Source organism: Mustela putorius, unplaced genomic scaffold (assembly GCF_011764305.1).
Source record: "Mustela putorius furo isolate JIRA1106 unplaced genomic scaffold, ASM1176430v1.1 tig00000095_pilon_pilon_pilon, whole genome shotgun sequence".
NCBI lineage: Eukaryota > Metazoa > Chordata > Mammalia > Carnivora > Mustelidae > Mustela > Mustela putorius.
Window position 1 is genome coordinate 1,286,025 of NW_025421280.1, and position 144,179 is coordinate 1,430,203.

Below are 144,179 nucleotides of genomic sequence, written 5' to 3' on the forward strand. Positions count from 1 at the left end.
ATCATAATAGTGCTACTTAGGGACATTATGGTTTCAAGACCATCTACTTTTTAGAATATCTTGGCTCACAGTGCATGTTCACCTCATCACTGGAACAGGGAAGGAGGTTCAGAGCTCTGGTCTAAATGGAAGGTGGGCCAGGAGGTAGATGGAGAGAGAGGGAGGGAAAGACAGGACCGTGATTTTATTACAAATAGCTCACCCAAAGGGCGCCTTCAACCCAGGAATTCTCTGGATGAACCCAGATGCTTTCTCTATTAAAATGTAGAAATTGTTTCAAAATTTCCAGGCCATAGACATTAACAAAATTGAACTTCCCAGGACACTATGAAACAAGATGATGTTCACAAAAGACTAACCCTGCTGTGAGGTACCTGGGTGGCTCAGTGGTTTAAGCACTGGGAGGAGGGAGCCTGACGCAGGTCTAGATCCCACGACCCTGGGATCATGACCTGAGCTGAACTGAGCTACCCAGGTACCCCCAAAAGAAAATAATTTTATCAAAAAATGTAGGATTTAGTATTATAAAGAAAAAAATCAGGTACATGTTTAACAAAAAAGTGTGGAATATTAATAGTGTGAGTGTATCTGAATGATGAATTTATTTTCATCTTCATGTTTTCCTGTGTCTTATTTTAATAAGCAATCCCCTCAAAACCCCCAAAACTCCTATAAGTGGTATCTCTATAGTAAGCAATCCTCGCTTCTTTTAAAACTTAATAGAAGCAACCTTATTCATCATAGCCAAAGAGTGGAAACAACTCAAATGTCATCTAACTGGTAAATGGATAAACAAAATACATCCATACAGTGGGATACTGTTTATCAGTAAAAGGGAATGAGGACTGATGCATGTTATAGCATGGAGGAACCTCAAAGACAGGCCACGCAAAAAAACAGGCCATGAAAGGCCACTTATTGCCTGGTCCCATTTATCTGAAATGTACACAAAAGGCAAATCTTGTAAGACAAAGTAAATTATTTGTTTGCAACTCCCAGTGTGAGCAAGGATTAACTGTGAAGGTGCAGAGAGATTTTACTGGGACCATGAAAATATTCCACCACTGGACAATGGTGAGGGTTGCAAAACTCTATGTTAAAAAGCACTTTGGGGCACACCTAAAATGGAGCAGATTTTATGAAATGTAAACTACATCCCTATGAAGTTGTTTAAAAAAAAAAAAGCAACAACAAAAAACCTTGAGAAGAATTTGGTGAGAGCTCAGAGACTGTAGAGTCTGTCCAGTTCGTTTCTTACGTGAAGGAAGGAAATGAGGTAAGAATGTTAGACGTTTTACAACTACAAATTAAAGCAGCTGGCTTTAAACGCTACCCTGACTCTCAGGATCTATTAGGATGGATATCCTGTGGTATATCTGATGCCAGGGGAGAAAGCTTATCTAGATTCAGCCGCAAAGCAGGGCTCCCATTTCCCTAACCAACTGTGGGTTCCTGGAGGAAAGAGCCCACACCCTAGCCTTGGTATTAACTCCTGTGCCAACCAGCTACATGACCTCCCGGAATCTCTTCTTTCTCTAGGTTTAAGTTTCCTGATTTGTAAGAAAGAAAAAAAAAAAAAAAGAATTGGGTTGTACTAGATGGTTTTCGTAGCCCTGTTCGGCTGGGAAGTTATTTTCCTTGGCAATCAGCACATTCACCAATCGGCCCTAGACTCCTTTCCAAGCCCACTGCTTAGTGCTTCAATTCTTGCAGCCTTCACATCAGATACCGTGAATTTATCTGCACTTTTGCTGGAGCCTTTGCTCGGGACCCAGACTTTGTTATCAGAAATGAAATGTTTCTAATTGTTCCAACCCCGAGCATTTCTCTATCTCTGGATCTCCCTGTCTTAATCTGTATACTCTTTGTTGTCTTTCACTGTTGCTCCATGTATCAGTCACTGTGTTGCAAACCTCCCCAAAACCTAGTGACTTAAAATAGCAACGCATTTTATTATGCTAACGTTGTGTGAATTACAAATGACGATAGGCACCCTGGGATGGCTTAGCTTTTCTCTCACAGGGCCAGAGCGTCAGCTGGAGTTGTTCAAAGGATTGGAGATGGCTGGGATGGGGCTACAACGCTGGTGCCTTGTTTCTGGCACATGGCTAAGATTCCCCTGGCTTCCATGTGGAAGTCTGCTGGGGCTCCAATGTCCAAAATGGCATCTTCACTCCTGTGAATGGTGCCTAGGCGGGGATGGAGGAGGCAGCTGGGGCTGGCCACACAGCCTTTGCATGTGGCTAGGCTGGGATTCCCTGCAGCTTAGTGGTCTCAGGTTAGTTGGAATCCGTACACTGCGGCTAGCTTCCCACAGAGCATGTGCTGCAAGAGCACATGATAGAAGGGGCAAGGACTTTTATGACCTGGCCTTAAAAAGGCACGCAGTGTCACTTCTGCTGCATTGTCTTGGCTACACAGGGCCAACTCTGATTCACTGTTGGAAAGGACCAAACGAGGGTGTGATTCTTAGGAGTGGTGGCTCATCATGGGAGGAGGCATCTTTGGAAACTGGCTACCACAATTGCTAAATTTTCAGTGTTTTATTTTCTTTACTAAAGTCTAAATTGAAGTTAGAAATCACATCTTTTACCTTTTATTATCTCCACTCACTTCTTCCCTCTTCTCAGAGCATCAAGACAGCGGGCTGGAGGCAGGGCAACCTCAGGGGACCCAATCCTGGCTGTGTCACTTACAAGCCATGTGACTCCGGCAATCACTCAACTCTCCAAGTCCAAGTTTCCTCATTTATAAAATATTGTTGGTTACAGAAAAGCTTTCTTCCTCACAGAATTGATAAAAGAATGAAATCACTTGGAAAAATTGTGAGTATACAATAAGCAATCAATAAATGCCAGCTATTATTGTTGACTAAATGTAGACCACACACTTATGGTAATTGGGAACAGTGCTGTCCAGATAAGAACTCAAGCATTATTTTCCAGAATGAAAAAAAGTTACATTAACTATGATAATGGAGGCAATTGGCTCTATGATGTCTATTCAGATTCCTTACCATTGGCTGGAGACTTCTGATGCCATGAAGACCTAAGTTGAAGTTTTCTTTTTTCTTTTTGTTTCTTTATGTCTTATCTAAATAGAGAATAGATCTAGTTGGCTATGAGTTATGATTTTAAAAATCACAATAAATGGTCGTTAAATATTGAAATGATCAAGAAAAACAAGTATAAATAAACATAACCCATAAAGGGAAAAATGATGTGAAACAGACAAAATGTCAATGTAAGAAAAGAAGTGTAATAATTGAGGGGTGGGGGCGCCTGGGTGGCTCAGTGGGTTAAGCCACTGCCTTCGGCTCAGGTCATGATCTCAAGGTCCTGGGATTGAGTCCTGCGTCGGGCTCTCTGCTCAGCAGGGAGCCTGCTTCCTCCTCTCTCTCTCTCTCTCTCTCTCTCTCTCTGCCTGCCTCTCTGCATACTTGTGATCTCTCTCTGTCAAATAAACAAATAAAATCTAAAAAAAAAAAATAATTGAGGGGTGAAGGAACACGTAAGAGAGAGTATATATAATCAGAGAGCAGAATGGGGGAAAGCCAAAGAAGATTGGAAGAAGGATCCAAGGCTATGTCTTGATTATGTACCAATAGCAATAACATAATTACTATGGGCATTTTAAACACTAGGGCATCTTACTGAAAGATTTATCCTTATTCAGGAAAAAAAGTGACTAATGTGAACTCTTCTGGGAAAACAATATAAAACAATCCATTTATGCTATTTTAGCTTGATAGAGAAGTGTTTGTAATGAGTTTACAATACATATAATCAACAGAAATTGTTTCAAGTTGCAGGGGAAACTATTTTTCTCTTGGTTAAAGCTCATAGTTTTATTGACCATTTTCTTCACAAGACAGGTTTTCTTTTGAGTAGCTGCAATAATCAAAAGGCATTCAGGAAGACAGAGAGCCCCAGCAACCATTAAAAAAAAAAATACAAACAAAATCAAGGCATAAGACCCCTCAGTGAAGAAATGCTTGGAAACAACCATGAAGAAAATTCAAGAAAAAGGTCATTGAGTTCACATTGGGGATTTTGGTTTTGAGAGGAAAGTGGGCATTCCAATCTATTTGGAAGGATAGAGCTGTAGCTTAGATGACATCTTAGACTGGGGCTCTAGGAAACAGAGTTTTCAGAAGGACAGCTGAATGCAGATGGTTTTGGGGGAATGGTTTTGGGAGCTATACCTGTAGGCAGGAGAAGGTGGGACTGGACAGAGGCCAACAATGCAATTATAACCAAGGACTCTGTCAATTCTACAGGAAGTTCCTGTAGTGGGGATGGCTTTCAAATTTGTCCCATATAAGGCAGGATGACAGGCCTTTGTATCAAGTATTACCCTTCTGGAAAGGGGTAATGTTGTACAAGGCACTTCTCTGCAGTCAAGGGCAGTACCCTGTGAGGGACACAGTGGTAAGCCTAGATTCCCAGTATCCATAGGTAATCCAAATCTTCTGATTGTTTCCTACTTTTAACTGAAATATCACATACAATAAGGCACACAAATCTCAAATATATGGCTCTATGAATTTTTGCATATGTGTATGTTCATGTAATCCCCATCCAAGTCAAGATACAAACTATGTTTGTATATCATCACCCATGTTTTTCTTATACCTTCTCCCAGTCAATAACCACCTTCACAAGGTAATCACTATTTTCACATCTATGGCCATACAGTAGTTTTTCCCCTTTTGAACTTCATATAAATGTGAACATATTCTAAGAACTCTTTTGGATCTGGCCTTTTTGACTTAATGTGCTTGTGTGATTCATGCATATTTTGTATAGCAGGAGTTCATTCTTTCTTTTTGCTGTGCAGCAGTACTGAGTGAATATACTACAGTCTGTCTATTGTACCCTTGATGGGCACTTGAATTGTATCCAGTTTGGGCTATTATGAATAATGCATTTATGAACATTCCAGTACATGTCTATTGATGGGTGATTACCACTTGTTTCTGTTATGCATCAAAGACAGGAATTGCAGGGTGTTAAGACATACCCAAGCTTAACTTTATCAGAGTATATTGCCGAACAATTTTTAAAGGTGGTTGTGCCTACGTACAATCTCACCACAGCCTCTGATGCCAAAAGAGGTACATTTAGGTCATTTCTGCAAAAAGGACTAAAAACACATTCACTCTGAATCAAAGAAAAGATTAATTAGATTAATCATAACTAGATTATGAGAACTTGAAAAAAATAACATAAGAACTTGTCATGTATTTTTGGTAGATATTGTAGGTACAATTCTCCAGCAGTTCTGCAGAAGTGTAAAGAATGTTAAAGAAGGAGTTTCTCAAGATGAGTTCATGGGGGGGCGCCTGGGTGGCTCAGTGAGTTAAAGCCTCTGCCTTCAGCTCAGATTATGATCTCAGGGTCCTGGGATCGAGCCCCGCATCGGGCTCTCTGCTCAGCAGGGAGCCTGCTTCCCTCCTTCTCTCTCTGCCTGCCTCTCTGCCTACTTGTGATCTCTGTCAAATAAATAAATAAAATCTTTCAAAAAAAAAAAAAAAGATGAGTTCATGGGTCAGGTGCCCTACATTTATTTCCTGAAGCAGAGTCTGAGACAAGGAAGTGAATGCATGTGATTTATCCAGGGGGCGTTTATAGGAGAAATCTATAAGGGAGGAAGTGAAGAAGGACAAGGAAAGGGAAAGCTGAGCAAAGATGTGGGCTTGGGGAAAGCCACTCTTGATCTGATCCCATAAGGAACTCTAGAGCATAAACATGCTGTAGTCATCTGCTCCTTTAAGGCAGTCTCTGCACCCCAGATCAGTTTTTACATTTGTGGGCCTTGATGGCAGGGTGGTGATGGTGGTGGTAATGACTTCCTGGAGCCTCCAATCAACTGAGGGCAGTTATTTTCAACTGTGGGCAATTTTGTCCCCTAAGAAACATTTGGCAAAGTCTGGGGAGATATTTGTGGTTGTCACAACAGCAAGGCTGGTACTGGCATTGGAAAGTTGGAGGCCAGGATGCTGCTAAACATCTTACAGTGCTCAGGACAGCTCCCCACAACAAAGAATTATCTCCCAGAAATACCTGAGGTGGAGAAACACTGGACTGGGGCAATTCTTTGAAGAAGGTGTCAAGGGCGAGCCATTAATAACACTTGCCTGCTAGTGACAGATGGGTGCCCCATTTCCATAAAGGGCAACTGGGCAGGGCATCAAAACAACACCTTCTGTTAGATGTCTTATATATATATGATGTTAAACAATGAAGGAAGCTTGAACTGCTGTTTGGAGAGCATTGCTATGTGATCTGCATTTCATCTAATGGGATGGGACTAGCATCTTGAAATATATGTTGCTAAGCCCTTAGCTACACACTGCACAAAAATGCTGCAAGAAGTTTACTGGTGTCAGCTGCAGCCATTTTAGATTTTCTTCAGAGCTTTACCGAGCTTGTAAGAAATTGGGATTGGACTAAATCCTACCTGAAATAACCATTACTGTGCTAGGTTATTGCCAGTGCTGTGCTCTTTTAAACAATGTAACTCGAATGGGCTGAAGGATTGGGGCAAGGACCAGAAAGAGTCGTGCTTAACTCTAAAGCGGTCATGGTCTGCTCTGTCTGCTCTGTCTGTATCCTGTTGGGACGATCCCTTAAGCCTCTGTTACAATCCAGTATTCATCTGTAGATTATCCAAGTACTCATCCAAGCCCTCGTCGAAGCAGTTTATAACTGGGAATCGCAAAACTTAGGATGTCTAGTCTTATTGTATTTACTGCTATTATATAAAAAGACAATATATTTTCAAACTTTGAAATGTTTTATCTAGTTTGTATTTCGACTTTTGCATTTTTTATTCTAGGATTGTGATCTATGTTTATGATTTTACTATTGGTTTCATTTCTTTTTTCCTTTCTCAAAGCCAATTATCCCTTTGTTCATATTTTTAAGTGTTAGTTTAATATGGTACAATATTCTTGACCAAAAAAATAGCCAAATGGAAATATTGTAATGCTATGTAAGGTGAAAAAAAGTAAAAATATAGAGTATAATACCATTTTTGTTTAAAAATCTTTCTATACTTTTCTTGGTAGGTAAGAGTGTGAAAGTAGGTATACCAAAATACTAACAGGGGTTAAGGTGCAAGTTCTGTGTAAGATCCCACCACTTCCCCAAAATGGCTCAGATAATGAACTAAAACCATAAATAGCCTTTTAAGGAAGCTATTTCCAATGTAAGTTAAAACTGTTCTTTGTGATAACACTGTCTTAATAGCCTATATGAATGCCACCTTCTGGAAACAAGAAGCATTTCACCACTAGAAGAATGCTGTAACAATAGAATCTTGTCATAAGGCTGAAATTGGAACTGTTTATTGAAAATATATTTTAAAATTTAATATTGAACCTAGCAGATTACAATCAAGTTTGTTAGAGGACAGGTTAATTTAATATAATCAGAGATGGCATATTATATACATGTCCTCAATAAAGGTGACCAAGGAAAAAACTATTTTTAAAACACTAAAGGGGATCCAGAAGTAAGCCTGAAGGAAAAAGAAAAATGAAAACAAATACGGCAGCCTTTGAATGGGTCAAAAAATGATGAAAAAATTCATTCCTGTTCGATTCCCCCTACAACAGTTAATATGAAATGTTGAAATAATGTATTTTCAAGCAATGTCTCTATCTAGACGTGAAACTCAACTGACCCAACTCAACATGATCCCTGAGGCAATATACATAGGTCTAAAAAATGATCAAAGTAAAAAAATAAAACAATGTAGATTTACATATAGGGTGTGATAATGTGCCCATGCACAGACAGATGTAAAGTAACAGGGTACCTAGAAATGTACAAAGAAAGAGAAAACATTCTGCTGAAACCAATAATACCTTATATGATAATTAATTAATTAGATTTAAATAAAGATACAATAGCTATTATTAATATGTTAAATAAAAATGTATGCAAGTATATCTAGAGGGATTAACTTTGGGGAAGTAGAAGAGGGGACAAAAGTTAGACTGCAGAAGAGGGAAACTTTTCTGTAACATTCTGTTTTTTTAAAAAGAGAATGTATTTAACTTGTGTAATTTACCACTAATTAGAAATACAAAAATAAAATGAACTATCACCTAGAAGTAAAACAACAGAGCCCTGTTATACAGTTGCAACAGTCAATATTTTGTGATAATAGCAGATGCAATATATGTTTTTTACAAATAACAGCAGTATTGAACCCTATAGTCTGTTTATCAGTATGCAATCCTGTGTGTGTGCATTTGGTCAAATACAGAATAAAATACCTAGGAAGTACACAGCTCTACTTTTAAAGTGCTTTCACTTATAGTCTCCTCATGGATGGCATAGATCCAGTCTCAGTAATTTCTTTGGTATTAATAATTTTAAAATATTAATGCTTGTGACCTATAGGAATAAGGTCTCCTCATAGAAGTAAAGATTCTTTTTAGACTAGCTAATTTGAAATGATCCAGCCAAAGGCCTATCTCAAGAGACCTCTTGAGAGCTCCGCTAATTCCAAGTTTGCACCAATTCATTTTCAATATTGAGCGGCTATTATTTGTTAGGCTCAGTACGGTCTAAAGCAGGATGGCTTGACTCAGAACGTGAAACAGTTGGGTGAGTGGTAATATTGGAGGGAATCAACCCTATAGTATTTTAGAGGCTGGGCCCAGGAATCAGATTCAGTTGGGTTTCAATTCCCACTGCACAACTCACTGCTGTGTGATCCTGTGCAATCCTGGGGAGGATCCTAGAGGCCTACTTCAAAGAGCTGTCAGGAGGCAAATAGGAAATCATTATAAAGGATTTGGCACAGTGCTGGCACAAGGTAAGTATTCAATTAATTCTATTAATCCTTCTGCTACCCAGGAAATTGATGAACGTTTAAAGAGTACTCTTTCAGTTGTTTCACATATAACCTCTTATTTTGTGTTAATCAAAACTCCCAGAGTTAAGCAGATTGCTTTTGATTTTGAGACTTTTGTTTTACTTGCTCCTGCTAATGTTTTCCTAAGTCCTAATTAATATTCAAGATTCATAAAACTTGGAGGTTGTAAAGATTTTTGAAGTGATCTGGTCCACTCATTACCCCAGAGATGACTCTTATCCCTTTCCACTGACATTTCAAGCCAGGAAGTAAACAGTATTTCCCGAATAGTCTCGTTTCTGGTGGAATAACAGGAAATACAACGAGAGGAAGGCAGGCTAAAGGAATATGTAGAAAAAGAGGGAGATGAGTGGGGCCGGCATTGGGAGAATCCGAGGAGCATGGACTAAAGGTGTATGGAGAAAAGTGACAAAAGGCAAGAAGGGAGACAGAGGGACGGCAGGCACTAACAGGGCTCAAGGATCAGACGTTCTGGGTTCTGATCATGTTAAGGTGCATGATTATAAGATAAAGTACGGACCCTCCCTGAGTCGTGTTCTCTGGAGTTCATAGTGCAGGTTAGATGAGGTTAGTGGAGTGGACGCTCCATAAACGAGAATACTCAAATAAAGAATTCGGAAGGGGAGAGAAAGTAGCAGAAAAAGAGAGGGAGAGGGGAAGGGAGAGGAGGAGAAATGAGCAGAGAAACACGGAGAGGGAGGGAGAAAGGGGAGTTGGTGACCAGGCAGGTGAGGAGTAAGGGAAACCACAGTAACGACGCTGCTGTGGCTACTGCGGTGACTGCTTCCACACAAGGAGCGTTGACAACTCGCCAGGTGCGTTGTTAGAGCTTTACTTGCATAATTTCGCGTTATCTTCACATCTCTAAGGGGCTAGCATCACTGTCATTTTAAAGAAGCGTTCTCTGAAACGTGGAGAGGGTTTGGAACTTTCCCAAGAACTCACAGCTGACAGGTGGCCGAGAAGGGATTCAAACGCAGGTCTTTCTACCTGCAAAGCCAATGCTGGTTAAAAATCATCTCTATGGCTCTCGAAACAGGCTTGATGGGTCTGAAGAGGATTCTTGTCCGGATTTCTCCAAGTTATATTCTTGGTTCAGTTCCCGCGGTCAGATCCCCGCGCTCCACGCCCTTTCTCCGTTAACAGCGTCTAGTCTCCATGGAAACCGGCGTGGGGGCGGGACTTCCTGCCCCACGCAGGAGCACTTCCGTCTCGAGCCGGAAGCACCCTGGCTAGCCGGCTGGGTCCCGGCGTGTGGGGACTCGCTGTAGAGTTTGAGCGGCGGCCGCGCGGCGGCGGGGAACGTGAGCCGCTCGGACGCGGGAGTCCAGCGCAGTCATGCTGACCCCGGCGTTCGACCTCAGCCAGGACCCCGACTTCCTGACCATCGCCATACGCGTGCCCTACGCCCGGGTCTCGGAGTTCGACGTCTACTTCGAGGGGGTCGACTTCAAGTTCTACGCCAAGCCGTACTTTCTCAGGCGAGTTCCCGCTGGCCGGCCTCGGAAAGAGCGAATTTAGGGGATTGAGGAGTTGATCGATTCATTCATTTTTTTACTTACCCATTAGCTGCTTAGCGAGGAGGGAGGAAAAGAGCGAGGGAGCCCTTCTCGATTTACCGATTGCCCTTTTCCGAGATTTCCCAGGTGCTTTGGGTGCTGACGAAGTGACTCCGTCAGGTGTGCGTTCCAGATGCTGCAGAAGCTCGTTTTCGCCTTTAACTTTGCTAAATCCCCACCGCAAAGAGATTTCCAGCCGCTGTAAAACGTGGCGTTTGGAGCCTTGTAACCTTTGCTGTTTCTGTCCCGTCAGCGTGGTTCCCGTACTTTTTCCCTGTTGTTTTCGTCCCGCGTTGGTCCTCCAGCCTCTCCCCTGCCCTGGGATGGTGCGCGCTGACCTCCCAGCTGACCCGTCCGTTGGACTTTTCTCCTTCCCCGTTCTCTTTAGAGTTGTGTCGACGTCTTGGCTGACCGCTCCCCACTTCTTGATTTTTCTCTCCTTCCTTTGCCTCACGGACACCAAATGAGCCTCGTTCTCCTCCCTTTTCGTCGTCTGCTACTTCTCTCATTTTGTCCTTTAATTGTGGCGGTTGTCCATTCTCAGTGAGGGCCTTTCAGCACTTGTTTGCATTTTCTTCTTGCAAAACTGTAACAACAGTAGTAACAGCTAACTGTTCAACTCACGAAGCAAATTCCGTATGCGTATTTATGTGTATCTCATTTCGTCTTGACAGCGCTTCTTGGAAATAGGCATTGATATTAGCTTTTTTTTTTTTTTTAAGATTTTATTTATTTATTGACAGGCGGAGATCACAAGTAGACAGAGAGGCAGGCAGAGAGACACAGAGAAGCAGGCTCCCTGCTGAGCAGAGAGCCGGATTAGGACTGGATCCTGGGATCATGACCAGAGCTGAAGGCAGAGGCCTTAACCCAATGAGCCACCCAGGCGCCAGATATTAGCTTCTTTTTACAGGTGATGCTGTCGGGTTATTCTTCCTATAACCTTATCAGTCCCTTGTCCTTCCCTTGCTTGTTAGGTAAACGCCATTCTCCTAATCTTTCTCATTCAGGTGTAGCTGCAACTCCCTCTCCTGCTCCTGTGCTTTCCTAATAAAAACTGCCTCTTGAGTCAAGCTGGTTCCTTCACTGAGCCTGAACCAGTGTTGCTCCGGTTTCCATTAGGCCCTGACTTAATGCACCTACTTGTGTATACTGTACTTTCCTATTTTTTAGTTCATTTATTTTTTATTTTTAAATTTTGTTTCAAGATTTTATTTATTTACTCGACAGGCATAGATCACAAGTAGGCAGAGAGACAAGCAGAGAGAGAGAGAGAGGGAGGGAGGCAGGCTCCCCGAGAGCCCCACGCTGGTCTCGAACCCAGGACCCCGCAATTATTGCCTGAGCCGAAGGCAGATACTTTAACCCACTGAGCCACCCAGGTGCCCCTTTAGTTCATTTATTAACTTTGGTTTATTTATGTCAGGCTTGATTTTTGGTATCAGGGATATGGTGGTGTCTTGAGTAGTTTGCATTCTAGTGGTGGAAGAACAATAAAGGAGCAAGTAAACATATTAAAAATTGTGGTAAGTGCTCTAAAGGGAGGAGTAAAGTGCAGTGATAGAAAAATGAAAGGGAGCCTTTTAAATGTTTAAATGTAATATGGCCAGGGAAAGACTTTTCTGAAGAAGTGGTATTTAAGGCAAGACATGAAGAGTGGGAGTAAGGTGGTGTGGGTAGTAGTGAACATTTACCGAATTTTTATTACACGTCTATACTTTATGTGGATTATTTCATTTGATTTTAGGACAGTACTACAAAGTAGTTTCTGTTACTTACATATGTTACAGATGAAGGATCAGAGGCCCAGAGAAAAGATCTTAAATGAGATAGGAATGTAAAATAAAAAATACAATAACAGATTTCAAAGTAGAAACCACTTTGCTTAAATTTGGGAGCTTTGATGAAGACCAGATAAAAGGTTATGTATGAAACAGTTTAAAGAGTGTTCTTGGAGCACCTGGGTGGCTAAGGGGGTTAAGCCTCTGCCTTTGGCTCAGGTTGTAATCTAAGGGTCCTGGGATCAAGCCCCAGGTCAGGCTTTCTGCACAGCGGGGAGGGAGTCTGCTTCCCCGCCTCCCCTTTTTGCCTGCCTCTCTGCCTACTTGTGATCTCTGCCTGTCGAATAAAGAAACAAAAATCTTTATATAAAAAAAGTGTTCTTCACATGGGCTCATCCATTCCTTGGGTAGCAGGGGCTTGGGAGTTGGGCACACCTGGGTCTCAGCACGCTTAATAGTTCTGGGACTTACAGCAAGTTATTTGGTCTCCGTTTCCTAATTTGTAAAATGGGACTGATATTAGGGATTCTAAAGAGTTTATGTGAAGGTTGAGATAATCCATGCATTGTTTTTATTACCATGCCTGGTGATTGCCCAGGCAAACAATTGTTCAACGAACAGTACATATTTATTACAAGAGCCTACTGTTTCAGTTATCTGTTGCTGCATAACCAATCAACCTGAATGTTGTAAAACAATAATTATTTAACTCCCTTGTCCTGGTTGTGTGTCAGGGTTTTGGTAAGGGCTTGGCTGGGCTGTTCTGACTTGAGATCTGTAAATCACTTGTAGTCTTATGGTGGCTGGACCCAGAACAGCAGGGGCCAAAACAGCTGTGGACTGGTGGAGTGGCTGTGGGAGGGCACCTCTTTGTGTACTCTCAGGACCTCCCTATATGGTGTCTTTGCATGGTCTAATTTGGGATTCCTTTGGGGAGGTGGAACTGAAGGTTTCAAAGCCAAGTGTTCCAAGGGGCAAGGCAGGTTCATATCACCTCTATGACCTAACCTCAGAAATCACACTGTCACTTCTGCTTTATTGTATTGGTTAAAATATTTCGACAATGTGAATTAATTTTTTAAAAACAGTAATTATGGGGCACCTGGGTGGCTCAGTGGGTTAAAGCCTCTGCTTCTGGCTCAGGTCATGATCCCAGGGTCCTGGGATCCAGCCCCACATCGGGCTCTCTGCTCAGCAGGGAGCCTGCTTCCTCCTCTCTCTCTGTCTGCCTCTCTGCCTACTTGTGATCTCTGTCTGTCAAATAAATAAATAAATCTTTAAAAACAACAAAAAAAACCCCAGTAATTATTTTTTATTTTAATTCCATATATTTAATATATAGTGTTGTATTAATTCCAGGTTTATAGTATATGTGATTCAGCAATTCTGTACATTACATAATACTCATAAATGTACTTTTAATTCCCATCACCTATGTCATCCATCCCCCTACCCCCTTCCACTCTGGTAACCACCAGTTTGTTCTCTGTAGTTAAGAGTCTGTTCTTTAAGAGTCTGGGTGGCTCAGTCCGTTGGTTGGCTGGCTCTTGATTTTGGCTCAGGTCATGCTTCAGGGTTCTGCAAACTAGGCCCTGCATCTCGCTCCCTTCTCTATGGGGAGTCTGATTGTCTCCCTCTCTCTCTGGCCCTGCCCTACCTTGCTCTTGCTCTCATGCTCTATCTCTCAAATAAATAAATCTTAAAAAAAAAAAAAGTCTGTTCTTTGGTTTGTCTCCTCCATTTGTTCTGTTTATTAAATTCCACATACGAGTGAAATATGGTATTTGTCTTTCTCTGACTTTACTTAACATGATACTCTAGATCCATTCATGTTGTTGCACGTGGCAAGATTTCATTCTTTTCTATGGCTGAAGTAATATTCCATCGTGTGTGTGTGTGTGTGTGTGTGTGTGTACACACCACATCTTTATCCATTCATTTATTGATGGACACTTGCAAGCTTACTCAGTTTTAAGGGGAGAGGACCTAGACCCCACAGTTGGGAGGAGTGATGTGATACAGGCTATCTTTGAAAATAGAGTTCGCTACAGTATACCAGAGGTGAATAAAACCTCGCTCATCTCCTTGAGAAGTTGGGTGACAGATCTGTGAACAGATAGGATTTCACTCTCACACAGTAAGAATTTAACTCTATACTTAGAGTTTAGGAAAAGAAAGTTGTTATTAATAGAGCATATCTTTGGAGTGTTTACCGACTTCCACGCACTGGGCCCTTTGCATTATTCTTTCCTTCTCACAGTAACCCTGGGGTAGAGTCTGTTATTTTTCTCTTTGTGCAATCTGAGCTTTGAAGCTGATTAACTTGTACAAAGAAAGTTGTAGAGGTGGTAAATGTCAGAGCTGGGATTCAATTCAAATTCCGACAGTAAAGTTAGTGTTTGTCGTCATCATAACAAGTGAATTTATGCATTAAACTAACTCCTTCTGTTGGGCTTAGAAGGGATTTTGGTTTGGAAATGCACTGTGGCTCCAGGAAGCCTTAAGATCAAAGGTAGCTAGGTTGTGAAGCCCTGGGCCTTTGGGACCTGCCAAGTTTTGATGGTGAGGATGGTGATGATGATGATGATGGTAGAATAGGGAGCAGAGGGCAGGGGGGAAGGAAAGGAACGTCACATTTGGAAGTTTGGAATGGAGTGAGAGCTGGTCTGATAGGTGGTATCAGTGAGTTTATTTAGCTGGTGTGGGGCACCAATAGAAGTTTTTTCAAAAGAAAAGCGATGGTCTTGTTTCCATTTTAGAAAAGTTCTTCTGGGGCCTCAGTGGAGGACTGGATGAAGAGAGTAAAACTGGAAACAGAGAAATTAGTACATCTCTTTTAGTGTGAAAGAAGGGGAAATCTCTGTATAGTAATAATGAGACCTGAGAAACACACTTTTGGTTTTTTTTTTTTAAAGCAGTAGTTTGCCCAAAATAAACAATTGGCCTTGTTATTTCTTTATTGTTTTCCAATTTTAAAATTCTTTTCAGTGGAGGAAGGAGCTAGTTAGTCCATCTTTTTTGAGCCATTCCTGTGGCACCAGGTATATTAACAAGTTTCTATTCATTAGGAAGATGAGAGTACTGTAACAATAGTGATAACTAGTATTTATTGTGGCTTTTTCTTAAGTATTACTTTTTTTTTTTCCATTCAGTATTGCTTTTATTGGTGACTAGGGAGTTTCAAACAGAATGATGAGTCAGTCATCTGTGATTTCTTGTTTCTCAGGTAGGAAAGAGATGGAAGTTATTTTGTTTGTAAAATATTAAAGAAATGCTGAGGAATTGCCTTTTAAAATGGTTGATAGATTTCAATGGCAAATGTATACTCTAATTGGTGGTCACTTATTATACTTTGTGTTTTAAAGACTTAATGAAGTCTTAATTTAAATCGCAGGTTAACCCTTCCTGGAAGAGTTGTGGAAAATGGAATCGAACAAGGATCCTATGATACAGATAAAGGTATTGCTTTTGGAATTTTGTTAGTTTTTTTTCATTGGATTCTTCCTGTTAGAATAACTTGTTGTAATCCTTTGAGACATGATGGTGACCTTTAGATGTATTGCAGATACAGTTTGTCCTGGTCATACTTTCTTGTTTCTTAACAAGCACATTGACCATTACTCATGGATTTCTTAACAGGTACAATTTTCTCAGTCCTTTAAAGTACTTCTCAGTTTCTTTTAAAGTTACTTAAATACTCTCTTTTTTCTGGAAGTTTATTTTCTACTTCCCCTACTTTATTTTATTTTATTTTTAAAAAGATTTTATTTCTTTATTGGTCAGAGAGAGAGGGAGAGAGAGAGCACAAGCAGGGGGAGGGACTGAGGGTGAAACAGGCTCTCCACTGAACTGGGAGCCTGACCGCGTGGCTCAATCTTATGACCCTGGGATCATGATCTGAGCTGAAGGCAGAGGCTTAACAGACTGAGCCATCCAAGCGCCTCATCCATTTAAAAGTCAGATTATGTGAGGTGATTGGTTACATAGATGTGGGTGATTTTTAAAATTAAATTTTTAAAATTAAAAAGATATGGGCATTTTTCTTGTGTGCTTCTCGAACTTAAAATCTAATAACGTGGAGGTAGGAGAGAAACTGTGCAAAGGTGGCATTTAAAGGCTGACTGAATTTTCTTTTCATGATTGGTAGGTTCTTCATTTCAGCTAGCCTTGAAACCATTTATTTTGCTTTTAGAGAAACCACTGGATTTTCCTTTATCCATGGATCTCATCAATAAGATACTTGTTTATTTATTAAGTGACTATTATTGATCTCAGTAAACTAGGGTAAGGGAGGAAGGATGGCATGAAAGAGTTAAATGACAATGTTGTGACCCCTAACACAGTAATTAATGTTATAATGAAATATGATGAAACTACCTTTCTAGGTAGGAAAAGTAGTATCTGCTTTTAATTGCAGGTAAGTTGCATATTGAAACAAATTTATTAAATTTTAAAAGTACCCAGGGGTTTAGGAGGGTTGTATTTGGGTTGAGTTGTATTTGATATACACTTGAACCCTAAATAACATGGGTTTGAACTGTGTAGGTCCACTTATATGCAGATTTTTTTCAATAAATATAATACCATTCTGTAAATGTATTTTCTCTTATGATTTTAATAGCATTTTTTCTTTTTTCTTTTACTATTTTTAAATTATATTAAAATTTAGTTAATTAACATATAGTATATCATTAGTTTCAGATGTAGAATTTAGTGATTCATCAGTTGCATATAACACCCAATGCTCATTATATCACGTGCCCTCCCTAATGCCCATCATCCAGTTACCCCATCCCTGCACCCACCTCCCCTCCAGCAACCCTCAGTTTTGTTTCCTATGGTTAAGAGTCTCTTATGGTTTGTCTCCCTCTCTGTTTTTGTCTCATTTTATTTTTTCTTCCCTTCTCCTGTGCTTCCTCTGTTTTGTTTCTTAAATTCCACATTTGAATGAAATCATATGATAATTGTCTTTCTCTGATTGACTTATTTTGCTTAGCATAATACCCTCTTGTTCCATCCAGGTTGTTGCAAATGGTAAGATTTCTTTTTTTTTTTGATGGCTGAGTAATACTCCATTGCACATATATATACCACATCTTCTTTATCCTTTCATCTGTTGATAGACATGTGGCCTCTTTTCCATAGTTTGGTTAGTGTGGACATTGTTGCTATAAACATTGGGGAGCAAGTGACCCCTCCAATCACTACGTTTGTATCCTTTGGGTAAATACCTAGTAGTGCAATTGCTGGGTCATAGGGTAGCTCTATTTTTAACTTTTTGAGGAACCTCCGTACTGTTTTCCAGAGTGGCTAGATCAGCTTACATTTCCCCCAACAGTGTAAGAGGGTTCCCCTTTCTCTGCATCCTAGCCAACATCTGTTGTTTCCTGACTTGTTAATTTTAGCCATTCTGCCTGGTGTGAGGTGGTATCTCATCTTTTATCTTTATTGTAGCAAAATATATAATACATACAGCATACAATATCTTTATTGTAGCACAATATATAATACATACAGCATACAAAGTATGTGTTAATCAACTGTGTTATTGATAAGGCTTCCAGTCAACAGGAGGCTATTAGATGTTAACTTTTTGGGGAGTCAGGTTATACACAGATTTTTACCTGTACAGGGGGATAGGCCCTAAGCCCCATGTTGTTCAAGGATCAACTCTATTAGAGTATGGTTAAGTACAATGAAAAAGGTAAAATATTTTAAAATTCGGAGTAGTATATAATGTAATATAAGTTCATGGGAGGGAACCTGGAGGAAGCTGATAAGCCCAGTCAGGGAAAGAAGAAGTACATAGATAGAATTTGAGTATGCCTTAGACTTTGGGGCTATGTCTCTGGTGATATCAGAAAACTTTATTAGGCTATAATTCCTTTAAGATTTTGTGTGTTTTTGGAACTGCTGCTATTTGTTGGATCAGATATTCAGATTTTTTTTTCTCTTTAAGTCCAGAAGTAAATGTTATAAGTGGCTATGGGCTAATTCTAAGCTACTACCTTTTCAGGCAATGGAATTTTAGAGATTTTGACTTAGACTTTAATATGATCAATAGGTTAAGGGAATACTGTGTAAGACTAAAGCATTCTGCAGCTTTAGCAGATTAATTTCTTGTAGAGGCCACAGCTGAATCAGTGATTCTGAAAAACCCTATTTAAGCCTTTTACTATCCTGGTTTTTATTCACTGACTCTGTAATAAGGGCATAATTTTGGAGCCCTATAAAATAGAATTAGAATTTACCAAGATATGTATTTCTCAGATTTATTTGTGAACTCTTTGAATTTTTAAATAGAGCTAAGTGTAAAATAAATTTATTTTTAAGGAATTTTTACCATTCGATTGCCCAAAGAAACTCCTGGCCAGCATTTTGAGGGGCTGAACATGCTAACTGCTCTTCTGGCGCCAAGAAAATCCAGGACTGCGAAACCACTTGTGGAAGAGATAGGTATGTTTATTGCAGATAAGAAATAAAGATAAATAGAATATTTGGAATGCTGTGTGTTTCTAGGGGAAAAAGAGATATAGCAGATAGGAAATTGGAGGAAAATCCTTCAGGTGATAAGGTAAGGACATCACATGAAAATGCAAAATAGCTCATTTGGTGACATATAATTTAAAGACAAAAAGAACCAGTATTTCAGTCATGTTTTTGGACCAGGCAAAACAGCATCTCAGGGCGCCTGGGTGGCTCAGTGGGTTAAGCCGCTGCCTTCGGCTCAGGTCATGATCTCAGGGTCCTGGGATTGAGTCCCGCTTCCTCCTCTCTCTCTGCCTTCCTCTCTGCCATATTTGTGATCACTCTCTGTCGAATAAATAAATAAAATCTTTAAAAACAAAACAAAACAAACAAACAAACAAAAACAGCATCTCAGTCTTTTGCAAAACCATAGCCTCTCAAGCTTAGATCAGAGGTTTCTAATTCAGTGAGTTAAATAAAATGAATACCACCTAGGTCAAGAAATGGAACATTTCCAATACCTTGGAATCCTACCCAGAGCCTCCTTCTAGTCACTTCTCCCTCCCTCCTCTCAAGGTTACTACTATCTTCAGTTTGGCTTGCTTTCGAATTGTCTATAATTCAGATGGTATGTGTTCTTTTTTGTCTGGTTTCTTTCACTTCATATTTTTGTGAGATTTATCCATCTATAGCTAAAGTTTGTTTTCATTGCATTTGTCATTTATACATCCATCCTGCTATTGATGGGCCTTTGGGTTGGTTCTTTTTTTTTTGCTATTAAAAATAGTGGGCTCCACATATTCTTACATGTCTCTTTTGATACACGTGGGCAGGTATTTTTTTTCCCCAGTACTTTTTATCCCCCCCACCCCAAGTTGTACCTAGGGAATCCAGTACTAAAACAAATTAATATTTAACACGTTCAGGTGCATCTGAGGTTTCTGAGGGAGGAGTAGAAGATGAGGATGAAGAATTCAACTGGGAAATTGAACAGTCCCCCTATGAAGAGGCATCAGAAAGTGCTCTGAATCCTCGGTACTGCTATGGCTTTGGAAATTTACGCTCGGGAGTGTTTCAGCGGTTACAGGTATGTTGTCTTTCCAAAACACGTTGGCTCATAGGGTTTTACCATTTGGATATTTTAATTTCAGTTGTGCTCCTAGTTGGAGGTTTCTTATGAAGACTGTAGGAGGTAACGTATTTAGAGCACAAATCACAGCTTCTTGTATGTAGTGGTGACACAGATGTTTGTTCCTTTCCATTGCTCTAGCTGTTCTTCCCACTCATACTGTGCTTACAGATGTCAGATGTCCTGTTACTTTCTTTTTTCCCCACTTCATTCAGTATTCTAGACATGAAGTTTCTAAAATACAAAATGGAACTCCTCTCTCCTCATACTTCCTGGAAATCTTTGTTTTATACTTCTGAAAAATGAAAATTATTACATGATGTCTCTTCTGTTTTATAAATATAAATGAGACAGAATGTTCCCAGTGAGAGTGAATGTGTGTCTTTTGATCAAATTGTTTAGTTCTTGGTGTACAGTAGGCACTTTTGTCTATTTACTCTTGGTGGGGGTTGAATGTAATCTCTTGTTAAAACCCGATCATTTGTCAGTTAGGCTAAAAAGGAATGACATCACTCTCTCTTCCTCAAAACACATAGGAAATTCTACTTTATTTAAGACTATGCGGGGAGAATGAAATGGAGAGGAGATTTTGAACTATTTTGTCCCCATGTTTTTTACAGAAAATGAAAATTTACAATGTTATATAATGAAAGTGTGAACCATTAACTTGGGTTTTTTTTTTTTTCTTAAGTGAAAGAAACCAAAATAAACAGCTTTTTTTTTTTTTTCAACTTTATCCCTGCTTAGGGAGAGGATGTTAAATCTGTCTAGAGTGTGGCTTATTGTAGTAAGATGTCTTTGAATATACTAAGAAATGGCTAACCTGTGTTTTAGTCCCACTCCTACTGTTGTTTAGATTTGGGATGATGGGCCAGTTATTTGACTACAAACAAGTTTTATCTCCTCTTTGTCAAATAGGGATAAATTTACTTACCTACTTTGTAAGGCCATTTAGAAAACTAAAGGAGATATTACTTTGTGAAAACTCTTTGAAAAAAAAACAGGAGTAAGACACTAGAAAGACTTCTGCCCTTGAAAAATATAAGATGTGCTTGAAACTCCTTAAAGAGAACAAAATTGGGATTTACTTGAGCAGATAATGCTGATTAGATACTCCCTTCAAAACCCTTTTCTGCTTTTTTGCTGAATTATGGTCTCTCCATATTCTCTCTCCCTAATCACATTCCCTGGTCATCTCTGAGGTAGTAAGAATAGAGTCCGTTTCGTCTATGCAGAGACTACAGTGAATGGACCTCAGTTGGTTAGCTGAAAGCCACTCTCTGGTCAGTTAGTTGTGGGCTTACCTGTTGTGGGCTCACCTGTTGTGGGCTCTAATGAATGATAATTCAAGTCATGCAGGCTAAGTACAGATTGTACATTCCGATGGAATGTCATTTCTGAGGCTGGGGAACTTGGTTTCTTGCCACTGCCGTTGAGGAAAGATCCTTTCAAGGGATGTCTGCCAGTTTGATGAGAAGCTGCCAGAATGTTGTAATGTGAGTCTAGGCCAGGTCCTTTAAGCCACAGGTTCTTGTATCTGTTGAAGATGTTCAATAAGTAATTGAGGTTTATTTAAAAAAAATTATTTTGAAATACTCTTTATGTCTTTCTGAATGTCTTACCTAAGGCACTAAATCTCTAGGTACCTATCACCCAGCTTAAAAAGTAAAAACATCTCCATAGTTGGAGCCCCTCATTGCATCATGCTCTTTCCCCCTCAGAAGTGAACCACTGAATTTGATGTTTATTATTCCCAAGCATTTATTTTGATTATCTAAAGTCTTTTGACTGTTCAAATTTTAATTGAATGAACATTCCTATTCTAAACAGTTGGAGTGCATATTTTCCTTCACATAGGATAAAAAAGAGATCTTTGTGAGATCATGTGAGAACACTCTGAGGGATGATGTAACTAGTAATACTAGTACAGGCTTATAACTCACGTCTGTAGTATCGGGATCACAGAAAGTTCTGGAAATAAACATTATTTTTAATATTCAGTTTGTTGGCAAAACCTGATCTGAACTGATGTCTTTCAGTAGTTTTAAAAATCCCACTTGGTAGGCATATTCACAGATTTTGCCATAGAAATAGTAATGCATTTGAATATGGGGTGCTGCCTCAGATTTAGAGGGGGTTAAATAAAATGTGGAATGTATGTGTACCACGTTACTCTTTGAAACTCTTCAAAGAGTCTGAATCCTGAAGTCCTCTCCTGTCTGGGTAGGAAATGTGGACCTCCAGTGTCCGTGTATCGACAGCTAACAGCTCCTGATTATGTCCCTGTGTGAGGCACTGTGCAGGGCTCCATGTGACTGTTCCATGCTGGTATTGTTGCTCTTATTCATCTACCTTTTACCAATGGATGAGCCAGTAGATACCTTATTGGCTTTAAAGAATTAGCATATTTTCTTACCTGAATAAAATTAGAAGACTATGGCATCCTTCATGACATTAGGAATGACTCATTTTTATTTATTTATTTATTTGACAGAGAGGCAGCGAGAGAGGGAACACAAGCAGGGGGAGTAGGGGAGGGTGAAGCAGGCTGCCCTGTGAGCAGAGAGCTCGATGTGGGGCTTGATCCCAGGACCCTGGGAACATAACCTGAGCCAAAGGCAGAGGTTTAATGACTGAGCCATCCAAGCACCTCTGTATTTTTTTTTTTTAAAGATTTTATTTATTTATTTACTTGACAGATAGAGATCAGAAGTAGGCAGAGAGGCAGACAGAGAGAGAGAGAGGAGGAAGCAGGCTCCCTGCTGAGCAGAGAGCCCAATATGGGGCTCCATCCCAGGACCCTGAGATTATGACCTGAGCCATAGGCAGAGGCTTAACCCACTGAGCCACCCAGGCACCCCACCTTGTATTTTTGAGAGAGGGAAAGAGCGCGTGCCAGGGGAGGGGCAGAGGGAGAGAGAGAATCTCAAGTAGGTTCCTCATTGAGCACAGAGCCCGACGTGGGGCAGGGCTTGATCCTACAACATGAGACCACAAGCAGAAAGTAAGAGTTGGCTGCTTAACAGACTGAGCCATTCAGGCTCTCCCCCGTTCCCCCTGTGACGTTAGGAAATATGAGAAGTTTCAAAAATTCTGGGTAAACCAGAGTGCACCGTCTCTTGGATATTAAGGTAGATGTGTTTATGAGTTAGTGGTACAGAAATCTCACGTACTTGGTATTTCTCGCAGAATTCGTCTGCATTTGTGACTGCTCTATTTGTGACAGTCACACCATGTGGTTAAAAACTGAGTAATCATGTAAGGTTAGTGGTATCTCTTTCTGCTAGTGGAGCAGCTGGGAGAAACTGAAGTGACTGCTGCACTAAGAAATTTGAGAACATCTCTTCTACTTTCGAATGACGTGTTTAAGAAACGTCACCATTTTCTCAAATACTGTTTTCTCACAAGTTTAAAGTTTCTCTTATTCTGCCTTTGGGTGAGACAGTATCCATGAAGTTTTGCTGATGGCTCGTATTTTACTCATTTTTTTCACAGTCTGTTTTTCCCCCCTTAAATGAAACATAGCTCTGTTTTCTCTGATGATAAAAGCTGTATAAATTCATTACGAAAATATAACAAAGAAAGAGAAGCATTCATAATTCCAAGACCCAGGTATCTTCTCTTAACTGAGAAATTTAACCCTTTATGGGGAGGTTTAGTCCTTTATATTTTTTCCTTCCAACCATTTACATTTGCTTGGAAACTTCTGTATTTCATACTGATAATGAGAAGAAGATTATTATTTTTTTTTCTTTTTTTTTTTAAGATTTTATTTATTTATTTGACACAGAGAGAGAGATCACAAGTAGGCAGAGAGGCAGGCAGAGAGAGAGGGGGAAGCAGGCTCCCTGCTGAGCAGAGAGCCCGATGCAGGGCTCGATCCAGGACCCTGAGATCATGACCTGAGCCGAAGGCAGAGGCTTAACCACTGAGCCACCCAGGTGCCCCTATTTTTTTTTTCTGAAACAAATTCTTTTTAACGTATCTCCCACTCTACCCCCTCCCCTTTTTCCTTTCCCTTCTGAAATTGCTGCCAGCCACCAGGGCGCCTTTGGAAAACTGCCCTGGCTGCTCAAAGTCAGGCCTTCACAACAAGCTTTAGGGCGGTAGTGGCTGCCAGGAGCAACAGTCCTAGAGTCTCCGGGCGCCAGCCCAGCAAGCTCCTGGGACTGCTGCTGCCAGCAGCCACAGGATGCTGGCTTGCTGGCCCTGTCCTTCCCTCAGCTGCACCAGGAGACCTATTGGCCAGATGTGCACACAGGTCTTCATTCTCTATCTGGAGATTCTCTGCCCTTGCTGTGCCAAAACTTAACATAAGCCTGGTTTAAATCCTGCATGACTTTTTCTTGGCAATAACCCTCTTCAAATGACTCTCGTAACAGGGGCCATAACGTTGCTTCAGAAAAGAGAGAGAATCACTTCTGTTCTTCTGTAGCTGAACATGTCCCAACCTCTTATCTTTCTGCCTTTGGTTCATTGATGCCATAGATGGGTTGCTCTGCTCCAGGCTAACTTTGCTTTGTAGTTTGTTCTGATTTTTCTTGAGGGTCCAGTTGGAACAGGGCGACTGTGTGTGACTGTATGTAAGACGAGCCTGGTGGGGTTTGTGCTGCCATGGACATTAGTATTTTTTGGGGTACAGGCTACATAGCTCCATGTGGAAGTCCTAAGTCTGGGAGCCAGAGGAAAGAGGAGGGAGAGGGAAAGGAGAGCTGCATTCTTACTGTCTAGTTTCCATTCCCCTGAGAGCAGGAACCTTGTCTTTGTGTTTCTTTCTGGATTTCTAGCACCCAAGCAGGCCCTTGTACAGTATTTGCTGAATGAATGATTTAATACTGAAGGCCAGGAACAGTGCTAGGGATACAGTGAGGAAAAAGATTGACTAGACTCCTGTCCTCGTGGAAGCTTCTAGTGGGGGGATAGAGAGTAACCATGTAAGCAATAAATAAGAATATTTCTGATACTGACAAGTGAAGGAAAGGAAAAAGTGATGTGAGAGCCTGGGGGGCCAGGGGAGGGCAGGGGGATAGGGTGACCACTTTGGCAAGGATGCCCAGAAAAGGCCCCTTGGAGGAGGTGGCATTTGCACAGAGTCTTGAATGATGAAAAGTGTACTGAAAATGCTAAGACTCAGAATTCTAGAAATGGAAGATGTGCTATGTAGATTTGAGCTGGGGGATTTGAGCCAGAAGGAGAAGGTAGGTGAGGGTGAAGTGCAGGACAGGGGAGGGATTATGCAGAGCTGTGAGCTGTGGGGAAAGTCCATTTTTTTCCCTCAGTGCATTTAGTATTTTGAAATGACTATGGTTCTTTTAGTCCATTTATCCTTTGAAATGTAGAGATACCCACAGAAACTCCCAGGTTATACCCCACTTGTGACCTTATATCTTGTCTAGGTGAAATAATGAAGCGGCATTTCTTTTTTTTTTTTTAAAGATTTTATTTATTTATTTGACAGAGAGAGATCACAAGTAGACGGAGAGGCAGGCAGAGAGAGAGAGAGAAAGAGAGAAGGAAGCAGGCTCCCCGCTGAGCAGAGAGCCCGATGCGGGGCTCGATCCCAGAACCCTGAGATCATGACCCGAGCCAAAGGCAGCAGCTTAACCCACTGAGCCACCCAGGCGCCCCTGAAGCGGCACATTTTAATCTCTTTTTTCTTTTTATTGCTGTGGGAAGTAAGGAAATGGCAGGGGAGGGAGGTTAGGTAATCTCAGTAGGAAAGCAGCCAGGGAGTAACAGGGAACAGTAGTGGGACAGGCAGACAGAAAGAAAGGAGGCTAACTTTATTGAATGTATCAAGCCCTGTACTTGATGCCTTACTCAGATTATTTCATTTAATCCTCATCGTAGCTTGTGGTAGACAGAAGGATGCTCCTTTCCACCCCATTCCCTAAGATGTCTGTGTGCCAGTCCTCGGAGCATGGAACATGTCACATTATGAGGCGGAAGGGACTTTGCACATGTGATTAACTTAAGGATCTTGTGATGGGCAGGTGATTGAGCCCAAACCAGATGGGTCCTGTCTAATCATGGGGCCTTTGAAGAAGGAAGTAAGAGAGTCAAAGTGGAAAAAGATGGCCATGTGGCGATGGAAGCCGAGGGAGGAAGGGCATTGTCATGGAGGCCACCAGCCAAGGAATAAGAAAGCCACCCTCCAGGATGGAAGAGACAAAGCAAGTGATTCTCCCCTAGAACCTTGAGCAGGAACCAGCCTTGCCTTTCCCTTGTTTGAGCCTGGAGACACTGATTCTGGACCTCGGAGCTCCGGAACTAGAAGAGGATATGTTTGTGTTGTGACCACTACGTTTGTAGTAACTTGTTACAGCAAGAGGAGAGTAGTACCCAGCCCCTCAATGGAGGTGTGACCAGACACGTTCACAGAAAGGAAGCTGAGGTCTAGGGAAGTTGCACAGTTATACTAGAGCAGTCTTTGACTGCAGTCTAGGTTTCTCTGCTGCATCATGCTGCTTTCAGAAATGTATGTGTGTGTGTGTGCGCGCTGTACACGTGGGTACATGCAGGGAGCTCCTTGGGGCAAGGAGGAAAGGGACTGGGTGACTCATGCGTACTGGGGAGGAGGACTTGGGGTTCATGGGCAGGAAACGACTCTCATAGTAGTTATCTAGCTGAGGTGAGTCCTATGTGTACAGTAGAACTGGGCTTCTTCCCCCAGGGCCTACGTCAGTACCTTTTCCAGCTCTGTGTCTGGAGGAGCTAATGGCAGGCGGGTGAGCAAGCAAGAGAGGAAGAGTCCAGATTATCCTGCTTGGAGAAGAGATGTTTCTGGTGGATTAAAATGAAGCTATGAAAGCATTTTCCCATGGAAACATTGCCACGGGGTTGTTACACTGTTTGTATCTAGAGTACTCTATTTAAAGTTTATTGTATTTTGAATAAACTTGCGGGTTACCATGAGCATGTAACTACTATTTTTATAATAGTATTTCTATAGGAAAATACGGTCTTAATTTCCCAAAAGCGATTGTAAAGGAACTTTTGGAATGTAAAATTTTATTTGGGAACCACCAGTAATCAGGTTTTTGCCTAGAATGTTTGTAGTTAGAAGTATTAACATGTTCTGGTTGTGACTTCTATAAGTTCTGTGGACCCTTTTGCAGTATTCGTATGTGCTTTGATTAAATGTTGGTACTACTCAAGCTAAGTGGATTGTGGTAGGAATGAGTGAGGTTTTGTTTTTTATTTTTTTAGGCACAAATTTTGATTGTGTGTATCCTAGTGTCTCCTTGGCTCCTTCAGTTTAGTTCATTTCTTTGCAGGTATTTTACCTTACAGCTCTCAACTTTGAGCCTGGTTATCAGGCACTCACCTCTCTTCCATTTACAAATCTCGTTTTCAGTTTGACTTTACCACTCTGTCAAGTTATTTCCCTTGATTTCTTTTAGCTAATACAGTTGAAGGTTCTTCCAAATTCCATACTTCTCACTTAGGGTAACTGGAATGGGGAGGTTGAACAAAGAAAGAAAGGTATAGCTTTAGGAATATTTTGCATTGTGTGAGGTTTCTTGGCTTCATCATTCCAACCAAAAGAAAAAAACTCCATGGTATCCCGGACAGTTTTCCTACTCTACCTGTTTTCTGTAGGATTTGGCCTAGGACACGTGCTACATATCAATGTGTGTATATCCAGGTAAAGGTTTTTACAGTAAAGCTGAATATTACTTAGGATTAGATTTTTAAATTTGAAAATAGAAAATCATATACATTTAAATTGCCCTTAAAAATTCTTAAATCTGCTTATAAAGTAGAATGCACACAGTTTTATATATAAGTTTTATTTGGTAATCCTTATTGAGACTGGCTGACTTAGACCTTAGGAAGAAACAAAAGGGAAGTCTTTGTGTAGATGTTCAAACCGTTGATATTCCAACTGTTTTGCCTATTGAAAGAAGATAATTTTCAGAGTGCCTGGGTGGCTCAGATGGATAAGTGACTGCCTTTGGTTCAGGTTATGATCTCCAGGTCTTGGGCTTGAACCCTGTGGTGGGCTCCCTGCTTATCGGAGAGTTAGCTTCTCTCTCTGCCTCTTCCCGCTGCTCGTGCTCTGTCTCTGTCTCTCTCAAATGAATAAATAAATTTTTAAAAAAGATTTTATTTATTTATTTGTCAGTGAGAGAGAGCGCATGAGCACAAGCAGGGTGAGCGGCAGGCAGAGGGAGAAGCAGACTCCCCACTGAGCCGGGAGCCTAATGTGGAACTCGATCCCAGGATCCCGGGATCATGACCTAAGCTTAAGGCAGACAGACGCTTAACCAGCTGAGCCATCCAGGTGTCCCTGAATAAATAAAGTCTTAAAAGAAAGAAAAAAAAAAAGAAGACAATTTGCAGTGATACAAACAGACTTTTATTTAACACTTCAGGAAGCAAAGGGTCTCCATTTAGAGAATTACAAAATGGGGCCAAAGGCGGAAAGCTTTTATAGGATGAAGAATAAAGAACAAGGAAGAGAAAGATAGGAAGTATCTGATTGGCTACACAGTCCACCTAGTTTGGGGGAGAATAAACAAGGAAGGAACTATAGCGCCCAAGGTTGGCTTGGCCTCGAGATTGGCTGACTAGGTGTAGTGCACTTCTGGTCAAGCAGAGTTTTACAGGCATGTAATAGTTATCTAAATTTTTTTTTGCTGATGTGGCAGGAGCACCTCCATCTTACTGGCTAGAAATTTATTTAAACATGCTGTTAATAACTTTCAAATTTCTATGAGTAAATGGGGAAGATATGAATTAAATGTTCCTACTTGCTTACACAGGTTTATTTATTTTTTTTAATGGTAGACTTTTATAGCTCTAATATATATTGATCACTTTGTTGTAAGGATTAAATGAGATAATTTATGTGAAAGTGTCCAGCGGGGCCTGGCAAGCAATAGGTGTTTAACAAACATTTGCTGGATTTGAATTGAAATGTCACAGGTAATATGATCAGATGGTTCCTTTGTTTTGGCCTTTTGTGTGAAATTTTTCAGTGATGGCATGGGAGATAGCAATTATTCTTTCTTTTTTGTTCTTAGGATGAATTGAGTGATGTTATTGATGTTAAGGATCCAGATTTCACTCCTGCAGCTGAACGAAGGCAGAAACGCCTGGCTGCTGAGCTGGCCAAATTTGATCCTGATCATTATCTGTGAGTACTGAGTTTTTTGAGGATTAAGGGTTTGACTTGACATTGACTTGAAAATTTTTGAATGTCTTTGTAAGTATGCTAGGCATGTGGTTTTGGGATTCTAGAAATTAGTGATGGCTCAGAACCTTAACTGACATTTGAATTAACCTACAAACTTACGCTTCTTTGATCTTTGTAAGGTGTGCTTCTCAGGAGGTCATTCTGGCAATGGAGAACTCTTAATGTACTTCTTTTTTTTTTTTTTTTTTTAAAGATTTTATTTATTTATTTGACAGGCAGAGATCACAAGTAGGCAGAGAGGCAGGCAGAGAGAGAGAGAGAGGAGGAAGCATGCTCCCTGCTGAGTGGAGAGCCCGATGTGGGACTCGATCCCAGAACCCTGGGATCATGACCTGAGCTGAAGGCAGAGGCTTTAACCCACTGAGCCACCCAGGTGCCCTTAATGTACTTCTTTATGTGTTTTCTCGGGAGGCTGCAAAGTAGAACACAGGCATTCATGAGAGTATTTTTAGTTCTTTTCAGTAGACTTTTTGTTGCAATTAACGGTATATGTAAATGAAAAGATGTTTCAGTTTCTTTAAGAATTTGAATCTACATGTCCTGCATTTCTTGGCTGATCCAGGGTATTCCCAACACTTGATCTGCGAGCACTTGTAATTGAAGATCTGAGTCTAATCAACAAATAATTATTCATTGTGGTAGGGTATAAATAAAATCTAATTTTAAGTTTGCTGTATTTCCCATCTACTTTAATTACGTCTTTCACCACAGTGTGTCTCTGTCAGGCTTGTATTTGCCTAATAAGCTTATCTAGTTAATGGATAGGTAAATAATCACTTGAGACATTGTGATGTCTCTCATTGGCCAGGAATAGTAGCACTTCTTCCAAGTAAGGGATTGTCACAGAGGATAGTCTCTGTGGATGCTAGACTCTCTAGGATGTGAATCGTATGTACATACAGGCCTCAATTATTATTCTTCCGAAGCTCTAGGCCAACAACTTCTAAACTGTTATATGTGCAGCTATAAGCATCATATTCCCTTATTTTCTATAGTGCGTTCAGCTTATCAGGTGCTCTCAAATGATTATTTAAATTCATTTTCACAACAGTTGGGGAAAGAAGGTTAAGGGACTTGTCCAAGGTCATAACACTGCTAAGTTGCTAGGTCTGGAATCGAAAAAAATCTTTCCATTTGTCATTTTGTATTTCCTTTTCATGTACACTATTTCAGTTTAACTGCTGTTGCTCTTGTGATTAACATTCTATCTCCTGTGACACAGTGGGAGACTAATTGGAATGGCAGAAGTATATCTTGTGATGTGCAAATGCATTGAGTGATGTGTAGTGATAAATGGTCGAACTATTCAATGTCCTGGGGGGAACTGGGTAAGAGCAGGGTATGTTATATTTTGGAGGACATCTGAGAGATTCAGCTGCATTTACATTGCCATTTCTAATTACCTTTATCTCTCCAATTGTGGTTTTTAAAGGTCCACTGAAGAGTAATTTGAAGAAACCTATTTAAAATCATGCTGAATATTTAAAGTGGGAAATTTCATTGTCAGCAAATTTCTCGGGCAGCATGAAAACAGAATGAGCTTTACAAGACTAAAATTTCAAGTGGGAGGGAGCTTAATTAGAAGAACTGCCTATCTCTTCTCTTCTCAAACTGGAAGAATAACTGTATGGCCTGAGAGAATTAGGAAATTGGAATTTATACTTAGCAGTGTGATATTATATGCAGTCCTTATTTTTCTCCATCTTCTGTGTTTCTTTATCCAGAAACTCATTTTCTTTCACAATATGCATGAACTGTTCTTTCCGTTTCTCAAGGAGTGGTTTAAATTTAGTCATGGGCAGGTCGGAGAGTGGAAGCTGTGAGGTAAAGGTTCTTTGTGACTTTTCCAATAGCAGTAAGACTTTGGCTTATTGTCCTTTTTGTGTTATTTCTTACTCTTTATTTTTATTAGCTGACTGACTCACCCAAATGTGCTAATAATAAATGAAGTGCAAGTAAAATTCTTTAAAATTTTCAATTAAAATTTTTTTGGCTCAGTGCTTTTTAAATTGTTCTTATTGGTTGGGGCGCCTGGGTGGCTCAGTGGGTGAAGCCACTGCCTTTCAGCTCGGGTCATGATCCCAGGGTCCTGGGATCGAGTTCCGCATCGGGCTCTCTGCTCGGCGGGGAGCCTGCTTCCTCCTCTCTCTCTCTCTGCCTGCCTCTCTGCCTACTTGTGATCTCTCTCTGTCAAATAAATAAATAAAATCTTTAAAAAAAAAAAATTGTTCTTATTGGTTAATACAGTGGAAGAAAAGGTTTACTTCAGTTTTTATCTACCTTGCAGGCAATGCATCGCGTGTATTATAGTACACATTTGGGTATGTAAATGTAATGTACAAGATTAATGCATAATATATATTATGTGAGTGTGTACTATATGACACTTTCAAGTTGTTTGACATATCCTTACTGGTCATGATGTCTTTTCATGGTGTCAGGTTTTTTGGAAGCTTGGGAAACCAATTTTAAATCTGTCCTGAGGCAGAACACAGTGAGGTTAATTCATTATATAGAAAATTCATACATTTCAAAGGGATATATAAATGACTTAGAATAACTATTATTTTTTAAATCTTTTGTCGTAAATTCTAGATGCCATCATGTGATGTTTTTCCCCACTGTGTGACACATACTGTTTTTGATTATCTATATTTCTCCATTTGTAACTCCTTTTGGATATTATTTTTACGCTACAGTTTGTCGAAGCCTTCTTGAATTATTTAATAGGCTTTCCCGTTTTGCTTATCATAGCCAAGTTTTTATATTTCTCTTGCTGAGAGTGTTTTGTTTTTTGTTTTTTCCTTCCCCAGGCAAATTGTTTTTTAATTGTTGGCATCTCTTCTGCGTTAACCAATTCCTAAAATCTGCGTGTTTCCTTTTTTGGGAGAAAAATAGAAGAATTTAGTCAACACTTTAAATACTGTGAGATAAGAAAAGGTACAAAAATGATCGTAGCATTTGGGGTGCCATTTTAAATTGTAACTTTTCAGTGCTGTGCATTTTTTAAAGAGTTTGGTATACTGATTAGGCTTTTGCATTGATTGAGGAGTCTCAAGACTGTAAGTAGTAGTGATGAGGCTGGGAAGAGGGCCACCTGCTCCCAACATGGCTCTTTATTCAAAATGGCAAGCTTAGGAACAAGCATGAGAGTAAAATTTCACCCGTTCATTCTGTCACATGTTCCCTTACTTGTTCAAGTACGTGTTTGGATGAACTGCATGCTGGGTAGGTCACAGACCCTGAGGATTAGCGTGAGTATAAAAAGGTCCCTGTGCTCATGGGGCTTCCGTTCTAGTGGGGAAGCAGATAATATTTCGAATGTGGTAAGTGCTCTGAAGAAAAGCCACATTATTAAGAGTTTGGAGAGCGACTCCTCTAGTGCAACCTGTCCAAAAATCAAGCCCATCATTTTTACCTGAAAAGTCTTCCTGAATTTTCTCTTTGGTGGAGTGTACCATTTTTCATGCCAGTCACCCAGGGTAGAAACTTGGGATTTATTTTTGACTGCTACCTCACCCCACACTCCTAATCTATCCTGAAGTGGTACTATTTATCTCTTTACTGTTTCCTTCACTCACTGTCTCTCTGGTCCTCGTATGTATCTGCCTTAGTGCAGCAGTCGTGTTTGGCATCTCCACCTCTACACTTCCACAGATCCATCAGCCATAAACCCGGCAGTATTATGTCTTGAATACTGACAATGAACATCCGCTTAAAATCTTACTGGGTTCTCTGTTGCTTAAGGCATAAACTTCTACCTCCTTAGCATGGCATAGAAAGTTCTTTGTGATCTGGACCGTGCCTGCCTCTGGAGCTTCCCTTTTGCCTCTCTGCCCATGTTTTACACTACAGCAGTAATGAATTTTAGTATTGCTCCTCTTGTACCCCACAACTTCTTGCACACTTGTTATTCATGATACTCCCCTGATAGCTTTTTCTCTCCTGCCCCACCTTGCTGAAATAACTTCTACTTATCTTTTAAGACTGAGTTCCATTGTCATCCGTTGGTGCCTCCCTCCCAGAGAGAGGAAGCCCTCCTCTGTGCTCCCAAGTTACAGCGCATCTTGATTGTATGTCATTCTGTGTTTGTCTCCATTCCTATTACATTCTGGAGCCCTGAATGGCCAGGATCATCTTACTGATCTTCATCTCCCTGAAGCTGCTTGTGCACTGGGAACTCAGTAAATGCTCGTTGAATGAACAACACTTAAAAATTTGGAAATAAATTTATTTTGTAAAGTAGAACATTAGGTCAACCTCAGACCTCAGACCTTTTTCACGAAACTAACCACGGACAGAATAAGAAATAAACCATCACATTTTAAACTATTGGGACTCTATTTAAACACTTTGAAATTTTTGGAGAGAGGGCATGGAGGTGATAGAGATCTTTTACAAAGTCATGTTTTGTTTAGTTCTCTTCCCCATCACTTGTCTCTTGGCGGAAATGCAGCATCTTTTCAGATGGGACCTTCTACTCTTGACTTAAATGTTATCAACACTCTGGTGTCTGGATTACTTTTTTCTTATCCTGCAAGTTCTTGCTGGGCAGTTCTGTCTTCTACCTTGGTCTCTGTCACTGTCTAAATGCTTGTGACTCCCACATGTCTCTCCTGAGCATCAGATTTGTATAGTTAGCTGCCTACTGCACCGGTCTCTGTATGTTATACAAGGACATTTCAAACTCATCTGTTCCAAGCAGAGGTCATAATGTCTCCATACAGCTCTGTTGGTGTCCTGTGTATCTGTCTCATCAGAAGGCACTGTCATCCACTGAATTGTCCAGGCTGGAATGCCAGGCATAAACCTTGACTCCTGGCTCCCTTTACTGCTGCATCCTATGGAATCTGGCTTCTGGCTCTGAGTCACATCCACCCACTTTGCTCTGTGTCCATGGCTGCTACCCTCTTCTAGGCCTTCATGATTTCTGTGCCTTGAGGCTTGTTCCTTTCGACCACTTTCCCGACTGCAGTGAGAATGATATTCCAAGACACACCGATATCAGACCCATATGTAAAAGCGTTTAAGTGTTCAGTTGTTTTGAGGGATAAAAATCCAATAGAGTTTTTTGACGTGGCTTACAATGTTGTCACTACAACATAATATTTTCAGCTGTTCTCAGCTCCCCCCCCCACTCCCTTAAATGTGCCTTCTTGTTTCCTAGCCTTTGCTAACTATTCTTTTCAGCTCAGGATATACCTTCCCACCCTTCTTAGTCTGGTTAACTATTAATTATGATCAGCTATTGGCTTAGATAGTCTCTTCTCCAGGGACCTTCCCTGTCATCCCAATTTCACTTTGCTGTAGATGCTTGTACTATTAGGTCATAGCAATTATATAGCATTTACATTGTGATTGTTGGACTCTCCCATGATGCTGTAAGTTCCATAAGGACCGTGACTGCCTGTGTCTTGTCAGCCATGTAATCTCACTGCCCCAAATGGAGTTGGAACAGGGTAAAGAGGGTGAAGAGTCAGTGCTTTTTTTTTTTTTACTTAGCATTTTAGCCATTACTCATATTACTTATGTTTTTGAAATATCTCTCATGCATGTGACAAAATTGATACTGAGAATTACTGTTTCGAGATCATTACTATTCAGTTTTGTCCAATATGGGCTTTTATTTCCTCAAGCATTAAAATGGAATGTTTATATTGGTTAATAATGTGGATTCTGGAGTTAGATTTAATTCGGTCCAGATCCTGGCCATATTTCTTTCTGGTTCTTTGACTTTGGCCATGATGTACAAATTTTCTGATCCTGAGTTTCCATTCGTGTAAAATGGGAGTATTAACAGTTCCCCCTGCGCCTGGGGGTGGTGTGAGGATTCAAGAAAATAATGGGTGAAAACAGTCAGTACAGTGCTTGGCACATACAGATAATTCTGTAAGTTATCTATGATACTTCTTTTTAGAAAGATTTCACTGTCTCAGTTGAAAGCAAAAATATTTCAGATCATAAAACTTTCAGCTAGAAAATCAATTTATGAAATCAACTATTTCCTTGAGTTTCTTTCTTTTTTTTTTTTTTTTTTAAGATTTTATTTATTTACTTCACAGACAGAGATCACAAGTAGGCAGAGAGGCAGGCAGAGAGAGAGGAGGAAGCAGGCTTCCAGCTGAGCAGAGAGCTTGATGCGGGGGCTTGATCCCAGGACCCTGGCATCATGACCCAAGCCAAAGGCAGAGGCTTTAATCCACTGAACCACCCAGGTGCCCCTTGAGTTTCTAATTAACTGAAATATAAATGAATTTTTCACCCAGAGTTATATCTTTTGTCACTCTCTTCCTACAAATACAGTTTTCAACTTTGAATGCAGGGTTGTAATTTCTGAATGAATGTCCTCCAGGGGTGTATTTTGAATGTAGCAGTTATTTTTCAAGTTAAAACTGAGAAAGTAGGGGCGTCTGGGTGGCTTAGTCGGTTCAACATCTGCCTTCCACTCAGGTTGTGATCCTGGTGTCCTGGGATGGAGCCCTGTGCTGGGCTCCCTGCTTGGAGGGAGTCTGCTTCTCCCTCTGCCCTTCCCCACAACTTGTGCTCTCTGTCTTGCTCAGTCTCTCTCTCAGTTAAGTAAATAAAATGTTAAAAAAAAAAAGACAAACCTGAGAAAGTAAAGTATAGGAAAATTAATTTTCTGTTTTTTACAAAGGTTGCTTTTTTCTTTTTCAGTCATTTTAAGCAAAGGAACTATTAGGATTAGCAGAGTTATGAAAGAGAAATTGCCTCTGGGTAGAAAGGGTGAAGGCACATGCTAAAAAATGTGTATGTGTGTTTATGTGTAGCCTTTTTGTGGGTATGCAGTATCCTGTGTTTCCTCTTGATATGTTTATTTTCCTTTGCTTGGTGGAGTTAAGTGTTTTCCTTTATTGTAACCTTACCAAAATACATGGTACTTACAAAACTAGCCCAGGTTCCATGCTTCAGTCCATTGTGTGTTCAGATTTGCTTCTTCGCCCCATGCCATAACCGTACAGGAGATGGGCTTTCAGGGGAGGACTGGTCTTTGTGTACCTTGTTTCTGAAGAGAGCAGAAATGTCGGCTATGCCTTTAGCCAAATGCTTAGTTTTCACTTTATGGTGATGAATGTGACCACAAAGAAAGTAAATACAGTGCTTGTTTCCTTGATCTGTACTTTGAATTAATAATTTGTATTTCTAGTACAAATGTGATGAGTTTAGATAAAATCTTAAAAAAATGAAAACCAGCCCAGTTCTGTGTAACACACTCGTTCACTGTTTTCTTTCCAGAGCTGACTTTTTTGAAGACGAGGCTGTTGAACAGGTTTTGAAGTATAATCCTTGGTGGACTGATATATATTCAGAAATGATGGCCTCTTTGGGAAAGAGTCAGGAGCAAGAAAATCATGCTGCATTAGGTAAGAAACTCAAAATTAGACTCATTTGTTGACCATCTTCCCTGTTATTAAGCACACAATGCTAATTGCCTCATAGAGGGAAGATACTGTTTTGGTTTGCTAATTTTAAAGACTACATTTAGTCTTTACCCTGGATTGGAAAATGCCACTCTGTGATTAGACTTGTCTTAGAACAGTCTTTTGACATATGCTTTACTTTTGAATGATTGGGGTCCTTTTTAAAATTTTTTATATTTTAAGTAAAATTAGGCACATGAACACACAGGACATCTGTAGTAGTTAAATAATCTGCTTGAAAGATCTGAACATTTAGGGGCATCTGGTGGCTCAGTCGGTTGAGCATCTGATACTTCATGTAGGCTTGAGTTATGATCTCATGGGTTGTGGGGTAGAGCCCCCTCACCTGGCTCCACATCCAGCAGGGAGTCTGCTTGGGGATTCTCTTCCTCTGCCCCTCCCCTCACTTGCATGCTTGCGTGTGCATGCACACATACTCTCTCAAATAAATAAAAAATCTTAAAAAGAAAAAAAAGATCTGAACATTCCTCTCAAGTAGGGACATTTGAGTATTAGTAGTAGTGGAAAAGATCTAGTTTTCATTTCTTTTGTTGAATGCATTTGACCTATCCTCCCCAGTTTTTTCAGAATATTAATTATGTACGTTAGAATTTTAAGTTTCCAGTAAATCAAGAATAGAAGGCCCATGTGTTCTCTCATACTGATTTCACTTTTCTTTCTGTATTCAAAATGAAATTTCAATGTTTAAATGAAAGGAATACATATACATGATTTGGAATATAGAATCTTCTCACTCCAGATTCCTCTTCCTGAAAGTAATCACTGTTAGTAATTTTGGGGTGTTTTCAGTGCATATACCCACATCTGAATATTTGCTCTAAGAAATTCATACACATAGACTCCTATGCACTCTGTTCTTCCCTTGCTTTCTCCAGTTCGTAGTCTATATTCTCTTCCGTATGGGTACTTAGGGCTCTACCTGAGCTTTAGTGCCTACCTAGCATACTGTTGTGTATACAGGTGCACATACGGCCCTTGACTACTGATGGACCTTTGGGTTATTTGCAGTTTTCTGCATTGGCCTCCTTTGGCCACTCAGGCTGAAGTCGCTACAGGGATGTTGCAGAGCGGTATTTTGATTCTCAGTGTAGTAATGCAGTAGTCTGTCATTTGCTCTGTTTCCATTGTTTAGCATAGTGCCTGTTATATAACAAGTACTCAGTAAATATTTAGAGAATAAATAAATGCTGCTGTCAATATTTTTGTAGTTCACTTTTGTTAAGAGTTTAGGTGATTTCTACCAAGTTGAAAAATTGCTACTTTAATCTTTTATAATTGACTCTACTGCAGAAGAGAAACTCATTTATAAATAATGACTCTTGTTACATTGTTTTCAACAAATCCTTGGTTTTATATTTGAGTTTAAGAATCTTTCAGAGACTTCCTACATTATATTGACAAATTTTCAGGTAGAGTCTTGCTAACACAATGTACATAGGTAAGTATGTATGCCATGTAGATCTCTTTGGAAAGCTTGTTCACTCTGAAATCCTCAAGGTTATCTAGTGGTCTCAATCAGTTTCCCCAGTTTCAGTGCAGTATTTTAATGAGGTGGTGTGGGTGGATATTGGTGGTTGTGCAGTTGAGTTTTCTGCCCACAAGGGTGAGCTAGTTGCCCTAAAAATCAAGAAAAGGCATTCCCTTTGATTTAAATTCTAACTCCCTTTACTTTCATCAATTGTAGCTTGTCCTTGGTCCTGTTTTCTGTGAGAGCCAACTTTTGAGTTAGGTTAGTTCTCTGTGTATAATTTTCTCAGAAGATTAAGCCAGGTCATCACTTTAAAACCACTACCCCTCCCATTCCTTCATCTTCATCCAACCTAGGGCATGTACCCCAACTAGTGTTTAAGGAGCAGTCAGAATTGTTCTATGAAGCTAGTAATGGGGATCCATTTTTTAAAAATCACCTTTAAAAATAGCAAGGACCTGTGATGTAAAGTAGAAGAACTCGAGTTCTGTGTCGTTGTACAGAAAGTACCTTTTCTACATCTGCCAAGTAGAGGGTTAAGGATGGGATAGAAGCTAAAGATGGCTCTTGGGCATTAATGCCTTGCTCCACTGCAGGCTAGTTTGTGATCTTGCATCTTTCCTGGGTTGCTGCCTACCTCATAGAGTTGGCTTGATGATCGAATGAGATGATGTACTTAAAGTCCCTAGCATGTTGTGAATGTTAGAGATTATTATTGTAGAGTAGAAACAATGGCAGGAGAGCCAGGAATCGAATGGCTTCTCTGTAAAATTATAATTGTTTTATGTTTGTAAAACTTTGAGGGGAACTTTTTTTTTTTTTTTAAAGATTTTATTTATTTATTTGACAGAGAGAAATCACAAGTACACTGAGAGGCAGGCAGAGAGAGAGAGAAGGAAGCAGGCTCCCTGCTGAGCAGAGAGCCCGATGCGGGACTCGATCCCAGGACCCTGAGATCATGACCTGAGCCGAAGGCAGAGGCCTAAACCACTGAGCCACCCAGGCGCCCCAGGGGAACTTTTTTGTTAATGAGATTTTTCTTTCTTCCTTCCTTTTTTTTTTTTTTCCGTTTCCCTTGTTCAAGTATTTGAGACACCTAGAATTGGGAAAACAAGATGAAGTGTGGTGGTGAACCAGATTATAATATGGGTGAAAGGGAATCAGCCAAGAAATAAACCTTGAAGTCCTCAGCCTACTCAGCAAGTGTGCTACTGCTGGATTTTCCCCTCCACTTCCTCTTTGTTCTGTGCCTCCCAGGTCTCCTTCCTTTCTGTGTCATGGCAGTGGGGTATTTTCTCTTTTATGTTCCCTCATCAGCCATTGCCAGGCAGATAGAACAGTGCAGGTGAGGGCTTACCTTTGATTCCTCCCCGTCATAAAATAGTAAGCTAGATTGTTTTGAATTCCAGATAAGGCTTAGATGGTGAACTTTGCTGCCTGTCTTTGCCTCGGTTGTGATTTCTGTTATTTTCATCGTAGCCATGAGTTCCAACATGGAGACTTTTATTAACGTCTTCAGTAATGATCCCAGTCTTCCTCCCGCAAAGGCTTTTGAATGGAAGACGCTGTAAAACGCTGTGTTCCCCCTGAGCTCTGGTTTCATGAGGACGGACTTAACCACATTTCCCATGTTGTCTTTCAGCGGTTAATCCCAGCCCAAGAATCTTGGCACATGGTTGCTTGGTATGACACCACATAACATTTTTAGTCCATGAACTTCCTAGCAGGGACATCTGATTTGGCACCATTGAGGCGTTCAGTGTTTGTAGAGCTAACTGTCAGTGTCAGCTTTGAAAGTTGTAGCACTGCAGGGCTACCCGCTTAAGCAAAAGGTTTGAATGCAGCACATTTTCTTCTGGTTCCCTTGATCTCTTTCCAGAAAGTATACAATATAGTTGGCAGATTAGCATTCCTCTGAGAGGAGCCAGATCAAGGATTATTTAATTGTTGACCTGTGGAAGACAGAGATATTTGGGAGGGGGATTAAGAGAGAAGGAACGATTTAAAAGTAACAAAACTAGAAAATGTTCTGTAGGTGAAGTAAGAAGGTCACTTCCTGCTTTGATGGGAGCCCCTTTGCAGTCATCAGACCCCTTGATTGGGGTTTTTAATGTTGGGATGTGGTCCTGGGCCATTTGTATCATGCTAGGGCACCAGTTTCTTCCCCAAATGAATTGAGCTTTCAGCTGCTTTGTTTGACTGTAGAGTATTTATAGAAGTATAATTAACCGAAATGTTGTGAACTATATAGCAGAGCTGCATTGTAGTGTAGCGAAGTCATACAAATGCTTGACAAATGTTACTCATGGTGGCAATCATCCAAGTATTGTTGGCGCTGCATCTGGACTTCTTCCCATTGCTGCTGCTTGGTTAGACCTGATTGTGGGCAAACTGCCCCAAGTTCCCCTTTGGCTCATAGGATTTACAACTCCAATAAAAAAGGCCTTGGGGAGCTCTGACTTTTGGTTTCTCTAATGATTTCCCTTTTTGTTGATATTGTTATTTATCATCTCTGGTTTCTTTGCTTGAGCTTCAGAATTTAAATAGATCTGTGTATTTATCAGTGAACTTTTTTGGCCAAAATGGGACTTAAAAACATCCAGAAAAAGGTGGTGTGTTTTAAGGAAGGCTGGGGGCACCTAGCTCCAAGACTTTGGAAGAAGACATTCCAGTAAGTTTTTCTTACCTATATACCCCGACAGTGACCTGTAATATGGGGAAGCCCTTACTTGTGGGTGATGGAACATCAGAACCTGCAATTCCCAGGTCAGCCTTTACAAATTATTCAGCCTACATACAGGTATGATTACTTAAGAATGAAGGAACAAACGTTTAGATGAGTTAATGTGTTATTAAGTGGTTCTGGGCATGCTTACCTTATGATTTAGAATTATCTGGAAGCCTAGGATAAAGGCTTTTCTCAAGTGAGATAATATCATCATGAACACCTGGCACTTTCTTATTAGCTAAAGTAATGAGCATCTCAGAAACTATACCTAGGGGAATACTGTCTCAAACATTATGAAATACTAGGGGACTTAAAATATTTTGTTAGGTATACTTTCTTTGGCAGTGAGTATGTTCCTTCTTAGATTTTCCTTACAGAAGATTGCTTACAGAACTGAGAGCTTCTATTTAAATTAAAGGATCTTTATATGAGCCCTTTAATGAGACAGGTAATACCTAAGGCTTCACTGGACACCTTCCTGCATTAAGTTTAAAAGTATCCACATTTCTGGGGCACCAGGGTGGCTCAGTCAGTTAAGGGTCCAGCTCTTGTTTTCGGCTTAGGTCATGATCTCAAGGTCATGAGATCGAGCCTGGCATCAGCCTCTGTGCTGGGCGTAAAGCTTGCTTGAGATTCTCTCTCTCCCCCTCCCTCTGCCCCTCTGCCCTTTCCCCTACCTGCAGAAAGCTACATATGCATTTCCTTACAGCCAGCAAATTAAGTAAATTCATTTTCATAGTTCTTTCTCATTTATGTAAGCAACGCTTCTGCACATTTATTTCCTTTTTCTTCTCATACTTTTTAATCATAGGATTTCTAACATCATGGAAAAATGATTACATAAATATATTTAAGACCTATTTTTTTTGCACTAAGTAAATTTTAATGAGTAAAGGCGTATTGCTTCTAGTAATTTCCAATAACTGTATTTAAGATTCTTTCCCCCAGAGGATGGACTGTAAAACAAGGAAGCCTTTAAACAGAAAGAATCCGTGTTAAAGCGAAGCCTCCTGAGAGAGGACTGAAGTGGGTTGGGGAACTCTGTGAGAAGGGGCCAGCATGTGTCAGTAATCATATTCTCCCTCTTCTGGCTTTTACCCAGTTGTGAGGAGCAGAAGGACAGTTTTTGTTGAGCAGAGAAAGAAAAGGATAGGGTAGCTAGCTATCAAGAGTTTGATCTGGGAATATTAAAAAAGCAATTCAGGGATGCCTGACTGACTCGATTGGTAGAATGTGTGACTCTTGATCCCGGGGTCATGAGTTTGAGCCTCATGTTGGGCATGGAGCCCACTTAAAATTAAAAAAAAAAAAAAAAAGCAATTTAATAATTTTGGTCTCCTAAGAGCATCGCAAACAGCCAGGTATCTCTTATTAGTCCTCCTCTACTAAGAGTCTTCTTGAGTTGGAGCTGGGCATAGGAGTGCTCAGCTAGTGACTGCCCTACTGACTACCTTTTTTTTTTTTTTTTTTTTTTTTTTTTACTTCTTTGCCATTTGGGGGTACTCATGGGACTGGATGATGAGAAATGAGTGGAAGTCTGTGTGCACTGGATCAGGTCTTTAGAAGGGAGGTGCTTGCCATCTTATTCTGCTTTCCCATTGCTTAGAAAATGGTACAGACCTGGAGCAGCTTTCTTAGATGCATAGATGGAAGTCGAATGATGGAGATGCTGATGCTTCACCAGTCCTGGATCATTCACTCAGAATAGTAGTGTGGGAGAGAAACTTCTATCTTATATAAGCCACTATATTTCAGGATCTTTCGGATTGCAGTTTAGCCTGTCCTTACCTAAATATAATGGGCAATTCTAAACCCTGGAGAAAGAACCTTTTAAAGTTATTTTGGAATTAGGTTGATAGGAAGCACTGGAACTGGAAACCGGACGCTCCTCTGTATCCGGCTTAAAAACTTTTGAAGTGAATTTGAAGGTGATTGTCTGATAGGGCATGGAAGAAAAATTAAGGATTACATTGTGAAGTAAGAGATCCATAACATTTTTATTTAGAGGTAACTGAAAGTATGTATAGATGGTTGAAATTCTGTAGAAATCTCTCTAAGACAAGTAGTAGGCCGTGTTTTACTTGTACTAACTATGTACTTGTTTGTAGTTAGCTATTTGTTTTTCTGTAAATCTTGCTTTAAGACAAGCTGTATTTGGGCGCCTGGGTGGCTCAGTTGGTTGGGTGACTGCCTTTGGCTCAGGTCATGATCCTGGAGTCCCAGGATTGAGTCCCGCATTGGGCTCCCTTCTTGGCAAGGAGTCTGCTTTTCCCTCTGACCCACCCCCTTCTCATGCTCTTTCTCTCTCTCTCTTTCTCTTTCTCTCTCATTCTCTCTCTCAAATGAATAAATGAAATCTTAAAAAAAAAAAAGGCAAGTTGTATTTTACTTCATATGTATGGTACCCAGTAGCACTCATGTTATAATGCTTGTTGGCTTGCCTGTATCGTAGACATCAAAGGAAACTTAGAAGGAATTTCAGTCTTACACTTGCTTACCTCACCAATGTAGACACAGAGTTTTTCTTTTTCTTTTTTTTTTTTTTTAAATCATTAACGTTTGTTAAGTGCTCTAATTTGTTTGGTAGCCAAACAGTGGTTAAGATGGTATGTGAAAAGAAATAGATTTTCTCTGTCCTCTCAGTAATTTACTGGAAATGGGAAAAAAAAATGTTTACGAGTCACAAAAGCTGAAAGTGCTTGGAAGTAATTTTTAGCAAGAAAAGCAACACATCTATTTCACAAAGTTGGTGGTTCATTACAGTGGGGAAAGATGGATTATTGACCAGACTGTGTTGGCACAATTAACTATTCATCGGGAATTAACCGAAATCTTAAAACATGAAAAAGTAGCTTCCAGATGGATTAAAGACTTACGTTTTAAAAAGGAAACCGTAAATCTTAAATGAGAGGGACATCTGTGTGGCTCAGTCAGTTAAGCACCTGCCTTCAGCTCAGGTCATGGTCTCAGGCTCCTGGGATGGAGCCCATATCAGACCACTTGCTTAGCAGGGAGTCTGTTTCTCCCTCTCCCTCTGCCTGTCCCCCTCCTGCTCTTGTGCACATGCGCATTCTTGCTCTCTTAAATAAATAAAATCTTTTAAAAAAGGAAAAAAAAAAAGCTAAGAGGCTTCATGCACAATTCAGGAGTTGGGAAACCTTATCGAAGTCTGTAAATTCAGAATCTATTTTTCTTAAAAAAGATGCATTTATTTGGGTACATAATAAATCAGAAATTCATTGGCAAAAGATCCCACAGAGAAAGTCAGTGGAGATGTTGTAGATTTGGAGGTATGACAAGGGTTCATATCTATAACTGTGAGTTCTTAAAAATTTGACAAGACAAGCCATCCCATAGGGAAAAAAATGGGCAAAACACAATTAAATGGTTCATTCACAGGTTGCCAACAAACCTGTAAAGTAATGTCCAAGTTTAGCATTTGGAAAAATACTAACTGCAGTAAGAGTGATCTATCACTGTATTAGGTTTTTCTTCCTGTATAACAGATTACCACAAATTAGAAACTGTTCTAATTTGACTCAGTTTCCATGGCTTCAGACTTGGGCTTGCTTAGCTGGGTCTTTGCTCAGGATCTTATAAGGCTGTGGATAAATTTGGGCTATCTTCTCTTTTTTTTAATATGTTTTGGTAGCTAAGTTCTTTTCTGGAACTCAGGGTCCTTTTCCAGGCTCACGTGATGGCTGGCAGAATTCGATTCCTGTGGCTGTAGAACTGATGTCCCCATGTCCTTGCTGACTGTCAGCTGGGGGCCACTCTCCAATCACCCCCCTTCTCCTCCTGCCACAGTTTGCTGCCATACAACCGTGTTAAAACATGGTGAGTTTTGGTCAAAACCAGTGGTGAGTCTCTGGCTCCAGTCTACTCTTAGTGGGATGTAGTCATGATAATGACCGTGCCATCATCATTGCCATATTCTTTTGGCTAGAGTAAGTCACAGGTTCTGCCCACATTGAAATGATGTGACTCAGTGGGTCTCATCTTAGAATTCTTCCTACCATAGTCACTTCCTGTCTGTTAAACTGGAAATGAGTAGGAGAGGCTCTAACATTATTGCTGGGTGTGAGGGATGTGTGTAGGAAAGAGAACTTGTGTCCATGACCATTAAAAAGAAGGAGAGTTGTAGCCTTCTAATGAAGTATTTTTTTAAGACTTTTTTTTAAGATTTTTATTTATTTATTTGTCAGACAGAGATCACAAGTAGGCAGAACAGCAGGCAGAGAGAGAGGAGGAAGCAGGCTCCTCGCTGACCAGAGAGCCCGATATGGGGCTCGATCCCAGGACCCTGGGATCATAACCTGAGCCGAAGGCAGAGGCTTTAACCTACTGAGCCACCAAGGTACCCCAAAGTATTTTTTTTTAACAGGTGCGTTTTTTAACCCAGTAAATCTACTTTTAGGAATCTATTTTATAGAAATCTCCAGTATCCAAGGGCATGTGGTTAGAGACACTTAAGCAGCGTTATTAACATGGCAGAAAACTGGAAGCATAGTGGATGCCCATCAGTAGGGGGAGTGGTTGGATAGAACATACTACACCATGGAATATTCTACTGCTTTACAAAAATTAGCTAAGTACCAAATGACTTGGAGAGATTTGCCAGAGATACTGAGTGAGGTAGGTTAGGTGGAGAAAAGTGATCTAATTCTTTGGTGGAGGTGGAGGAGGGGGGTATAAATTCCCTTGTATATGTTTGTGTGTCTGTATAGCATTATATGGTAATAGAGGAAAAATATGAAATGATATATACTAGATATTTAATGTAGAGAGGGCTGTCAGTGAAGATGGAGAAAGGGTGACAGGCCAAACAAGAAAAGATCCACTATTGAAAAGAGCTATCCTCTTCCCTCAAGTGAAATATGTGTGCTATAACGCTTTGTTTTTGTGTATAAAGAATATCAATATACTTTGCCCTTAACATTGACTATTATGTGAGAATAGTCCTATTTCTTTGTATAGACCTTTCCCAATGGATAATGAATATTTACAGAGTGCTTTACTTAGCTATTATGTTTTCTGTTCTTAAACTGTCTTATCATTATTTTAAAGTCAGTAGCTCCAGCATTTAGATGTCTTGAATACAGGACAGTGTAGCAAAAAGGAGGCATCCTGGAAATAAGGAAAAGATATGGGTTAGACATTTCTCCTTTATTTAGCTCTACTAGGGTTTGAGCAGATGCACAGCCCTTAGTAAAACTGTGAAGTCTAGTTTAAGAGTTCTTTCTATATTCAGAGTTAAATAACTCCTATTTCAGTTTCTATAATCGAAGTTCTAATTTTGACAAATCCTCCTCACTGGGGGTTTTACAAAACTGAATGGAACATTTAGTTTTTAAATGCATTTTTTCCCTAGTGTGTTTTTCTGAAGAAGAGAAATACCAGCTGCGAAAATTTGTCAATAAATCTTACCTCCTGGACAAGAGGGCTCATCACCAGGTGTACTACAGTTTGATTGACATCCTTCTGGCGTATTGCTATGAAACTCGTGTCACTGAGGGAGAGAAGAATGTAAGTGCCCGTATGTCTCTGCATTGTGGCATAAGTGACCGGACTAAATGAACTGTAAGGCATCCCTCGTCCTGTGGAAAGTAAGAGCTGTTGTGATTAGTTATTCAGGGGCTGCTCCTGGCAGAGCTGCACGTGCGTGTTGGTGGTGAATTCCAACATGAACGCATAATGCCTGCTTGGTCTTTTTTCTTCTCTCTGAGCATCAGTGTCTACCAGGTAGTGGATCGAGGCAATAAAGCTGAGGGTAGAGAAAGGTTGTCCTGAGCTCTCATCTCTTTAGGAGATGACTTGGTCAGAGAAGAGAGCTGTTTCCGCATGACACTTGACATTGACAAGAGGTAAACTTTATCATTCCTGTTTACATCCTTTGTCCAAGCTGTCCATTAGCAGACGCAAGGTATAGCTTTTTACCAAAAAAAAGGGAATTTGAGCGTTTACCTGCAGGTGTCCCTCAATTTATACAGTAGTTATGCTTCTGAAAATATTAAATGTAAATCGCATTCTTAAAAAACTTGAATTGTATCTTTATTTGCTATTGAAAGAAATCTTGTAATAGTAAAGCCTTTTATAAAGTACATTATTTCTTAAATGATCATTTTTAAGTAATATAAAATTTATTGTATCTCTTCTTAACTCACATTTGATTTTGTAAATGAAGAGGTAAGTAAGCTTCTTTCTTACCTATATCAGTGATTGTATATTTAAAAAAGACTGCATAGCCAAAAAAAGTCTTTCCAGTTAATGTGCCCCTGCAGCTGTTTATAATTATACTTGCTCAAGGGTTATTTTCCAGCTGAGCATATGCTTTCCTTTTTTACAAATTGCACAGATAATTCATATCAGTATAAAAGGAGAAATATACATATGAAGAAAATAATTAAAATTTCCTGTAATCTCAGCCAATCAGAAATAGCTAGTGTTAAGAGGGGATACATCTTTTCCAGTCTTTCATTGTGTACTTGTGTGTATGTGTATTTAAATTGGGTCATGATGCATATTATTTATGCATCTGCTTTTCTCAACATCATAGCATATTATTTATGCATCTGCTTTTCTCAACATCATAGCGTTAGCATAGTATTAGAATTATAATTTGATATGTGCCAAATTTTCTCTTGTTATGATTCTGAAAATTTCAAAGGTGACTCTTGAGATTTGCATTTGACTCAAAAATGAATATTAATGAGTGTATCAGGAGTATAATATTGCTGGAAATGATTTTTGTTTCCACTCATCTTTTAAGGATACTGTAATTGGGGAAAATATTTTCTTTGACAAAGAAAGTACTTCACGTTATTGCTGAAGAAGATGAGTGAGAGCATTTAGTTATGCTCAATGAAATTTACCATTTTTGATTCTTCACATATTTGACATCATGAAGTCTTGCAACTTTAAGACCTCTAGAATGTGCGTATTCTCTCACAAGCATTTTCTGAAAGGCCAAATTCTTGAGCAGCTTTTTAAGTGTCACAGTCAGCACTTCAACATTATCTTTGAGTCCTTTGGCAGATTAGAATGTTTGGGAGGCAAGTAACTTAGTTGAGAAGGACAGAAATTGAGGAAGCATCGCTTTGCTTTAATTTTTAGTTTCAAAGCCTCTGCTTATTTGCTCTTATGTTCTGGTGCTCTTATCAGTGGAAGAGCTTTACTTTGTGAAATCCCAAGGAAAGTAGGCAGAAACTTGCCTTTGATAGCTTCTGCAAAGCAATTATTTTTTCCTCAGTCATGGATGCTTCTTAGTTCTCCTGTATGTCAATGCTACTGAGATACTAGTTGAATAAATGGGTATATTTGCTTTATTTTGGAATGACTTTACCTCTGAATTGACAGTATTCTTTTCTCCAAAACAAATAAAGGTTGAATCTGCATGGAATATTAGAAAACTGAGTCCCACACTGTGCTGGTTCGAGGTATGATTTTCAGTCACAATTTTTTAGATTTTGTTTTAAAAGTTATTTTTCTGTTACATTCATTTTGGGTAATTCAAGGAATTCCTTGACTTTTTGAAAGTGGAAACTTTATTATGCAATTTTTTTTCCCATCGTTTAGTAACATTCTCATTGCATTTGTAACTCTAATGCTAATCATAGTATACGAATGAAGCTAGATAAGATGTTGTGGAATTTGGGAGAAGGAGAGCACATTTTGGAGGAAAAACCACACATGGTATGTTGGGGAGAACAGTTAGGGTGGAGTTAGAGCATATTTGTAAGTTGGCATATATTGGGGCTCAGAGCTCAAAATTGGGCAGCAAACCTAAGTCATAATTCTATTAGCTGCCATTTCCTGACCATCAAGGACCGTGTTAAGCGTTTTATATATATTATCTCCCCTGTTCCTTCCGATAAGTCTGTGAGATAAATATTATTGCTGTTTCACAGATGAGGAAACTCAGATCATGTAAGTTTAACTTATCATAAGCCCTACAGTTAATATGGTCAGAGCTGATAATCCTTTTATTATAGTAGTCATTGTTTTTATATCTGTTTCCTAGAAAATAGTTGTGTAAGTTTTATCAAAGGATGCTATTTTAAAATTTACTAGCTCTGAACAAATTGTTCAACATCAAAACCATAATTAAAAGTAGAAACTTGAAGAATGTGTCATATTAGGGGCACCTGGCTAGCTCATTCAGTGGAGCACGTGACTCCTCATCTTGCAGTCATCTGTTCAAGCCCCGCGTTGGGTAGATATTACGAGGAAAGAAAGAGAAAGAAACAAAGAAAAACTAGCATTAAAAAAAAGTGTCAGTTTAAATAGCTGATAATTGCATCAATTAAATCAACTAGGTTTTGGTTTTGGTTTTTTTTTTTTAAGTTTAAATCCTAGATACAATAGATTGTTAAGTTTTAAATCAAGGTTGTTTCATGGCAACACTTTGTTCAAATGATGGATAAGATGTCAGAAGGAATTGAGACATTCACCTTTGTCAGAGAATTTTGCTCCTCCAAAGAATGATCCATGAACCAGCTACTAGACCAGCATCCTCCGCTGGGAGCTGGTTAGAAAGACAGAATCTCAGTCCAGACCCACTGAAGCAGAAACTGTAGCAAGGTCTCCAGGGATTCGTATGCATCTTAAAGATGGAGGAGCACTGCTCTCTAGACTTCACTTGAGTTCTCCTTATTGCCATGATCAGCATCGAATGGAGAAACCGGTTTTTATGATGATTGCATTGGTTATTTAGGTTGAAAACAAAGTAGTTGGTGACTAAGTAATTTTGTAGTTGAAGTTATGAAAGGCTGCATGAGTAAATTCACCCACTTATGATTTTACTTTGAAATTTTTCTTGTTTTTGAGATAACTTAGAATTGCCAGAAATGTTAAGAGTTATTTTTGGCAGAATTTTTAGAAAGTTTGTAATTCTTTTTAGATATAAACTGTTTTTTGTCAGATACTCGGTATTCTTTTTTTTTTTTTAAAGATTTTATTTATTAATTTGACAGAGAGAAATCACAAGTAGATGGAGAGGCAGCCAGAGGGGGGGGGGGGAAGCAGGCTCTCTGCTGAGCAGAGAGCCCGATGTGGGACTCGATCCCAGGACTCTGAGATCATGACCTGAGCTGAAGGCAGCGGCTTAACCCACTGAGCCACCCAGGCGCCCGATACTCGGTATTCTTAATCAGAACTCTCACTCATTAAGGATTAATACAGATGGAAATTCTTTTGCTTCCTTAGTTTTACTTTTTATATTCTAAGTTTTATATGTAGGTTACATTTTTTTGATACAGTTTTAATCAAAACCCAGTTAAACAATTTTGCACAAAACTGCCTAGTGGTGTCATAAGTTTTGGGTTGCTGGTGGTTTCTGTTTGATACTTTTTTTTTTTTTAAAGGTTTTATTTATTTATTTGACAGAGAGAAATCCCAAGTAGATGGAGAGGCAGGTAGAGAGAGAGAGAGGGAAGCAGGCTCCCTGCTGAGCAGAGAGCCCGATGCAGGACTCGATCCCAGGACCCTGAGATCATGACCTGAGCCGAAGGCAGTGGCTTAACCCACAGAGCCACCCAGGCGCCCCATCTGTTTGATACTTTTTAAGATAAAACACTTTTTTTTCAAGGCGCTTTGGTGACTGAGTGGGTTAAGCTTCTGGCCTTCGGCTCAGGTCATGATCTTAGGGTCCTGGGATCAAGCCCTGCATTGGGCTGTCTCTCAGTGGGGAGCCTGCTCCTCCCCCCACCCCACCTACTTGTGATTTCTGTCTGCCATGTATTTACCATGTATTACTCATGCCCAAAGCACCAAAAAAAAATAAATAAATAAATAAAGAAGAAGAAGAAGAAGAGGGAGACCGTGAACATACTTTGCTGATGAGTTCCACATCTTTCATCTACACTATCTTGAATGGTCCTAGAGGACAAAAACATGAAACATACATCATTTAACAATGTCTTTTATGTGCATCTGCATTTTGTTAGTGCCATGTGTTTTAGATTCATATTTGTAATTCTTAAAAGACTTTTTAGAACTTTCCTGCTGCATATGTGATTTTTGAGGAGCATTTGTGATACCTTGATAAAGTATGAGAAATTACAAAGACTTCAATTAAGTATTTTATTGTAAGGTATATAAAAAGAATCTCATTTCATGGTTTTGTATTTCTGTCTTGCATGGCTTCATGATGATCTAAACTTAAGAGTTTTTAATTGAGAGTAGTTTCGTATTTCGTTGTGTTCTTTTGTTTATGTAATATGGAAATGATTACTTATTTAAACTCTACTTCACAGACTTGGACTAATGTTCATGAAATCCTGGTATCTTTTGGAAGGCGAGTTTTGTGCTACCCACTTTATCGCCACTTCAAGTTGGTGATGAAGGCCTACAGAGACACTATAATGATCTTGCAACTAGGTAAGATAATCTGATGCCTGCAGATTTGAGAGTGGAAAAGTTACTAGTTTGTGACGATGTCGTGATTTTTGCTTTTCTAAGCATAAATGAGCAGTGAAAATCATCACATTCAATCACTTCTCCTCCCAGGTATATAAAATAATAGTTCTCTCCAGGTATACAATCACAGTGAAGTGTGGTACTCTTTCCTGAGAGATGTTGGACGGGTCAGTGGATGAGATACACACAGTATTCCACACCATTTTGTGTGATAGTAGATTGCATCATTCAGTTTTGGGTGCCTGCAATTTTCTGGGCACTATATTAGGACTGTGCAGTTTAGAGTTTTCCTAGGGGGACTGTTGACAACCAATTTCATTATAGAGTGAAAAGAGCTCTGCTGGGGGACATAGTGATCATTAGGCAGGGGCCCAGAACTTCCTGGACTTGGGAAGTCAGGAAAAGCTTTCCAAAGAAAAGCACAGCTACTCTGAGGACTTTTGACTATTGCCAAATCTAAGTTGAAAAGACAAATATTTGCTAGTTTTAAGAAAATGGAGAATTTTGAGTTTGAAACATATTCCAGAGTGACTGTAACAGCATCACTGGTTTAAGTATATAATTTCCAAGGTAATGACTTTGAAGGTAGCATCCATTTGTATGGATTATTTCAGGCACATTTATTTAGAAGTTGCTTTCCATCCTTTTTGGTCATCTCTTATATTCCTTGGGGAGGTTTGGTCATTCCTTTGTCCTTAGATAAAGGTCCTTCTGAGGTTTTCAGACTTTAGAGTAAGAAGAGGAAAGTAAGGAAGCTTTTCCCTTTACCACCCAGGTGACATCATTGGCTTAAAAGGAAGAATCCCATCTCTAATGTTTTGTCCCTCTTAAAGGTATACCTCTGTTTTTATTTGACTTTTGTGTAACCTATCGCCTTCTTATCCTGGGGGGAAAAGTCATGTTTGAAATAGATTCTTTTAAGGTAGATAATAATTCTAAAAATGAATTATAGTTAAATGAAAGTTACCCTTTTATTAACCCACTTGGATTAGGTTAGCTCTGTTTTAGGATAGTTGTTCTAAAGATTGTAGAGCTACTACCTTTGAAAAATTGATCTTTTTTAACTTATTGATGGGAAAGAAACTGCTTTGTGTTTTCTCATGTTATTTCCTCTTGCCTTCTAAGATATTTCTTGAATTGCAAAAAATTACCTTGAAACATCAACCTACTATAAATGACTAGTTGTTGAACTAGAGTTATGTGTCACCATAATTAATTTCTTATTTAAGTCATGTTAGATGATCTGTGCATTATTCATAGGTTTAAACCATGAGAATGAGTTTGCGATTATCCTGTTACATCATGGTTTTCAGATGGAAAACTGGCAAAACCCCCATGTCTGTGTGTGTGTTTACGTGTGTGTTCGTGAGTGTGTATGCAAGCTTGTGCACACTCACATGGTTGCTACTTTTTATTCTGGGAAATAATCTAGTTCTCTGGACTTTTATTTGAAAAGTAATCAGTTCTGTGATTGCATAACCAGAAATAAATTTGATTGCATTGACTTACATGGTAATCAATTATTCAGATAGTTTTTGTAGGTGAGTTTTTGTAGGTGAGAATTGAAATTGAGATATTTTCATCATTGTCAGTCTGACAAGAAACAGTCTTATCCGCTGTGTCTTGAGAGCTCCAGGAAACCTTGGGTAACACACTGGAGGTCTGTCTGTTGAAAATGCATCTTAAACCTCTGTTAATGGTACACAGCATGTTCTGTGGCTAATTTGGGTCGTGGTTAGTGCTGAAACAGAGTTGAGTTGTCTAGAATTCACACCATCAGCTATGGGGAGGACAACTCTAGATGAGGGTTGTAACCTGTGTTTGTACAGGTGGATGGCACAAGAGTGTCATTATTGCCATTGAGGAATCTCGTTTGTTTGGATACTCCATAATCGAAGCAGGGGGAGCTCTTCTGTGGCATTTAATATTTTCCAAGAATGAAATCGTGCCTGCTTATAATTCCAAGTGCAGTCACGGCGATCACACTTTTTATTAGGTCAGTTTAGTGCTTCCATTGTTTGAAAGTAACGAATAACTCTCCCCCTTAAGAAATATTGATCTTAACTGGAATGAGCTCTCAAAACCAGTGTAGCAAGTCTTCAGAATCTGTAGAATATTTCATTATAATGGGTTGACTAAGGTCTAAGTTTTTATTTCATTTTTTTTTTAAGTTTTGAGTTTTTAAAATAACCATGAATTTGCTTTTCCTGACTTCACAGTAGCCTTCGCAAGAATTCTTTTGTGGGCCCTGGGCTATTCTCAATGTTGTGTTCCTTCTCCCTCCTCTTCCTCACTTCCTAAAGACTGTACATTGATCTCTCGCTGTTGCTACATGTCTAATCCAAATTCCTTTAAGGGCAGAAAACCCGCTTTACCCCTTTAAGTACTGTTCTAGTGCTTAACACAGTACCTTGTGCATGGAGTTTCTGCCCCTGGACAGTGATCTTGGGCCGCATGATCATCCTCCCTTTTCTCTGTCTCATGTTTTGAGCACCTTTCACTTTCTCCCCCTAGTTCCATTCTTTCAGGAAGAAGCGGGTAGAGTCCTTGATGGAAGCATTGCTTAGCTGCAGTACTCACTGACAATAAATGAAAAAAGAGATAAAAATAGCAGCTTTTCTAATATGTCTTGAAATTTTACTCTGTTTAGAAGTGACATAGTTTAGGGGCGCATGGGTGGCTCAGTGGGTTAAAGCCTCTGCCTTCAGCTCAGGTCATGATCCCAGGGTCCTGGGATCGAGCCCCACCTCGGGCTCTCTGCTCCGCAGGGAGCCTGCTTCCTCCCTTTCTCTCTGCCTGCCTCTCTGCTTACTTGTGATTTCTCTCTCTCTGTCAAATAAATAAAAAAAAATCTTTAAAAAAAAAAAAAGAAGTGACATAGTTTAATATTTGGTTATATACTTCATACAGTTTATTATTCCTACTGATATCTGCATTTAATTTTTCTTTATGATAGCATTCCTCACTCTGCTATTGCTCAGCTTTTGAACATATAATGCAACTATTATATTGAAGGTGCTGAACATCATGGGAAACAACTTTGTTTTTTCTCTCAGTTCTCTCTTTGAACTCATTCTGTCTGTTCTTTTATTGTTTCTGGATGGAATATATATCCTATAAATATCATACCACATACACACCTACCTGTCTTATATAATAGATATTCTGTAAATTTTTATATCACTTTAAATTATAAGAGTCTCTTTTAAGTACTTAAAATGTCCCCTTTGAACTTGATTAAAAAAGTAAATCCTCCTTTCCCCATCTCGGGCCTGCCTCAGGTTGGGAAGCCAGCCCTGGGGAGAGGGGGGGGCCCACTTGGCTTTTGTAGGAAATACTGCTTGCTTCCAGAGTGGGCCTTCCTGCTTCTTGATAGGGAGCTTTTATCAGGTGTGGCTCAGACACTAGTCTCTGTACCCTACAATTTCTAGGGGTGGTTGCTTATACTTTCTATGGGCACCACTTAAAACTCCCTTTCTTTTGGTTTAGGGTAACAGGAAAGTAGCTCTCCCTGCGCCACCACCCCTTCCCGCCTGCCCAGGGTGGTTGAAACCCCATAGCACTACAGTTTTATCCAAAGAGCTCTTCTGGACCTCTTTTGCTTAAATTCCTAGAGGTCAGTGTTGGGCTGAGGGGGTCATAATCATCAGATTTTTGTTGGTCTTTGTAAGTTTAACATAGAGAGGTTGGCGTCTTTTCTTAAAATATGCATATGCTTGTTATTTGCTTTGTCCTTTGTAGAGCTCATTGGAAACAAGGCCCCAAGAGTCCTTTCTTACTTTGCTAGTACAGTCATAATCACCACAGCTCCCACATTCACGATTTCCTGTGGGCCAGCGCTGGTCTCCATTCTTCAGAAACCTTATCTCATTTTGTCCCGTGCATACTCTAATCCTGTGAAGTTAGGATTATTTTCCCGGTTTTGTAGGTAGAAGTCAGGCTTGAGAAGTTCAGTCACTTGCCCAGGGTCACAAAGCCATTAGTTGGTAGAGCCTGGATTTGATGCCAGATCTGTTTGACTCAAAGTTTGTAGCTTTTGAAGTGTTGAAATGGTTATAAATGAAATTATATGAAGCCAGGAGTTTATTTTGGAGTAATCCACGGAAGTTTGGGGGTAAATGGGCAAGGTGAAGGTGAAACAAGGTTGACCACACCTTGGTACCTCCTTGAAGATGGGTGACACATAGATGGCACTTCACCATCTTGTGGTCTCTTTTTGCACATGATTCTGCTTCATAAAAAGTTTGTTTTTTTATTTTTTTTTTTAAAGATTTATTTATTTATTTATTTATTTGACAGAGAGAGAGAGATCACAAGTAAGCAGAGAGGCAGGCAGAGAGAGAGAGGAGGAAGCAGGCTCCCTGCCGAGCAGAGAGCCCGATGTGGGACTCGATCCCAGGACCCTGAGATCATGACCTGAGCCGAAGGCAGTGGCTTAACCTACTGAGCCACCCAGGCGCCCAAAAGTTTGTTTTTTTAAAGTGTGGGCTCTTAACCACTATAATTCAGTATTTTAAGTTTATTCACCATTTTGTGGAAAACATTGTAATTCTTATTCAGACAGTTGTATAAATTTTTTTCTTTTTTTTTTTTTGGCTAATGAAAACACATGTTTGAAATAAGTTTTTTTGATTCTGTGTTTTTTGTTTTGTTTTATTTTTCAAAGATCTTATTTTTAAGTAGTCTGTCTGCCCAACACGGGTTCAATCTCAAACCCTTAGAGATCAAGAGTCCCATGCCCTACTGACAAGAGCCAGCCAGGTGCTCTGGGTTCTGTTTTGTTTTTAAGGCTAACAGAAATCTACCTTTCTATAAACCTTTGGGGTCTGATGACTAGAAGCTGCATGACAGGCTGTAACCCAAGGAATAGCCTTCACAATATTAATTCTTGTTACCAACTAAAAGCTGGGTTTGTATCATATCATTAATATTGCTTACATATTAGACTTTATTGGGCTTAATAATCAGTTTTTTAGAAATGACTGTCTTACTTGATATATCTGTCTACTTGCTGTAGATAGATATAGCACAGTCAGTGTGGAAGACAAGAAGAGCCATAGCACAAGGCTTGGGTGCTCCTTTTCTTTAAGAAAAATAAGTGTCCAGGAAATAGGGATATGGCAGGTGTGTTGTATGAATTCTGAGTTCTCATTCAACCTTGGAGATGAATTGGTTTTTAGCATTTGAATTCTGTTTAGCCTAAAGTCAGTTTAGCAAGTCATTATTTTTTTTAAGATTTTATTTATTTGACAGAGGGGGGGGGGGAAATAGGCTCCCCACTGAGCAGAGAGCCCGATGTGGGGCGCAATTCCAGGACCCTGAGATCATGATCTGAGCCGAAGGCAGAGGCTTTAACCCACTGAGCTACCCAGGTGCTCCTAGCACGTTATTTGTATTGACTTATAGAAATTACCCCCAATTTGAAAACTGAAACATGAAATCACTAAGATTTTCCAGTGTTGATATTTATCTGTATTTAGTTGTTTATTTGTTTTCGTTTGTTTTTAAGAGAGAGAGTATGTGATCTCCTGCACTAGAGAGGGTTGGGGGAAGTTGGAGAGGGGCTGAGGGGGCCAGAGGGAGAGAATCTCAAGCAGGCTCCACCCCCAGCACAGAGTCCAATATGAGGTTCAACCTCACAATCCTGAAATCCTGACCTGAGCTGAAATCAAGAGTCGGATGCTCAATCAACTGAGCAACCCAGGTGCTCCATCTGTATTTAATTTTTATGAGTTCCCAATTATGGACATTTTAAAGAACTGTTAGACCATCTAATTTTTACTCTTTAAATACATTATGAAAAATTATTTTTCAAGTTATTCACCAATGTTGAGTGCTTACTGTGTCAAGGTGCCAAGCTGGGTCTGGAGGTATACTCGTGAACAGGGGAGGTGCAACTCAGCTTAAATTCTCATGTGGGGGTGTGCAATTATATAATAGTTATATATATATATACATGTGTACATATGTGTGTGTATATATATATATTTAATTTCATTTGTTAGAAGTTCAGAGGAGAAATACATGGGATGAAACTATAAAGTTAAGGTAATGGACTAGCCTTCAAGTTGTCATTTCAAACATGTAACCTCATACAGAGGGGAGGCTCGGCTGTTTTGACTTTTGATTCCCAGTTCCTACTCCAGTTTCCTGTCATTCTAAAGTACTTGTTAGTTGGTTGACGAGTTCATGTATTTATCCATTCGGTAGTGTTTTGTCAGTACCTACTAAAACGTGATTTATTATGTGCAGAGTACCCCGTAAATAAGAGAGCTATGCAAAGAACGATTAGACTTGTGTACTCTGCTTATAGGGGAGCTAAGATATCCGTCAAAAACAAAATACCTAGTAGACAATGGTGAGTACCATATGCGAAATGTGGATAAAGTAGTTCAGAAAAGGAGAGGTGCTATTTCACCAGGAATTCGAGAAAGCTTCATTGAAGGCATGAGATTTGAATTGGGACTTGAAGGATGAGTGGTATTCTGGCACAGGAGGGTAGGGGGATGTATTCTAAATACTATGAGTGAACAGCCTGAAGAAGTTCATGGAACAGTGTGGTTTCATCAATGACAATTTCGAGTAGATAGACTCTGATCCTGAGACCTACCCTACAGCCTCTATATCTAGTTCCCTTTCCTATGTGTCTTAACTGGTTTCCCAGAATTTCTCTACTTCTTTGTTATTATCCTTTAATTCTCCGCTCCCTATTTAGGAGGAAATTCTTATTCTCTATTCTCTTCCTGTCCTGAATTATTCTTGAGCTTTTTATTTCCTAGTCAATTCCCCATTGCAGTTAAAATGTTTCTAAGAAGGGAGCAATCCTAGTGCTTTCAGGAAATTTAAATAGCACGGAATTCAAATAAAATATTGAAGTGCCATTTGTGCCTGTTTCTGCTAACCACTTATATCCCAGCTTCTCCAGGAAAGGAGGGCTTCCGAGCCCCAGAGCATGTGCGCTGCAGCTGAAGTGAGTAAGAGGAGGACAGGGCTCTGCCGTGTGGTCATGACTGAGCCAGTCCTTGGCTTCTCTCTTCCTGAATTGTCCTGCCATGTGGCAAAGTAAATTCCTTGTATTCTGTTCTTTTCCTCAGACCCAAAATCTGTTTTACAGTTTCTTCAATTGTCAGCTTCTTTCTATTTATCTGTATTATTTGTCATTGGACCTTTGTGGATTTATACATACACTCCTGTATAGAAGGATATTGTATATGAGCATAAACATTAAGGTGAGGAAAATGAAATTTCAGTCATCCCCATAGAATTCCTTTTTCCTCTAATAATCCTGTGAACCACTAGAATTTTAAAAAGTTGCTCTCACGGTAATTTCTGGGTTACATTTGTATAAAACATTCTTTGTTCTTTTAAGATACTCTGTAGGGGGCAGCATTTCCTGTATAGTTTACAAATAATAAATTGCCTTTTAATTGCCAGAGGTGATTAAGAGCCTGTGGTTATTCTGCTACCAAAAAAAATTACTTGAAATATTTGTGTTAGTATTCTTTGGAAATTTGAGTTACATGGTAATGCTTATTGGTGGGTATAGCTCAAATTCAGCTGATCTCAAATATTTACTCATAGATAGTCATTTGAAATGTGCATTACATTTCCAATACTATTTAAGATAAGTTTTGTTAATTTCTGCAGTTTTGGAGCACAACAATCTGGAAAACCAGATTAGCTATGTGGTTTGATACTATGGCTTAAATATTTTTTTTTCTATAGTTAGTGCCTCATTTAATAAATCTAAAGTCAGTTTTGAGATTGTTTTTACTGATCTGAATTTTTAAGGAAGTAACTTTAAGTTTACTTTTTACTTAAGGGGATAAAGGCAGAAAATTGTATATATTTAAGATAAATTTGGGAGAAAAAAGAGGAAAAGTTTTATTTGACCGTAATGAATCTAGGTCCCGTTGCAGAGTAGTAGTGAAGGGCCTGGATGAAGTTCATTGAATAGTACTTCATACATTATCTGGAAAACATGGAAGAATTATATTCTTGCAATTTAGAGTTCCTTTAAATAGGAATTAATACTGAAAAATCACAAGCTGGAGACATTTATGCAACATACATAAATCAAATTCCTTTTCTGTGCGGGTATCATAAAAGAATCAGCAAAGAGTTATAGGAATATATATGAGTTGGCCTTAGCTTTTAAGGAGTTTATTATATAACAGTAATGGTAAGACAAAGGAAAGATTCAAAATATGAATATAAGATACAAAGGAGGAAGTCCCTTAGGAAAATAACTAGACTCACAGGCCAAATCCAAATGCATCTGGTATGACCTCTGAGCCAAAAATGCTTTTTACATCTTTAAATGTTGAACAAAAAAAATCAAAATAGTGTTTGATGACACAATGTAAATTATATGAAATTCAGATTTTAATGCCCACAAATAAAGCTTTATTGGATTACATTCATGCTAGTTCACTTACATATTGTTTATGGCTACTTTTGGGATATGATGACTGAGTTGAGCAGTTGAATCATATTATGTAGTCTGCAGGCCGAAATACATATTCTCTGGATCTTTACAGAAAAAAATGTGTCTACCCTTGCTCTAGATATATGTATCTAGAAGGTTGGAAGAGAGATTTTCAAGAGTGAGCAGAGGTCTTTTGCTGCCTTCTGTCCTAAATACTGGCCAGTGTTGAAGGGGATCATTTCAGCTTTTTCCTCTCCTCCCCGTAGGGTGAAATGTAGCTTATCTAGCCGGTAGCCATAAGAGTGGGTCTCTCAGCATTAGGGGAAGTGAACTGAGATGCCTACTTTTCCAAATGGATGAGGGAGCGACAATGGCAGGGTTTAAGACAGTGGGGAGTAATGAGGCCTGTGTGAGCTGGAGAGATACATGCCCCCATCTGTAGCCTGTTGATGCCATGTGGATCTGTAGCATTGCCATTTTGGGGAATTTGCAAAGAATGAGAAAGCAATGATCTTTAAGAAAAAATTTTTCAAAAGTGGAAGAATTAACAATGAAGTAGAGGTTATAATTAAAACCCTAAGAGCAATGGCATGGCTGAGTGCACAAGTCCACCTGTGTGGACCCTAAAGTTTTTCCATTTCGACTCTCAAGCATTCCCAGTGCCAGCCGGTTTCTCTCACACCCTCTTGCCCCTGCCAGTTTCCAGCTGCATTGAGGGCTTGCACCAGACCTCTGCTCTTTCAGTCCCAGCTTGAGGCTGAGTCTCAACCTTGTGTGTTCCAGGAGTAGCAGAAGGAGGTAGGACATATCTTGCATTACCTAAGTAACTATGCCCAGGAACCTTAAAAAACAAAAACAAGGTGGAACCCTTATTTTTCTTTCCACTTACCTGTGTTGCTCTTGTCAGCCAGAATCTGGTCAGGGTAGAGGGGATGAAGCGCAGGATTCTAGTACCATACCTGTTTGTGACACCAGCAGGGTGCTTTTGAGTAGAAGGGAGGGCTCGATATGGAGGAAGCAAACAGCACTGGCCTAATGAAGGAGGCTTCATGGTAGTTACTACTTAAAGAATGTGTAGGGCTTAGAAAAGAAATTAAGGAAGGTATTCCACGAGAAAGTAGAAGGTAAGGAAAGCAGGTAGAGGAAAGTAAGAGTTAGGTCCAAGAAATGGCCAGTACTCTAGTTTGTCTGGAAGGCTTGGGTTGTGGAGGGGGACTGTGGGGAAGAGGTGTGAATGGTGTATTGGGGCAGGATTGTGGAGAGTCTACAGTGCCTTGCTGAAGAGACTGGGCCTTATGCACTGAGGGACCACTGCAGAGCGTGGTGTTGGTCTGTGACGGGCTCACAAAGTCAGATGCATCCAGCAGCAACACAGAGGATAGAGTCACTGAAGGGGGGTGAGATTAGTGGCACAGACAAGAGAGGAGACTACGATTCTTACCTGAAGCCAAGTAGTTTAGGGGCAGGTAATATGGTCTGAACAGGAGTGCTTGCAGTGGTGTGGAGAAGGAAGAAGTATGGGGGCAGATGTTTCTCAGGTAGCAAGGGAGAAGCACCTGGGACCCTTGATCCTGTCTCACTTCTTGTCCTTCTTCCCTTGTCATCTGTAAAGTTTACATGGTCATTGGCTCATTTCCTTCCCATAGCAGTTCTTAAGAATTCTCTCCTCTTTTGACACATGGAAACATATTCAGATTAAGTATCAAATACCAGGAGCAAGCAGATCCACGACCCCCATGACTGACCATGGGCTGTGTAACTGTTCCACACAGAACACTTGTATCCACACAGAACACTTGTTATCATTTTTACATTGCAGAGAAATTAACCAGAACTGCACAAAGATTATGTATATGTGACTTTTTAATGATCTTTCTTTATCCTTTTAGAAATTGGGACCAGGGGCACCTAGGTGGCTCAGTGGGTTAAGCCTCTGCCTTCAGCTTAGGTCATGGTCTCAGGGCCCTGGGATCGAGCCCCACATTGGGCTCTCTGCTCAGCGGGGAGCCTGCTTCCCCCTTTTCTCTCTGCCTACTTGTGATCTCTCTCTTTGTCAAATAAATAAATAACCTTAAAAAAAAAAAAAAGAATTTGGGGACCAGAATTCTAAGATCTTAATTTCATAATCAAAATTCTTAGGGCACCTGGGTGGCTCAATTGGTTAAGCGTCTACCTTCAGCTCAGGTCATATCTCAGGGTCCTGAGATTGAGCCCCACATCGGGCTCTCTCTCAGCGGGGAGTCTGCTTCTCTCTCCCACTCTACCTCTGTGTGCTCTCTCTCTCTCTCCCAAATAAAAAAAATCTTTTTTTTTTTTTAAAGATTTTATTTATTTATTTGACAGACAGAGATCACAAGTAGGCAGAGAGGCAGGCAGAGAGAGAGAGAAGGAAGCAGGCTCCCTGCTGAGCAGAGAGCCCGATATGGGACTCGATCCCAGGACCCTGAGATCATGACCTGAGCCGAAGGCAGCGGCTTAACCCACTGAGCCACCCAGGCGCCCCCAAATAAAAAAATCTTTAAAAAAATTCTCATGTAACCTTTTAATGCACAATAAACTTCCATGTAGATATGGATATGCAATCATTTTTACTAAATTATATTTACTATGCATTGATTAAAATGTAAAGAAGCATAACTTCGTTTTATTGATATGCACACCATTTAGCAGTGAACGTGCACTCACTGTAATACAGGGAGGGTTTTGAAAGGGCTGGTTGTTCTCCCTTGGCATCCTCATCAGTATATCAAAGCGCTGGAAGGGACTCATAAGGCTGGTTGGACTGGGTTGATTTTTTTCCTTTTATGAGCCATTTGAGGAATCCAGTTGTCTTTCCTCCTATATATTTCTTCTTTCTGACTTCATTGTACAATTTTAGTTTGTCCAGTTTGAAACTAAACTAAATCCAAAGAATGATTCAGAACTGTGAATATTAAGTAATAACTATTGGAAAAACAGTCTCATAGTTTCAGTTAAAACAACATCAAGATAAATTTATTTGAAGTTGAGCTACCAGGTATTGAGATACAGTCTGTATTCATAGTGGAACAGTTGAAGTAAAATTTTACCTGTAGAATTACAAAATTTTAAACACGATTTTATTGATTGATTGATTGATTGTTGTTGTTGTTTTTTTTAAGATTTTATTTATTTATCAGAGAGAGAGGGGGAGAGAGCGAGCACAGACAGACAGAATGGCAGGCAGAGGCAGAGGGAGAAGCAGGCTCCCTGCTGAGCAAGGAGCCCAATGTGGGACTTGATCCCAGGACGCTGTGATCATGACCTGAGCCGAAGGCAGCTGCTTAACCAACTGAGCCACCCAGGTGTCCCTGATTGATTGTTTTTAAAAGTAGGCTCCACACCCAGCATAGAACCCAGTGTGAGGCTTGAATTTACAATCCCGAGATCAAGAGCTGAACTGACATCAAGAGTTGGATGCTTAACCAACTGAGCCACCCAGAAACCTGTTCTTTTTTTTTTTTTTTCTTTCCACAATTTAGGTTTAGATTACAACTGTTTCCAGAGCTGTTTTCCATGACTCTTAGTTTCTTAACCTTTCTACCTTTGTGCTTACTATATAGGTGGGTTTATCTCATTTTTTTTTAAATGTTCTGTCTTGAATTTAGATGCCCAGCTCTTCAAAAGAAATTGAAATTAGTTATGCTGCTATTATGCAGTTTTGATGACATCCTGCGACATATTTCTAGACTGAAGGAACCACTACTTTGACAGGTGACTTTAAGGCAAATGGAGTTAATGTCAAGGCTGTCCTTCTGAACCAGCAAACCTTGCAGGAATTGCTAGAGCAGGAAAGGCAAAAGGCAGCCTTGGGTTAAATCCATTATTTGAACTTTTGATGGTATAGTGTTGTAAGAAAGTTGGCATAATTGCATTCTTTTGTGTCAGGAAATAGACATAATAAGGAGGCACAAACAAATTGGATATTCCACATTTGTCTTGGCACAAGGTAATCTATAGATCACATAGGTGTTATAACTAGACACTAGCTGAGCAATTTGACCAAGTGTTTCTGAACTTGTGCTTTATGTACTCCAGACTATATTAACAACCAGCCTTACTGAAAAGGGTCCTACAGTTTGCTAGACATTGTTCTAGATGAGGGAAGAAAGGTAAAAAGCTGCCATGTTCTTTCCTGTCCAGGAGTTTGCCACACCAGTGATAAATATTGACACAGTATTTATTATATAGTGACTGGGAGGCAGAAGGACTTATTTTCAAGTCCTGACTATTGCTCCATAGCTGTAATCTAGGCCAACTCCATATCCTTGAACCTCACTTTTCTCGTTTATGAAACCAGGAAGTACCTAATTGATGGGGTTAAATGATTTAATGTGTGGAAGGTACTTGATGCAGAGCAAGTGAGTAACTGCTAACTCCCATATATTAGATGGGTGTGAAAGAACCCAAATTAGCTGGAGGGAACATTGGAAGCCCGTTTCTAGAAGCAGTACTGCCTGATTTGAGACTTGATGGTGAATTAGGTTTGGACTTGGGATTATGCATTCCATGCAAAGGGAACATCTACAAAGTTTGTTTGGACTTGCAGTTATGCATTCCACACAAAGGGAACATCTACAAAGTTTATGTTTGCTTTCTGTTAATTTTGTTTGTGGCTATAATAATAAAGTATGTAATTCTAATAACTAAAAATGTTCAAAAATGGATACTGGATCATAAATTTGTGCTCAAAATAGCAACTCTTACTGCTTCATATGTGTTTAATATTATAACTCTGAAATGTAAGGGCCTAAATAACCATATGAGGAATTTGAGAATAAAACAGTGAAATATTTGTTCTCAAATACTTTGAGAAGTATTCATAAAGCCGAGTTTAATGTATGTTTGTGTTAATTGTTAGGGACTTGACTTTAAGCTACTTTCTAACAGGGCCTGGTATTGACTTTGATTCTCTTAATTTTGATTAATTTGACACAATTACCCTTCCATTTTTATGGTCAGTAATCTATGAAAATTAATGTTAGAAGTAATTCAAGTTATTCCTTCTGATAACGTGGTCTCATCAGAATCCCAGAAATCTAACCAATATCTATCATCTTAAAATGATAGCAGTGTTGGCTTTTATTTTGAGTTGATTTTGTAAATAAAGATCAAGTAGTGAGTGCTTTCTTTCAAGTATTCTAAATAACCACATCTTTCTCCTTTACTCCTTTTGGCGCTTTGCCTTACATAGCTCACAACTTTAAAGGGTAAAACTAGATACCCAGAAAACGACAGCCACATGGCAGCTATAATGTATCAGAACTTGAAAAGAAATTTAGCTCTTATTATATAGTTAGCAATTTATATTATTTTTCTTTTTGCTGGCCAAAAAAATAAAATAAAATCCACCATTCTGATCATTTCTTAGTGAGGGGAGCTATTTTTTAAGTGCTTCCAACCATCAGCTGGTCTGTCAGTAAGACATTATAGCCAAACCTGACCTGCTAGGAAGATTTCAAATCGCCAGTGGATTCTGATTTACAGTAGCTCAGTCTTGTCTCTGTTTTGAGATCTATTAGCCTGAAATGCCACATCTGTCCAGAACAGGACAGGTGTGGTATTAGTTTTCCTTCTGTCACTCTCTTTTTTTTTTTTTTAAAGATTTTATTTATTTGACAGATCACAGGTAGGCAGAGAGGCAGGCAGAGAGAGAGAGGAGGAAGCAGGATCCCTGCTGAGCAGAGAGCCCGATGTGGGGCTCAATCCCAAGACCCTGAGATCATGACCTGAGCCAAAGGCAGAGGCTTAACCCTCTGAGCCACTCAGGCACCCCTCTTTCTTTTTTTTAAAGTAGGCTCCATGCCTATCATGACACCCAGTGTGGGCACTTGAACTCACAACCCTGAGATCAGGACGGGAGCTGAGATCAAAAGTTAGATGCTTAGCTGACTGAGCCACCACATTCCCCAGTTTGCTTTCTCTTTAAAGGAAAGCTGGAGAAGGTATAGCCAGAGAATGTGTTAAATACTGCTTACTGCCCACCTGCTTGTTGCCAGCATGCATATTTTTCTTTATGTCATCATTATGTTTCTCTGTGTTGTTATTGTACAATCATTTTCCCTGAGGTAATACATTCATGGTGCTTGTCACTTATAATACCAGGATACTAATTTTAAACTGCCTTCATAAGTGAACAAAAGATCTGGGTCCCCGAAGCCTTTCTTCCATGGTTACAGTTGGCTTAAGTAAAGACTGTGTCGATCTGGAGAATCCCTAACTCTGGAGATTTAGCATCTTGGAGATGCCTGTTGGGGCATTGCTGTAATGAAAACAGTTACCGTGGTTACTGTGCAAGGCACCTTCTTTTTTCCTGCTTTGGACCAGGCAGTGAACTGGCTGAAAACGGTCACTTTCCTCCAGTGCCTTTGAGCAGGAAAAATGTCCTCTGATTTAGGCCTTTTTTTATACCTATGTGCTATGTGCTGAGTGCACAATCGGATAAAGGCCCACGGGAGCCAGGTGCTTTGAGTCCCGAAGGCTTCTGGCCACTGGCCATGTGACAGCTTGGAGCAAGGCCAGTTTTTTTTTCTTTGCTGATAGCTGTTAGATAAGTGGTTGACAACCTGAGAGAAAGAGCAGTCAGTACAAAAGAGACTAAAAAAACCTGCGTGCCTCACAAGTCTCCTGGCTCTGTGGCTATAATCGACTATGGTGATTTAGTGGGAACAAAAGAGACCCAAGTACGACCTTGGGGTAACAATACACATTGTTGGAAAAAGGATGATTTAAATGTACTTATTTTCCTAGATTGTCAACTGCCAGTAGCCTAGTTATCTCTTACCTTTTTTTGTCACATAGCATACTGTGAAAATAGTTTGAATGAGACATACCGTGAAAACACAGCTTTCCAAGAGCGCACAACTGTCCCTTTCAAAACTGCCTTGCAAGTGATTTTCTAAAATTACCTGATCTAAATATTGCTTCTCAGTTGTTCAAAACTACAATTTAAAGAGAATTTAAATATGAATTAAAACTTTTTAGCATACTTTGCTGATATTTCAAGGGTTGGCTGTGTAGCTGTGTGTGTCTAACTTTTTGTTAAACAAATAAATGTTTGTTGTGGGGAAATCTTGAAAAGGGGAAAGTACAAAGAAGAGTAAGCAACTGTAATTTCACATGTAAAACAGTGGTGGGCACATGTCAGGCACTTAGGTACCTTTTCAGTGAATGCAGAGATACACATTAATATTGTTTGGGTGTAAATGTATTTAAATGGGTTTTTTCCTATGTGTATTTGTCTTCTTTTTTTTTTTTTGAGAAAATAGGAGTCAAAACATACAAATACAATGTAACTTCTCTTTAAATTAAAACAATTATTATTTTTGACATTTCTTTTTTTTTTTTAAGATTTTATGTATTTATTTGACAGAGAGAAATCACAAGTAGATGGAGAGGCAGGCAGAGAGAGAGAGAGAGAGGGAAGCAGGCTCCCTGCTGAGCAAAGAGCCCGATGCGGGACTCTATCCCAGGACCCTGAGATCATGACCTGAGCCGAAGGCAGCGGCTTAACCCACTGAGCCACCCAGGCACCCCTGTTTTTGACATTTCTTATATTATTATTTTTCTTTGGTGATAGTGAAGATGTGAATTTGCCTGTGGCCTTTAGCAAGGGGTCAATCTTACACGAGGCATGTCTGCTAAGGGAAGCTGTGTAATTTCATTAAGGTAGTGGTTGCCTTGTATTTTCATTAAACACATGAGTGACCTTACTTCCATACCCTTCTTAATAAAAATCCCTGGAGTTGGGCCTCTTATCCCTGCTGTCCACAACTGCATTCAGGCCTTCATACCTCATCTTTCATATACCTGTCACCCCAGCCCTTGATACTCTCTGACTTTCTCCCAACTCAACCTGCTTCCTCTTCCCCATTTCCCTGCTTGAACCACCTGCGCCAACCAAATGATCTTTTCCTGTTGTTCCCTAAACCCACCCCATTTTAAGTCTCCTTTTCGCTCCTTTTTCCCACTGTCCTTCAAGCCAGTATATCTCCCTTCTTTCTTCACTCCGTTATTTGCTGTGAGGTCTTGCTCCAAATCCTGCATTTTTGGTAAGGCATGGCATCTCGAGGTGCAGGATTCTGGGCTGTCACACTATACACAGGCTTGTGAAAATTTCAAGTAAATACTTTTGTGTGTGTGTTTTTTTCTTTTGTTTGTTTGGTGGTGGTGGTGGTTGTTGTTTTGTAGAGACTTAAGATTAACTTTTAAAACTTGAAGTTGGTGGTTATAAAAGTAAACTCCTCCTTGAACCCTGTCCCCCAAAAAAGAGAGAGAGAGAAAGTAAGAAATTGGCATATGCTTACCTTGATATTTTCTTCTCTTGGCAATTAAAACTGTTCAAGAAATGCTACACTTTAGTTCTTTTTTTTTTTTCCCTCTTGGGATAACATGGCTAACTTGGTTTCATCACTTCTGTGAGTTTTGATTGTATTTCCTGCCTCCTGTCATCAAACTCTGCCTTCAACATCACATACTTCGTAATGAAAATAGGCGTGCCATGGGGGGGTCCACACTAGTAATTTGATACAGTTAACCTGGGCCACACTGATAGTCCCAGTTCTGGTCTTCACTTAACCAAATGTAGTTTTAGGCCTTCTAAGTATTTGTTTCTCTAACCAATTGAGCAATGGGGTTTTTATTGGCATTCTTCCCATCTGCATGTGAGGAAGCCGCATAGTTAAAATTTTTGAAAAAGGCATGGCCCCTGCTTTGAACTTAATTTCTAACTCTGGAATAATAAAATGTGTTGGCGACAGAATGGGCCAAGAACGTATGGGTAGCCACAAGCTGGTCAGTTCAGAATTTGGGTCCTGTGAGTATCTTACTACCTTGAACCTGAGCTTCTGCTGCTGTGAAATGAGCAGGGAAGTCTCTGAGGAGGATCACCTATTTTGTTTCCATGTTTCTTTGCAGCAGTCAGTAGAGAGCTCCAAAGACAAGGAGGTGAGCCCAGGCTTCCTAAAGTGTGAAGTCTTAGGCTAGGCCCTGAAGGCAGGGTAAGATGCCATTAAGTTGAGTGGAGAAGAAAAGGCAGCTCTGGGTATGGGAGCCAATTGAGGAGAGGACCTTGAAAGCATGTGCAGCTGCAGGGACTTGAGGAAAGCAGTCCGTACAGACGGGTGTCAGGGGATTAGAAGGAGAGAGTCTGCAATGTGAGGACATAGGAAGATCTTATGGTCAAGGCATGAAATGATGAGAGTACAGGTGAGGATAGTGTACCAGGAGTGGAGGGGAAAGGACCGCAGTGAGGGATGTTTCCAGGAGGAATCCTCAGGGCTACCGTATAAGGTCCTGAGATGAAAGGAAGTGCAAGAGTGTGAAGTAGACGATCACTATGTTATTCATTCATTCATTCTTTTTTTATTTTTAAAGACTTTATTTATTTATTTGACAGAAAGAGATCACAAATAGGCAGAGAGGCAGGCAGAGAGAGAGGGGAAAGCAGGCTCCCCGCTGAGCAGAGAGCCTGATGTGGGGCTCGATCTCAGGATCCTGAGATCATGACTGAGCCGAAGGCAGAGGCTTAACCCACTGAGCCACCCAGGTGCCCCCATTCATTCTTAAAATAATGAAATTATAAATTTGATGCTGCAAGGTTCTGTTCTAAAACATGGGGTGCCAGGATGGCATAAATAAATAAAATAAATAAATAAAATAAATAAATAAAATCCTTTTTTAAAGATTTTATTTATTTATTTGTCAGAGAGAGAGGGAGAGAGAGCGAGCATAGGCAGACAGAGAGGCAGGCAGAGACAGAGGGAGAAGCAGGCTCCCTGCCGAGCAAGGAGCCAGATGTGGGACTCGATCCCAGGACGCTGGGATCATGACCTGAGCCGAAGGCAGCTGCTTAACCAACTGAGCCACCCAGGCGTCCCAAATAAAATCTTTTTTTAAAAAAAAATCAATCAAACAGAAGTCCCTGCTCCTTTGAAATGTATTTTCTAGGGTTAATTGTGTTAAAATTTTAGTGGCAACAGTTTTGGCACCTTGCGATGTCATTATCTAGCTCGTGATTCTTTTATCCTGTTTAAAAGTCAAGTGGGAAATGTTGATGAAAGCACATCCAGGATCTTTAGCAAAGTGATATACAGTATTTTTATGTTTGGGGACTATAAAGATAAGAATGAAACTGTTAAACTGAGAATGCTGTGTTTTACTGATCAAAGGAAGTGACACTACTCTAGATTTAGTAGTAATTTGCCTTAGGAGTCAGTACATTTCAGGGAATGTCCTGAAGTTCGGGACACCTAGGGAATTGTTGAGTTGTCCAAGGTTTCTTTTGGAGGCTTTTGTTGGGATTAAAATTGGGTTCATTTAACAACCTGGAGGAAGTAATTAGATTCAAGGAGAGTTTAGTACTTGATGGCTTTTTTCCAAGTGATTTTGTCAGCTTATTTTTGAGTGAGTGCTGTGATATTTTAGTTTTCAGTCTTGTGTTTTCTTCAGTTCTTTAAGGTGCGAACACTTAAGTTAGTACCAGATAATTGTTTAACAAAAAATGTTGACATAAAAAATAAAGAAGTTTAAAAACCAGAATATAATTTCTTCATGGTGTTTTGAAAGCTTAAATTAGAAGAATATTTTATAATTAAAACTGTGGTGGATTTAAATATTCATTTCATGAGGAAAAGTTTCCTCTTATTTGCTTAATGTACTTAGTTGTGTTTTATACTGTTTTTATAGTAACCACAATTAATTAGCTATAGAAGTAGAGCATAAGATTTATTCATAATTCATAATGGAAAAAATAAAGAGCTTTGGGCTTTATAGGACTGATAAGATTTCATGCAATAAAAGAATGTTAAAAATATTTTAAAATCATGGTTAAGATTTTGACCTGCTACAAATATATTACCTTGCAGTATCTGAATTTTTCAGTTTAAGATAATCAGATGTGGGTTTTTTTTTTCAAGAATGATTTCTTTTTCTTTTTTTAATTGTCTTTAGGTAAAAGTGCAGTTTTAAAATGTCTACTGGATGTTCACAAAATTTTTCAGGAAAACGACCCTGCTTATATTCTGAATGATCTCTACATCTCAGACTACTGTGTGTGGATTCAGAAAGCCAAGTAAGTTTTGAGTTACTTATGAATTTTACATGCTCACATTTCTGGAATGCCTCTTGACCCAGGAAGAAGCAAATGAAGTAGCCTGGGAGGTAAGTTGTAATGAAAAAGAAACCCCATCTAGCTACCAAACATTTTAAAGAAGATCAACATGGGGAGCTTTGCAAATTTGCTTCAGGAGGAGGTACAGATGGTGAAAAGTTAATTTTATTGGGAAACATGGTTCTAGCCTAGAAAACAGGCATGCAGACAGAGGGTTGTGAGTATTCATTGCTGTGTTTTTGACTATCCAATATAAAATCTCAAGGTTCCATCCTTGAGTATCCAAACTTGTGTCTGCAGATTACTTACAGTGGGGATGTGAGTGAGTGTGTGTGTATATATGTGTGTGCATGTGGGCATCTCTGCAAACCTCATGGGACACAGACCTAATCAGCTGTCATCCCATTGGCTAACTGCTAGCTTACAGATTCTATTCTTCAGAGTATAAAAAAAGACAACATTCAAAGCTTCATAACATGATTCTTGATAACTAAAACACGCATCTAAGGGACCGAATATTCACCAACGTGGTATAGGCAAGCTTTGCCCAAAGTATTTACCGTCGCCTCCTCCGTCAGGGAACCCTATGGAGTTTAAAAAGGCAGTGAGCTTTCATTTTGTGAAGAGGTTCAACAGCTCTGCCCACGCTATCCATTTCGGTAGCAGAGGACGATTAATTGAGAGCACACAAATAGAGCTCCGGATGGTGGTGTCTCTTAGGTGCTCAGGAAAATGATGGCACGGTGTCATTCTGGACTTAGAAGAGCAACAGTCGTGGTCATTGTCACATTGCTGCGATTGGTCAGTGAGTGCATTAGTTTACCTCTAGTGCCTATTCTGAATGAGCCACTGTGTAGAATTTATTTTTGTTTTCTATTGGGAAGCAATTACATGCAGAGTGAAATAAGACACAACTTAGGGCTCTGTGTGTTGTATGGAGGAACCAGTGGTCTGCTCACATAATGCCTACTGCCATGCAGCAGGTGGCAGCGGTGTTTGTGGTGGCAATCTCTGTGTCGCCAGATGGAAAACTGCATCTTTAACCCCTGAGGTCATCATGGCACGTCATCAATTCATTTCATCCTCCTGCTAATTGAGCTTATCAAGTACCCTGCTGCCATTTCCTGTTGTTTTCATAATAAAATTAAATTGAAATAGACTATTTGTACGGGTTTTTCTTGTTCCCTTCAGGGTGAGGATTTTATAAACATGTAATGAGCATTGAGGTTTGTGTGAGGATCCCATTTCTGTGAGCACCTCTTTTCTCTGTGGCATTCCTTATTAACTAGAGAGAAGATCGTGTTGCATTAAAGTGGAAGGGTGTGTGTCCTCGTGTCTATGTGGGGATTAGCACACCTTCTTGCACATAAAATCCTTTTTCCCTTGGTTTTAAGTGGCAGGAAATGAAATGCAATTCCTAGGTCCCTAATAATTGTTATAATAACAGTCATTTTTTTCAAAGAGATATAGTGTATTGGTAAGTGAGACAGGAGAGGGAAGCCAGCAAGAACTCTTCTAATTACTTTGCAAAAATTGTTTTGACTTTACCGATTTGTTCACAACTTTCTTTTCCCTAAATAGGCTATCTTATTTTCGTTTTGTGTGTCATATTTTAACTGTGGTGGAGCCTGGCTATTTTTCTGTCCCTGAAATAACATATTTGTTCATTTCCCTGAATTTTATTAAATTTTCTAATTTAATTTTTAATTTTTCAAACACAACACATTTGAGCTTTCCAGTATTGTGTTTACCAAACTGTCTTGGTTGTAAATTAATTATACAGCAGTGAATGTTCTTGATTTTCATAATGAATTTCTTCCTCATGTTTCACCTGGTGTCTTTCTTTCCCAGTTAGTTTATCAGTGAAATCTAGCTTCTTATTTTTATGTTTTCAAATAGTTCTGTATTTTCCTTCATCTCTACTTGATGTTTTTGATTAGAATAATAAAGACCAAAATTGTATTTAAAATAGCAGACAAGTACTAAATTATAATGAGCACGAAACAGCGTTTCCTTTTTACAGTCAGACGTTCACTTTAGCAAAAACTTGCTGGAATGTGGATAGCAAAGTCATTCTTACTTTGAGTTAATGAAATTCAGGCAACAGTTAAATCCTAAGTTGTACTCTATACTGTGTAGTTATTTTTCCTTGTGATACCAGTGTCTCATAGAACATATTCGCATATTCGCAGATTTTCAAAATGGAAGGTCCTGTATTCTTATTCTGAGTGACAGATGGCAAATTATTTCTCTGGAGAGAAACGCTCCCTGCCATCCTTCACTGTAAGCTTCCCTGGAAATTTCGAGTGCGGTGGTCAGGGCCACAGATGCTCCCTGGGTGGCCGCCAGAGAAAGGGATTTGCTTGAGGTCATGTAGCCTCTAAGAGTTAGGTGTGTGACAGTCTCCGGGTTTCTGGGTCTGGATTTTATGTTTTCCCAGACAGGCCACCTAGACAACCAGTTTTCTTTACCCATGCCATGTGGGAAAACACACACACACACACACACACACACAGAAAGAAAAGAAAAGAAAAGAAAAGAAAAGAAAAAAGCCCTCCCTTTAGGGAGCTTTTTCTATAGGAAGAAGAATTAATGACTCACTCATCTTCCTCCTGGATGTTCCCATAGCACTTGGTTTAAGAACATATGGGCACATCTCATGCCTGCCTCTTTTGTAATAATTGAAGTGCTTAATCTCTTCCCCCCCTGAAGTTTTGGGTCCCTGTGAATAAGCACCTGTGTGGCCCCATCACAGTCCCTTAGGAACACAGTCAGTTTTCATTAAATTCAAAGTTACCTATAGAGCCAACTGAAAGAGCATTTTTCATCATTAAAAACAAACAAACATAGCACTTTAAAAACTATGCATTGGCTCTTACTTTTTTTTTTCCTCTTATTTTAATTGACATTTTCAGCTACATTCAGTAGATTTTGCCCTTCCCTCATTTCTTTCCTGGTGAGCTGCACTTACCAGTAACAGGGATAGTTCTGACCCTCTGAAAGTTCACAACCTTTTATGTAAGTGGGGAGAGAAAAGCATGAGCTGTAAAATAGGTTCCATGTTTTCCTCCCATCGGCGGTAAGACTTTAGAAGTCACTTCATCTCTTTATTCAGTGCAGCCCACATTAGTATTTTAATATTTCCTCTACTTGTTTTCCAGTGCATTTTTTAAACAGTGAAAATAATACTGCACTTAATCATTCTGTAACTTGTCTTATCCTTGTAATAGTACCCTGGAAATCATTTTCCTTTATAACATAGTATCTATAGCATAGCATTTCTTAAAAAGATAACTAGTATTTTTCTCATTATAAAAGAAGTATCTGCCCACTGAAGAAAATTTGAGACTTTGTGGTTTTAATGCATTGTGTATTTTGAAACACGAGAGATCAAATAGGGAATGACTTTGTTTTTTGCTACATGGAAAAATTTTGGTTGTTTCTTTTTAAAAAAATGAAAATTAAAATCTAAAATACTGGCTGTCTTTAGTCTAAGTTTGAGCTTGTCATGAAGGTGTTAAATCACACCTTTTCTCCTTAGTACAGTTTTTTAAAGGTAGTAGGTTATAGGGAAAAGAACAAAAATGTCTTTGATGTGCTTAGCCGTTTTACGTTGAACTGATAGTTTACCGTGATTAATACATTTGGTGCATTTATTATTTTCACTGTTTTTTAGCATATTTTGCTCCACTCAGTCTTATTTTGTGGTCCTTTGGATACAGAGGTGCAAAGTCAGTGGAGGGAAGCCATTATGTCACTGAATAATTCTAATTTGATAAATCCTGCACCTTAGTTTCCTCAGTTGTGAGTGACCGTAAAGCCATTTCAGCCCTGGAATCTTAAAGTTTTAGAAAACTTGGGACCTCATCTTTGCTTTATACTGTTTCTATTGCTTTCTCTGTGTATGTGCTTTTGTAGAGGAGAGGGTCATGTGTCTGGGAACAGCATAAATCTCTTCCATTGAGCCCTCTCTTTTTCTTGACTTCTCTGCCGAAAGTCATGGGTGTGGCAGTAACTCAGGTGCCAAGGTAGAACATCAGCATTGAGCGTAGAAGCATAATTATTTACGTCTTCAGCCACTGACTGTGAAGCCTTACGATATATGCTAGGTACTGAGATGGGTGATAGGGACACTCAGGTGGGCGGGAGATACCCTGTGTTCCAGCTGCTCTTGTAGGGGGGAGTACAGATGGAAGGGGAGCACAGTGCCGTAGTCTGCGAGTGGCTGCAGTAGGGAAGCGTGGATGCTGTGGAGGTACTTAGGAAACCACACTTCTAGCCTTGGGAATAGAGGAAACAGCTTCTGGAATGAACAGTTGAAGCTGAGAGTTAAAAGAGGAGTAAGAGTTGGTCAGATGCAGATGGGGAAGCAGGAGCAGAGTGTCTTTCACAGTAGGAACAGAAGCATAAGGTTCTTTTAAAGAGCTCAAGAGCTCAGGATGGATGGATCATATGTATAGGCATGGAAGAAAGAAATGAGGCCAGGGAGTTTATGTAGAGCTTTGGCCACTTAAAGATGCTTGGCCTTCTGTCTGGGAGAGTAGGGAGCAACTGAAGAGGTTAAGCCATGCAGTTTCTGGGTGAGTGATGTGATGAGATTCAGATTCTGTAAAGAGCCATCAGGTCCCCTTACAGGGAATGAATTGAGTGGGGCAGAGCTCAGACTTAACCCAGAAAGCCTCACCAGCTTGCAGGTGATGCAGGCAGAAGGCTTAGACTGAGCCAGCCGGGTGAGCAGAGAAGGAGACTGGTCAGATTTGAGGGGCTCATGGGCCAGAACTTAGTAATGACAGGATGTCAGGGAGAGTGAGAAGGGGAAACGTCAAAGAGGAGATCCACATTTTGACTTGGCCAGTTAACATACTTGGTGAAAGTACACAAGAGTGGAGAGAGGGCATAAGTTGGAAGAGAAGACAGAGGGAGGGAAGATGAGTTTTAGAAATGTCAATTTGGGGTCTCTAAGGAATGTCCATAAAGAAGTAGTCAGGAACATTTGGATCACAGCTGGAAAAGATGTATGGAAGAGAGTTTGGATGAAGAAGGGAAATAAATTAATAGCAAAACATAAACAATGGTATCTGGTTGCATAGTACTGTTATATATATGAATATCATAATAATTGGGAATGGATGCATTCCAGGCTGGGACAAAACCATCATGCAGAGGAGTAGAAGAATAAAACATGTAAGCATCACGATGAACAGATTTCCTGGTTGTAGCTGTGGTGTGTTGGGGGGGTGAGAATGGGTGTGAGGCTTTTTTCATTTAGATAAGTTTTATCTATCCTTGTAGTATCCCTTTATTATGAATAAGAGAGAGTTCACAGTTAGCTTGGGGTCATGATGTTTTGGTAAGAGGACCACATTTAAAATCCTTATTTCTCCATTTGGGTACACAAGGCAAATGCACTTGGACTTTTATAGTAAAAAATAGGAGATTGATTAGGAGGTTACAGGTCATCTTCTGGAAGCCAGGAGTGGGGAGGGCAGCTGTGCCTCATGAGCTCAAGTCCTGAAGAAGTGCAGCAGTCAGCTTTTATGTCTGGTGACATGTGGTCACTCGAGTTGCTCCTTCCTACAAGTCCCTGCCACCTTTCTCTCTTGATGCACGTGGAGAGTTTCTTGCTGTCTTATACCTGAGTTCACGTGCACCTGGTTTCAGGAGAGAGAAACTCTGAAGCCCCTTGCTTGTAATTCCCAGAGGAAGAATGTGATTGACCTGGCCATAGGTCCATGTCTTTTCCTGGTCCAGTTGCCTTGATCCCAGTGGGGATGCTCTCTAATGTGGCACACACATGGTGCCAGGGCCCACTCTGTCACGAGTGTGTGGCCTTCTCAGAGAAGGAGACATGGAGGGCATGCAGGTACCTTAAGAGGTCACTGCTGTAACTCTGTGATGCTATTTTGAGCCATAGCTGAGGAAGAACCTTGACATTGCTACCATTCCTCATGGCACCGATACTCAGAGTAAAGACACAGTACTGAAGGTAATTTCAGGTATACTAGATAATAAAACCACCTAGAGGGCTAGGTTTTACTTTTGTATGAGAAATTGCTTCTGCAATAAATGGCAAAACGTTCAAGCGTTACATTAGCTGCTAATGATTAGCATATAGAAATTTCAAGAAACAATTGTGCATAATTTCAAGCAAGTTAAACCTCTCTTGAATTGAAATCATTCTTGGTAAGGTGCTTATTCTGGCATGTCAAGTTGCTCTTTGGTTTTACTGTTTATTTTTAATTAAATCCACAAATTCATCCTGGATGGGAGTGGGTTTTATCTCCATAAGAAAAGATTAGTGCATGCCAATATTCATTCATTTGTATCCCTTCCGTGGGGTTTCATATAGAAAGGATTTACTTAATGGTTCTTTACCTTTATCACCAGTAGTTCAGCAGTGCCCACTGGGGACCGCTGCTCTTCATTAGGCTTCTCTTACAAGAAATGTGCCAATAAATCATAGGATTATGAATGTTCCCACAGATTTCAGGCTAAAATAACTCTTTGTAAAGATGTGAATGCTCCCTGTAACTATGTATTGAGAAAACTAGCGAAAGAATTCTGTATCTGAATGTTAAAATTTCGTGGGGGGTTTTTATTGTGTGTGTGTTTTTTTTTTTTGTTTTTTGGCTTATTATGTTTTCTTTATTTGTGATTTTGCTCCTACTGTTTTTTTGAAGGTAAGCTTTTTATTTTAGAATAGTTTTATTATTTCTAAAAAAAAAAAGAAAAAAGAAAATGATGAACGTGGTACAGAATTCCCAAATAACCCACATGCAGTTCTCCTGTGATTAACATCTTACATCGGTAGGTGTATTTGTCACCATTAACCAGCCATTATTGATATGTTATTATAAACAAAAGTCCATAGTTTATTTAGGTTTTCCTAGTTTTTACCTAACAGCTTTTACTATTCCAGGATAGCATGTTTTGTTTTGTTTTTACTAAGAGCTAGAACTCAGTAATGTTCAGTGTCTTGCACATTTTTTGATTATCCAAGAGTTTAAAAGGTATTGAAGGGTAGTGAACTATTACTGAGATGATGAGCTCCCTCCGGAGCTTGATACATACAGATACTCGAATCGTGAAGAATCCAGACCTTGACAACAAAAGGTTTGGCATATTTGAGAAGTTTTAGAAATTTGGAAACTTAACTCATGTATCATTTTTACTTGTACTTGTGCTGTGGCCATCATGATTATGATATTTTAATAAAAAAAAAACAGAGGTGTGTAAATATAGAGTTGGCAAGGCTTTATATTTTTCCATTAATTTTCTTAAGGTAGAGATTAGAGGAGAAAGCATACCTGTGAGTTCTGGTAAAAAAAAGATGGAAAGTTTCAGAGGTGAAATAGGCAGGCCTTGAACTGGAGAATGCATTGCATATATGGTACAAGGAGGTCTGCCTGCATCCAGCCCATTCTGGAGCTGTGATTGGGTATTGGTGTTAGGTTTGTCTCTGGCCTTACTCATTTTTGGTCCCCGGTACTTGGCTCTAGTCTTCTCAGATCCTTGGTTTTGGCTTGCTGGAGCCAGGCCTTTATAGATTAGCTACTATGCGAACAGACTGGTACTTTCCTTTCCTCCTTGTTCGGAGGCCTGTTCACCCACCAGGGGTCTTTGGAGGATGCTTACAGGATCAGGTGAGTTCGGGTGGGCTTGATGTAGTCTGGTTTTGTAAACCAGTCCTCTCTGCTTCATGTAGAATTGTCAGTGCTCGGATTGTCTTCATGTCTCATTCAGAGAAGAGGCTTACATTGATTAATGGGGTGTACGTGTGGTTATCACACTTGGAAAGTGCTCTGTTTAAGGAGAGCTTTGTCAAGAGCGTCCTTTGAATGGAGTCACAAGAAAGCTTTTAAAAAAAAACTGTCAACTTCAAGTACAATTTCCTTTTTCTTCTGTGTATTATGATTGAAACCCAATCCTTGTTATAACATAATTATCCCCACCGAAGCCAGCAGGGAGTCGCTGCCTTAATGTAAGGGGTGTGAAGTCCCCTAAATAAACAGAGGATTAATTACACTCACAGCATGTTGTGAAGGTGATGAGATTGATTGTGATCATTTGACTTGTCCCATTTCCTGCTCTGACTACTTTTCTGAATAAATAGAAGCTGGGAAAATAATAAATAGAGCTCCAGAGTGTGTTGTCGGGACTGGGGTGGGGGACAGGCCTGCTTGAGGTATGGTTCCAGATTTTAAGTGATACATGATATTTATTTTAGATAGTTTTATCAGTGATTATTCGCTTACTATTCTCAATTTAAACAGCTTTCTAGGAAATGGTTTTTATCTTAAAAAAATAGATAGTAACAGAATGTTGAAAGAATTTGACAGACTGTATTTTAAATGGGTGGATGTCAACAAATTTCTGATTCATTTTTAAATGTTTTTACTTAGTGTGGCCTTTTGAAAGGTTTAAACTGAAGAAAATGGTAGCTGTTAAGTGTATTTTCTTTTCCTTATAGAAGCTCTGTGCTTTTCTTAAAGTTAATGATTAATTGATACTGTCATAAAACACATCATGTTTTCTGTTTTCATTTTTTTTTAAAGAATTTTTTTACTTATTTGAGAGAAAGAGTGAGAGGGAGAGAACGTTAGTGCGTGAGGGGCAGAGGGAGAAGCAGGCTCCCCGCTGAGCAGGGAGCCCAATGCCGTTTGATCCTGGGACTCCAAGATCATAACCTGAGCTGAATGCAGAGGCTTAATCCACTGAGCCACTCAGCACCCCTTATGTTTTTATTTTATGTTTCTCTTAATTCCTTTTCCTGGAGAGTTTTATAATATAAAATTGTGATTTCGATTTTTACATTCATTCTCCAAAGTGAATTGCACTTACCCCATGGAGCACAGAGAATCATCTTCTTGTAGTGGAGGGAGACTGTAATAGGCATATCTGTTTGTTTTAAAAGGAAGAAATTAAAGTCATTAATATTTAACATACGATTATTCGCAAAAATCATGCTTGATGGCTACCAACCGTCTTTTAGTGATAGGATACTTGATCAGAAGTTTGGAGGAACAACCATCCTTATTTCCAAAGAGAAGCACATAGGTTTCTTCTGAATGATGGCAAAGGAGGGGGTGTCTTGCCTAGGCACGTGGGAGTTGGGCTTTAGGGACTCTAGTTGGTCTGTGCCAGCTGCTTGAACTGAGTTGAAGGCATAGAAACCCATGTGCTGGAGCTTTAGATGTGTGTGCCCGCGGTGAAGTGCTCACTCCCTGCTTCAGTTGTCTCTTCTGTTTGCCCAGTGAAGAAAAGGAAGCTTAACTTCTCATCGCAGGGCCTTTGTCAGGATGGCAACAGGTACTTTCCTGAGCACAAACAGCTGGGCCTTATGCAGTCTTTGCTTTGGGGATTCTTGTGTTAATTTAACACAGTGAAGAACAGAAACCCAAGCTGTCATTTTGAGGTTAAAAAAGAATGAAATTTGAAATAATCATGTGTCTAGGAGTGGGGTATGGTAGAGGTTTATTCTTAAGACATATGATTCCATAAGGAATGATTTTGTGCTTTGGTTGTTAATTACTGACTCAGGGACAGAGGACTCAGAGAAGTCTGGACTGTGAATGTTCTAAAGGGCAAAGGTCATGTTCAACTTGGTACCCTAGCACCTTAGTCAAATGCATGTTGCTTATTAATGACACTCAGTAAAATGGTCATTGGGCTGAAAATTTCCGTTCTAATTCAGTTAAAAGCTTCAGTGAAAAGAAGCAGCTTTACCTTCTCTTTACACAATACTAAACCTGTCTCTTCTAGGAACTGCAGTGTGTGTTCTATTGTTCATATCCTAGCATAAAACAAGGATATAGGCTCTTTACTTACAGAGATGTTATGTATGGGGATAAATGATAAAGGAAATCTGTAACTTCATGCTTGTGTACTTTAGGTTGGAATTCAGAATGAGTTGAAGGTTATAAGAGAGAACGTGTGGGTGTTTGGATGGGCAGGTGAGTGGATGTTTAAATCTGTATGCCACCTGTTTGTTGGTGTGCAGCATTGACTCAGAGTGTGTTGTTGGGAAAGTCATACATCATCCCTGAGGAGTCAGGCTCAAGGGATCTCTGCCATCCCAGGATCTGTACCCACCTGTTGTCCCTGAGTCTGGAGACAGTGTGTAAGCTGGTTGAGAAGGAAGAAGGTATTTCAACTATCAGTTCCAAGATGTTCCCCAGATTGTCATTCCCAAATTACTAAACACATGACCAGGAGACATGTTGAGTGATCTGTGACATGACTTAAGGAAACAGGTACAGCCATTTGATTTATTCCTTTTTCTCATGGGGAGATACACCTATGAAAAAAGTTTTGTAGATCATACCACATCTATCTGAAGTATTTATAAGTCTTTGTTAATTATCCATACCCTATTTATAATTATCAGTTATTTAATTATTAAATATAATTATTTATAATTATAAATATTTCCCTTCTGTGTGGCTCATTTGTTTTAAATGTGGTTAGAGTCCAATTGAACCCCACATTTATTGAACACCTGCTTGGATGGCATTGTACTCTGTACTGGAGGTAAGATCAAGGTCAAGATTTCTTCATCAAGGAGCCCACTGTCCAGGGGGGTTTGTGATGTTCTGCTGTCATGAAAAATCATAACCGGAAAGCTAGATGGGAAAAAGCAGTATGTATAAAGCTGTGTGAGCTGAAGTGGTCACACTAAAACATAGGTTCACAGAGCAAAAATCCCAGAAGGAAGCTTATTCATGCTGGTAAAAGATTATCTCTTATTCATGGGCACCTTTTCTATTTTATACTTATTAGTAAACATATATTTTTTTCTTCCAATGTACATTTTAAGAAATTACAGAGGTGATAGAAATGCTTGTTAAATTTTTTTTTTCATCAAGTGTAACAGAATATTAGAGAACTAAATTAAGTAGTGGCACCTGGGTGGCTCAGTCGGTTGAGCATCTGACCCGTGATTTCAGCTCAGGTCATGATCTCACTGGTTGTGGAATTGAGCTCTACGTTGAACACGCTACATTGAACAGGTTCCCTGTTCAGTAGGGAGTATATGTAGGATTCTGTCTCTTCCTCTCTATCTCCCGCCTCTGGCACATGTGCATGTGTGCGCTCTCTCTCTGTCTCTTGAATAAATCTGGGGGGCGGGGGAGGAAAGAACTAAAGTAAAAAGTGCAGTGGTCTGCATGCAAGGCTCAACTAAATAAAGGAATGAAAAAAGAAAGCCCTTGTGCCCTGAGTGACATGAAATAAACAGAATAATTAGATAATCCACAGTGCTGGTTTGCGATCTCACAGATATGAACTTTGCATTTAACTCAAGTGGTAATTTGACATTACTTCAAATGTGGAGTTTCTCTCATTGTTTTTATGCCCCATTTTATTATTTATATGAACTTGCACAGCAGGAAAACGACCACCATTAGAAGTCTACTGTGCATCTGTTCTTAGTCTTATAAGAACATGTCAAGGAATAGAATACACTTCTATCATAACATATTTGCCCTTTGTTTAATTACACTTTTTTCAGTCTTGCAGTGGATATGTTACATCATAGATCTAAAATTCTGTGGTGGTCTTTAAAAGACAAGAGTGCTATGTGAAAGTGATGTCTGCTTTGACCACCTTATTTTCTCCAGACTCGTTCTTGCCTATAACCCCAGGCCACATACATACCCAGAATTCTTCTTTGGGGATGTCATTTTTTGATACCCTACTAGAACCCAGAGATGTTCTTTGGAGCAAAGAATAAAATACCTTTGCATGTGTAGTATTAAGTATCCTCGTGTCATTTCAAGTAAGCTCACCAGCCAATTTAGATTTTATTTCTATCCTTGGAGTATCCTAATGATTCAGGAAAACAAGGGTTTAGTTCTTACTGGGAGAAATTGCCTTCATTTTCTACTTGATATTTTAAATTACAGTTGTCAGCATATGTCCTATATTCTTGTTTTAATGGACACAGCAGTTAAAAGGATTTCGCTTATGAGCTGTGTAAGCTAAAGCTATCTGAATAGAACTATTGGCAAAGGCTCTCCACTCTATTAAATAGTGGATTAATTATAAGAACCAAGCTTTAAAAAACTGAAGAAGCTGCAAAGTTTGTGTTCTGAACATAGCAGCACTACACGTACTTATGTTTCAGAAGCTTTATTATAATCCATGATTTCAGGTGGAATTTCAAACCTAAAATGTTCAGAAGATATATACTGAGTTTATCTTACTGTATTATCAGAAAGATCCACTCTTGCTCCAAGTTTGTAAGAGAATGTTTTGTTTTTGTTTTTAAATGAGAGCTACACGGATCTTCTCATCATCTGTGTAGGGCGGTGTAACATTGTTCCACGGATCATGTTTTTTCAAGGATCCTCTACCAGTCTAAGATGGACTCTCCCCTTGAGGCTTGGGAGTGAGAGATGAGGCCATGAATCTACTTTGTTTCACATCTTTCAGGATCCTGTTATCCTGCTATCCTGCAGTGCTGGTCAGGGGGGTTGTGACTGCTTTAGGCCTGAGTATCTTTTCTTCCAACCATTCATTCATTCAATACATTGTTAAGAGGTCCTACTATTTGCAGCATTCCCTGCCAAGTTTCTGAGCCTAGGATGGTAAGCAAAAACCAGACATGCCCCCCTCTTCGAGGAACTTACTGTCTAAGGGAAGAGAATTGTTAATCAAATAATCACCAGTCCAAAAAGTGAAATCCAAACCTTGGAAAGTGCTGCAAAAGAAAAGATAGGTGGCTGAAACAAAGAAAGTGTGCATGTATGGGAGGTGGGGTAGGAGAGGTCACGGCCCAGACTGTACGGTCCCTTTTATAGGTAGTGTTTGGAAGTGTAATGTTTCTCCTTGGAGCAGTGGTCAGCCAGAGAGAGAAGTGGGTCGTATGGTGGGGGAAGGTGCCTGGGATAGTAGTGTGAATTGCTTGCTGCCCGAGTGTAGTTTGCCTGGGGAAGTAGCATGAAGCTCTAGCACGGTTCTGGGGAGAGAGGGAGAGGACAATGGAGAGCGTGATGCCTGGTTTATGGCCACACAGCTGCATGGATGAAGAGCCCTAATCAGTGTAAAGTAATTCTCTCAATTTTCTCTTAGCTTTTCTTAGATTCCTCTGTATACAGAACTTAGCCTCTTTGTGGGTGAGCTGTACTTTAGTTCCTAATTCAGGGTAAGGGTTAGTTTTTTTCTTTGTCTACATTATTGTTTATTTAAAGGAACTATTGGCTCAGGTGTCTGTTGAAGGTTACCTTTTGTGTGCCTTTTTGTGTGTTGGTAGAGTTTAGTTATTTTTTTAAAATATTTTCTGATGATATATAAAGTAATACAGGAATATATAAAATATATATGTACACTCTAAAGAAGAATAAGAAACTGAACATGCATGTACCCACCACTAACCTGAAGAAATAGATTACTAGGGACGCCTGACTGCCTCAGTCAAAGGAGTATGTGACTCTTGATCTCGAGGTTATGAGTTCAAGTCCCATGATGGGTGTAGAGATTACTAAAAAAAAAAATAAACTTTTAATTTATTTATTTGACACAGAGAGAGCACAAGCAGGGGGAGAAGCAGAGGGAGAGGAAGAAGAAGGCTCTCCAATGAGTAGGAACCCAATGTGGGGCTCCATCCCAGGACCTTGGGATCAAGGAAGACACTTAATGGACTGAGCCATCCAGGTGCCCCTAAAATAAATAAATAAGCTTAAAAAAAAAAAAAGAGTAGAGAAAAGAAATAGTTACCTGGAAGCTCCTGTGGGACCAATCCCAATCATGCCCGCCCCCCAACCTTGTAACCACACCCTGAATTTTGTGTTAATCATTACCTTGCTTTTCCTTACGGCTTTACAATCTCTGAGTATACCCCAAGTTAGTTTTAGTTTTGCTTGCTTCTCAGCTATGTAAGTGGAATCCTATAGTGTGTGTGTTTTTCTATTACTTGCCTATTTGACATAACACTTTTTTCTTTTTCTTAGATTTATCCATGATGATGTACAGTGGTGTAGCTTATTTTTTTTTTCCTACTGTGTCCTTTCTCCATGTCTGGATACATTGCAGTTTATTTATCTATTCTCTAGATGGTTTGTTCTGAATGGTTTCTTTCCCGTTTGGGTTGTTAGGAAAACACTGCTCTGAGCATCTTTGTGCATTCTTCGTGGTGCACTTTTATATACTTTTTTAGTAAGCTCTGTACCTGGGAATCAAATGCTAGGAGTTAGGGGAAGGTTGACTGGGTGATGTCAAACTGTTTTCCAAAGTGGTGGTACCAATTTATTTTAATTTATTCACACCCCCAGCAGTGTATAAGAACTTCCCTAGTTCAACCCTAATGCCAGTACTTGTTCAGATTTTAAGATTCGATAATCTGCAAGGGTGTTGAAAGAGTTCCTTTTGTCATTTCCATTTTCAGTTTTTTTTTGATAACTAATGAAGTTATCCGTTATCTTTTCATGTGTTTATGAGCCATTTGTGTTCCCTCTTCTGTGAAACGTCTGTCTCTGGTATTGCCTCTTGCTCATTAGTGCTTTCTTTCTCTTCTTGATTTTTAGGATTCTTCTGGTATTCTGGATACTAGTCGTTTATTGGTTAAATATGTTGCAAACATTTTCTCCCAGTTTGTAGTTTATCTTTTAGGTTCCTTGTAGTGTCTTCCTAAACAGAAGTTTTTAATTTTAATGTTGTAGAATTTATCAGTATGTTCCTTTAGAGGCAGGCTTTTTGTTTCTCATTGAAGAAACTTTTTATGATATGGATGTCATCAAGATACTCTCATACAGTATCTTCTGAAATTTTTATTCTTTTGCATCTAGCATCTAAGCCTTTAGTCCACCTGGAACTGATTTGTTGTATTTTATGAGACAGGGGATCCAGTTTCATTTTTTCTCATATGGATCACCTTACCCCAGCTTCGTTTATTAAATAGTCCGTCCTTGCCTCATGCATCCTGCAGTGCTCATTCTGCCGTCCATCAAGTTTACGTATATACGTGGATCTGTTTCTGGGTTGTCTGTTCAGTTCCACTGCTTGACTTGTCTGTCATGTGCAGATACCATACATTCTTAATTACTCTGGCTTTATATCTTAGAATCGGCTTGTCAAGTTCCATGAAAAACATTTTGATTAGAATTGCTTTGAGTCCGTTAATATGTTTGGGGAGACCAAAACACTGAGTCTGTTTCCATAACATGATATGACTCTGTGTTTAAGTTGTCTTTGGTGTCTTTCAGTAAAATTTTATCATATTTTCCTTAAAATCTTTGTACATCTTTGGGATTATTGCTTTAGATTTTTTGTTGCTGTTGTAAATGATAATTTTTAAATGACTTCCAAACTGTTTAAGGCATATAGAAATGTTAATTTCACATTTTTATATTGATTTCATAATTGACTATTATGTATATGTTCCCTTCAGTTTTCTATATAGACAGTAGCAGTACACATAGTGACAGTTCGGTTTCCTCTTTTCCAATCTTTTTTTTTTTTTTTAAAATAAAGATTTTCTTTATTCATGAGAAACAGAAGGAGAGGGAGAAAACAGGATCCCTTGGGACAGGGAGCCAGATGTGGGACTTGATCCCAGGACCTGGGGATCATGACCTGAGCCAAAGGCAGATACCTAACAGACTGAGCCACCCAGGCACCCTTTTTTTTTCCCCCAATATTTATATTCTTTCTTTTTCTTTATTCTTCATCTTACAGTAGTGGCGACACTCTCCAGCACAATGCAGAATAGGTAATGGTGGTAATGTACTTCGCTATCTTGTTCTTTGTCTTTAAGAAAATGCTTTTGATGTTTGTTGCAGGCTTTTGTAAATGGCTTTTATCAAGTTAAGGAAAGTTCTTATTATTCTTACTTTCCAAAGAGTTTTTGATCCTAAATGGTCATTGAATTTCACTGCACATTCTCCCTCCTCTTTTGAGATGCATCTTAAGGTTTTTCTTCTTTAATTTGTTAATGTAATGGATGGTAATTATAAAATTTCTAACTTAGGCCTTGGATTCCTGGGATAAACCCATCTTGATTGTGATGTATTATTTAAATATGATTATGGATTTGATTTGCTGACTGTGTTTGTATTATGCACACCAAGAAACCTAGGGATGGAAAGAGAAGGAGGGCTGCGAGAGGAAGAAAGAAGATGGAGGGAAGAGAAAGAAATTAGGATCATGATTTTCCATTCTTGTACTCAGCTTTTTTGTTCTCTGAGATTATTTCTGTAAAAGTTCACCAAAAAAGGAATCTTGACTTTTTTCTTTCTGAGAAGATTTCTAACTATTCAATCAAATTTTCCAGTTTTTTTAAGAACTCTTCTAGTTCTTTGTTTCTTTTGAGTTGGTTTTGATAGGTTGTATTTTTCTAGAAATTTTTCCACTTCATCCAAATTTTGAAAACTCTTTGACTTAAAGTTATTCTTATTTTCTCTCACCGGTTTTCTCTATAGTAGCTGTACATTATTTTATTGTAATGATTGTCTTACTGTCTTACTGTAATACTTGTGTTTTCACTCTTTACTATTAATCTTGCAAGAGAGTGTATTTGATTAGTTTATCAAAGAACCAATAATTGTTCTTTTGATCTTCTAGTTTTGTTTGTCTTCTTTTGCATTACTTTTTGCCATTATCTATATCATTTTATTCCTCCTATTTTGGGGCATTTATTAGGCTTTTACCCCCTCTGACTTCTTATCTGGATGCTTAATTCCTTAACTTTGAGCCTTCATTTAAGCCTATACATTTTCCTACAGGTGTCTGCTTTGTGTGCACTCACAAGTTTTGAAATAAACTGAATTTTTATTATTATTCCATTACAGATATTTTCTGATTTTACTCATGAATTGTGGAGAAGTGTTTCTCCTTTCCACGTGTATGGGTTTTTAATAGTGATACCTTTGTTACTGATTTCTTTATATTTGTGTCAGAATTTTACTATTCTTTTGAAATTTGTTGAGATTAATTTTATGTCTTCTATGCAGTCATTTTCATAAATTTTAAAGCTTGAAAATAATGTGTGTCCTTTAGTTGTTAGTGGCTGTGTTCTGTGTCCATTGGATGAAACTTGTCAGTTGAGCTATTCAGACGTTCTGTATCCTTGTTGATTTGTTTTGTCTGTTTCATGTATCAGTTTTTGCACTGGAAGAGTTCTTTCAAAGTCTCCTACTAAGTTAGTGATCATGTCATTTTCCTTTAGACCGATAGTCAATATTTATATTTTGAGGCATATAATTCATTGTTATTAGTTTATAATTGTTATAATCTCCCTGGCTAGTTGAAATGTTTATTATATAGTGGCTTTCTTTATCATTAATAATCTTATTTTGCCTTAGTTTATTTTGTCTAATATTAATATGGAGATCCCAGCTTTCTTTTGGTTAGTATTCACCTGTCTCCTTTCCGTTCTTAGAGGAGTTAATTTTTCTAGACATGCTTCAGTAAACTTTTGGTGACTAGTTCAAATTCTGACATAATTATGAAATCTTATATTTTTTGTATGTGAAAAATATACTCTCAGCATCTGATATAAAGCTGTGATGGGTCAGTAATTTGGGAACCATTTGTGACTTCAGATGTCTTGGGGGTTTGGGTCTTATTGTTAGGCACATTGATATGTCTGGGTTTCCTGATTCAAGTGTGTCTGTCTTTGACTCCCCACTCCACACTCAGTCAGTCACAAAGTCCTTTTAATTCTTCTGTACGGTGTCTTTCATTTGAATTCCTCTTTTTGGTCCTACTTCCTTTCCTTTAATTCAGGCCTATATTTTCTTATTGTTGCCAGAATGTTCTGTCTCTTCTCCTTGCCACCAGAATCTCATTCCCCGTCTTGCTTTTTTCTGTAATAATGCCAGTCTGGTCATTCTGAAATGCCATTTTGATCGTGGCTGTTCTCAGAAGTTCTCAGTGGTTTCCCCTTGCCAATAAGGGGAGTGCCTGAGCTGGGTTTAGAGCCCCAGCTTTATATCCTCTTCCTCGTCTTTTATGCTTCATCCCTTACTCCTGCTGACTGGGCTCCCTGTCTCTGTCCCGCCAAACAGATAAACTCACCATTCCCCAAGTTTGCCATAAACTTTAGCTTTTCCTTGCCTTTGTGTATTCTGTTTTCTCTATTGGAAGTATAACATTTTGCCTGAAGCTCTTTCTCCTGACCCCGGCAAAGTCATCTCTCCACTGGAAGGCTTTTCTTGGTGATGATCATCTTTAATTCTGTCACTTATAGAATTGAAATTCCTGGCACAGTCTTCTCATTTGCAAGGCTTTATTTGAGGATCAGTTCCCCCTGTACTGTTGCCGCCATGTGATTGCTTGACCTTGCCACAAAGAGTTCCAGTGCCTACAAACCCACTGATGAGTGAGGGAGCCTGTTCTATTCTGAAGCACCTTAGATGGGTTAAAAGTCCTCCTTTAAGTTGGACTGATATCCACTTCCACCATGTTAGTTTTAATTCTGAACCCATATAGAGTAAGTCCCATTCTCTTTGCATATGTGCTCTATCCCTGCTCTATCCCTTCTAAGGCTTCCAGATCAACCATTTTTGTCTTGAAGTTACTCTTCTAGGTCCAAGCTTCAAGTCTTTGGCCTTCCTGGTCTCTTTTTAGACAAACTACTTTTTCAGTACTGCCCTCGCCCCCCCTTTTTGGTCATTGTCCTTTTTAAGTATCCTTCAGGCTAAACAAAATACTCCATGTCTGGCCAGAAAGTAGAGGGGAGCCTTTGAGCTGTTGTTTTCAGGGGGATTGTGGACATTACTGTGTTCGTGTAGTGTGGGAGCTCATCTACTCATCGCTGGAAACCTCAGCACACTATTCTTAGTGTGCCATTAGCCAAAACCCTTAACATTTTAGCAGACATTGTTGTTTAACTGTAATTCTGCTTCTGGGCTAGTGGTTGAAGAACTTTGCGTTTGTCCTTGTTTATTTACATGTTTTTGGATTTGGTTTATTCCATCCTCCTGTTGAGTCTTTTTGGAACTGGAATCTGCCATCTGCTGTAATACTGTTTGTAAACTTGACTCTTGAAAATCCCTTCAGTAATCCTTTTCCAAGCACTTAAGATGTGCCACGCACAAGGCAAGGCCCTGGGGGATTGAAAAGGGGCTAGATAAGGCTTCTGCCCTTAAGGAATTAGAACACACATTCTCTGCTTTCACCTCTGACAGTGAATGAAATGCTCCACGTGGAAGTCTGTCACCACAACTTTGTGCTCTTCTGCCAGGTACTTTCCTTCGGCTTGAAATTGATCTTCCCTCTTGAGGTCAGATGTGAATCCCATCAGCTTTATAACCTTATCCCTGCTATGTTCTATGTTCTGCCTATAGAGCGGCCATGGGAGATTTTGATGTGTCATCCTGAAACCCAGGCACCTTCTCTATACACGTCTCCCAGGCTAAGGCCAGTCGGGGAGATGGCGTCGGTTCTCATGCACCCATGTCATTTCCTGAGCCTACCATTTTACCTCTTAACTGCCTGTCATTCATGGATTTGGGGTTCACGGTCTTTGGATTCATCGCTTTTCCTTTTTCACCTTTTAGAAGTTAAGCAGGATATACTTGCATTTTTTCTGTCTTCTCTGTGGATGTTAAAGGCTAGAAACATCATTCTTATTCCATCAGTATGTATTTTTTCTGTGATCAGCAAACTGTCTTTTTATTCTTATGATCAATGTCCCAGGATTTGCCTTCCATAATAACAGCTCTCAATTTATAGTTCTTCCTGAACCTTTTTCTCTTCTCTTTAGTCTCAAGTTTACTAAACAGACGAACAGCCCTTGGTCAGACAGAGAAGCAGACTCCTTGGAACTCTCAGATACAGTCTGGCCCAGGCCAGGCCCTGATCTTCTTAAGCCACAGTCCACAAAGCCAAATCCTGCTTTTAATTTGAGACGGTTGAGGTCACAAAGTTGAGCCTGGCCATTAGAAATGTAGAGAGACTGTAGAGTACCATGGTTGAGAGTATGGGAGCCAGCTGGCTGACTTCACCTCTCTGCCTGTATGGCCTTGGACAACTCCTTTAAACTCTGTCTGCTTCAGCTCTTCGCTGAGTGGGGCAAGTCAGATGAGGAGACTCGTGCAGTGTGATCAGAGCATGTTCACACAGAGTAAGTAGTCGATGAATGGTTTGTAAACAAAGTGCCGGTGATGCAATGCTTGCTTACCAATCTCACGGGCTGGGTTAGGCAATCAGTCTGTAGTAATAGTAGCTGACCACACGTCAGGCATTGTGCCGAGCACTTTACAGTCATTATCTCTCTTTATTTCACGGGTGTCATGTGAATCTGGGCTCTGTCCCCATTTTATGATTGCCCTGGGTTACATAGATGGAAACTGAAGCTCAGAGAGATGAGATGAGCCAAGCCTGTTTGTCTTCAGAGCCTGGGCTCCTACCTGCCTTGCTGTGGTCAGTCAGTTCCCTGTCATCTTCCAGAGCAGGTGACACCACCCTAGCCCCCATAACACAGTAAATGCTGTTGAAGTTCCATTCCCAGCAGTGCGCTCATAAGAAAGATTAGGACTCGGAGATGGGGGACTGTTGTGCTCTGTGAGGCTCAGGGCGTAGAATATTATGCTGGGAACTAAGGACGGACATGTGGAGTCTAGCGGGGCACAGAGAGAAAGGAGGGGGTGAACTAGGCAGGGGCCCAACTGGAGGCAGATCCCCATGGTCACAGTGATGTGCTGGGTGTGGGGGCGGAGAGAAACTGGTTACACTGGTGTGGCAGGTATGGGTGGGATATACAGATTATGTTAGAAAGTAAGTCTGCAGAATGGGAACATTCACTCCAGCAGCCCTTGGGTCACATGTGGCTCTCAGTGAGTTTTTAAAACTTTGAATGGGTTGTCAGCACTTAAAAATTGGAAGATGTGATGTAAAAGTCTGGATTTACAGCTGCTCTGGAAATACCGGAACTTCTGGCAGTTGCTGGGCCCACATCCCCACATGGTAACAATTGGCTGGAGCTGAGGCCAGCTGCCTCCATTATGTGGGACAAGTGCTGTCTGCTGTGGCACAGACCAGCCCCCCCCCCCCAACTCCCATCTGCACGGATATGAGGACTGCAGAACTGGTGACCTCCGTGGAATGGACAAGGGGTCTGATACTGCATCAGAAGTTCATTGTGCTTGCCCCCTGCCAGATTGCAAGCTCCGTGCGAGCAGGAGCCATGCTAATGCTTGTGCCCCGCTTCACTGCCAGGGCTTACCAGATGCTCCATCGATGCCAGGCACTCAGGAACCAGAGTGTCTGGGTGGCAGCAGTGACCATGTTAGCGTGGGATGCATTCTGGAAGCTGCCACAGGCCCCTAGAATGCTGAGGAGGAAATACACTATACAGATCATTTTGATCCCCATTTTTAAGGCAAACTTTGAATGACCACGAAATAGCAAATAGGCAGCTTAAAAAGGAGAGGGTGGTGTGTGCGCGTGTCCGGGGAACACTGCCGGTTGTACAGCGCTGTTCTCAGTGCCTCTCCCGCTTATGGACAGCTACTCTGCTGTTTTCTTCTGCCGACACAGAGCAATAGGAACGCATAAGGAGGGCTTGTGGCACGTGCTCGATTGCCTCGATCAGCAGGATCACAGCCTGAGCTCAGGGCTCTGTACGGTTTTGCAAAAACCGGTAAAACCGAATTGCTTTTAACCAGGGATATGATCTTTCTCCTGGCTGCTCGTGGTACCCCTCACTGCAGTTTAGCCTGTGTTCTTGTTTTGTTTATTTATTTACTTGCCTTTCTTCTGCACTTGGCATCCCTTGGGGCTCTGCATGAATGCACCTTGCCATAGGGAGCACCGGGAAAGAAGAAAGTCAGACTGCCTCTCCCCTCGGGCTCCAGCTCCAGAAAATCAAAGCCAAGCTGAGGCCACTCTTTGCTGCCTGCAGCAGGGTCAGCGGTTTGTGTAATGTTTTCCCCATCAGCTTATCTCTGCTGATTTCTGGTGTTTTTGAGCAGGGGATGAAGAGCGGCCTTCTTCCAGCAGGTGGGACCTGCAGCTGGGATCAAAGCTCCCCGTCCGGGCTCCCGCTGACAGCAGCCCCTGCTTTCCTGTAAACCGCTCATGGTGGGGCAGGATTTGTCTCTGTGGAGTGGGGTCGCTCCAAGAAAAACTGGCGCAGATGCCCTGAGAAGGAATGGAAGGAGAGAAGCACTTCTGTCTCGCCCCGTGCAGGGAGCATTTGATAACATCATTTGAATCAAACCATAATTGGGTTTTTGCAACCAGTTCGTGTAGGAACATGAAATGCTGTTCAGCCAACAGGTTTGGTTCTAACAACCGTCTTAACTAGAGGTTTAAGTTGTACTGTGTATCCCTATATTTAGTCAAATAATATCTTTGAGCCACTTTTTCATTCTTATTTTTAGTAATCAGTAATTTTTCTAGGTAATAATTTGGGTCTGATTGGGACTTTTTGGCAGTTCTTCAGTTCTAATTATAGAAGACTTTTTGCTTGTATGTCTCGATGATAAAGTGAACGCAGGATTTTAAAAAGCTGGCCAACAAACTGGTTGAGTCCTAATTTTTGAGAATCATGGCTACCACCTAAAAATATGGAACAAATTATAGTTCCCGTCCTGACAAAACTACCCCAGGAGATTTAATTTGCATAACTCTTTTGACAGGAAGCGGATCCCACGCCATAGGAAAGATTCTCCAGCGGTTTTACTGGCAAATGTCCTCTTCTAGCATCTTGTTTTATGTCATAAATAAGCTCTAATTACCCAGATGGTATCACTGCTTCAGTGTGAGCCAGGACCTGGTGGGTCTGCACCGCAGAGGCTCTGGCCTTCCCTGGGGCTAACCCTCTGTCATGAGGCACATGTTTGCTTTTGAGCGCCGGTGAAAATAGGGACAGCTGTACAGTCCTGTTTAGCTCATGAGGCCAAGGAGAGGATCAGATGGACTCCTGCATCTCAAAGCCATTTGAAAACCCTCCAGTCTGGTGCCAGTATGGAAGGTTAGCACTCAAGACTGTGGTCAGCCCTGTGACCTGAGCTGTGTCTGGGCCTCATCTTTATCAAAGAAAATTAGGGCTTCCGATTAGATCTGTGTGGTCCCATTTTGTGCACATAGTTACACGAGGCTATTTTAATTTAATTAATTGAAATTAAATAAAATTGAAGATCTACTTTCTCAGTCACATTGGCAGCATTTCAAGTGCTCCATAGCCATGCGTGGCTAGTGGCTCCCGTGTTGGACAGCACAGAGAGAGAGCTCTTCCTGATTATGTAAAGCTGGCTTGGACAGCCCTGGACTCCTCTATCTCTCAGATATCTTCCAATCTGGGATTGTGGAGATTGCAGCAAGGTGGCTTGCTTGGTCCTTACAGGAGAATGAATTGCGCCTTTAACGTCATCCCTGCCACGCAGACATAGCAGGGGCTGAAATGTCATCTATACTCCTCGTTGCCTTGGTGGCTGAACAGGAGGTCTTCCTGTGGCATCTTTTACATTTTCTTAGATGAGAGAAATTAGCTGTAGAATGATAGGTTTCTGAGCCATCATATAGTTACATCTAGCTTAAATTTGTAATATGAAGTGTTACAAACTTTGAGCAAGCCAGAATTTTTGCTATATCTCTGGGTCTTCTTTTTAGAAACAAGGTGAAGGTGACCTGTTGTTATTTCCCCTGAGCACGGGACAGTATAGGTTGGGTCTCAGGTGGATAAACGTACGAGAAGGAGTAGTTGAGGCATGCGTACATGATATGGAGATTAGAAACAGCCACGTGGCAGTTGCTATCCAGGGGACTTTCAGGACAAGGGGCAGGGATAGATGGGAGTGTTGTAGTGAGCTTAATAGCTCAATAGACTAGAGATTCAAGTCCAGAAGAAATGAAATAGGTAAAAAGCAAGAAAAAGCTAGGTCCCACAGTTCAGGCTGTTCAAATATATTGGATCCTTTTTGTCACCTTTCAGTGAAGCCTTCCTGAAGCACTCAGAAAAATTGAACATCGCCTGTCCCTAGTACTTCTGCGCCACCTTTTTAGCTGTTTTTTCCTGTGGCACTTATACTCTCTGGCACATCGTGTATTTTACTTACTTTGTGTTTATTGTCTGTCTTTTCCTAAGAAAGAGTGTAAGTTCCAAGGATCCAAGGATCCAAGGATTCTTGTCTGTTTTGCTCAGTGCTTGGGCACATTAGCATTTTCCATGAATACTGAGTGAATGAATGAATGAGAAAAGCAGATTGAGAAAGAAAATGTTTCTGAGAATGAGCCTTATGATCAAGAGAGGCCATGGTGATGACTCTTGAGTCAAAAGGTCCATCAGAGCAGGGCTCCTTGCACTGTTTTACCTGGAACCATCACTGGTGAATGAATGCAGTTTAGAGGTTATATTTGTGCTTTGGATGACAGAGGCCTGGCTCATAATCAGGCTGCCCTTAACAGAATGTGTGAAATGAAAGCAAATGCTTAGCTCTCCAGAGCTGACTCAGGAATAAGACAATCTCACACTACTCCCTTCCCTTTTAGGGGTTTGATCAGATTGAGTGAGCAGTTTTTTACACAAAAAAGTAAGGTGGTGATAATAATAATCACTTTGACACAGTCACAACACTCTGGAATAGTTGTATCCATCAGACCTCTGTGTATCCAGATCCCCTGTGGAGCCTGGTAAAATGCTGTCTGATGACGAGGTCCGTGGTGGGGCCTGAGACCTGCTGCTGTGACAGGTGCTGAATACTGCTGCTCTGCTGGTCCAGGGGTTACCTACCCTTGGAGCAGCAAGGCTTTATTAAGGAGAGAAATTAAATCTTAGTCATGGCATCAGTTGCCTTCATTAAAAATAGTTCTAGGGACGCCTGGGTGGCTCAGTTGGTTGGGCGGCTGCCTTCGGCTGGGGTCATGGTCCCGGGGTCCTGGGATCAGGTCCCGCATCGGGCTCCTTGCTCGGCAGGGAGCCTGCTTCTCCCTCTGCCTCTGCCTGCCTCTCTGTCTGCCTGTGCTCGCTCGCTCTCTCTCCGTCTCTGACAAATAAATAAAATCTTAAAAAAAAAGAAAAAAAGAAAAAAAATAGTTCTAAATTCCCCTCGAATAGGCTAGGGACTGTCATTTCAGGATGCTCTGATAGATGCTTTCCACTTTCGTTCAAGTATTTGTTGAGGTAGCATAAGCAAGCATCAAGAAAATCAACCTTCCCCAGTTTTGGTTTTTCTGTAGTTGAGCACTTGCCAGCACTCTTGTCAGGACTTCTTTCAGTTCCAAGGCTTCTAAGGCAGTTGTTGAATACCCTTAGCAGACTTACACTGGTTCCTTACATGTGAGAGGTGGTTGCACCCAGTAGGGGGGTGTGTGTATGTTAAGCCATGGATCAAGCTGCTCCCAGAGGAGCCTGGATGGGAATTAGAAGTCCGTTTTTATGGTGCAGAGAAGCTCACAGTACCTGACTCTTTCTCACTGTGAGACTCACTATGCCTTTGAAAGAATTACTGTCCTGGAAGATTTAGTTTTTTAAGATTTATTTGTTTATTTTAGGAAGAGAGGTACATGGAGGAGTGGCGGTGGAAGGATAAAAATCCTCAAGCAGACTCCTGGCTGTCTGTGGAACCCAACTCGGGGCTTGGTCCCAGGACCCTGAGTACAAAATCTGAGGCGAAATCAAGAGTCAGATGCTTAACTGACTGAGCCACCTAGGTGCCCCTGCCCTGGAAGAATTAATGAGGGAAAAAAGGAGCATCCAAAACCATGGACATTTCAGAATTTGAGTCTGAGAGTCAAACTCCCTTGTAAATCAACGATCTTATCTTATGTGCATCTCTCTTTTCCTGCCACATTCCAAGATAGAGTACAGTTGACCTTTGAACAATGTGGGGGTTAGGGCTGTGGAGCCTGCCCGCCCCCAGCCCTTGCCTCCATCTTCATGTAGTCAAAAATCTACATATAACTCTTGACTCTATCAAAACTTAACTACTAATAGCCTACTGTTGACCAGAAGCCTTACTCTTAACGTGAGCAGTCAACTAAACATATTTTGTATGTATATGTATTATACACTCTATTCTTACAATAAAGTGAGCTAGAGAAAAGAAAATGTTACTAAGAAAATTAGAAGGGAAAATACTCTTACAGCTCTCTATTGTGTCGGTGGGCCTGCACAGTTCAAAGCCATGTCGTTCAAGGGTCATTTGTGTTTATTGTTTGTGGAAATGTCCTTCTGTCCTGTAGTCCAGGGATGTAGTCATGGACCTATAAGTGCTGTTGGTTTGTACCATGATTCTGTGGTTCCCATGTCACCAAAACCATCCCACTTTTCTCTCTTGGGTTGCTCTCATGGGCTTTAAGAGTGTTTGCATGTAGATTACCCTTTGTGTAGGAAACCTTCTCTGCTCTTGCCCCCCTTCTCTTCACCATTCCACCCTGAAATGGCTGTCCTTCCTCTGTGGCCTCGGGCTAGGACTGAATTATAGTCAATTTTCGTCATTCACGTAGTTATGTTCTGTAAAGTTGCCACAAACCCAGACTTCCCAATCTCAACCTTTGCTCCTAGGGGAAATACAGGGTTAGGTTCCTGTGGGCCTCTGGTCACAGCATTTTCATCAAACAACAAACAAAGGTACCTTTGTTCTATCTGTGTTTCTGTTTACGGGCACCTTTTATATTGCAGATTCGTTAACAGTGACCCTCATGGCCAACAGCATGGTAACTCAAGCTGGAACAAAGCTTATCTAAGACAAATATTTTCTTTCATTAGACACATTAGAGCCTTTCAGCACTGAAGAATACTGAAGGGGTGCCTGGGTGGCTCAGTTGGTTGAGCATCCAACTCTTGGTTTTGGCTCAGGTCTCAATCTCAGGGTCGTGAAATTGAGTCCTGCATTGCACTCTACGATCAGCATGGAGTCTGCTTGGGATTTGCTCTCTCCCTCTCCTTTTCCCTCCCTCCATGCTCTCTCTCTCTCTCTCTCTCTCAAATAAATAAATAAATATATATATTTTTTTAAAAAAAGAATACTAGAAAGTTTGGCAGTATGTTCAGGGACCATTTTTAAAGAGTGAAATTATCATCAAAAATCCTAAAATGCAAACAGTGTGTCACTTGCTAGACTGTGAAAAGGACACTTTTTTGACAGTCTGAGAGCTGAAACAAGAAGTCTGGGAAGGTGCTCTTTGGCAACTAAAATGTTCACCCTCTGCGCATATTTGTGAATGAGCATAAAAATGCTCATTGCCTTTGAGGTTACAAATAAATTTTAGCGAGTAGGCAAATTCACAAATAAGGAATCATTGAATAATGAGAATCTACTATACCTTATAGACAGACTAAACTTTGGTATAGGGAACAGCACAATAGGGATAGAAAAGAAGAAATACATGTCTTTCTTGCCTTAACGAATTTAATATTTGGAATTTCAAGAAAAGCATTGAAGTCATCAATCTGGACTTAGAATTAGGACTTTGGTGGACTTCTTGCCCCCATTTTAAAATACAGAATGGTTTTTGCATAGAATTCTCTTGTGGGAAGAGACTGTGCTCAAAACTCTCAAAGCCTTGGGGTGCCTGGGTGGCTCAGTGGGTTAAGCCTCTGCCTTCGGCTCCGGTCATGGTCCCAGAGTCCCCGCATCTGGCTCTCTGCTCAGCAGCGAGCCTGTTTCCCCCACCCCCTTCTGTCTGTCTCTCTGCCTACTTGTGATTTCTGTCAAATAAATAAATAAAATCTTTAAAAAAAAAAACCTCTCAAAGCCTCTGAGCCGGACATTCCCAGGGCATCCTGTGCCAATCATTCTCCTTACTTCACCATGATGTGATGGCTTGTTTCTTGCCTTCCACAGACTGAGATGATCTGCTCTTCAGATCAGAGGCTGCATTTTGTATTCACCATTCTATGCACCAAACCTGGCATATAGCAGGTACTCAATAAATATTTGCCAAAGACTGACCTTGAACCCGGGCAGTTGAGCTGAAAAACTGTAGCCCTATCTCCTTCCTTCTAGTTCTGGTCCTCAACCCCTTGTGCACAATTCTGAAACCCAGAAAGTTCTGAAAGTACACGTATTTTGGGGGCAATTGACAGCAAAACCTGACTGACCTGAACTTACCTGCTGTGAGACTATTATCTTTACTTAGTCCACTTGGAGAGACTAACCATACGTTTTACGGCAGAAAGATATTAGTGTATTTGATTACAGGTTGTTGCAGGGAGTGTTAAGTCATATATGGCATAGTAGTAGAGATCCAGAATTACTTTTCTGAATTGGAAAACAAACAGAAATTTTAAAACTCAGGTCCAAGGGTTTTAGATAAAGCATTGTTGACCTGTGGTGGAATTTAGGGATTTTTCTGTAGAAGTTTTATTTGAGGAAATTGATCATTTACTTAGAAGCAAATTAGCCAGAGGCAGAAATGGTTAGTCTCTGGCTGATGAGAGGAGAATGAAGTGCCATGATCTGATGGCATAACTCCTGAGGGGACAGCACTTGGTGTAAAGTCAAGCCCCAGGGTTAGTTTAAAGAGTGCTCAGTAGTTCTTTTTGTCAAGAGGAAGCTTACAGAATGAAAGCCGAGGAGTTGATTCCTCTTACGACCTTATCATCAATACAGAAAATATTTACTTGGAGTGTTAATCTACAGGTGCATGTAATCTACACATGGGCAAAGTTGATTAGAAAAAGAAATCCCTTGACTTTGAGAAATGATTTGAAAAATCTGACCATGATGTCCAGTTCTATTATTTCATGGAGAAATGTGTTGGTAAACTTACTCTCCTGGCAAAAAAAAAAGAAAAAAAGAAAAAAAAAGAAAATGTCAGCATTGAGGTAGAAGATCCACAAGCAACTGAAGTCAGCCAAAATACCTGTTCAGTTTCCTGATCATAGTAATAATAAACGAAGGATCTGAAGACTTAGTCTTGTTGTTTCCCGCCACCCCAGGTGGGAAGTTTTCTCTTGTTACTGCATAAATGCAGGTACAAAATGAAGTCTTCTAAGCCTTTTATGCTCATTTTTTTTTTAAAGAAACATCTGTTTTAAGAAAATAAGCTTTATACCACTCAAATTAAGTAAAATCGCTCACTTGGAATAAAATATTTATCCAACTGGTATAAAGACTTTCGGGGGTTCATCTTCAGGTTTCTGATAGGTATGAAGCAGTTTTAGGGGCTTGGAAGCAGAACTAGAAGGAAAATTAGTAGAAATTATTACTTTTTATTTCAGAAAGTACCAGGATTGGTCTGTAGATCAAATGTCTGGGGAGGTGGGGTGGGGGAAATGCCTTTAAAGATGTGTTTTGAAATGCCCCACAGACTGGCTTTCACCACTACCTGGGGAATAACCCCCATAGCAGTGAGCTACATACTTCTGCAGAGAACAACTTTCTGGGTGTAGTTCGCGCATTGAAAGAGATGACTAATGGATCTTTCTCTAGGCATATTTTGAGATTCTCTTTGTATTTGGTAGAACGTGCCATGCCTTTTAAAAAGACATTTGCAATGAGGAGTGTTGCATTAGAGGCCTGCCAGTTTGCCCAGAGGAAACAGGATCTGGCCCCGTGAACTGACCCCCAATTAGGACACACTCCTCGCGGAGGCTCCATCCGCTTTTCCAGAGCAAATGTCAGAAGCCTGTGACTTTTTTTTACCAGGACACATATTTGTTGTTGTTGCTGTTGTTGTTTTAAGCTAATTTTTGTTGAAGTACACACAGATTATTATAAGTAGATAAAGAATGAACTCAGCTGTGGTAAAATACCAGTGTAACTAGCACCCAAATCAAAAATCGCGCTTGAGGGGCCCTCGATTCCCCTTAGTGCATTGTCATTCTCTGGCCCCTGCCCTGTAACCACCATCCTGATGTCACCATCTGTTGGTTTTGCCTGTTATAGAAACTGGGTATATAGAAATGATATAAGAGTGTATACTCTTCTGTGTGTGGCTTCATTCTTTCATGAAGCGTTTTTGTTTTTGAGGTTTATTTAGTTTAGAGAGAGGGAGTGAGGAAAGAGTGGAGGGGAGGGTCAGATGGACAGGGAGAGAGTCTTAAGCAGACTCTGCACTGACTGTGGAGCTTGACTCAGGGCTTGATCACAGGACCGTGAGACCTGAGCTAAAACCAAGAGTCAGAGGCTTAACCAACTGCGGTATCCAGGTGCCCCTCTTTCAGCGTAATTTTTGTGAGTGTTCTGACTCAGCATTAATCTTAAAGGTCTCTTTGGGGCAACTTTAAAAAAATCCAGCAGATTGGTCTGAGGACATCAAGTCTAAGAAGGTGTGCAGCTAGTTGTGTAGTCCTGTAATTGTGTAAGGAGTGTGAAGCATGGGCATTGGAGAGGTTGAGCACTGAGTAAACTCTAGGTGGCATATTTCTGAGCGCTTTCCCCTTTGCCTTTGGCATGCCAGAGGGACTCCTTCCCTGCAGGGCACAGCTTTCCAGGTCCAACAAGGAGCAAACCTAGTGGGTCTGCATTTAGGAAGGAGCTCAGTGCTTCAGCTCTGTCTTCCCTGCAGAGGGGTGACAGGTTCATTCACTGCCCTTACTCCTATCAGTGAGCTGTCCTGATGGGCACAGCATGGAGTGGTTTTGTGGAAGAGCGGAGGAGGGTACTGCAGGCCTGCCCCAGAGGTGGCCACTTAGCGCTGTGCCTGATCCTTGGGAGGAGTGGTCTGTCCCAGAGCTGTGTGCCGTCCTGTTGTTCCTGTTTTCTCCCCAGGAAATCAAAGGTTCCAGACTTCCTTCAGAGGGCCTATTAACCATGGTTCCCAGCAAGTGGGAAGAGGCAGTGCTGATGTGATATGTCAGACAATTAATAATTCTGGAAGAGCCGAACTAGGGAGCAGACCGTGTACCACTGTCATTCATTTTATAGAACAGGCTTGTCACTAAGAAACCACAGAACGGTTCAAGATTAACTGCTTCATGCCATGGCGATGTGTATTTAAGAAGACATTCCACCGTGTATCATACCAGTGAGTGGATAAATATTTTGAATTTTCAAAGTTTTTGACTCCTGTCATAATTTGGAGAGCTGCATGCTTCAGCCTGTGTGGATGTGGTCAACGTACCAGCACTTAAGTTATTTTCCTGTCTCAGTATTGTCAAAGCGGCAGAGCTTACTAACTTTATATTTTGTAACCAAGGAAAATTTTAGCATTTAGAACAAGCACACAAAGAAATAAACACATTAAATCACTTAACCCGGCCTTTCCTTCTCAGAGCATGCCAGGAAATTTGGAAGCAGTCATTTTCATTCTGCTTTCAAGATGGGAAAAGGGAGACAAAAAGGACATGTTTGAAAAACTCTATCAAAACCTCCACTTTTGTAGACCTTAAAACTTGTCCTATTTCACCAACTTCAATAGTGGATCTGAGTATAAGTAGTTGGAGGGCAAAGGGCAGAGCATACTAGTAGGTGTTCTGTGGCATCATGAGTGGGTGTCAGGGGAATGAAGGTACTGGCCTCTCAGCCCTCAGGCTGGCGGGGATGCAGAACCCTGTATCACACCAGGCAGATGGCATCATCTGTGTGTCTCATGACGTGAAATTGTTTCTGAAGTGCTGCTTTACACAGACAGCTTTTCTAAGACTGAGGTGGGATTTTAGCTGAGTACTAATAAGACCCCCGCATGGGAAGACCTAAGGGAGAAGTGTACCAGAAGAAGGGTACAACAAGTGCAAGGGCCTTGAGGCACGAATGCATTAACAAGTCCTCAGGATGGAGAAAGGGCAGCCAGTGGAACACAGTGACTGGGACACTAATGGCGGGGTGACCTCACTGAGAGGCGGGCACAACCCAGGGGCCAGATCTCTGGGGCTTTGTCCTCACTGGGGAGTTTGGATTTTATTCTGTTTTGGGAAGCCACTGTAGGTTTTTACACTGGGAAACATCATGATCATAACAGAGAAATATAAAACCATGGTGTTTGGATTCAGAGGAGAATTAGAAACAGACTCAACCCATTCTCTGCATCTTACTGGCGAAGGAAACTTTTCTGTGCCTTGCTGCTGTTGATATTTTTGGTGGTGTCATTTTTTCATCTATAAAACCAAGAAGTTATATGTGATGCTTTCTGATTTCCGTTCAGCTCTAAAGATCTTGATCCCAACATACCCCTCTCTATTAGTGTCCTAGGACCACTGTAACAAATGACCACAAACCAGATCGCTTAAAACAACAGAAAGATGTTCTGTCAAAGTTCTAGAGGCCGGAAGTCCTCCACAGGGTTGGTTCCTTCTGGAGGCTTCAGGGGAGTGTCTGTTCCATGCCGCTTTCCTAGCTTCTGGTGGTAGTGAGCAATCTTTGACATGCCATGGCCTGTAGATACGTCACTCCAGTCTCTGCCACCATTATCACGTGGCCTTCTCTGTCTCTTCATTCAGTACTATGGTAAGGACACCAGTCCCCCTGGAGTCATTGGATTGCAGACCTGCCCAAACCTGGGATAACCTCATCTTGATTTGATTATATCTGCAAAGATCCTATTTCCAACTAAGGTCATATTGACAGGTTCTGGGGGATAGGACTTGAACATATCTTTGTGGGGGACACATTTCCACCCATAATACCTTTGTTCCACCACCTTCATAGTAATGCTTTTTCCATCTTGTTGACTGACCTCTACTTAGTTTAATGGAATCTGAACAGCCATTTCATCTGAACAGCTAAGAGGTCAAAATACTGCACCTCTGTTACTAAACAACACTGTCTGCCCTTTTCACATAGATGAAATGTAGAAATACTGTCAGAATTGTTCAAATCTGACATACCCAAAATGTCTTGCTTCATGGAATCATCAGCCTCGGACCCATAATCCTCACTTCCCCATATTCTTTTCTGTCCAACAGAAGTGGGGTTTTTTTGGTTGTTGTTGTTTGTTTTGTTTTCATTTTTGTGTATTTTTTACTTAACCAGCTATTTGGTTTCATTCAAATTGCATATTTATCCTTTGCCTTGTACCAGAAATTATTTAAGGTGTGTGTGTATGCGTGCGCGCGCGTGTGTGTGTGTATAAAACAACATGGTGTTAATTAAAGGTGCGGTCAAAGAAGGAAAAAAGCAACAAAATGAAAAGAGAGGCAAGACAGAGCTTTGGATTCATTAATCTGTGACCTGCCTGGCATGATGTAATGAATGCCAGGCAGGTCACAGATTTTACTTTCCTAATAGCCAGTATGGAGAGGGAGGCCTTTGAGTTTCACACTGCCCAGAGTTTTGTGGGGCCAGTTTTGAAATCGACTCTGAACATCAGTTTGGAGGATTGCAGTGAAGCATTTCAGCGAAAGCAGTTCTGCTGGGAGGCAGGGGGAATAGAGGGAAAGGTGGCAAGTTGATGGGACTCACATTTCCATCTCTGCTAATCTGATTCGGTCTGGCATAAATGCAAAACCATTTCAGGGAGAGATTGAGTCAGTTTCTTTCAAACAGTTCTTCCCTCCCCCCCGGCCAAAGATTTTATTTATTTATTTGAAAGACAGAGATCACAAGTAGGCAGAGAGGCAGGCGGGAGTGGGGTGGGAGTGGGGAAAGCAGGCTCCCCGCTGAGCAGAGAGCCTGATGTGATGTGGGGCTCTATCCCAGAACCCTGAGATCATGAGCTGAAGGCAGAGGCTTAACCCACTGAGCCACCAGGCACCCCTCAGACAGTTCTTTATGAACATTGTACCTTTCTTAATCTGTTTATCACCTTGACCCTTCCACTTCTTAGATGGGTATCAGTGAAGAAGTAAACAGTAACCTCTCTGGATTTGAGTAAGCCTTCATTCACCTTCCTGGGGCATGCTCTAACGTATGTGGGATTACCATAGCAATTTTTTTATATGGAGTCATTTACTTTGCTCTAAAGTGTGTGCACATTTGTGTATCTAGTGCAGCTACATAGGTGTGTCAATGCCTTATTTCTGAATATTCATTCAAATTTCTGTACTTAACAGAGTTACAGAGAGAAGTGATGATAGTCAAAACGCAGAAATATTCACTAATGATCAAACCACTCAATTTAGTCCCCATTCTAGCATATTATTTCCTTCCTAGCATCCTACCCACCCATCCGGTCAGTGTTTTTTTGTTCGGCTTCTTATTGATTACTGATACTGTACAGTGCAAATAAATTGCAGATTGGGCAGAAGAGCAAGGGCTTCACAATGGCAGTGAAAGTGATACAGGAGTTGTACTTGAGGGAAGCACACAACCACTGACATTGAGGCTTGGAAGTGTGGGATTAGTTAATAGTTGAAGAAGGAAATTCTACAGTAATAGGGACATTATTGGGAAGTCTTTAAATGCCAAAGGAATCATTTGAATATCACATGATTGGAAGACCCTTGAGAAAACTGTTGATGCCTTGGTGATTATTTGTTCTCTGATTTGCTCTAAAAGGCTGACCTAAAGTGATGAATGTCATATAGCACTACACTGGAATTTTGTTAGAACAAAATTGTTAAAAACACAATATTTGGTTCACTCTTTGTTCATTGGGGGAAATGGCACATAGTTGCAGTTATAACCTACATATTAATCATTAAGTATTTTATGAACTTGTTGGTGTAATTTGTAAATTTTTTTTGAAGGTGAAATCATAACCTTTTTTTGGTTACTATTTACTATTAAATTTTGGTCTTTTATGTTGATCTACCTTAAGTGACCTTTTTTGGTCTTAATTTATCTTCCATTAGTGAGCATCTCTCCATTCTTTGCTTCAGCCATAAGGGGTGTAGTATGTTGGAGAGTATCCCCTCAAAATTCACAGAACCCGAATATATGACCTTATGTGGAAATAGGGTTATTGCAGATTTTAAGTGATAGTAAAATGAGGTCATGCTGGAGTATGGTGGCCCCTTAATCCAGTATGATTGGTATTCTTTTAGGGAGAGGAGAAGAGACACAGAGATACTTCCAGAGGGAAGATAGCATGTAAAAAAACAGACACAGCAGAAAGAGTGCCTTGTGATGGCAGAATTTGGAGTGATGGGTCTACAAGCCAAGGAATACCCAGGGTTGCCAGCAACATGAGAAGCCAGAGGCGTGGGACAGGTTCTCCCTCAGAGCCTTAGAAGGGACTTCTAGCTTATAGAACTGTAAGAAAAGAAATTTCTGTTGTTTTAAGCCCCAGTTTGTGGTAGTTTATTAAGCCCTAGGAAACTAATATAGGGCGTTTTTCAGAAAATTATTCTGCTATTTCGTGGACTATGTGTTAATCTTCATAGTCCGGCCCAGAAAGGTATTACGTCAGGTTGGAAATAGGTAGAGAGTGATTTCACTGCCTCAAACTCAATATGGCTTAAATAACTTGCAGTATTTTTGGTATTCAATATGTAGCTTCTTGTTTAAAGAAATGGATTTTTTCTGTTAATAACCGAGCTGGGAGCAGTTTTCACTAGTATAGTGTAACAGCACACACTTCTCTCTTCACCTGTACATCAGTCGTACTTGTGTTTCATGGTAGCTTTCAAGAGAAGACTGTCACTAGCAACTTCTACTTAAAACTAAGGCATTATCTTTTACATCAGGCTCCATAAGTGTGTTTTGTACAGAGGATTTCTAAAGTTTGAAACTGGTTCTTTTCAATAGACTGGAATTATGATTATATGCCATTATCATCAATACCTTTTAAAAAGAAAGTTGTAGTACTGTTTGTCCCCAGACAGAACCTGGGGTGCGTGTGTGTGTGTGTGTGTGTGTCCTTTGAAATTCACAGGCTAAGTCAGTGTATTCCATCATCCGGTATGAAATGTTTGTTGAATTGCCTCACTGGCACCCTGTCTTACATTATCAGTTGCTGGCTCTAGTGTCAGTATGTCATGCCTGGCAGGTTAGTGGGTTTTGGCAGAGGAAATGAAACCTAGTCAGTTACTCCGAGATTTATAGTAGATCTGCTATTGCAGGAAGTGGTGAAAAGTTGATTGATAGTTGGAGACAAAATTCTACAACAAGAAACAGGATGTATGCTTTCTATTTATACCCAGGTTTCCCTACATTTTAGGGCTCCTTTTGCACTTTGTTTTGGTTCTTTCATAAGGCCGTGCAGTCCCCTACCCTTTAACAGAGTCACCAAGATATGAAATAATTTGAGGGGATTCTCTGTTAGCTTAGCCATGGTAAAGGCATGTACTTCCCGCTGTGACTGTTACTCTGTCGTGGTACTTGTATTCACTGGAACTTGTCAAAGAGCCATTTTTTATTAAAAAAAATCCTCCAAGTAAGGTATTATTTCACATCTACAAACAGAATGAACTTTTTTTTTTTTTTTTACAAGCTACATGGTAGCATTACATTTCCAAAAACTTTCTAAGGAAAACTTGTTTTGAGTATTTTATTAAAATATGACATCACTGTGATCCAGTCATCATGTCTCTTTTAAAAGATGAATCTCTTCACTCCTGGTGGAATACATTCTTAACCAGTATGTGCTCTTCACTTAGATATAAAATATATACTGTAAGTACAATAGGAATTCAGCGTATTCATGACTTTGTATCCTAATGTACCTGGTCTTTGTAAGCATTCTGATTAACTAATAGTGTCACTCAACTGACAGAACTTTTTGACATGAACTAGCTGGTCTGTTTTGAGTGTGACAGTGGAAAAACCACTAACTACGTTATTGCGGTACTTTCTGAAATGGAAAGGGACATTGTGGAGTTAGGTTCTAGAATTTACAAGGAGTGGCAGACTTAGAACCAATTCTAATTGTACCAGTGGTTGAAAGAACAAAAAGTCTCCTCTTTCATGGCTTGATTTTTTTTTCTCCAAATGAGTAGTTTTTTTTTTTAATTGCAAACAATGATTGCTACAATAATTCTATTCAAAATAATTGAATAGAAACAAACCCAACTTTCATTCCTTGAGCTGTTTGGTCATATTCTACATCAGTGATGCTTTGAAATTTTTAATTCCTTATTATTCTAGCATTCTTTAGGTGGTGAATTCAGAATGCTCATCCATAAACTTAAGGTTTCTGTCACAACTTCAATATTAATTTAGGAAACTAGCCAGCTTGAGGTAGTAGTAAAAGTGGGATTAATAAATAGAGATGAGTCTGGGTGAAGAATCCTAAGTGAACACAGAATTCATTTTTTACATACTTTATTTTTTCAAAAAAAGATTTATTTATTTCAGAAAGAGAAAGAGAGCATTAGTTGGAGGGACAGAGGGAGAGAAAGTATCTCGAGTAGATTCTGTGCAGACCATGGAGCCCAACATGGGGCTCAATCACATGACCCTGAGATTATGACCTGAGCTGAAACCAAGAGTTGTATGCTTAATGTACTATACCATCAAGGTGCTCCCATTGCTTATCTTTTTTTTTTCTTTCTTTCTTTCTTTTTTTTTTTTTTTACAATTTTATATAAACCAGTCACTTTAAATGTGATATAGCACTTAAAATGAGAAGCAAACTGCAGGAGAAAGATTCACATTACCCAGTAACAGGCACGGGTCCTATTAGGATCACATGGCTCATCTGAGCCTCTTTCCTGCCTGTCAGAGTGGATCCTTTTTAGTCTCACATTCGTGGGGTACGCTGGGTCTGAAAAGAGCCAGGATTACAGGTGAGAGGCTTTGAAATTCCAAATTTGTTCTGTTACACACGACAGATACAGTAAAGTAGACAATAGCAAAGATCCAGATAGTTTCATCTTGAGAGTCGACACCTCTACTCTCTTCGCTGTTTTTGCAAAAATTATCCAAATGTTTTCTTCCAGGTCTAAGCCTCTGTCATTCAGGCTCAGATGTGTACTTCATTGAAGCTTGCTAAGCTAAACCATCAATGTTTGCAGACTTCTGTGCCTGTACCTGTCAGAACTTGCTCATTTGGAAGATGTTGAATAAAGCTCCAGCTGGGGAGAAGTAAAGAATGTGGTCTTGGGACTGGAAACTTCAGAGCCCGGCGATTTGTGGGAGGCCCCGTGGCAGAGGAGGGAGTGCCCTGGGGCTCTAAGGCACAGGTTTCTGATCTTGACTGTGCCTCATTAGCTGGGTGAACTTCAGCAGGTCTCTTACCCCTCCAACCTTTTCTTATGTCATCGGTAATGTGGACAGAGATGAAACTGACCCGAGAGGTTGTCATTTGGAGCAAGTGTTTTTGGATCATCATCTTTTGTATATTGTTGGAAGTATTTGTCGTGGCTTGTAGGAATGTGAGATGTATGGTCACTGAAGTAAGAGCTTTTATTTCAAAATTTTATTTCTAATATTATGATTTAGTGAGAGGCATGGTCTTCTTTCCCAGATTCCTTGCTCTTTCTCTCTTCAAGCTGCAGGTTGTCACCCTGAGAAGATCTGCTTCAGTGAAAAAGATGGCAGTGAACTAGCTCCTGGGCTGACAGGGCCATAGGGCAGAGACGTCTCAGACTAGTCCACTACCTCGGACCAGATTCTTTACCAGTGGTCATCAGGGTTTCAAAACAGGTGGTGGGTGAACACCATTGACACCCTCCTTGGACGTGGATGTAAATTACATTATAACCATCTTACTCCATAACTGTGCTCCTCGAGATGTCTCAAACTGGTGGGAGCATCCAGAGTTTATAACCCTCTGGTGAATCATAAGCTGATGTTAGCTGATCTTATCCTAGTTTTTCTCTTTACCCTAGAGAGGTAAGCTTCCTTTTCCTAACCTCTGAGGATTCCAGCCCTGACACTTGGGGGTTTCCTTGCATATGAGAAAGTTGCCCTCCATGATCACTGTTGCCTGTGGCCATGCCCCCACTCACTGCGCCTTGCACCTGTCTGTGGATGCTGCCTGTGCTCACGGAGGGCCAGCAGTGGGGATGGAGCTTCTTTGCATCAAGTTTCATTATCACGGCACATATTCTGAGACCAAAGGGTCTCAGATACATCAAGGCACTTAGGTGAAAAATACCACCTTTTTTCACTTGTTTCCATTGCCCCACCAATCACTTCAGCTCCAGTGAAATGAAGCTTCATTTTCTCAATGTTATGGGATGGACAGCTCTTTCAGTAGTGAACTTGCCTTGTGAACTCACCCTCCTCCAGTGTGTCTCAAAGCTGCTAAATGTTCTGTATGCTCATTTCTCCTTCGAATGTAGAGACGCGTAGAAGCCATGTCAGTGTGCTGACCACTTTCACTCACTGCCACCCATTTTCATCATCATTTCCGATTTTCCTCTCTGGGAGAGTGAAGACAGGGTTTTTGGACTCGGAGTATGCTTTTCGTTGCTTCTTTCAAAAAAAAAGGAAAAAAATTAATTCATCCAAGTTAAAAAGTTTATATTTAGTATAAGGTAACATTACAAATTTAGAAAAATACTCTGATATAACACGAAACGGTGTTCCGATAAAAATAAAAAACACTTACTTGTGGAGCATAACAATAGCATGAAGGACATGGGGAGTTAGAGAAGAGAAGGGAGTTGGGGGAAATTGGAAGGGGAGGTGAACCATGAGAGACTATGGACTCTGAAAAACAATCTGAAGGGTTTGAAGTGGTGGGGGGGTGGGAGGTCGGGGTACCAGGTGGTGGGTATTATAGAGGGCACGGATTGCATGGAGCACTGGGTGTGGTGAAAAAATAATGAATACTGTTATGCTGAAAATAAATAAAAAGTAAATTTTTAAAAAAGCACACTACATCATGCTGCTCTCTGTAGTACTGCATTTTATTTTTCATATATTTACAACTTTTAAATAGAAATTAACGTTCACAGAGGTTTAAAAATAATATGCAGTGAAAAGCCGCCCTTGTGCCATCACCATCCTCCACCTTTCTAGTCCCCGCCCCTTCCCCCCACGTAAGCTAGTGTTTTCTGTAGCTTTCCAGGTTTATTGATAAGTATACAAGCAATAGATGTGTTTCTATTTCTTTCTCGTTTTTTAACATAAAAGATAGCATATACATACGGCATGCCTTTTGCTGTTGCTGTGAAACAGGATATCTGGGTTAGCCCATGAACAGCTTTGTTCCTTACACAGCCATAGACTCTTCCTTTGCTCAGAGAGGAGAGTCCGTAACTTGATGAACCAGTCCCATATCGGGGGCATTTTTTTGTTTCCCATTTCCGGGTATGAAAAGCAATGCTGGAGTAAATAACCTTGGCCTCTGTCCTGTAGCATATGTGCTTAATTTCCAGATGTGGTATTGCCGGGTCAAGGGTGTGTACATTTTCAGTTTTGTAAGTTATTGCTAACGTCTCCTTCACAGGGGTCAGACCTGTTTAATTTCTCATCAGCAGTATAGGGAGGTGCCGTTTTCACAGTCTGGCTGGTCATGCTAGGCTAGTGTTTGGATGTTTGCCACTGTGATAAATGAAAAATGTATCTCAGTGTGACTTTAGTTTGTACTTCTCTTATTTGACTGGAGTTGAACATCTTTTCATATGTTTTACAAGCATTTATATTTATATTTCCTTTTGTGGGAATTATCTGCTTATGTCTTTTGTCCATTTTCTGATGAACTGTTATAGCCCATTTTTAGGAACTTTTGGGGGAGATTAGGCCTTGCCCTGTGACATGAGTTGCCAGTATTTTTCTCAATTTTATATTAGCCTTTTGACTTGATAATGTTTTGTTTTGGTGGTGGTGGTGGTGGTTTTGGTCTTACAGAACTTTGGTGTTTGTTTTTTTTTTTAATTGAATTTGTCAGTCTTTGCTTTTCTTTTGTGACTTCCAGATTTTTTTTTTCTTTTAAGATTTTATTTATTTATTTGACAGAGAAAGAGAGCACAAGCAGAGGGAGTGGCAGAAGGAGAGGGAGAAAAAGGCTCCCCGCTGAACAGGAAGCTCTATGTGGGTGTCGATCCCAGGACCCTGGGATCATAACCTGAGCCAAAGGCAGATACTTAACTGACTGAGGTGCCCCGTGGCTTCTGGATTTTAAGTTGTAGTTAGAAAGGGCTTCCTCATTCTAGGGGCATAGAGGGAATCTCCTGCATTTCCTTGTAATACTATATTTGCTTCATTTTTTTTTTTTTTTTTTACATTTATAGCTTTGATCTATTTTGGGATTTATCTCAGTGTCACGTGAAGTATGGATCTAACTTTATTTTGTTGTTCCTGGGCCAATTAATCAGTAGTCCTAATATTTCTTCAAATGGCTTTGAAGGTCCAAAAAGTTAGCAGCTCTTGCAGAAGCCTTAAAGGAAGAATCCCTGACAAAGGCCCAGCTGGGCCTAGACCTGGAAGAGCTGGAAGCCGCAGCACTTCTTGTACAAGAGGAGGAAACAGCATTAAAAGCAGCCCATTCCATGTCCAGGCAGCAGACCCCTTCCTCCAATCCTGAGGCCAGTGATTCCGAGGAATCAGACAGCACCACGTCGTCTGAGACTGAAGGTTCAGACTCAGAACAAGGGGAACTCACAGGCAGTGAATCTGAGACAGCAGATCCCTTGCCAGGTTCCTCTCCAGAGGGAAGAAGCGCCCTGCTTATTGTTGCCGGTGGGGTGTGCAGAAACACAGCCACCGAGACATCAGATGGCAGTCCTGGAAAGCCACCTGCCTCTTCCCAGGCTCTTAGAGGGTGCCGGCCACTGATAGAGGAGCTTGGAGAGCACCTGAACTCGACCGTTCAAGTTTCTGAACCTGAGGACTCGGCTGCTGGAAGCCACAGCACCATGCAGGGCAGAGTTGACTGGCAAACACCGAGTGATGGACGCCAAGGGGTTTTCCCCACCATTGAGAATTAGATAAGATTTGGTTTCCTTTACTGAATGATAATGCTTCATTTTCACTTTGTCCTTTTTCTTAGTGTGTACAGCAGTGTTTTTCGGTGAGCTGATGTTGATAGCTGTTGGTTTCCTTGGTACAACTTTAAAAATAAAGTTTTAAAGTATTTTTGCCGAAGTATAATTAATATTGAAGATGAAATAATAGTTGGGCCAGAATCTCTAGAATGCAGAGCCCATTAACATGGTTTTCTTCAAGATTTTATTTTTAAGTAACCTCTAAAATGTGGGGCTTGAAGTCACAAACCTGAGATCAGAAGTCACAAGTTCTAACAGCCAGCCAGGCACCCCCATTAATATTTTTGGTAGCCTCACCAAGGGATATTTGACATACAATAAACCGCACGTATTTAAAATGTACAGTGTGTAAGTGTTGACATATATATGTGCACAAAATGAAATCATCACTGCTGCCAAGATTCTGTTGTTACCCATCATTCCCAAGTGTCCTCATCTCCCTTTGTTACCCCTCTCCCCTACCCCCACCTACCACCCACCCACCCCTCCAAATCAAAGCACTGATTTGCTGTGACACCGAACATTAGTTTGCGTCTCCTAGGATTTAATGTAAATTGAATTTATAGTAATATGTACTCTCCTAAAAATTAGGCTTATTTCACTCACTGTAATTATTTTCAGATTTGTTGGTGTAGCATGTATTCAAAAGGGCATTTTTAAAAAGGTTTTTCTTTTTTCCCGTATCTGAGAAATATTTCATTGGATAGATTTTTTCCATTCACCTACTGACGGACATTTGGTTTGTTTCCAGCTTTGGGCTGTTACAAATAAAGCTGTTATGAACATTTGTGTGCAAGTCTTTGTGCGGACATATGCTTGCATTTCTCTTAGGTAAATATCCAGTGGTGGAATGGCTGAGCCGTATGGTAGGTATATATTTAACAGTTTAAGAAACTTGCCAGACTGTGTCCCAACATGGCAGCACCGGTTCTCGTTTCCACCGGTAAAGTAGACTTGCAGGTCCTGCACATTCTTGTCATCACTGAATGTGATCCGTTTTTACATTTTAATAAGAGTGAGGGGTGTCTCACTGTGGTTTTAATTTGCATTTTTTAAGACTTCTGTTGGTGAGCCTCTTTTCAGATGCTTATTTGTCACCCACAAATCTTTGTCTGTTCAAATCTCTTGCCATTTTTTTTTTTTTTAAAGGCTGGGATGCTTATTTTCTTAGTTTCGAGTTTTGAGAGTTCTTTATAAATTCTGGATACATATCCTCATTATGAGTCATCTCTGCACACCTTGTAACCTTCAACTGGGTGCCACACATTGTAAATTTCACCTTGCTGAACATGTGGTCTTCTTCAGCTTTGTTTGGGGATGCAGTTACTTGGAAATAGTTTGATCTTCGTGCATCTTGCTTGCGTAATTTGTTAGGCAGGTATGGAAGTGTTCAGTCTGGATGAACTATTGCCTGGTACTAAGGAAGGATTTTCCCATGCCCCCGAAATTACAAATTTTCCAGTTCAGGTGATGGAAAAACGGCACCTGTGTGAACGCTGACCGCTGTTCCCTCCAGTGCTTTCAGATGGTGCTTTCCCAGGGATGACACGCTCTCTGCAGTAAGTACTTTCATGAGTACCAGACAGGCTCTCTCTAGATATCTAGCCTTCTCTGCAGCTCCCTCTTCTCTGGTCCTCTGTCCTGCAGCTGCCGGCTGCCTCAGTCTCCCCCTTGTCCTCCACTCTGTCTCCTCAACTTGGGAGTCCACTGGAGTCCCTCCTCATGCAGCCTGGATAGTGTCTGCACGATGACGCGGCTCACTGTGTTTGTTTCCCATTCCCCAGGATCACTGTCTCTCATTGCCTAACATCCAATGTCTTAAAAACCATTGTTACACGTTACATGTAACATGTTACATGCACTATTCCTTTTTTTTCTTTTTTGGTTATTTTGGGTCAAAGAGTAAATCTGGTGTTTATTACTCCATTAATGTTTTCAATGTTGAGTTTTCCCACTTGAGTGTAAGCTCCCAGGGAGTGGGTTCTGTGTCGTGTCTGGTTACCACTGATTCATCAGTGCCCGTATCCTCAGCACTCCATAAATATTTGCTGAATGAATGAACAAATGAAATAAACCAATTTGCTCTAGGGAGGAAATGAAATGAAATCTGATCGGTATTAATCTCAGTAGCATTTTTATTTCAAGAAAGGGTATGCTCCCTTTTACTCTAGGTTTATATAGGTTGCAAGTATTTGTATTTCCAATACAAATTTCAGTTTGTATTAACAGGATAGTTGGGGTGACTGTGCCTTTTGACACGCATGCTAATTCCTGAACGCTCTTAACAGCTTTGTCGGAATGTGTTGAAGACTTTTCTCTGGCCCCCTGCAGAGCTTCAGAATCCCTGTGACCATTGAAAATGCATTTCTTCTTGGTGACACTTCACCTCCAGCCAGTTTGAAAAGTGCATGATCGGTTACCTCCTTCCTTCACTTCTCCTATCGTCAAGTTGAGCAGATCCACTTTTGTCTAGAAGTTTCAAGCCACAGAAATTCTTTCTTCTACCAACTCTGTCCTTACTTAGTTATCTACACAAGACCTACTTCTGTGAATCTTGCCATGGGTTGAAAAACCTGTTAGTCCCTTCCTCAAAGAATGAGCAAACACAATCCTCCCTGGATATCCTCAGAGCAGAGGAGCTCCATAAACAACTCCCAGGAGTACCAAAGATGATACGAATGGGCGCCTTACTTTTCGACTCCCGTGTCTGCCGTGTTTCTTTTGCCTACGCTCTCTTTGTTCACACAGGGTTAAAGCTTTGTGATATCACATTACCCTGGCTTTGTTTAAGATGAGTTAACACTACACCACGTCTATAACAAGTCCAAAGGTGCTGCCTTTTGATTTTTTTCTTTTTTAACTTGCCAACCTGCCATGCCACTCTAGGGAGCTCCTGTAACCAAATGACTTGCCCAAGAACCCTGGGTGATGGGAAAAACAAATATGTTGGGGGGAAAGCAGGAGAGGACCTCGGCCACTGGTCGGAGCTCAGTGGAAAGAATTAAGTCTTTGGGGTTGTTGAGGGGAGGCGGTAAGTTGCAGAGCTAGAGCTCAGGTATGACCGGCCCACAGGGGGTACACCCAGCTCCAAACCTCCTCCTTCCTTTTGAAACTGGGAATAGAACTGTTTTCTTGCTTATCTTAAAAGGGTGATGAGACTGTATGTTCAAAAACACTTTATGAAGTGGGAAGTCCTAAACAAGCATGAGGGTTTAGTACTCTTCTCTGACTTTCCAGAGCTGAACAGGACTCTGTTGAGCTCCCCGCCAACAGGTTACTGGGGGAGTGCTGGGCACTGTGAAAATGAGTCAGACTTGTTAATCGCTCCAGAGGCATGCCAGTGGTAAAAGTCTACACAGTTCAGCAGATTAGAGAGAAATATTAATTATGTCAATGAATCACATCTTCTGGGTTCGCATTATCGTTGACCTAGTTTTCTATGTTCTGTCTCTCCTCTCCCATTATCCTTGAAGAATAATCCAGAGCCTTGCCGTGGGCATGATGGGTTTTAGGTGCCAGTAACTCTGCTGATATCATCTTTCACTGGCACAGGATTAATTTACAAATGAGATTGGGCTGCTCCCAACCACTTTCTAAGTTAGTCGAACAGCTGGGGGGCGGTTTTCACACCTGCTAGTGGAAAATCCACTTTGGTCATATGGATCAAATTCTATGGTGAAGAACTGGAGGAAGGAGAGAGAGAGGGTCAAGTTTTCTCCACCGTAAGACTTCATAAAAAATTGTTTTTATCAGAGGGGCCCCGGATATCCATTTTGTTACAAAGAGATTATTATCTTGTAACTAGAAATTGCCCCTTACAGTCAGTAGTGACAAAAACACCTCTAAAAGAAAACAGACATAAATTAAAGACAATGTAGGAGTTAAACCTTACTGAAAAATATACAGAATCTTCATAATGTATTACAAAATATTTGAAGATGCAGAACTTCCCCTCCTATCAACTGACGGGTTGTGTAATGGCGCTGCGTGTCGGGTGAATTGAATGAAACTTCATAAACAAATCTAACTGTTTGGTCAGGCATCTCCATTAAAGCAAATCAAAAACTGCAAATGTTTCCTTAACATCATTCCGTCTGAATCCCCGACGGCCTTCTTGTTTGTGATCTGCTCCCTTTCCCGGCCATTCTCCGAGCACATTATATATAGTTTCAATCCATACCAAATGAAGGAAGCATTGATTAGACTTGATTTAAGGCAGCAAGTGATAAATGCAGCTGGAAATTGATTCATGCCTCTCAAGTGACTGGGGCACAGCCATCTACAGTTGACACAACTCTTGTCTCAAGGCTGGAGAAAACAAACAGGGAAACACATGTCAGACAGATAAATGACTTCGCTGTTTTGAGCTCTCCGTGGAGGCCATTTGTTTTCCTAGATAAGGAAGACTGCTCTCCGAAGTCATGAAAAGATAAGCTAGAGAAAAAGGATGAATGTGGAATTGGATGCCTGAGCCCTTGGAAAAAAACCCAAACAGAAAGGATTTACCTCCGAGAAGAATCTTGCTAGGAGGCTCTGCTCTGTCCTCTCCTCTCATCCCGGGGCGCTGCTGGCTGTGTTGGCCAGGCCAGTTCCACTCCAGCCAGGCCCGCATCCTCAAGGCCCTGTCTCCAGGATCGTAAGTGATGGCAGTGGGATGCTGTGGTCCAAGTTCTTTCCAGCAAGACAGTTTCCAACTGCTCTTTCGAGTGAGCAGTCTGGGGGAAAAAAGCAGCGGGAATGGCTGAGTGACTCAAGAGCCCCACTTAATGAATTGTGGCCTGAAGGGCCAGCAGTCTGACGACAAGTGACAAGTTTAGAACCCTATCCCCTCCAGAATGCAATAGCCCTCTGGCAATGCAGTGCCTCTCATGGAGCCTCCTGCATGGTACAGGGTTAAATATTTACTGCATTTTTACTCTGTTTTCTCACCTCGACATGGTTGCTTATGCATTGCTTTCTCTCCTCCCTCTTAGTTTGCATAGATGGACATCTCACCCATCCTTCACAGCCCCATTCAAATGTTACCTCCTCTAGAAGGTTACCTCATTCTTCCTGGCTGGAAATTATTTCCCTCCTCTGAACTCCCACGAAATCCAGGCCAGGCCCTGCTGGAAGAGCCTCGAATCCAGGGAAAGCTAAAAGGATCAGAGTGGGGAAGTGTGATGCCTGTGAGACCATGCCACAGAACAGTTTCCAGAATTCTTGTGTTCAGACTTATGTAAAGTTAAAGTTACAAAAAACAAAACAAAACAAAACCCACCGTGGAATGCAGAGGGCTGCTGACATAAAGCTGCCAACACTTGATTTTGTATATACAGTTGACCCTTGAATGACACAGAGATTAGGGGTTGAAAATCCACATACAACTTTTCACTCCCCCAAACTGTAGCCTGGTGTTGACCAGAGGCCTCACAATAGCATAGTTAACACATATTCTGTATGTTCCATGTATTATAGAATGTGTTTTTATGATAAACTAAGCTATAAAAAATGTTATTAAAATCATGAAGAAGAGAGGAGTGCCAGGTGGCTCAATCGGTTAAGCATCCTACTCTTTATTTCAGCTCTGGTCATGATCTCAGGGTTGGGCTTGGTGCTCAGCACAGAGTCTGCTTGAGATTCTCTCTCTGCCCCTCCCTTTATGCATGCACATGCTCTTTCCTTCCCTAAATAAAATCTTAAAAAAAAAAAATCATAAAGAAGAGAAAGCATATTTATAGTACTGTATTAATTGAAAAAAAAATCTATGCCTATTAGTGGAAATGCCCACTTCAAACCCATGTTGCTCAAGGGTCACCTGTACCCAGCCACTGAAACCTTTCTTTCATAAAAGCATGTTTACATCAAAAGAGTAAAAGGAGGGACGCCTGGCTGGCTCAGTTGGTTAAGCAGCTGCCTTCGGCTCAGGTAATGATCCCAGCGTCCTGGGATCGAGTCCCACATCGGGCTCCTTGCTCGGCAGGGAGCCTGCTTCTCCCTCTGTCTCTGCCTGCCATTCTGTCTGCCTGTGCTCGCTCTCGCTCCCTCTTTCTCTGACAAATAAATAAAATTAAAAAAAAAAAAAAAGAGTAAAAGGACAGAATTGAAGTCGGTCTTCTAAATTGAACATACTTAGCTTCAAGGACAACTCTTTTCCTTGAGAACCAGAGTTGGATTCATTGGAATTTTCCTGTTGTGTGGTGTATTTGCCAAGCATGATGTCTGACTTGTCTGGGTGCCCCCTCACAGCTCTTCCTCAGCTGGGGAGCAGCAGCAGCCTCGTGTGTTTTGAAGACAGCACACCTTTGAATTAGAGATGAGACTAGACTTTACTAACAGCTGTCACATGGTGAACTACTGCCTTGCGCCAAAGTCTATGTGAGGCCTCTCATGTCAAGCAGGAACTGTCTCCACTTCGTTCTCTAGGCACAGACCCGCCACTGGAGGAGGCTCTGCTCCTAGCTGACTGCACCATGGTTGAACTTGGCTCAAGGGCAGGCTGAGGCTTCTGCTGACCTGGAAAGCTTTACTAAGCAAGGGTTCTATGCTTCTGGTAGCATACTTGGACCATCTGAGAAGGTTTTTTTGTTTGTTTGTTTGTTTGTTTATTTAAAGATCTTATTATTTGACAGAGAGAGAGGTCACAAGCAGGCAGAGAGGCAGGGGGAAGCAGGCTCCCTGCTAAGCAGAGAGCCTGATGTGGGGCTTGATCCCAGGACCCTGAGATCATGAACTGAGCCAAAGGCAGACACTTAACCCACTGAGCCACCCAGGCGCCCCCATCTGAGAAGTTTTAAATAGATACCAGGCCTCCTCCAGAGACAGTGGAATCAGGATCTCTTTGGTGTCTAGACGGGCAGGAGCTGGGATAATCAGATCTGTGTTCTCAGACATTTGCACTGGCAAGTGCAGCGTGTAGTAGGTCCTGGGCAGTGGTTGCTGAGGGTGAGAAATGCATTGAAAAAAATCACAAAGCAGATCTGGAGTCAGTCCTGCAAACTCAGGAAGGAGAAGAAAAATGAATTAGAAGAATCTATGTAGTGGAGAAAATACCAAGGAGAGGACGAAGACACCAGCTGTTCAAGGAAAGGTGAGTGGCTGGGCGCCCAAGGATGCAGACACAAGTGGAGTTAAGTCACATTCCTCTCTGAAATGAAGATTCAAACATCTGCCCCAAGGTCCCAGAGAAGCCTGAGATCCTCGTATTACCATTTCATGAATCTCAATTTCTTTCGACTTGACACTGTGATTGTTCTTGCTGGCAGAGTTCAGGGGGCATGTTTCCCACATTTCTGATCAAATTGGAGGCCTGATTGGAGGCTGATCAAATTGTTCTTATAAATAACGGGAAAACTGACCAAACTCCTTCAAACAATAATGAGGGTTTATTAGTTCGTGAATTGAGAAATCCAGCCACAGAATGGATTTCAGGAGACGCTTACCCCAGCTGCCCAATGATGGAACCAAAGCCCTGTTTCTTGTAGTTTCTAGGCTCTACCATCCTCAAGGGTTGATTTCATCACAATTTTGACACTTCCATGTCCTGAGGTGGCTTCCAGCAGCCCCTGCTTATTAACATTAATCAGAAAAGTGATTATCGGTGTCCTAGCGTCTCCAGCAAGTGTCCTCAGGCTCAGTCTGATTGAATCTGTTCAGAATCACTCACAGTTGGCCTATAAAATGGAATGTACTGGTTGGTTTTGCCTCCGTTGGGAGCCCGCAACGGCTCCCAAGTAACCATGGCAGTGTGCCACTCAGCTCTCTCCAGGGTGAGCCGACAGCTTCACGAAGGGGATGCTGTGTTCACTGGGAGGCCACACTCTTTCCTAACCACAGGCTGCTCCTAACCATTGACGGGCACAACCAGATGCTAGACCTGGGCCATTCCCGCTCAATGTGGCTTCCTTCCATAGGCTCTTTGCTCTAGGCGCCCTGTTGTCCATCCAGACTTTCTGAGGTTGCATGGCTGGCTGTGTGGGGTCTCCCTGTCCAGTCTTCCTCCCTTCCCCGCCCCCCCAAATGCTAGTTCTCCTGGATGCCCTGGGCCCTCCTCTCCTTTCTTCTCTTTCTCTGAGTTTGCACTTAAAATCCTTTCTTGGCTTTTGCTTCCCAGAGGACCCACCTGTGACACCTTAGTTTACCCTGAATGAGACTGATTTTCACAAAGAAGCTCAGCTCCAACATACTTTGCCCCACAAGTGCCCCGTGGGGTGGAGAGTATTCCGCTGAAACAGAAGAGGAGACCAGATTCCAGGCCGAGTGACTTTGCCAGTCACCCATGTATCAAGGGGCAACCTTGCGTGCAAACCCCATCTTCCCCCTTTACAGCTCCAGCTCCTTCCCAACACTAGGTGCTGTCCCTTGTAGAGCCTGGTGAGATGGCCTGAGTTGCTCAAGTTCATCTGGCTTCTCTGGAGGTGGGGGAGAGTGATTTCCAGCCTGTGTCCCCTCCAGGGGGTTTTTCTTGAAGCATTCACACCTGGGGGGGGGGGGCAGGGACGATGGGCTGAAACTGTCACTGTCTTTCCTACCGCGGTGACTGCGGGATCCACTGCCACCTTGTCGTGCTTGGACACCTCACAGGTGACACGTCCACAAGAGCGGCATCCTTTGCACTGTAATTAGCCCGGCGCGGTGTTTAGCAAGGAGGAGAAAAGGCACACGCCGCTGGAGCGGGCCGGGAGAGCCCGAGCGCGGCGACAGCAGGCGGCCCCCCCACCCGAGGCGATCGCGGTGCCCCTGCTCCCTCGGGGCCGGGCGTGGGTGGGAGCGCCGGGCGTTCCGGCGCGCCGCAGATCAATGAGGATGCCTGTTCTCGGTTATGCGAGCCCACCCCCTCTAATCCGCCGCATTGTCCACTGACGTGTCTAATTATGTGTCTTACAACCACAGAACTCCCCCCAGAGCGGCGGGGCCCTTCTGGCGGAATGAGGAGCATGATTGCTCCATCTGTTCCTCGGGCGCCGACGGGAGGCGGCGGGCGGGCGCGGGCGGACTGCGCGTGCGCGCGGGCGGGGCGGGGCCGGATGGCCGCCGAGCGCAGGTGCCAGGAGAAAGGGGATCCCAGTGGCAGGTGCGGTTGCCAAGCTCGCCGCGGCGGAGTCACTGTTTAATTACTGTCGACTGAGGGGGCTGTTTTATTTAAGAATTATAGGAGACAGGTTCAGATGGAGTTCTGAGCCGAGCTCGAGAAGGTAGCAGGCTGGAAGCTGCTGGGGAGGGGAGACACCTGCGTCTTTAATTGAGACTGGCAGGCTCAGAATTTCCTGATATGTAAAAACAATCACCTGGAATACGGGGAGGCGCTATATAGGAAGTCAGCACGAACCCGTCCTCCACCCTCCTCCCAAGCGGACTAAATTGTTCTTTGGCGAAGGAGATCCCCAAATCACAAGCTTGTCATTCCCCTCCCAGTAACACTGTGTGTACGAGATCTGGCTCCAAGGGTCCATGAAAAGTATCACCTGCAGAGGACGGCAGAGAAAAGACGACCAAAAATAGGCTCTCCTTGGAACCTGCCACCGTCCGCTTCCAAATGCCTTGTCCTTTACAGTTTGCAAAGCGCTTCCTTCTATCTTGCCTTCCTTTCAACAGGGACAGGCAGGGGTGGTCCCAGAGGGCCACTTAACGCTTTTACCGGGTGGGCACTCAGGGCACTGGGGCCGCAGGAATTATGAAAGATCTTCCAAGAAAGGATGAACAGTGGAGGGAGTTTGGGGTGGGGTGTATCCCAGGTGGAAGGATGTGATAGCAACCAGACTGCTTGGGATGATTGAGACAGGGTTAGCCCAGCTACAGGATTGGGAAGTAGTTTACAGAAGGCCATCTTACAGCTGTGGACCCAAACTCAAGTGTGGATCATATAAAGAAAGAAAGAGAGGAAGAAAACCCAGTACCACAATAACTGAAAACCGACCGAATATTTACTGCAGTCCTTTGTGAATTTCATAGCAAAGTAGAACATATATTGTAAAGTCTTCTGTTCTCTCTTGCATAGCCTCAATCTGTCGCTCTCTGTCACTGTTTTATCGTGGTCACTGCCCAGAAAGAGTCACCTTTCACCCTGCGGACTTCCTCCGTCTCTTTCAGACTCTACCCTCTGCCCTCACAGCTTCCTTCCCACCATTCCTCCCTCCTTTTTCCTTTCAGTGGCTGTGATTTGGATTCAACAGTACCTGTCTTCCCTTCCAATATGAATTCCACTTGCCTTGTGGCTCCTGCCACTGAGATGGGTTCGGGCAGGAGTTGACAAACTAGCACTCAAGGACCGAGTCCATCCTGTCATCTGATTTTGTGCAGCCTGCAAATGGACTGTGTTTTTTAAAATATATATATTTTAAGCAATTGAAAAAAAATACTTGTACAAATTTGTTCTCTCTCTTATGTAAGTACCTTCATAATAGCTGTAAGTTGGCCTCTTGGCCTACAAAGCCTAAAATACTTTACAATTTGCCTTTTATCAGAACAAGTTTGCCGACCTCCCAGGTTAGGAGAAATAGGATATGGATACTTCTCCAGTAGTGTCTTGGATTCCAGGCCTACAGCTTCTAGGCTTTTCCAATCCCTCCTGGGGGAAGTTTTGCAGGAAGGTGGAATGAGAGGGATGAGACCCCTGCATGGCAGTCTGGTGGGAGGGAGAGCTTAGAGGAAGGGGACAAAACCTTCCTTTGAAGGAAACCTATCCACAACTGTCACAAGGGCCAGCCCGGGCCATACTTGTTTTTTTTTTTTTTCGGGCACGGGTTGCCTTCCCTTACCTGGTCATTCCTAGTTCTAGGAATGGTAGGGTTCCACTTCAAGATTCTCTTTCCAAAAACTGTGGCTCTTTTATGGTCCCATAGTAAAAAAGAGGCCAGCCCAGTATACAATCATCTGAGAGATTTCATATTCCAGAGATGGATGACCTAGCAGGTCAAACCTGCCTTAGTGGATTATTTTCCACCAAGAGGTAAATAGCCTACCAGAGATGCCTTCCCAGAACATGTATCATATATAATCATAGAACACAGTCTTCTCCCACTTTCGGGTCTCTTTCTATATACATGAATATACTCTTACTGCCTTTTATCTTGGGAGACCTTCTCCTGGTTTTTTGTTTTTTGTTTTTTTCCTTTGAACGTTTTAAAAATCTTGTCATCCTAAGCATCTTTCCTGTAATCACCTGGGCTACCTTTTTGTCTGTCTGGCCTCCTCTCAGGGAAACCATTCCTGAGCTCTGTAATAATGGTGCTTATTCCCTGCCTATTGGAAGGGCTGAAATCACCCTGTAATCTCACCATAGAGAGATTACATGGCCCATGACCCAGGTCTGGCCAATCAGAATATCCTATTCCTCTGACCACAGTGATTGGTTCAGGTGTGGGCAGATGTTCCAAGGCCAGCCAATAAAATTCTTCTTCGGAACTTGGGCCAGAGCTATTGGAAATGATGCTTTTTCTTCTCAAACGCTAAACTGGAAGAAAGCTATTTTTTTGAGCTGTTGATGGTTATCTTTGTAATCACATGGATAAAACCTTTCTGGAAAAGGAATAGCATATACAAGAAAGCAGAGATGGAGAGAAGGAAGGAGATGGGAAAGAGAGAGGAGATAGAGATACAGATCTGACATCATTTCACATTCAGTGTCCAGCCGTTCCTGAAACTCGTTCAACTCTGGATCATTCAACTACCGAAGCCAGGAAATTGCCCTTTCTTTTAAAAAAAATTAATCTGACATGGGTAGGGTTCCCTTACTTGTATCCACATGCTTCTTGAGCAATGTAGGGGCTTTACCACCTCCTTCGAGATGTTGAACGCCTCCCCTTAGCACCCCCAGCCCTTTGTCATATAGTTTTCATGCCCTAATGCTCTGACTCTGGACTTCAGGCAAGCTGTTTTGGCCTCTGGGGATGCTTGCACCTGTGATGCAGGCCCACTGGGGCTTTTCCTCTCTTTTGCAGCTCTTGAAACCCTTCTGCTATCATAGGAACAAGCCCCATGTACCCGTGGGCTGATATGTAAAGCCCAAGTGAGCTGTCCCAGCTGAGGCCCCAGCCACCAGCCAGCCTGACCTGCTTTGGAAGCCGACAATAGCCATAGAATGAGTCTGGCCCAAAAACCAACCAGCTGAGCCCAGCCCAGACGTCCAGCCTGAGGAACTGTGAGCTCAAGAAATGATAGAGGTTTTAAAGCACTTCAATTTTAACGTTGGTCCTTAGGCAACAAAAGATAATACACGGCAAAACATGCAAAAGACATTTGCAAGGTGCTGAAGGAGTGGACTTTTCTGTGGCTAGGGAGAACAAGGGGCTGTGATATGGCACTTGGACTCTGGCTCTTGGCCACCCGTGCTTTAGCAAGGAACCCATGGCACTTTACTGAGTCAGAGCCCATCTGTCTGTGTAGGCTGGGAAGTCTGTGCCTGGCACTGTCAACCAAAGCCATTCTGGGCAAGATTCACTGCAGGCGTCATGGCCAGCACAGAGCCAAGGATCAGATGCACACCTCACAGTTTGCAGTTGCCTCTGGTCATGTCCTAGAGCTCTGATAGGAAGAGTCAGAAGGTAGTGGCTTGTTAGACATTTGTGGGATTCATAATCCAGCTGCCATGTTTTCTTTCTGCAAGCTTGACTCCATATGCTGGTAGTAAGTCTTTGTGTACTTTTGTTCTTTTATTAAGGGTGATTTTCTAGATAGAATTTTTTGTTTTCTCCTTCTATGACATAGCTCACATCAAATATTGAAATACTGCTACAGCTACTAGGGATGGCTCCATTTACTGAACAGTAACCAGTGTCTGGACAAAGGGCTCTATAGGTCTGACCACATCTCATCTTTCCTGCACCCAGGGGGAGAGGTGCTGTCTATCGCATTTTATAGATGGAGAAACTTCATCCCTTGCTCAACCATACAAAGTTTTTAAATGTTGGTGTCACAAGTCAAGGCAGACAGTAAGGGCTAGAGGAGTGGGGAGACTTCCTGGGGGACACACTTCACCTGCTTTGAAGACAGATCAGGATTTATCCTCTACTACCTTTCTGACCTTAGGCATCTTACTAAACTTCCTTGGGCTTCAGCTTCTTCCTCTGTAGATTGGGAGTCATAATCTCACCTTTCCAGGTGTTTGGGGACAAGAATTAAATGAGAAATATAAAGGTCCTGGCCCAGCATTAGGCCCACAGTTGGACCTTGATCCCTTTTTCTCCAGTAGAGGAGACTAGATCCTACCATCTGACAGTGATTCTGTCCAAAAGAATGTAAGTTCTGTGAGAATGCGGGGTTTTTTGTTATTTTGTTTACACTGTATTCCCTGGCACCACAGCATGGCCTGACATGTCATAGGCACCCAGTGCTTCTTGAATTGAGTTCTGTATTTCTGTGAGTCTCTGTTTCCGTAAGATGTGACCACCAGTGATTCCCAAGGGCTGGTTGGTATGAGGAGGTAGAGGGAATTCAGGAGCAAAGCTTTGCAAGGATGGGAGTGGGGAGGATCCAGTCTTATCTCATTCAGCAGCCCTCCAGGAGCCAGGCAGAGTGGTTTGCTGAGTCGATAAAGATTCCTTGCCTCCCGGTGTGGGAAAGCAGCTTGTTTGTTGCTGGAGATGCTGGAAGGGGGTCTTAAAAGCAATCAGTGGATGTGGCTTCCCCACTCCCTCCCCATCCACCCCCCTCACAAGCTTGTCCTGGCCTCTGCCTGGGAGCCCCCACCCCTCTGCACAGTGGCTGGGCTTGGAAAGAATCCTTCTTTGATGCCAAGTATCAGCAGGGCTCTCAGAGGGTGTGAATTATTCATTGACAAACCCAGCACCCATCTGTCTCCAGTCCCGCTGCTGGCATCTCCCCGGGCCCAGAAGCTGCCCAGGGCACCTCCACCCCAGGCCTGCCGGTGGGTTCCTCATAATGAAGATTCAGCTGCCCTGAGGCTTTTGCCTTAATTGGAGAGATGATGGGGTGAGCAAGAGGCTCTAAAGTGTGCATTTGAAATCAATTTGCTCCTTGAAGTGGCATGAAAACCAAAGTCGAAGAGATGCCCACTGTGAGGGGATTTCCCTGGTGCCACTCGGCTTGGTCTCTGTTAATGGCCTATGTTTAATGGTCCCTCGAATCTTTTGCTCTGAAGAGGTTGGCAGGAGCTGTGATGGGATGGAAGTGGCTTTGTGAGGAACCCGGGCCCTGCAGGGGTGGCTGCACCCACAGGGCGTGGCCTCTGGGAATCGAGGCAGGAGGACAGGGTGGCCCCCAGAGCTTGTGCATGTGGCTGGAGGCTCAGGGGAGACTCCAGGGGCTCCCCAGGGGGGATGCAGTAAGCTGGCAGAGATGTTTAAAAAGAGGTTAAGTTGTTGATGAACCCAGCCAGCTTCCTGAAATGTCTGGAGGAAGTAGGTGACAGCTCATCTGTAGGACAAGAGGCTGGAGGAAGGCATGTGGGCTGGTGGTTAGCAAGTCCCTTAATTCTCAGGGGCAAAATGACTTTTTCCTCCATTGATATAATAAACCGAGAATTATTTGTGTGCATCTTTAGTGACCAGCGACTGACTTTCAAATCGGTGTATTCAGGGTTAAAAAAAACTGAGGTCCTCATTGGAGGTTGTATACCATAGTAGAGAGTTCTCTAAGAACCAATAACAGTTGTGACTATTGCCATGTAGCAAATCATTTTAAGATGTTCGTGGGCCCTAGTTACTTGTGGTTTTAGAACCTAACCCTATAGTATGTATCATATCAAACATTATAATGTGCCATTATCATATGCGTACATATGTTTATATATAATATACATATATACATATTGTGTATTATATTTATTATATATCATAATGTACCCATATCAGAGGTAGGGAGATTGATATATTAATATTTATATATTTAAAAAATAATTTTTAGAATTTGCTTTTGAACATACTTGGCTATGAATAGTAACTCATTTAATACACTATTGGCTCTGTTTTATAAGTAGTCGTCATGCAAACTTAGATGTTCACACAAAGCGAGGTAACCAAATCATGAATTTTTATCAGATGTAACAAAATCTTTATGAAAACTAAACTCGGTAGTGAACAAGGTAGACCTAATACTTATAGAGATTTAATTAAATATTTATTCATTTTGGCTTTGCATATTTTTCTATTTCAAGCTGATACCTTTTATTCTTTTCTGGTGTTCAATGTGTTTATGAGACCTGGACTGTGTGACCGTGTGGTGTGTGTGTGTGTGCCCCTAGTGGATAAAACACCCTTGCCTGGGTGAAGGTAGGGGGATGGGGAACTTGGAGGAGGTGCTCTCACGGTCTCCAGGCTACCAGAGTTTTCTCTCTCACAGATCTTACTGGCTGTTTCTCTTGGTTGCAGAAATAAGCTTTGCAGGGTCTGTGCTTAGGTGAGGAGTTCTGCCGCCCATGTGCAAATCAGCACGTGTAAATGAGGAAGACCTGAGGCACAGCCAAACCCACTAGGCCCTGCTAAGAAGTCCAGCGACACCTGTGAATGTTCCCCTCAGCGGACAATAGTCAAGAAATAAAGAGGGAAGTCTTGGTACTCTCACATGGCCTTGGTTCATGCATCACTTTACTCAGCGAAGGAAGAATAAGGAACTGTTTCCCTGACCAAGCAGAAGTGGGGGGGGGGGTCAAGGACAGAAGGGACATGAGGTTTGTCATCACCTTGTTGGTGGCCCCTCTCTGTTAACATAGTTACCTCTTGGCTCTCAACAGCAGCGAGCATGCAACACTAGCAGGGGGCTGACCAGGTTGTGGATGTCAGGGACCCTGGAGAATCATGGCCATGGGTCTCAGTCAGGCCCTGACCACTTCGGGAGTCTAGCAGGTTACTGAGCGCACAGGAGGGATGAAGAGGACTGAGTCTGAGCACATGTATTCGCTGTTGGCTTCCTAACCTTATGCCTCCAATAATCATGTGCTCTCTTCAGCTGCAGAAATGGAAAATCCAGAGAGTTGAAATGATCTATCCAGAGTGTCAGAGGCAGAATTTGAGCTCAGCGTACTCACATTTGAGCCCTGTTCTGTTTCTTCCACATCCTGCTTGCTCCCCAATTCCTAGCAATGTTCAGACTCTCAAGACTATGTTGGTGGAATTTCTGATGTGCCTCAAAGGTAGATCATTTGTCCATTCCAGGAAAATTTTTCCTTCCTAAAGCCGAGAAGGGAGAAGTGGTAGATGTGCCAAAGGCTGCCAAGGGGCTTCTTTGTTGGGCAGGGAAGCACAGCAGAAGAGTCAGGTGGGGGCTAAAAATCTGGCCCATGGGTCACCTGCCCGTCGGCCCCTGGTGTTAGACTTTGTCAGACCGGAGAAAGGTTGCTTGCCAAGCCCTACGCCCCTGAGGCCCCATCCACCAGGTAGATGTCCCTTTCTAAGTTCCACAGAGACTCTGCTTTGGTTGGGGTATTTCTGGAGGCAGATCTGGAGAGAGATACTGGCATGCAAGCAAGTCTTCAGGGAGAGGGCCCCAGGAAGCACTTGGAGGGAGTAAGGGAGACAGGCAAGGGGTGTGAACCATTCAGGTGTGCATCACGATGGTTATCACTATAGCTGCAGGTGGGGAACAGTGGAGAACATTGCCCGAGTCATCCCAGTGCCCCCTCCATTATCATGAGGGCTGTTCCCCAGGGCTCCTGCACCGGCCCTGCAGGTGGGCTGTGTGTCCCAGGTGGTAGAAGGCCCTCCTTTAGGGTCACAGTTGTTTCTGATGAGCTGCTGTGGTGGCAGGTGCATGGACAGGGCATCCGGGCTTGGTGGGGATAGCGGCCTCCAGAGGCACCCTCTAGGTGAGCCTGACTTCCATCCTGCTGGATCTAATCCACTGAGCTAGTGTCTGTGACCTAGACCCCATCCATCAGCTGAGGCATCTCCCTGTGACATTGTCCTCCCACAGTCTAAACTGGGATTACTTCCAGAGAAAAGACCCACAACATCCACCACTGCTCAAACACAATCATGACACAAAGCCTTCCCACCTTATAATCAGGTCTGGGAGCTGTTCCTGGCTCTGCTGTGTGTTTCTCTTCCCATGGCCTGGCTTCGTTTTCTGCTTCTTTCTCTGCCTCCCCTCCGCCTCTGGAAGCCCGTAAGGAAATCCAGGTTTCCTGGCTTCCCGCCTTCCTGTTTATATCCCATGGACCTCCGGAGGGTTGGCAGGAGAGGGAGGTGGCCGCCCGGAATGGCTCCGGGCTCTGGAGGAAGGCTTGCGGGGGGGCAGGAGGGTGGAGCCCAGGGCCCAGCTGGGGGTCTGGGGGCTCATCTGAGAGCCCTGTCTGTCACACAGCTGTGCTGTCTCTTCCCTGGCTGGTTTACTGAGGGTAGCTGACGGAAAGGATGGGAGATTCAAGCCATGCTTGGCATGGCCCCCACCAAAGCCAAATTCTTGCCTCTGCTGCCTCCCCACACCTCAGAATCGCATCCTTGTCAGCACTGTCCCGGCCACCTGGTTCTGCGATTCCGCTCATTCCCTGGGCTTTGGTGTCACCCCGGGAAGCACAGAAGCAGGAGGCTGGCCGAAGTGTAGAGTTGGTTCAAATTAGAAACCTCCCAACATAGAACTGGGACTCCTTTCATTTCTGTCTCCTCCAGCTCTGTCGCTGCTCGTTGTTCACTGGAATTGTTTGATGTCACTCTCCAGTCCCCGTTTACCGTGTTGGTCTGGAACAGAAGCGTCTCCTACGGAGGGGACGGTGCACCCCTGTTGCTTCATTTGGCACCGCCGGTCTAATGAGGTGTAAATCCCACAGATGCCGCTCGGGGCGGCCGACGTAGTAATTTATATCAATTGGTGTGATTAGAGGAAGCCCTCAATCATCCTGTGGTGTCTCGTTGCAATCTGTCATAGTCCTAATCACATGAGCTCCACCCTGAGTTTGTGCCGGGAGGAATACACTGCTCTCCGGGGTTCCGCTCAAGAGCCCGCATGTCAGATGGAGAGATGGGCCTCAAGAGGTAAGTCACATTCCTCCCATTTGCCTGGGAGGCAGCCTGGCCAAGTGGACCCATGTCTGCCTGCAACCTGTTAGCCTGCCTGCGCATGAACTTTCTGGAACACTGGGGCTCAGCCACACTTTGGGCCAGGAAGGGGCACAATGAGACCCCCATGCTCAGAGCCTCTGGGTCCTGAGCAGAGCCATGGGCCTGGGAGCCAAGGGTGCCACCGCCCTCTTCACCCTCTGCCAGAGTCTCTGCGGGTCAGGCTCTGATGCAGGTGTCCAGGGATGGGTAAAGCAGACCCACCCTTGCCTTCAGGGGATTTCTATCCCAGTCAAGGAGCCTGACTTTCACCCACTGTACATGATGCAGTGGTTAACCAAAGCTGTTAGAAGTGCCAAGAGGGAGGCCTATGGAAGGCTGCCTCTGAGTGTTTACAGGCAATCTGACCTAGTCAGTGGGTTAGGAAGATTCCCTTGAGGAAATGACTTAACAGAGATCTTAAGGAGAGGAGAAGTACAAGAGCGGGTGGGGGTTGTGATTCCATCAAAGGAAGCAGCTGTGTGTGTGTGTGTGGGCCAGCCTCGTCTCTAGAGGGTAACATTACCAGATGGGGCTGGGGGAAGAGGAAGAAGCTAATTTCATCTGCCACGATGAAGACTTAGAACTGTGGAGAAAAATTATCCAAAACATAGAAATACGGGAAAAAGGAAGAGTATAGATTCTCAGTATCAGGCTAGAGCATTATCTACCAGGCCCACACAAGGATGACTCCATTCTTTGTGGGACCGTGCCTTTGATTTTGCTGTGTACTGATTTGGGCTGATCTCTGGGAGGTCACACATATATGCATAAGTGGCTGTTGCCCTGCAGGGAAGCCAGAGGTTTCTGTCTGGTGGAGAAGGTAAGCTGAGCGGATATCACTTCACCACCCTGAAGGACTTTAGTCGGTGTTGTTTCTAAGTTGAAAGATGAGCAAGTGAGTTAAACCTTTCTTCTGTCCACCTTTTCTGTAACCCCCTGTCATCAAATGCTGTTTGAACCAGATCTACCATATCCCTCGTTCTCTCATGAATGAGTTAAATAAATGTTTGCCACATATTTATTCTTTATGGATCCATCCACTTATGGATGGATAAAGCGAATCTGGTATATATGTTTATATACTATATATGTACCATATGTGTATATACACGCACACAACTGAATTACACACACACAACGGAATATGGCACAGCCCCATAACAGAAGAAAATGCTCCCATCTGTGACAACATGCATGGACCTTGAGGGCATTATGCTAAGTGAAATCATTCAGACAGAGAAAGACACATACTGCATGACCCCTCTTACATGTGGAATCTTAAAGAAGCAAACTTACGGAAACAGTGACCAGACCCATGATGGTTGCCCACGCAGGTCGTAAGGGCGAGTGAAGTAGATGAAGGTGTTGAGGAGACACAAATTCTGGGTTATAAGATGCACAAGGTCTGGATGATGTTATGTCCGCTTACTGTGGGCACGATTTTGTAGCATTTACAGATACTGAATCAGTATGTCATATACCTTAACTAATACAGTGTTCTATGTCTACTACCTCTCAGTAAAACTGGAAAAAAAAAAAAAAGGAGTTGGGTTTTTCTCCTTGGAACACTATTCTTTGAAAGAACTTTCTCCTACGAGTGATGAGAACCTGGAGGATTTGAAGCCAGCAACTGCCAAGGTCACATTTGCCTGGGGACGCTGTGTTAATGTTCTTCTGAGAAAATTAAGAGACCAGACTCCTACTTTTTTGTCAGATGGGAGCTTTCCCTCTCGGGACAAATAACTGTTTTGGTTGAAGACCAGTCTGCTGTCTTTATCATCCAGCGCAGGTTTATTCTAGAGCCCTTCTACAGACAGAGGAGATGCTAATCATTGTGATGTCCATTTGGTTAAGATTTAAAGCCGTGGATAATAATTTATTGTAATGGGATCTAAACTAATGAACTCCACTTACAATTGAAATGTTTTAGAAAGCTTTCTTTTCTCCGGGGTCTCCCCGGGAGGCCGAGCTCTGGCAGCAGTGGAACCACTCTGCCACCGGGCACGTTGTTCATCAACTGTGTCAAGTGTCAGAAGATGGGGCCATCTCTTTAAAGTGCTTTAAAAAAAAAAAAAAAAAGGAGGGGAAAATACCAGCATTCATTTCCATAAATTATTGAATATGAATTTAAAATCATCTAGTTGGAGAAGTGTTGAAATTACACATGCTAATTGGCAAGTCGGGGAAGTGGTGTTGGCGCCGCAGAGAGCAGAAGAGTAATTGTTTCTGGAGCGTTGGTGGTCAGATGCGGGGGCGGGGGGGGGGGCGGCGCCGTGCAAGATAGGGCAGCAACACAGATCCAAAGGGGTTCTCAGGAGGAAAGGTACCAGCAGTGAGACTAGGACCTTACCTGTTCTATCTTCTTTAGTCCTTCTTGCACTCCTCTGGGACCATTATCTCTCTAGAGTTGGAAGGCCCAGCCAGAGTCAGTAGTAGTAGGTGGCCAAGGTGACTTTTGAATTTAGATGTTTGGGAGTCAGTGTCAATGTGCCCACAGGCCTGCCTGTGATTTGTAAAAATTCTTCACTTCTGTTGTTGCCTTCTCAGTGTTTATACTGCAGCGTGATCAAACCAATACAGTAGAAAGAGCATGGCCTCCCCATAGCCAGCCCTACCCCGCAGAATGAATGCTCATCAGTTTTAGGCAACTGACAAATAATTACATGGGGAAATTATGATCCCTCCTTCCCTGCCTCTCTGGTGATATTTCTTCCTTTGTCTTGTAAGTATGTATCCTTCAAGTTTTTCCTCCAACATCATCTACTCAGGAAAATCTCCGCTGGCTCTAACACTTAAAATCTCAGCCTGTGGGGCGCCTGGGTAGTGCAGATGGTTAAGCATCTGACTCGATTTTGGCTTGGGGTTCGTGAGATCGAGCCCCATGTCTGGCCCTGGGCTCAGTGTGGTATGTGCTTGAGATTCTCTCTCCCTCTCCCTTTGCTCCTCCTGCGCATGCTGTATCTTTCCCTTTCTCTCTTTCTTTCAAATACATAAATCAATCTTAAAAATATTGCAAATTGCCTGAGCTCTGACTCAGTATTCTTGTCTATCACCCTATTCTATTTTTTTCTTTTTCCCCCCACAGCATTTACTAACTTCTAACTTAATAGATAATTTATTTGTTATCTTATTTTTTATTATTTGTCTTCCCTTAATAAAATTTAAATATCAAGAAGGCAAGGATCTTCACTTTATTTACTGGCATATTTCTAGTGCTTAGAACAACACTTAGAATATAGTAGGTACTTATTAAATATTTATTGAGTGGATGAATGAATGGATGAATGAATACCTACTATATGGCCTTTTATAATTTAATGAAAATCAAATCCAATGAATAAAGCAAACAATATAAACAATATTGTTATGCACACCCATGTTCTAAGTGTTTGCATATATTTTCTTTAATTTTTATAACAATTGTCATTATCACCATTTTAAAGATGAGGATACTGAGGCCTGGAAGAGTAAAATAACTTGCCCAAGGTCACCCAGCTAGTACTTTTAAATCCATTTTGTTGAGGGATAAATCTCATATAACAAAATACGCCCATACTTGACGTCCAGTGGACAGGGGGATCCACCCATGTACCCATCACCCAGGCAAGGTGGGCCACCTTCCCTGCATCTGGAACTGCTATCCTGTGCTGCTCTGCAGTCCGTTCCCCCAGCCCCTGAGAGCCCCTCATGTTTTCTGTCCTTATCCTTTTGCTTTTTCTAGAATGTGGTATAAAATGGAATCATACAGCAGGTACTTAATTATGGTCGTTGCTTAGCATAATAATTATTAGAGATACATCCGTGTTGCTGTGTGGATCAACAGTTTATTCCTTTTCTTGGTGCTGAGTAGTATACGATTGAATGATTATACCACAAATTCTTCCTCCATTTGCTTGTTAATGAACGCATGTGCTGTTGTGGCTCTCAGAAATAAAGCTTCTGTGAACATTGAGGTATGTTTCGTGTGGACGAACATATGTCTTCATTTCTCTTGGGTCAACACCTAGAAGTGAAATTGCTATACTGTATGCTCACTGTCTGTTTAACGTGATCAGAAATGGCCACATGGTCTCCCAAAGTGTTGTACCACTTTGCATTCTCACCAACAATACAGGAAGGTTTTTTTGTTCCCCATCCTCACTGGCATTTAGTATGGTTGGTCATTTTACCTTAAATTAAATTCTTTAACTTCAAACATTGAAGTGGGTATCCAGCGTGGTCTCACCATGGCTTGATTTATCATTTTCCAAATGATTAATGATATCAAACACTTTTCATGTGCCTCTTGGCCAATAGTACATTTTCTTTGGTGAAGTGTTTGTTCAAATCTTTTGCCCATTTTTAATTGAATTGTCTTATTATTAATTTTGAGATTGTCTGTTTATTAATTTTTTCTAGTCATTAATTAGTTGATTGCCTTATTAATTTTGAGATTAAAGAATTCTTTTCATAAGCTAATTGTTTTTGTTATACATATGTAATGTGTGTGGCTTTTTATTTTTCTGCTGCGTGGCTGGCCTCTTCATTTCCTAAATGGTGTCAGAACTGCTTTTGAACTAAAGTCTGTCCACCCTTCCTTCCTTCCCATTTTCTCAAGTGAGGTTCATCTCGAGGAATAAGATGGACAAGTTTAACAATTAAATTTGCCACCCTTGAGGGGTAACAAAAAGAAAAAGAAAAAGAAAAAGAAAAAAGAAATAGTAAAAAATAACCAAAATAGCTAGAGGAAAAACAAAATCTTGGCCTGTGTTTGTGCTGAGAGTTCAGAAACAAATTACCTTAATAGGAGGCTGAGGGAGGTAGAGAGAAAGTTAATCACTAACCCAGGCTCAGCGTTATTTTAATTAAGCATAATAAGAATAATGAAATTATGCACCTCCTAGGATTTATGGCTTAGCTATTTGTATGGCACCAAGAGGATTTCAGGAACAAATAGGAAAGATGGAATCCCAGGGACTACTCCTGTCTCGCTAGATTGCCCTTCCACACCAGTGTGGGGTGCTGTGATGGGCTGGACGCAGCAGCATGGGTAGGGGCTTGGGAGCCCTGGTGTGGGATGTGGGGCAGACCCTCCACTCCCTGTGCCCCCATCTCTTTATATAGGGAGGATTTGACACAGCAATGTGCTACTGAACGTTCAATGCCTAATACATGTCTCTCCCCACCAAAGTACATAGATATGTATATATACACTCACACATAGTGCCTATTTATTATACATTTTACTAATATTAGTGATGTATACTAAGCAATTTAGTACAAATAAATATAATATTCTATGCAATTATGGTGTATAAATATACTTCACAGTTTAACATAAATTAAACAGATACTATCATATATTCCACATAGCCTGATGATTTTCACAAAATGCTTTTGGTGATGTTTGCCTAACTCCCACCTCAGTATCCCACCAGGAGTTGCAACTGGCAAACAGATGCAGCTCCAACATGAATATGGGTTGATAATTTTGCTTATGTTGAAGAGTAAGATGGAAGTGAAGCAGTGAAGACATTTGTTTTCATCAGTGGCATGAGTGACTTCCTTGCTGAGCTGGATAGCAGTGTTTGAATACTGCAAGAACCTGTCCTTGGTTTTTGTGCTATTCACAATGTGACATCTATATATACTATATATATATATATATACACACATCTATGTCTCTATATAATTATTGACATTTTCTCAATTGCTTACATACGTCTAGACCATCAACACAACAATGGATCAAGCCCTGAGTCAGAGTGTTTGCCAATGTCTATGGTGTAAATACACCTGCCTTGACCTAACTTATGCTACCAGCGTGATGTCACTGAATGGGGATTTGGGACGAGACATGCAGTTGTGCACCACTCTGTGATTTATCTACTATGTAGATACATGATTGTAGTAAAATACTTAGAAAGGGGTGGCTTTGAGTATTTATCGCCTTTATTTTTGACATAATTTATTTAATAAAAGTTTAGGTAATTTACGTTATGATAATGATGGTGCTTGTTGACCATTTTATAGTCAGCTCTCAGATATGTATGAGCCAGTGGCCATGCAGCACAGGAGATCCAATCCAGTATTTGCTCTCAGGTGAGATTTCCAAGAAGCGTTCATGTTTCAGACTTTTCCTCTCCAGAGTCTGTCTCTCCCTGCTAGGGCCAGGCCTACTCCCATTCTGGGAGGAGCAGGAAATTAGTGAGGTATTAGTCTTCTTGGGCTGCCACAACACAAGACCACAGATGGGGTTATTTAAATAACAGGAATTTATTTTTCAGTCCTGGAGGCTATAAGTCCAAGGTCAAGGTGCTTGTAGCATTGGTTTCTGGGGAGGCCTCCCCTCCTGGCTTGCAGATGGCTGCCTTCCTGCTGTGTCTTTACTTGGCCTTTCTCCTGTGCACCACACTCCTGCATCTCTCTTCCTCTTCTAGGAAGGACACTAGTCCTGTTGAATCAGGACCCCACCCTGATGACTTCACTTAACCTTAATTAGGACTTTAAAGGCCCAATCTCCAAACATAGTGTCCTCGGAGGTGAGGGCTTCAACATATGAAGTTATGTGGCAAACAATTCAATCCCTAATAAGTGGTTTCCATTCTGCTGGGGGAGAGGAATAGAAGCAGAGAGGTAATGAGGCAGTACTTAATACTAGAGGTAGGTCTGGGGAGCTCCTTTCTTGGGGTCTGTGGAGCATGGTCAGGACCAGAGGCTTGGCTGAGGGAGAGAGTGTACCAAGACCAAGGCAAGACTGAGAACCCAAGCCTGAGGGAGATGGGGTAGTGCCCTTGGCTCTCCCACTGTGCCATAGTTAAGACCCTTGCCATTGGAGCCCTGTTGCCCTGAATGGGAGTGGAGAATAGCGGTCAGGGCCATGGACACTGAGCCAAGCTTCCTGGGCTTCAAGTCCCAGTTGCACCATTTACCAGCTGGGTAATGGTGGGCAAGTGACTGACCCTCTCTGTATCAGTGTTTCCATCTAAAGAGTGCAAGTAATGCTAGTACGTTCCTCCAGGGTGGCTATGAAGAGTAGATAAAGAAAGAGATATATTTACAACTAGAATATAGACTTTAGCTCTTAGTGAACATAGCATTGTGAGTGATATATCGGGGTTAGCAATCACAGCTGCAATTAGAGTCCGTTTCCCTCTCTCAAGTGTGTGTCTTTGAGAGGATGGATCCCTTGTCTCATCTGCCTCTGAACCCTCTGCCCCTAGCCCAATATCTGGCACTTACTAAATACCCAATACATGTGCTGAATTACAAATAAATACCAAAGGGTACTGGAGTGATTAAACAGTCAGGAAACAAGAATATTCATTCATATGTGGAATCATCCAATTATTTAATCATTTATTCATTTAACCAATAATTTTTAACAGCTTTATTGAAATAAAATTCACACAGCATACAATTCACCCATTTGAAGTGTGCAATTCGGTGGTTTTTGGCATATTCAGAGTTGTGCATCCATAACCATCACCAGTTTTAGAACATTTCATGACTTTGAAAAGAAACCTAAAACCTATGAGCAGGCATCATCTTCTCCCAGTGTCCCAGGCCCAGGCAATCACCCATCGACTTTCTGCCTTTGCCTATTCTCAACATTCCATACAGGTAGGATTGTGTAGAGTGTGGTTTTTATGTTTTAGTAGGTATTGGTACAAATGATTTTTAAACGTCTTCAAAATACTGTGAGATACACCAGAGAATCTGCCATAAAAATCTTATTGTCCAGGAGACTCATGTTCAGAGGCACCTGGTGGCTTGGTCGGTTGAGTGAGTCTCGCTTTTGGCTCGGGTCATGATCTCAGGGTTGTGAGATTGTGCTCAGTATGGAGCTGCTGGAGGTTCTTTCTCCCTCTGCCTCTGCCTCTCCCCACGCTTGCTGTCAATCTCTCTCTAAAATAAATAAATAAATAAAATCTTTAAAAAAATTTAAAAAGAGAAGACATATGTTCAGATACAGAACTGTACATGATTGCTCTTAGCAGCTGGTTCCTAATATCAAAAAACTAGAAACAGTCGCATCAGTGAAAAATGGTTAAACAAACTGTGGTCTATCCCTGCAACAGAATCCTGCTCATCAAGATAAAGGAACAGGGGCGCCTGGGTGGCTCAGTGGGTTAAAGCCTCTGCCTTCGGCTCAGGTCATGATCCCAGGGTCCTGGGATCGAGCCCCACATCAGGCTCTCTGCTCAGCAGGGAGCCTGCTTCCTCCTCTCTCTGCGCCTGCTTCTCTGCCTGCTTGTGATCTCCGTCTGTCAAATAAATAAATAAAATCTTAAAAAAAAAAAAGATAAAGGAACAAAATATCAATACACGATAACAACACGAATGAATTTCAAAATCCTTATGCCAAGTGTAAGAAGTCAAACACCGTGTGATTCCATTTGTACGAGCTTCTTAAGAAAGGCAGAGCTTTAGTGACATGAAGCGGATTAGTGGTTGCCTGAGGCTGGGAGTCCTGGGAGAAGCCCAAATACCAAGGGCCTTGAAGGTGCTTCTGTGGTGCTCTCTCTATCCTGATTGTGGTGGGGATGACACTGGTGCACAGAATTACCGAAATTCATCACACGCAATACTTAAAATAGGTGAATCTCATTGTACTTAAATAAAAAAGAAAGTAAATTTATGACAATAATAATAATAAAAAAATAATAAATAATGTATAACCTATAAGCTACTATTTATTAACTGGTACTTAATAAGGGCCAAATACTATAAGAACGTTACAGCATTATCTTTTAATTCTCATATTAACTGAATAAGGTAGATGCTAGCAGCTATGGATCAAATTGTGTCCCCCCCGCCAAATTCATTTGTTGATATAACCTCCAATGGTATTCAGATATGGAGACTGTGGGAAGGAATTAGGGTTCAGTTAGGTTATGAGATTGGGGTGCCCATATGAGATTAGTGCCCTTCTTTTTTTTTTTTAAGATTTTATTTATTATTTATTTGACAGACAGAGATCACAAGTAGGCAGAGAGGCAGAGAGAGAGGAAGGGAAGCAGGTTCCCTGCTGAGCAGAGAGCCCAATGCGGGGCTCGATCCCAGGACCCTGAGATCATGATGTGAGCTGAAAGCAGAGGCTTAACCCACTGAGTCACCCAGGCGTCCCGAGATTAGTGCCCTTCTAAGAAGAGGAAGGAAAAAAATCTTCTCTCCACATGCATGCACATAGGAAAGGTCATGTGAGGACACAGCAAGAAGGATGTCATCTTTGAGCCAGGAAGAGAGGTCTCACCAGAACCCGGCCAGGCGGGCAGACACCCTGATCTTGGACTTCCAGCCTCCAGAACTGTGAGAAAATAAATTTCTCTTATTTAAGCTACCTATTATAGAATGTAAAGGAATCCTGTTATGACAGCTTGAGCTAAGACTACAATAATTCCCATTTTACAGAACGAGAAATTGAGGCACAGAGAAGTTGCTCTTTGGTCAAGCACATCTGGAATCTATCCAGACTTGTGCTAACTGTTCCCTAGTTTCCTTGAAGAACCACCCCTTTCCCCACTGTCAGTGACTGTGCTTAGGAGGTGGTTCTATCCCCAACTGACACTTAAAGCTCATGGCTTGACCCAAGCTCATCAGCTCATCAGGATCCTCTGACCCCAGGGATTGGCTCAGGGTTCCGCAGAGACCCCAACAGAGCCACTGAAACATAACACAACTACTGGGACTGCTAGGGCTGAGACACCTTCCCATGCACGGGATCCTGGGAGCATGTGCGGCAGGAACTACGGCAGATGCGTTGCCTCCATGAAGGGAAACTGCATCAAGGATGGACCCAGTGGTCTGGAAGCAGAGCCGTAAGAGATGGAGAAGGAGAGAACAGACCTGAGCTCCTGGATTGAATACTGGTCTATCCCTGGATTCTTCAGTTACACCGCCCGTATATGCCCTTTTTTGCTTAATTCAAGGGTGTATATTCAAGGTCACACGGCTAATATGTGTCCAAGGAGTGTGGGTTCAAGCCCAGGTCTCATTCTACTGTGCCCGCTCTTTTGGCCATTGAACTCTAAAGGAGGAGAGAAGGAGGGGTGTCTGTGGGGTACAGGAGGGTGGAAACTTGGAAATATTCGGCCGCTTTGGGAAACTAGAGCAGGGACTTGTTGTGAACTGTGAATTGTGTCTCTCACAAGGTACCCTCTCCCTTGGAGCCTCAGTTTCTCCCCCTGTAAAATGGGGATAATGAAGCATCCACCCCCAAGAATGATCACGAGATTTACACAAGATAACGAAGAAAAAATGTTCGGCACTGCATTTAGGAAGCTCTCTCCCACCCACCGCCAACCCAGTAAGTACTGTTATTGACTTGGAACCCCCGCAGCACCCATTAGTGTCTGATTACAACGTGAATGTTTTATCTTGTGTTGTTTTTACTGAAGGAGACTGAAATTTTTGAGTTATTGTACTGATTTTAGCAAGACTGGCCTCCTCTCTGGAATCTTCAAATTAAAAGCTGCAAAGATTAGAGGGATCCTTGGGATCAGAGGGATCAGAGGCAATGATCCCTGACCCTGTCCTCTCCCCAAATTTTTGTTGCTCCTGGAAAACACTTAATGGATCTGTCCTGCTCTGAAAACACTTAATGGATCTGTCCTAGGCTGTATGGCTTCATGAGCCAGAAAGGGGCAGGAAAAGAGTCCCAAGGGTCAGAGCATCCTGTTTCCAAACACCACCCCTGGGGGGGAAAGCCCTGGGCAGGAGCAGCACCTACAAGCTGGAGAAGCAGCATGGAGGGAGCCTGTTCTCCTCCTCAGCTCCGCCCCCGCTGCCCTGCTTCTCTAGGGTCCCCAGGAAGTCTGTGTGAGGCTGTTTGGGTCGTGGACTGCCACAGATGCTGAGCAGAGTGCCACAGTCCTCCTTCTCCGTGGCTTCCCTGGCGGCACCTGGGGGTGGCTCTCTGTCCCTCCAGGACCCGGCTCTGCATCCTGCCTTTCCCACTGCGAAGTTTTGTGACAAGAGAATTCATTGCTCGAAGCCCTGATTTTCTCACTTGCCAGATGAGAACACTGTCAGGCGTCGGGGTCACTTAGGAAATGAGAACTCTGGCCTTGCAGTCTCCTCTGCCCAAGTATTTCTATCTTCCTCCCCTTCTTTGCTTCTTCCGCTCACAGCGTGCTCCCCAGACCAGCAGCCCCAAGCTGCTGCAGGGAGCTTGTTGGGGCAGAGGGAGAGATGCAGGGACCCCACCCCAGCTCTACTGCATGGCACACTGTAGGGCTGAGTTCAACAGGCTCTCAGGGGGATTCTGATAACATCAGTGTGGCAGCATTGTCCTAGCTAAATCTCTGTATTCCCATCTCGGCTGCGGCTGCGCCAGTTAGGTGACCAAAAAGGTGTTTCCTAGCCTCTCAGGCCATACTCAGATCTCTTCGTTCTGCCCACAGCACATCTAGGATTTAATTTTTTTTTTTAAAGATTTTATTTATTTATTTGACAGGCAGAGATCACAAGTAGGCAGAGAGGCAGGCAGAGAGAGAGGAGGAAGCAGGCTCCCTGCTGAGCAGAGAGCCCGATGCGGGACTCGATCCCAGGACCCTGAGATCATGACCTGAGCCGAAGGCAGAGGTTTTAACCCACTGAGCCACCCAGGCGCCCCTAGGATTTAAATTTTTAAAAAGTATTCAGCACACTTTCAGTTATTTCTTATTTTACTACTTGCTGAACAAATAAATAAATCTGTGGTTATTTATGGAAACAATAGCTTTCCATTATGGTTAAGAGTATACACGCTGATAGAGAGAAGGGGGTTGGGGTAAATTGGAAGGGGAGGTGAATCAGGAGAGACTATGGACTCTGAAAAACAATCTGAGTTGTTTGAAGTGGTTGGGGGGTGGGAGGTCGGGGTACCAGGTGGTGGGTATTATAGAGGGCATGGATTGAATGGAGCACTGGGTGTGGTGAAAAAATAATGATACTGTTATGCTGAAAATAAATAAATGGAAAAAAAAAAAAGAGTATACACGCTGAGACCTGACCCGAGGTGCAAATCCTGGCTTGCCCATCTGGTTGCTGTGTGACTTGCTTTACCTCTCTGTGCTGCCTTCCTTCTCTCAGTGGCAAAATGAGGCTAATGAATGTACGTACACACAGGGTGTTGAGAGGATTAAATGAGTTAATCCATGTAAAGTGCTTGGCTCCAGGCAGCGCGCATTTTAGCAACTAACAGCAGCCCTGTGTTAAGTATTTCACATTCTTTTGTTTATTCCGCTTACCTTATGGATGAGATAGGTATTGCTGTTGGCCCATTTCACAGATAAGAAAACCAAGGTTCAGAGTTAAGTAGTTGGCTGAAAGTCCCCACCCAGCTAGGATATAATCAAGCTGGGATTGCCACTGAGTCCCAAAGCCTGGCTATGCTATCTCCCTTTCTAGCAGACAAAATGTCCAACAAGAATATTCTGCAGATTCATGTAAAAACTTGCTGGTTGAAGCTGCAGCGTTGTCTGTGTTCTCAGATTGACCCATAGGCCAAGGGTCAGCTTTGCTCTATGGAAATTACAAAAGAAGGAAGGCACAGGCTCTGTCAGCTGTTCTAGCCCACCTGCGGGAATGGGTCTGGGTGGATGTTAGCTTCATTTGTGTCTCATTTCTCAAGACTGATGTGTGGCAGTATCTTCCCATCTTTACATATCTTGGTGGGAATTAAAAATGAATGTGTGTAATACAATGAGTCCAGCAGCAGACCCTGGGATGCCTTCTGGAGCCCCTTGACACTGTGATCCAATGCTGGGCAAGTGAGTGGTCAAGGTGTCTATTCTAAAGAATGATATTTTATCAGTGACAAAGGGCCTGCTTTGAGCCCTCAGCTTTATGGACCCTTTAAGACCAAACAAGCAGTGCTTTATTTCAGCATGCAGACACCGGAAAGGAGAGTCTCTCAAGGTCAGGTCATGCTCAGAAAAGGACAGCACACAGCTTGACAAGGTCATGACCAGAAGATGTTTACCTTGGGATTCAGTTATCACAGGCCCCATGGGCTCAGAACTCCGTCCTGCCTATTGCAGTGTTTCTGGGAGGCTGACAACAGCTAACCAAGAGAACCGATGAGTGTGGCCTACAGAGCTTTCACTTCCTGGACACCTGCTGCACACCCTGCCATTCATGGGCCATGTCTCTGACCCTTATTGCCCAACTACGCTGGTGACAGGCACTTTCCCTATGAGACACTGAGGCACAAGAGGTGATGTGACCTGCTCAAGCTTCCACAAGTGGGCAGTGGCAGATTTGGGATTTTTAACCCACCTGATCTTGCTCCTAGGCCAATGCAAGTGATTTGGTACAAGAAGAAATAGAAATGTCCAGTGGATGGGAACTTGTAGCTCCCTGTGAGGACGAAATACAGCCTAGAGTCGCAAACTGAGGACGTGTGTCTAATCTGCCCTCAGAGGTGTTTTGTTGGGCCTAAAGAGTGTTTTAGTTTTTTGTTGTTTTTTTAAATGTTTGAATTCATTGCTAACTTTTAGAGATAGGGAGTTTTTTCATACAGAATGCAGATTTCTAGCTTCTCTTGCTAAAGCAGGTATGGGAACAATCTGCTGGATCTGAAGACAGCTGCCCTCTGTAGAAAGAACTAGAGCCTTCCAGAGTGCCCTAACCTGCACCCCACCTGGGCCTGCCCCACAGGAAGTCAACTAACTCCACAGCACCATGGAAGGCCATATCCAGTAGAGGGAGGGTATTGGATACCAACACATACAGTTACCAGCCTGTCACGTCTTCATGAGTATGTTGGTTTGCTTGGGCTGCCGTAACCACATACCACAGGCTGGGTGACTTAAACGGTAGAAATGTATTTCCTCTCAGTTCTGGGGGGCTGCTAGAAGGCCAAGATCAGGGTGCTGGCAGGGTTGGTTTCTTGTGAGGTCTCTGCTTGGGTTGCAGATGGCTGTCTCCTCCCTGTGTCTTCACGTGGCCTTTCCTCTGTGTGTGTCTCTATGTTCATCTCTTATAAGGACTCCGGGTCATATTGG

At 41.5% G+C, this 144,179-nt stretch overlaps 1 protein-coding gene and 1 long non-coding RNA gene across 3 annotated transcripts; one reads left to right on the top strand and one right to left on the bottom strand.

Annotated features, from left to right (window-relative positions):
• Positions 1-10,105: 10,105 nt before the first annotated feature.
• SHQ1 (SHQ1, H/ACA ribonucleoprotein assembly factor) lies at positions 10,106-113,025 on the top strand. Of its 2 annotated transcripts, XM_004738366.3 has the most exons (11): positions 10,106-10,373; positions 15,627-15,691; positions 18,566-18,688; positions 19,627-19,787; positions 28,859-28,971; positions 36,286-36,413; positions 46,059-46,213; positions 48,070-48,123; positions 50,941-51,064; positions 70,500-70,620; positions 111,604-113,025. In XM_004738366.3, exons 1-11 carry the CDS (start codon positions 10,231-10,233, stop codon positions 112,181-112,183), a joined length of 1,767 nt encoding a protein of 588 aa, XP_004738423.1. In that variant the 5' UTR covers positions 10,106-10,230; the 3' UTR covers positions 112,184-113,025. The 2 variants fall into 2 exon arrangements, with proteins under 2 accessions (XP_004738423.1, XP_004738424.1); XM_004738367.3 differs by lacking the exon at positions 18,566-18,688.
• Positions 113,026-115,969: 2,944 nt separating this feature from the next.
• Positions 115,970-117,142, bottom strand: LOC123391371. Its single transcript, XR_006606030.1, has 2 exons — positions 116,747-117,142; positions 115,970-116,548 (listed from the first exon to the last, which is right to left on the bottom strand). It is a non-coding gene; the product is annotated as an uncharacterized LOC123391371 (long non-coding RNA).
• Between the last annotated feature and the right edge of the window lie 27,037 nt (positions 117,143-144,179).

Excerpts from the sequence above, each read along its gene's own strand:
- SHQ1 (XM_004738366.3), top strand. The coding sequence starts at position 10,231 with ATGCTGACCCCGGCGTTCGACCTCAGCCAGGACCCCGACTTCCTGACC. Across the intron at positions 18,689-19,626 it reads ACCACTTGTGGAAGAGATAG|GTGCATCTGAGGTTTCTGAG; the intron begins GTATGTTTATTG and ends TAACACGTTCAG. Across the intron at positions 48,124-50,940 it reads CCACACTGTGCTGGTTCGAG|ACTTGGACTAATGTTCATGA; the intron begins GTATGATTTTCA and ends TCTACTTCACAG.